This window comes from Salvelinus alpinus, chromosome 19, assembly GCF_045679555.1.
Source record: "Salvelinus alpinus chromosome 19, SLU_Salpinus.1, whole genome shotgun sequence".
Lineage (NCBI taxonomy): Eukaryota > Metazoa > Chordata > Actinopteri > Salmoniformes > Salmonidae > Salvelinus > Salvelinus alpinus.
The window spans coordinates 33,696,775-33,840,953 of NC_092104.1; the positions used below are offsets into that span (position 1 = coordinate 33,696,775).

Below are 144,179 nucleotides of genomic sequence, written 5' to 3' on the forward strand. Positions count from 1 at the left end.
CCCTCAATATGAAGTTGTTTTTGCCTCATGTCCCAAAGGTTGTGTGTTCAAATCCCTCAATATGAAGTTGTTTTTGCCTCATGTCCCAAAGGTTGTGTGTTCAAATCCCTCAATATGAAGTTGTTTTTAAGATTTTTGTTTTAAGCCTATTCCAAACCTTAACCATTCGTAGTTAATACCTAACCTTAACCTTAAACACTTTGAAATTCGAAGTTTGGAAGAAATTTGAAATGTGAAGTTTGAGAAACATGAATGAACGTCTAATTCTGACATGAGACTGTGAGAGCTAGTTGCAGCATACATTACATGCACACGTACACACACACCACACACACCAGAGAGGGGGATGGCTTGCTGAACCAAAACCTCAAAACCTGATAACTCTCAGCACACAATTAGTAATTTCAGTTAGTTTGTTAGATAATTAGTTCATTAGTATGTTAGTAAGAGCAAGAAATCAATGGCCAAATTGTTAGGCCTCATCCAGGGTTGTTGTTAGTATACCAGTCACCACTCAGTTAGTAGTAAAGCAGGTAAGGGTTGCTATTTGCTTTGGTTTATCTAATAAGAGAATACACATGTGTCTATGCAGGCTACAAACCAAGCACTGAGCTGCAACACCTTTTAGAGGTTGGCCACACAATGGACAGGGATACAAACATTTGTCAGCCATTATTTGTTAAACTATTAAGATGGAACACTTTTTACAAAAATAATAACATTCTTTAACATAGTTACTGAAACATTTGTAACATGTTTTTAGGCGTCCCCCTGAGCAGAAGTGTGTGGTCAACCCAGTGAGCTACAGGTAGGTAGGTGCGCTTTGTCTTTAAATCTATTGGTTAATCCAGCTTCCCATCCCAGATCCTGGAATCATTCTCACCGTTGCGCTTCAGGGGCCAAAAGTAACATTTCTCAACAAGCAACATACTGAGCTTAAGGTTATGACAGATAGATAAATACATAGTTACTGTATATGATTTTGGGTGATCTGTGTCTGGCGGAAGAAGGGTTTCAGGAAAATGGGAGAGGTACAAGTTAGTATAGTACAGGTTAGTATAAGTAACAAAATGTCTGTTACCAGACATTAGTACTGTTAGGTATTAGAGGGTATTTGTTAGTGTATTTATTAAGGAATGCCAAGAGAGCTGATGGTTTGGTTTCAATGGGTAAGGAAATTAATTACACTAAGAGCCCCACTCTTAAACTCAAAATGTACAGCTACATCACAGGAATTTGTTGGCACCTTCATTTGGGAGGACGGGCTCGTGGCTGGAGCGGAATGAATAGACTGGTATCAAATACATCAAATATATGGTTTCCATGTGTTTGATACCATTCCATTTGCTCCGTTCCGGCCATTCATATGAGCCGTCCTCCCCTCAACGGGGCTTGGGTTTGAGTTTGGTTGATTAGCTTGATTAGTGACTGTTAGATTGTTAGTCCAGGTTAGCAAACCAGGATTACTCTGGTGTTGGTTAGTTCTATATGACTCTAGCTGAGGTTATTGGGAGTTGCAGTACATGCAGAAATCACAAGACAAACCAGGCCTCGGGAGACCATCCAAACACCGCCACAAACACAAACACACAACTCTATTAAAGTCGTAACATCCTCATAACACTCCTGTAACGTTAGAGTAGACTAATGATAACAAGCATTAGCTGCTGGAGTGGTATGGGTATGTCAGCTGGGTTAAGACGTCCGCATGCTTCCCAGCCAAAACAGTTGAATAGAATTTGTGCATATATTATGACATCATTTTGTGACGTTTTTGTTCGTTCTGGACTTTGGTACGGGTTTTTTCGGCTGTTCGAGCACACAACATTTTTTCTAGAGGCAAGCCGAAGTCGGTAGCCGAAATCTACGCTCCTTGGTTTGTTGTAATTCAACGAGAGACGACATGTTTTCATGCAAATGTTTTCATTGAGAAATACTGCACCAAACATCTCAGTTAGATGTAAAATTGCGCGACTAAGATCTCCTCCGCAAAAACGTCAAATTTTATGACGGATTTCTTGAGTTATCTTAGATTCATTCTGAATATTTTGAGTAAGTTTATATTGGCTACGGCATGTCAAAATGGACAATCGGTACTATTGCCGCTTTCTTATTGTTTTCCAAGTGAAGGTCTTTTAAGGGAGGATGCAAGCACACTTGTTCGGTTTGCCTAGCCGACTTCGGGAAGGCGTCAGCCAAACTGAAGCATGCTGACACCTTTAGGAGCACATCAATTAAATTAGCAGGAAGGCCATCTCAGCAGACTCAACCTTGTTAGTCATGTTAGACATCAGAGGTAGAAGGAAGTGAGTAAGGTGTTAAAAGTGTTGCCAAGGTTACCGAGAAGAGAAAGGTGCTGACAGCATGAGGAGAAGCAGGCATCAGAGAGAGGTGTTAGTCTCTCTCTGCTTTGATCAGCTGAACAGTGTGGAAGGGGATGATAAAGTGTTATTTTACAGAGGAGGGGAGAGAGCTCCCTCAGGTAAACAATATTTAAGGAAAAGAAAGCGCCAAAGCATCAGACAACACTAAAACCCCACCCTTTATGGGTCTCTCTTATGGCATGAAATGTGGTCCTGAATGACGTCCTGAATGACGTCGGCATAAAATAGACTACAATTAAAGGGGCCAGCAACGTGCCAATGGTACTTCCAAATAATAATAATAATAACAATAATAATCACTGCAAGGTCTCCTTCTAACACAAATCGATAGCAAAAGAAGTGTGCTCCGTCAGTAGCCTTGTAGTACTGTTCATTCGTCAGTGGGTGAAAGCCATAGGTCCCAGTTCCCGTCCCAGTTCCAATTCGGTAAGGATGAACCGCGTTGACAACTGCAGGGGGGATGACATGACAACACAGTCACTGAGTTCTGTTCTACATTACACAAGATATGTAGACAACTGAGCAGCAGAGAAAGACTGATGGACTGAATAGCAGAGAGTTTGACAGGCGCAGAGAAGAAGTGATTGTGGCAGTTTGGCTGTGGACACCTCAACTAAAACAGGTGGAGGGAGCAGAGAAGAAGTGACTGTGGCAGTTTGGCTGTGGACACCTCAACTAAAACAGGTGGAGGGAGCAGAGAAGAAGTGATTGTGGCAGTTTGGCTGTGGACACCTCAACTAAAACAGGTGGAGGGAGCAGAGAAGAAGTGATTGTGGCAGTTTGGCTGTGGACACCTCAACTAAAACAGGTGGAGGGAGCAGAGAAGAAGTGATTGTGGCAGTTTGGCTGTGGACACCTCAACTAAAACAGGTGGAGGGAGCAGAGAAGAAGTGACTGTGGCAGTTTAGCTGTGGACACCTCAACTAAAACAGGTGGAGGGAGCAGAGAAGAAGTGATTGTGGCAGTTTGGCTGTGGACACCTCAACTAAAACAGGTGGAGGGAGCAGAGAAGCAGCCATTAGTTTAGGCTGACATGGTGCTAGGGTGAAGAGGACAACAGACATTAATTGTGTGTGTGTGTGTGTGTGTGTGTGTGTGTGTGTGTGTGTGTGTGTGTGTGTGTGTGTGTGTGTGTGTGTGTGTGTGTGTGTGTGTGTGTGTGTGTGTGTGTGTGTGTGTGTGTGTGTGTGTGTGTGTGTGTGTGTGTGTGTGTGTGTGTGTGTGTGTGTGTGTATATATATATATATATATATATAATCTGTGAAATGCATGAAATCAGGATTATTGGCCAGGGGCAGGATTCTAAGCTTTAAAGCTTCTGCAAAGAGAGATCCAGAATATGTTTGTGTTGCCTTGGTGAGGACAATCTCCCCCACAGCACGGTCCCCCACCCTCAACTCCACTCTCAGCACATATGTAGGCTACCCTTCCACAGCCTCTATTTCTCTAGCTCTTGGTTGACCTGACCCAACCAAACACATTTTATAGGCTGATCTGGCATACGTCAGATATTAAAGATAATCAGCCATGAAAGCAGATTAGACAAATCTGATTTAGTTATGGCTTTACTTTCAGGTTGTTTTGCTCTCCACCTCTTCTCTGTGACAGTATAGGGCGACTGCACTTTTAGAATACGGTGGATTTATGAATTAACACACTAAACTAATCCCTTACTTTCCATGTCACCCTCCCTATCATATACCCTCTCATATACCCTCTCTTTTAGATCACTCACAGCCGAAAATATTCAAATGTTATATTCATCCAATGTCTGCCACAATTTTGGATGACGTGATGATGTCACCACTGCTCATGCTGCTCCCTGTGCGCATTGAGTGCTAGTGCGCATGTGATGTTGGTCCATTTAAACCAGATGCAACCCGGATATAGACAGTCCATGAATCGGTGTATGCGAACATGTGTAGATTACCTTGAAAACAACAGTCAGACATCTTGGACTCATTCTCCATTTCTTTGTACCTCAGTGGATAGATCGGGTTAGATACACACAGACCGCGTAAATCCGCATGAGAGAGGAATGTACACAACACAGCGACGAGAGGGATAGAGACCATTCGTGAATGTATGCCTTATCTACTTTGAAAAACCAGTAAAATGATTTTGTCAGACAGCTAGGCAGGCTAGCCTAGCTAAATAAGATGACTAAAGCCAGTAGTACAATATTGGGAGCACAGAGATAACATTAGATGGCTGTCTGGCTGGCTGAGAGATGAGAGAAGACTAAAGCCAGTAGTACAATATTGGGAGCACAGAGATAACATTAGATGGTTGTCTGGCTGGCTGAGAGATGAGAGAAGACTAAAGCCAGTAGTACAATATGGGGAGCACAGAGATAACATTAGATGGTTGTCTGGCTGGCTGAGAGATGAGAGAAGACTAAAGCCAGTAGTACAATATGGGGAGCACAGAGATAACATTAGATGGTTGTCTGGCTGGCTGAGAGATGAGAGATGACTAAAGCCAGTAGTACAATATTGGGAGCACAGAGATACCATTAGATGGTTGTCTGGCTGGCTGAGAGATGAGAGAAGACTAAAGCCAGTAGTACAATATGGGGAGCACAGAGATAACATTAGATGGTTGGCTGACTGGCTGGCTGCTACTGCCTAAGCAGAGATGAGATATGACTAAGGCAGTGGGGTCCCCAGAAATGCTGGCAAAAATGGGGTCCTGCTGAAAAAGTTTCAATACCACTGCTTTAAGGAATTAAAAATAATAAAGTCATCAAATAAAAATGAAGTAATATACACTACTGACAGAGACAATGGAATATGTTCAATGTTTTGGCAATTAAAGGTTCACTATTTTGGGGTTTGGAATTTCCATTAAAAACGCTAAAATCATTTTAATACCATTATTTCATAATGCATTTAATTAATGTAAAAAAATATTTAAATCGAATAAGAACGTGATTATATTTTAATAATCGAGCCAACTTCAAAAAGCACTTATCGCTCAGCTTTAACCCTCTCTCTTGGCATGAGAACATACTGTACAATACATCCTCAATAGCAGCACTGGTCTTTGTGTCAGTAGAAGGCCCTTGAACCAGTGTGCAACGAGAGGTCTCATTTGCTCAAATGCCAATATTCTAACAAAACCTCACAGACATATCGGGGGAAGAGAGTCCACCTCAGCGTAGGTTTCTGGATTGTCTATCTAACAAGGGCATTTGAAAGGGTTTTGGCTCTCTCTGAATATAGATTGGTAACAAATATACATTCTTAGTCAATGACTTCAACGAAATTCTAAATTAGTTTGAGAAATAGTTGTACCTGTTTAGAAAACAGCTTTGTAGACAGCTCTGTCAGTCTGGTCATGTTGTTGACTCGTCTAAATGGCTTCTGAGGGCTGGCACCATCTCAGTATCCTCCTCAGCATATCTGGAGAGAAACACAGAGCAGCGAGCAGCAGAAAGTGGAACGCAACCCCCTGGAACACCTGCCCCCAAAACCCTACCAAGGAGAGGCTGGACCGTTGGACTTGACTACTGCCAAAAGATACCATGGGATGCAGGAGGGAAGGGTTAGGAACAGTTACTAACTGACCTGATTAACCTTTTTCATCTTATTTGAAATGTTTTACCTTAAACTGACCTAATTAAAATGAATATCTTGCTTCGGTAGCTCCCCTAATACAAACAATAGTCAATACAAATTTCATGGAGGAACGGAGCCTACAAGACATCATTACCACCAATAGTAGTGGTTAATCCTCTGTCTTTAGAAGAACCCCTTCAATATGTGTGGATATACTGGACGCATACCTGTCTCCCTACTCCTGTATTCATCAGTCCATCAGGGACCCCAGGGAATCCCAGTTGTCATGGGGACGTGCGTCCTGCCAGCTGGGCTGTGGGTTTGGCCACTGTAGACAGAGGGCATCCATTAGCCAGCAGCACTGTTCTATTTAAACAGCAGCAGTGGAGGTGGACAGGGTGAGATAAGAACTGTTTCTAATAAAACTAGATGGATGCACACGGCCCCTGCTTCATCACAAACTGATGTGGTAGAGGGGCCGCAGGCATGAATTTCTCCTCAAAGAAAAATTTATGATGTATAGGCATATCCTATAATTATGTATTTATTTATCTCCATCATGGAACAGAATAGCTAGCCTAAACAAACAAGGCATATGATACAGTGGTAGCTGACTCACTGTGCTGTTGCTGCATTCAAATGTCTAAATGATTTACTATGTAGGGCTAGACTAGTTGGTCCTGCAGAGATTTGCGTGTCTTTGCCTTTAAACTGAAATGGGGGCGTTGAAATGGTATTCAGCTCTCATAAATCCGCATATACACTGAGTGTAAAAAATATGAAGAATACCTTCCTAATATCGAGTTGCAACCCCCCAACCACCCAAAGGCACTTCAATATTTTGTCTTGCCCATTCACCCTCTGAATGGCACACATACACAATCCATCTCTCAATTGTCTGAAGGCTTCAAAATCCTTCTTAAACCTGTCTCCTCTCCTTCATCTACACTGACTGAAGTGGATTTAACATCAATAAGGGATCATAGCTTTCACCTGGATTCACCTGGTCAGTCTATGTCATGGAAAAACTGCAGGTGTTCTTAATGTTTTGTATACTCAGTGTATGCCAGTCACTGGAAGTCACTCAATTCGCCCATGTCAGTAAAAACAAATTTGACTAGTAAATTAGTCTAGCCAGCTATCTAAATTTGTAGTAATCATATCCAAATTACTGACCATTTCATGTTCATAATGTTTTGTACGTTGTGTTATAAGACATACTTTCCAAATGAACCTCGCAATGACGATTCGTCACACAGATTGATGATTAAATGATGATTAAAACCATTGAACACCATACATTATGACTGTTTTAATAATTTCTCACCCTATATTCTCCTCAGCATAATGATCACGTGTATTATTCTCCCCAGGACAGAAACCAGGCAATGGGACAATAATTTTAGGCTGTCTGAAGCTACGGTTTTGGGAGCGTTTCCCAGATTAAAATGAAGAATTAAACATATTATTAAACGAATATCAGAAGATAGAAAATCGGTCAGTGGTCTCTTACCTTTTGCATTGATGCAGGTTCGACCATCGGTCCAAAATGCACCTGTCTCGCACCATCTGTGTCAGCAAGGATGGCGCGATAAATGGCTCCAACAGTGTCCGACTAATCCTCTTCGGATAGAATGAGCGATGTACAAAATTGTAAGTGATATATAGTATAGATATTCTGAATGAAAAGCGAATCTTTATCATCAATGGTTTTGTGATGCGCAGCGCACAAAAACCTATTCCAATTTACCCGTGGAGTGCGTCAGTTTGCCTTGAGCAGAGAGGTCGGGTGAGTGCGGAGCAGCTGCCTCTGATGGGCGGTTAATAATGGAGAGTATATAACAAGACTGAAGCCTGGACAAAGGAGTGTTTGGATGGCACGAGGAATTAACCCGCAGATGTCTGTATTTTGTATGCGAGCGCTTGTAAGCTACGGACTACAGCTGCCACAGATCTACGAGTACGTTCTATTGTAATGCAAACTGATGACAGAATGAATGCCGGTCAGTCTCCTCTACCATCTGCGTTCCCTCAGTAACCAGAAACTTGCCTGTAGGCGCCATCCAAGCGTTTTCACATTGGCAACAGATTAGGGCTAAAACAATATAATCTCTGCAGTGAGTCTGAATACAATAGAATGAAACACTTAATACGGGGATGTCTAGGCCTATGCCATTTTAGCCCATATAGTGTTCAGTTTGGTAAGAAATGATCATATGACCAGCCTTGCCTGCACAGTGCCATGGGGAAGAAAGAACCCTCCTATACTGTATGTGTGAACCCCGATAATCTATTCTAAATAATGGCCTCATCTCACACAAAAAGCAATTATATGCTAGAATGTTAATACATTTTTTTGTATACTCAGCAAAAAAAGAAACGTCCTCTCACTGTCAACTGCGTTAATTTTCAGCAAACTTAACATGTGTAAATATTTGTATGAACATAACAAGATTCAACAACTGAGAAATAAACTGAATAAATTCCACAGACATGTGACTAACATAAATGGAATAATGTGTCCCTGAACAAAGGGGGGGTCAAAATCAAAAGTAACAGTCAGTATCTGGTGTGGCCACCAGCTGCATTAAGTACTGCAGTTCATCTCCTCCTCATGGACTGCACCAGATTTGCCAGTTCTTGCTGTGAGATGTTACCCCACTCTTCCACCAAGGCACCTGCAAGTTCCCGGACATTTCTGGGGGGAATGGCCCTAGCCCTCACCCTCCGATCCAACAGGTCCCAGACGTGCTCAATGGGATTGAGATCCGGGCTCTTCGCTGGCCATGGCAGAACACTGACATTCCTGTCTTGCAGGAAATCACACACAGAATGAGCAGTATGGCTGGTGGCATTGTCATGCTGGGGGGTCATGTCAGGATGAGCCTGCAGGAAGGGTACCACATGGATGTCTTCCCTGTAATGCACAGAGTTGAGATTGCAGGCAATGACAACAAACTCAGTCCGATGATGCTGTTACACACCGCCCCAGACCATGACAGACCCTCCTCCTCCAAATCAATCCCACTCCGGAGTACAGGCCTCTGTGTAACACTCATTCTTTCGACGATAAACGCGAATCCGACCATCACCCCTGGTGAGACAAAACCGCGACTTGTCAGTGAAGAGCACTTTTTGCCAGTCCTGTCTGGTCCAGCGACGGTGGGTTTGTGCCCATAGGCGATGTTGTTACCAGTGATGTCTGGTGAGGACCTGCCTTACAACAGGCCTACAAGCCCTCAGTCCAGCCTCTCTCAGCCTATTGCGGACAGTCTGAGCACTGATGGAGGGATTGTGCATTCCTGGTGTAACTCGTGCAGTTGTTGTTGCCATCCTGTACATGTCCCGCAGGTGTGATGTTCGGATGTATCGATCCTGTGCAGATGTTGTTACACGTGGTCTGCCACTGCGATGACGATCAGCTGTCTATCCTGTCTCCCTGTAGTTCTGTCTTAGGCGTCTCACAGTACGGTCATTGCAATTTATTGCCCGGCCACATCTGCAGTCCTCATGTCTCCTTGCAGCATGCCTAAGCCATGTTAACGCAGATGAGCAGGGACCCTGGGCATCTTTCTTTTGGTGTTGTTCAGAGTCAGTAGAAAGGCCTCTTTAGTGTCCTAAGTTTTCATAACTGTGACCTTAATTGCCTACCGTCTGTAAACTGTTAGTGTCTTAACGACCGTTCCACAGGTGCATGTTCATTAATTGTTTATGGTTCATTGAACAAGCATGGGAAACAGTGTTTAACTTCTTGTCAATATGGGGGCGCTGTTTTCACTTTGTAAAAATTCGTTCCCAAATTAAACTGCCTCGTACTCAATTCTTGCTCGTACAATATGCATATTATTATTACTATTGGATAGAAAACACTCTCTAGTTTCTAAAACCGTTTGAATTATATCTGTGAGTAAAACAGAACTGTCAGGAAGTGAGAAATCTGAAATCGATGCTCTGTTCCAGGGTCAGTTTATTAAATTGCATGTTATCTATGAGTCGACATGCACTGCATACGATTTCCCCTAGATGTCAGTAAGCAGTGAGAATTGGAATGGTGTTGCTAGGCAGATCTGAGGCCATATAAAGGCTCATGGAACCGGGGGTGCACTCTTTTCAACGTTCGTAATGGCGCAAAGGAGGACCTCAGGATGGCATTCTGAAAAGCTCTCGTTATAGGCCTTAGATATATCCGGCTCTGATTTTATTCGATATAGGTGTTAAAGACATCATAATGTAGTTATTTTAAACCGAGTTATATCAGTTTATATCAGTATATTGCGATTTTCGGATATTTCTTTGTGCTGCGTTATGAAGAGTTGGGCACGTCTGGGCCACATAGCTAATGTTTGCTGCTAATTCCTAAGTTGAAGACGGCAATCTACAACCGAGCAACGATGATTCTGGACAAAGGACCACTTGCACAAGATTCTGATGGAAGCTCATCAAAAAGTAAGAACTATTTATGATGTTAATTCGTTGTTCTGTTGAAAAATTTAAAACTATTATTCCGCCATTAATTTCGGTGCGGTCTCGCTTTAGTGCACGCTGTATGTCGTAGTAATGTTAATTTTAAAAATCTAACACAGCGGTTGCATTAAGAACTAATGTATCTTTCATTTGCTGTCCAACCTGTATTTTTTAGTCAAGTTTATGATTAGTTATTGATTAGATTAGGTGCCTCTCCCAAGATTTCTCCCGACATTTTGTTGGCAGCTTGGCTACTATTCTCATTGTATAACCACGATTTGTGCCGCTAAATATGCACATTTTCGAACAAACAATATATGGATTGTGTAATATGATGTTATAGGACTGTCATCTGATGAAGTTTTGAGAAGGTTAGTGAAAAAATTTATATATTTTGCTGGTTTATTCGCTATCGCTAACGTGCATGAATCAATGCTGCTGTGTGGTTGGCTATTGTAGTAAGCTAATATAATGCTAAATTGTGTTTTCGCTGTAAAACACTTAAAGAATCTGAAATATTGGCTGGATTCACAAGATCTTTGTCTTTCATTTGCTGTACGCTGTGTATTTTTCATAAATGTTTTATGATGAGTATTTAGGTAATTCACGTTGCTCTCTGTAGTTATTCTAGTTGCTTTGGTGAGAGTTGTGATGGTTGCAATGCTGCAATGTAAAACTATGATTTATACCTGAAATATGCACATTTTTCAAACAAAACATATGCTATACAATAAATATGTTATCAGACTGTCATCTGATGAAGTTGTTTCTTGGTTAGTGACTATTTATATCTTTATTTGGTCGAATTTGTGATAGCTACCTATGCAGGAAAAAAATGGTGGGAAAAAAAAGTTGTGTCTTTTGCTATGGTGGTTAGCTAATAGAAATACAAATTGTGTCTTCCCAGTAAAACATTTTAAAAATCAGAAATGATGGCTGGATTCACAAGATGTGTATCTTTCATTTGGTGTCTTGGACTTGTGATTTCATGAACATTTTATTATATGATATCCCTGTGGCTTTAGGCTAGGCTATGCTAGTCAGCTTTTTTGATGGGGGGGGATCCCGGATCCGGGTTTGTGACTCGTTAGAGGTTAAACCATTTACAATGAAGATCTGTGAAGACATTTGGATTTTTATGAATTATCTTTGAAAGACAGGGTCCTGAAAAAGGGACGTTTCTTTTTTTGCTGAGATTATATTAATTAGTATCCAGCATGGTGCTGTCATCTAACAGTCTGCACTTGGAGCCATTTCTCCACTCTTGTTTGAAGGTTGTTCATTCACTGTTCTCTTTTCTCTTGTTTCCTTTCATCTCTCACAGAAATTAATTCTATCCACGATTAAAGCTATCACACACACACAATTTTGTAATTTGGCAGAACTATCCTTTAAACGTGGTACGGACCTGCTATTTTTTATATACTTTAGAACCGTAAACTAACCCCAATCAGAAGCTAGCCAGATAACTAGCTACTAGCTAGTAGTCAGTTAGCCACTGCTGCGGTCTTCGCCCTTAACTCGGACACAGCCAGCTTCAATACCGGGCCGATACCTGCCAGTCTGCAAGCGCGATATCAACCCAGAGCATATAGGACTGCTTTTTCTCTACCACATCACCGGATTCCTGACGCAAGCTCTGGACAATTACACCGTATTATCACAGCTAGCTAGCTGCAACCGAGTGGCTACTACTGGCTAACACCTCTGTCCCGAAGCAAGCACCAGTTAGCCTTGAGCTAGCCTCGAGCTAGGCCCATCTGCCGGCTAGCTGCAGCGCGATATCAACCCAGAGCATATAGGACTGCTTTTTCTCTACCACATCACCGGATTCCTGACGCAAGCTCTGGACAATTACACCGTATCATCACAGCTAGCTAGCTGCAACCGAGTGGCTACTACTGGCTAACACCTCTGTCCCGAAGCAAGCACCAGTTAGCCTTGAGCTAGCCTCGAGCTAGGCCCATCTGCCGGCTAGCTGCAAGCGCGATATCAACCCAGAGCATATAGGACTGCTTTTTCTCTACCACATCACCGGATTCCTGACGCAAGCTCTGGACAATTACACCGTATCATCACAGCTAGCTAGCTGCAACCGAGTGGCTACTACTGGCTAACACCTCTGTCCCGAAGCAAGCACCAGTTAGCCTTGAGCTAGCCTCGAGCTAGGCCCATCTGCCGGCTAGCTGAAGAGCTAGTGCCACTGCCACGAAGCTAGCACCAGTTAGCAAACACTATTCTACAATTCACAACCTCTCTTTCGCCATCGCCATCTGGCTTGGATTCTCTGTCGACACAACCACGTCTGAGCAGACCCCCTCCGTCTGAGCAGACCACCCCCCGGGCTACTAACTTTACACGCCGCGTGCTAGCTTAGTGGAGGCCTCCTCTGCTCCATCTACGGCTGCCCCCTGGACACTATGATCACGTGGCTACATAGCTGATGCATGCTTGACTGTCCATTAATTCACGGTACTCCATTCTGTTTATTTGTGTCTTATCTGTCGGCTCTGTGCTTTAACTCAGGATCTGTGTGTAGTTAATCCGACCCTCTCTGCCTAGTCATCGCCATTTTTTACCTGTTGTTGCTGTGTCAGACTAGCACCCTGTTATTGCTGCTGTTATCTTACCTGTTGTTTTAGCTAGCTCTCCCAATCAAGACCTGCAATCACTTTATGCCTTATTGTATGTCTCTCTCAAATATCAATATGCCTTGCATACTGTTGTTCAGGCTAGTTTTCATTGTCATTGTTTTGGTTTGCAATGGACCCTGTAGTTCCACTCTCCGTACCTCTGATACCCCCTTTGTCCCACCCCCCACACATGCGGTGACCTCACCCATTGAGACCAGCATGTCCAGAGATACAACCTCTCTTATCATCACCCAGTGCCTGGGCTTGCCTCCGCTGTACCCGCGCCCCTCCATACCCCTGTCTGCACATTATGCCCAGAATCTATTCTACCACGCCCATAAATCTGCTCCTTTTATTCTTTTTCCCCAACGCTCTAGGCGACCAGTTTTGATAGCCTTTAGCCGCACCCTCATCCTACTACTCCTCTGTTCCTCGGGTGATGTGGAGGTAAACCCAGGCCCTGCATGTCCCCAGTCACCCTCATTTGTTGACTTCTGCGATCGAAAAAGCCTTGGCCTCATGCATGTCAACATCAGAAGCCTCCTCCCTAAGTTTGCCTTACTCACCGCTTTAGCACACTCTGCCAATCCTGATGTCCTTGCCGTGTCCGAATCCTGGCTTAGGAAGGCCACCAAAAATTCTGAGATTTCCATACCCAACTATAACACTTTCCGTCAAGATAGAACTGCCAAAGGGGGAGGAGTTGCAATCTACTGCAGAGATAGCCTGCAAAGTTCTGTCATACTTTCCAGGTCTATGCCCAAACAGTTCGAACTTCTAATTTTAAAAATTAATCTCTCCAGAAATAAGTCTCTCACTGTTGCCGCCTGCTACCGACCCCCCTCAGCTCCCAGCTGTGCCCTGGACACCATCTGTGAATTGATCGCTCCCCATCTAGCTTCAGAGTTTGTTCTGTTAGGTGACCTAAACTGGGATATGCTTAACACCCCGGCAGTCCTACAATCCAAGCTTGATGCCCTCAATCTCACACAAATCATCAAGGAACCCACCAGGTACAACCCTAAATCCGTAAACATGGGCACCCTAATAGACATTATCCTGACCAACCTGCCCTCCAAATACACCTCTGCTGTCTTCAATCAAGATCTCAGCGATCACTGCCTCATTGCCTGTATCCGCCACGGGTCTGCGGTCAAACGACCACCCCTCATCACTGTCAAACGCTCCCTAAAACACTTCTGCGAGCAGGCCTTTCTAATCGACCTGGCCCGGGTACCCTGGAAGGATATTGACCTCATCCCGTCAGTTGAGGATGCCTGGTCATTCTTTAAATGTTACTTCCTCACCATATTAGACAAGCATGCTCCGTTCAAAAAATGCAGAACCAAGAACAGATATAGCCCTTGGTTCACTCCAGACCTGACTGCCCTCGACCAGCACAAAAACATCCTGTGGCGAACTGCAATAGCATCGAAGAGCCCCCGCGATATGCAACTGTTCAGGGAAGTCAGGAACCAATACACGCAGTCAGTCAGGAAAGCAAAGGCCAGCTTTTTCAAGCAGAAATTCGCATCCTGTAGCTCTAACTCCAAAAAGTTCTGGGATACTGTAAAGTCCATGGAGAACAAGAGCACCTCCTCCCAGCTGCCCACTGCACTGAGGCTAGGTAACACGGTCACCACCGATAAATCCGTGATAATCGAAGACTTCAACAAGCATTTCTCAATGGCTGGCCATGCCTTCTTCCTGGCGACTCCAACCTTGGCCAACAGCCCCGCCCCCCCCGCTGCTACTCGCCCAAGCCTCCCCAGCTTCTCCTTTACCCAAATCCAGATAGCAGATGTTCTGAAAGAGCTGGAAAACCTGGACCCATACAAATCAGCTGGGCTTGACAATCTGGACCCCCTATTTCTGAAACTGTCCGCCGCCATTGTCGCACCCCCTATTACCAGCCTGTTCAACCTCTCCTTCGTATCATCTGAGATCCCCAAGGATTGGAAAGCTGCCGCGGTCATCCCCCTCTTCAAAGGGGGAGACACCCTGGACCCAAACTGTTACAGACCTATATCCATCCTGCCCTGCCTATCTAAGGTCTTCGAAAGCCAAGTCAACAAACAGATCACTGACCATCTCGAATCCCACCGTACCTTCTCCGCTGTGCAATCCGGTTTCCGAGCCGGTCACGGATGCACCTCAGCCACGCTCAAGGTACTAAACGACATCATAACCGCCATCGATAAAAGACATTACTGTGCAGCCGTCTTCATCGACCTGGCCAAGGCTTTCGACTCTGTCAATCACCATATTCTTATCGGCAGACTCAGTAGCCTCGGTTTTTCTAATGACTGCCTTGCCTGGTTCACCAACTACTTTGCAGACAGAGTTCAGTGTGTCAAATCGGAGGGCATGTTGTCCGGTCCTCTGGCAGTCTCTATGGGGGTACCACAGGGTTCAATTCTCGGGCCGACTCTTTTCTCTGTATACATCAATGATGTTGCTCTTGCTGCGGGCGATTCCCTGATCCACCTCTACGCAGACGACACCATTCTATATACTTCCGGCCCTTCCTTGGACACTGTGCTATCTAACCTCCAAACGAGCTTCAATGCCATACAACACTCCTTCCGTGGCCTCCAACTGCTCTTAAACGCTAGTAAAACCAAATGCATGCTTTTCAACCGTTCGCTGCCTGCACCCGCACGCCCGACTTGCACACATTGTATATAGATTCTCTTTTTTTCTACCATGTTATTGACTTGTTTATTGTTTACTCCATGTGTAACTCTGTGTTGTCTGTTCACACTGCTATGCTTTATCTTGGCCAGGTCGCAGTTGCAAATGAGAACTTGTTCTCAACTAGCCTACCTGGTTAAATAAAGGTGAAATAAAAAAATAAAAAAACGAAATGCGTTGTAAGACTTGGTCACTTCGGGATTCTGTAGCTGAGGGAAACAAACATGACGTCACGTTGCTACTTCCTGAGAAGATTGAGAGCTTGTTCACTGAATTTAGATTATTTGTCTTTCTTTTTTCAATGTGTGAAGCATGTTTTGGCATATGATATTAACTATTTTAATAAAAACAGAGCTACTGTCAAGTTGCTGTTATGTCAAAATAAGTTCATGAGTAAGAATTTGCTTAACAAGTCACATAATAAGTTGCATGGACTCTGTGTGCAATTATAGTGTTTAACATGATTTTTGAATGACTACCTCATCTCCGTACCCCACACATATCTATCTGTAAGGTCCCTCAGTCGAGCAGTGAATTTCAAACACCGATTCAACCACAAAGACCAGGGAGGTTTTCCAAAGCCTCACAAAGAAGGGCACCAATTGGTAGATGGGTAAAAAAAAAAGCAGACATTGAATATTCCTTTGAGCATGATGAAGTTATTAATTGCACTTTGGATGGTGTATCAATACATCCAGTCACTACAAATATACAGGTGTCCTTCATAACTCAGTTGCCAGAGAGGAAGGAAACCGCTCAGTAATTTCACCATGAGGCCAATGGTGACTTTAAAAATGTTACAGAATTTGATGGCTGTGATAGGAGAAAACTGAGGATGGCTCAACAACATTGTAGTTACTCCACAATACTAACCTAATTGACAGGGTGAAAAGAAGGAAGCATGTACAGTATACAAATATTCCAAAACATGCATCCTATTTGCAACAAGTCACTAAAGTAATACTGCAGAAAATGTGGCAAAGTAATAAACTTTTTGTAATGAATACAAAGTGTTATGCCAAATACAATACAACACATTAATGAGTACCACTCTCCATATTTTCAAGCATAGTGGTGGCTGCAACATGTTATTGGTATGCTTGTAACTTTCAGGGACCAGTTTTTAAGGGGGGGGGGGGGGGGGGGGATTACAGAAGGGAGCTAAGCACAGGCAAAATCCTAGAGGAAAACCTGGTTCAGTCTGCTTTCCACCAGACAATGGGAGATTCATCTTTCAGCAGGACAATAATCTAAAACACAAGGCCAAATCTACACTAGAGTTGCTTACCAAGATGACAGTAAATGTTCCTGAGTGGCCGAGTTACAGTTGACTGAAATCTATGGCAAGACCTGAAAATGGTTGTCTAGCAATGATCAACAACCAATTTGACAGAGACTGAAGAATTTAAAAAACAATAAAATGGGTAAACGTTGCACAATCCATGTGTGGAAAGCTCTTAGAGACTTACCCAGAAAGACTGTAATCGCTGCCAAAGGTGCTTCTACAAATTATTGACTTAGGGGTGTTTATTTATTTTATTTTTATTTTACCGTTATTTTACCAGGTAAGTTGACTGAGAACACGTTCTCATTTGCAGCAACGACCTGGGGAATAGTTACAGGGGAGAGGAGGGGGATGAATGAGCCAATTGTAAACTGTGTGAATACAATAAAATAAAAAAAATAAAAAAACGAAAAAACGAAATAAAAATAAAATTAACAAATATTGAAAAATAAAAAATACCTATGTAAATGAGATATTTCTCATTTTCAATAAATTTGCTAAAATGTCTAAAAAAATGTTTCCACTTTTCATTATGGGGTATTGTGTGTAGATGGGTGAGAAAAAAAAAATATATTTAATCAATTTTGAATTCAGGCCGTAACACAACAAAATAAATCAAGGGGTCAAGGGATATGAACACTTTTTGAAGGCACTGTATGTTATTTTCAGAGGTTGACTGGCTCATCATTTGAAGCTCATTCACTGCATTTCTATACAATATAACAAATCTAAAATGATAGTTGGAGAACAGCAACAAACATCCCCAGCCATTATCACGTTGGTTGATGTAGCTTCATTCACCACAGTTGATCTACAAACACATAGCCTATTAGCTATACAATTAGCTGCTACACATTCTCACATTATCTTAGCACCGGGATTAAAAACTATAATTGAATACGTAGAGAGGGATCTGTTAGCAGAAAAAAACATTTTATTAACAAATGGTAAACACATAAGTTTGCTTTACAGAACATATTCTTTTGTTGCAGTTTTACAGCTAATTTCCTGCAATTCTACACATTTTGCCATGGGGTGGGGAGACATTTTTGCAGGTTTAAAGCTACAAATTTTGCCATGACCTATGCCATGTTAATATGATATCTGAGTGAAAGTGACTAACAAAATCAATGGGGGCCCACTGGAAGTCAGGGTCCTTGCCCGGTCGGTAATTTAGCCATGATTACTATACGTTTACTGACATGGGCTAATTGAATGACTGACATACACTGAGTATACAAAACATTAAGAACACATGCTCTTTCCATGACAGACTGAACAGGTGAATAGAAGTGACAGCCTATGATCCCTTATTGATGTCACTTGTTTAATCCACTTCTAGCTGAAGAGGAGGAGCCAGGTTAAAACCCCCTAGAATCTATTGACGCACTGGTGCATCAATCTAAGTAACATAATAAAAAAATCCCCAACAAAACCCGTCAGTTTAAGCTTTTGGGCTGCGTCTTAATCCACCGCATCCACCTATGGCGGCCTTCCGTATCTGCGGTGGAAGGTGGCCGAGCTACAGCAGTGTTTGTCTTCTCTATCGAGCCGATAGTCCCTCTACATAGCAAAGCTGCTGTTATGCCAGCCGCCACTCACCACCTGACCCATGAGCACGGCACAATGCCGAGGAATGTCTAGCTGTGAAAATCAATAGCAGCAAGCAAGCTCATTCTCCAACAGAAAGGTGCAGTATTGAGAAATGGATGAATTGACACAGTGACCAAAATCGAACTCCTGTTGAAATATTAGTTTAGCTAATTCACTAATAAAAAGGCTTGTGCCGGCGTACCCAGACATACATGCAAGCTAGCTAAGCAGATAGCTAAGATTACAATAAGTAACCCTTTCATCTGTGGTGTTAGCTAGCTATATTAGCGACTAGGCTACCTAGCTGGCTAGATAAACATGGTGATAAAATATCAGATAGGAGCTAATAGCTAACATTAGCTGATGTGATATATGTGATATAATATTAGCAACTGTTAGCCTGGGCGCCTGGGTGTCTGTGCTGAAAGTAACATTATGCCCCAGATAGTGTGCGGAGAAGCTGCGGTTAACCTTGAGCGAGAACAGTATGCTATCTATGCAGGTGCAAATAGCTCAAACAATATTACAGAACTGTCTGGCCCCAGTCTCTAGGGTGTGGGAGCGTAATCTACACAGCAACAGCGCCGGACACCAAGGAGCGCCAAGAGGCTGGGACCAGTCTGAGCGCCGGCGATAGGCTGAGCAAAGTTTAAACCACGCTCAGCCTCTACTGTGATAGGCCAACAGACGGGTTGGAACTACGTCTGTCACAGTATAAGAACAGCTGTTTAATTACATCCTGCCAGTTCTCTGTTCTGCCCTGCGAGGTGATACAGAGAACCCGTATATATGAAAATTGCATTTACCATTTATCGCTTGAGTTTAATAAAAATACTTTATATTTTTCGGTGACTCTGAATAACATTTTGTGCTGATACCAGATTTAAATTGACGCAAATCCCTTATAAAAGGTTATAGATAGCTACTAGGGACCTTGTTAAACATCTCCTGTGGGACACTGTCATCATGGTCAAAATGTGTTGGAGACAGTGTCAACGTTTAATCTTATCAATAGATAGATATTAATGATGGGTCCCAATCCCAATTTAGAATTGCCCACTTAACAGGTTATTTGGTAAAGATCTGTTTATGCAGTGTTTGGTAATTGTGTTACTGAGACACAATGTATTCCTGTATAGTTAAATGAGCCCCTAGTTAAGAAGACTAGACACTACTATGTTTATTGTTATTTATGGACCGCATCATTCTTGTTTCTCACTTATCTTCACAGATGGTGTTAAAGCACTTCGTACAGGTGATAGTGGTCCATAGCCACTGCTCCTGTGTTGCATGAAGTGCTCTGTGCAATCATCTGGTGGCTCTTCTTTACCAGACAGCGCACTACTCTCAACTAAACATTCCTGCTGCACCATCAGTTCACAGCTGCACAGACACAGAACAGTGTTGGCACAAGCCAAGAACACTTGTGAGTCCATCAGTATTCATAAAAAATGCACCTGAAAAGTATTCGGCCTATGTAACAGTAAATCCTTGTTAATTAGGGTGGGAAGCCAGGTCCGGTTGATGGGATAGAGTTCCGTAAACCTACTAACTCATGTGCTGATGGAATAAGGTAAGTTGGAGGTTCCTAGAATGGAACCATTTTAGAAAACATTTTCTTGTGATTTTTTTTTTGTATCCAGATGATAAGCCTAAACAGTGGCATCTTTACGATGTAATGACAAATGTTTGGGACAAAGACTGGAGGGAAATATATAATCTGTATATTTTAATCCATTTTATTTGAACTTCGGGCTTGTGCTGTTTCTGGAAAAGTTACATGAGTCTTTGTCATCGTAATCTCTCCAACCTGATGTTAAGGTTTAAAAATGTTTTGCAGAAGTTCTCTCTACAAAGCACTCAATGGATACATGCCTGACATGGACCTTCTCAGAAACGTATTCCAACTTTTCTCCACTTCTTGTGCCCCTCTTGTGACAACAATGTAAATGTCAGCTGACGTGCCCCTGGTTGAGTCCGCCTTTGGGCCAGTGCAAATGGCAGCGTGCTGTCCTATCAGCTTCCACAGCCAAAGACCATGGAATTGGGAAGATTGCCGATGCCCCTTCTCCACCAATACTTCCATTTGATGGCTACACAGGCTTCAGTCTTCCCAGTGTGCTTGCGACCTTAGCCATCAGGAGCAGTTCCACCTCAAGGCATTAGAGACAACCTACGAGATGTCACACAAAGTTGAGGTTGCTACAAGGGAGCAGAGCAGCAGCCCGGAATGGCATCAGCTCAGGAAAATGAGAATAACATCCTCTTGTTTGGTTTGCCATGTCCGGGGAGAGACCTCAGCTGACCTAGCTGAGCGGATGTTCAAGGGATCTGATATGCAGACCATGGAGATGAAGAGGGGGCTACCCATGGAGCCAGTGGCTGTACAGGAGTACTGCACACTGAAGAATGTTAACTTCTTTCCGTGTGGCTTCGTAGTGCCCCCAGATGCTCCATGGTTAGGAACCTCTCCAGATGGCATCATATTTGATCCCAGTGTGAGACTACACTTTGGACTCTTAGATGTCAAGTGCCCAAATGTACCAAGTTATGTTGTACCTGAAGATACAGAATGCAGAGCTGAAGTTGAAGAGATCTCATGCATACTATTGGCAGGTGCAAGGTCAAATCGTTCTCACAGGTTGTAGCTGGTGTGACTTTGTCATCTGTGCACAGCAGGTCATCCTAGTTGTTAGGATATATAAAGATTTACAGGTTTCAAAAACTATGAGAGAAGGTTGACCACTTTTATTTTTACCACTACTTGCAGAAGTGTCTCTCACACCTGAATGGATCCCCTGCATCGGTGCCAAGTTTAGTGGTTTCATGAATAATAAGAATTGATGTTCTTGTGAAGAAAACTACAGTAGAATAGATTTGTTTTTTGTTTTTTTACGTATTTCAGCAAATGTTCAACAGTTCAGTTAATCAATTACACATAATCTAACATTGTATTCAATCTTGCATTCTGGCTATTCTGTGTTTACTTGATTTCTTTCCCCCACCCCTAAACTCATTGCCTAATTAAAGACAATACAAGCTCCACACAAATTATTGATACATGTCGTAGATAAACAAATTATTATTTTGCTGCTAGAAAATAAACACATGAACATTTACACTGGCTTGGCCCATGCTCTGACCAAAGGTCCGTTATGATAGTTGACCAACAGGCACGCCACCGCAAATAATTGATTGACGCTGCCTGAGATGGTCAGGGGGATGACTGTGTTCCTTTACTCTGCGGGATCATTCTTTCAACATGCACTCTCAGCCTGGCAATGGATTGGATCTCCCTAACCTCATGCGCTAGCATCTGTGTGCGTCTTGACAGAAAGGCTGGCTGGTAGACCTTGCACGGAACAATGTCATCTACGAGGAAGCCCTTATCCACTATAATGGCCATGTCAGGGGTGAGTAAGGAAATAATTCCAGACTGCTTGAAGATCTCCTTGTCACTCACAGATCCAGCACACAACAATGACACAAAAGTGACAGCTCCATGTGGTGACGTTCCCAACATGCCCTTAAAGGTACAGTGTGTCTTGTAGGAAGAAAACACCTCACTCTGCAGTAGTAGTGAAGATGGTGTCTGCCAGCGGAGTTCAGTGCAGTCGATCACTACCTGGGTGTCTGGATAGTCCTTGATGGTTTCCTTGGGGATCCATATCCGTGCTGATCCAAGCAGACAGGGCAAGAATAGTAATGTTGATTGATGGATGCTGAACCGATGGGCCAAATCCTGCTTCAGACCCAGCGACAGATGAGTCATAAACAAGAAGAACTTGTCGATTGATGGCAGTGATGACCGTTTTAGTACAATATAGTCCTTATATTCGGTCCATAACAAAAAGTAAATAATGTTTAACAATTAAAATAAGATCAAATAATATTCTCTTAAGTATTTAATGAAGTTGTCCCTTACCGGCTTTCTTCGAGGTACACTTGTTTCAGATGGATTGGTGCTTGTGACTCTTATAAACTTGGTTTCTGCTGCCCGCTCAATCAAGTGCCAGAAGGCCATCAGGTGGGTGTAGCTTGCAAAAGACAGACCCAGAGTATTTGAATACCAAAAAAGCTCATTACTATTCTTGCCCATCTTCTCTAAGTATCAAGTAAGCATCAAGTACCACTAGACATGCTATTGTAGCCTGTTTTTCTTGTTACTGCAATTCGTACTGTAGTTCACAGCAGCTATCATCACAGCAGTGAATTTGTTTGAAATGTTCTGTTATTTAACCTGGGAAGTGGACTAAGAACCAAATCTTATTTGCAGCAATGACCTGGGAGCATTTTTGGGGGATAACTGAAACCTAATGTAAAGACAATATACATTCAATGTGCCTACTTATGCTAAGATATACTAGCCTAGTTTTAAATAACAATGAACATGTTCTTAAAGTTAAGATGGACTTTGGGATAATAATAATAATTCATAGTAAATAATAAACAATAGTAATGCTGGATAATAACAAATCATTACTGTACCTTGTGTAAAAACGTATATCCTCGTCAGCTCACTGTTCACCATAGCAGCACCCACCAGTAGCACGCGCTCCAGCAGGTATATCTCACTGGTCACCCCCAAAGCGATTTCTTCCTTTGGCCGCCTCTCCTTACAGTTCTCTGCTGCCAATGACTGGAACGAACTGCAAAAAACACTAAAGCTGGAGACTCTTACCTCCCTCACTACCTTTAAGCAAAAGTTGTCAGAGCAGCTCACAGATCACTGCACCTGTACATAGCTCATCTGTAAATAGCCCATCCAATCTACCTCATCCCCATACTGTATTTATTTATTTATCTTGCTCCTTTGCACCCCAGTATCTCTACTTGCACATTCATCTTCTGCACATTCTACCATTCCAGTGTTTAATTGCTATATTGTAATTACTTCACCACCATGGCCTATGTATTGCCTACCCTCTCTTATCCTACCTCATTTGCACATGCTGTATATAGATTTTTCTACTGTATTATTGATTGTATGTTTGTTTATTCCATGTGTAACTGTGTTTTGTATGTGTCGAACTGCTTTGCTTTATTTTGGCCAGGTCACAGTTGCAAATGAGAACGTGTTCTCAACTAGTCTACCTGGTTAAATAAAGGTGAAATAAAATAAACAAAAAAATAACCAGCAAATCGCTGTAGACCAAAACTTGGGCGGTCAGTTTATTTTTCTGATCTCTACATCGACCGGGAAACTATGGGAGCTCACAATACCATTCGATTTGGAAGAAACTGAACACAGAGGCACTGAACAATGTTCATTAGCACCTCCTTCGCGGGGCTGTAATTTAAACGTAGCCATTGCGAACTATTTCGGTCAGAAATGCACCGACAACAGTTAGATAGCTAATGATAAAAACAATAGCAGAAGTCATCAACCCGGTAGGAAGTAAATTAGAATGTTAGAGGCGGTATAATGCATAGAGCCTATTGGCTCAGTGTTCTGTCATTCATAGGGACACCACGTCACCGCAAAATCTACAGGGAGAGCTAGAAAGTTCAAGCCCTTTGGGTGCAGCCATAGATTTACATTAAAAGTGCCCATCCAAGAAGGCTCAAGGTCATTAGCCACATATAAAATTACGTCAAATCACATATCTACCGTAGCTTTGATTGGACTGATCATGTCAACATCATACTTTCAAAATCATAGCTAGCAAGCTAGACAAGCAGTCATCATCATGAATCAAGTATACAATCTACTGGGAAATCCTTTTCAATACTTGTCATATGAAGAGAAATTATAGATAAAATGTATCAGTGCTCATCGGCCATTGGACATAAACTTTACACAACAAATTGGAAATTGCAAATTCAACAGTGAGTGGTTTGGAAGGAATCAGTGGCTAACTGCAAGCGTTGCAAAGCAATCACTAGCCTGCTATTCAGTGAAGAGGGTGTGTTGTCCAAGTCTGGGTTTAAGGGTCTCTTTCCAAGCTTAAAAGGATAAACATTCACATGCAACACCATGGGCCAGAAAAGGTTAAATACATTGGCCATGCTGTCAATCCAGCATGACTTCTGCCGAGTTCAAAACAACTGGAAACTTGGAACTGGGAAATCTCAGACTTGAGAAATCTCAGACTCTCAGTGAGTTCAAGACAACTGTGAACTTGGAAAAAAACAAGCTCCAAATGGGAAAATAAGTTTTGAACATTCATCCAACTCGGAATTCCAAATCAGGAACTCTGGCCTCTTTCTAGAGCTCCGACCTGAAGATCCCTGACGTCATGATTCAACATTGTTTTTTTCCGAGTTCCCAATTGTCTTTAAAGCACCATAAATCCAGAGAATGTCAGACTGATGACAAAGTTTGATGCCAAAATTTGCTCACAAGAAGGACCGCCGCGCCACCTTGTCAAAGTGAGCACAGCACAACAAGGTGAGTCCAAAAAGGTATTGTATGCGGCTGCATAAATGATGGAATATGCCAGGGAGATATATGTATACTGTAGCTAAGAAAGTAATACTAAGTGTATTTTGCAATTTGGTCCCTTTCCCCCTCATAACTTAGCCAACTGTTCTGACTTGGTGGTGCACATGTAACCTATAGCCTGTTTTAAAAAAGGTCATCATCGAATATTGTAAGAGCTTAAATTGTCTGCTTATATGCCCCCTTCATATATCCTACGGTTCTGACTTGGTGTACAGGGAGAATACTGTAAGAATGGCCCATATTCTGAATTATGTCGCTGTACATTTCAAAAGTGCTGAACAAATAGTTATATTGACTACATCCGTCTTAGCTCGCTCATTAATGTCTTAATCGAAATTACGGATTGCCGCTTATCCGCTCACGTTCCCTTATGCCATAGTTTGTACATCTCAATTGTCAGTAGAAACCACATTTGTTTTAGCAAGTCAGCCATATCAGCTATGTTTTTTTTAAAGGCAGTAAATGAGGCTGAATGAACTGTTTCGCTGCTAGACAAGGCTCCGCTGATAGCCAGGTGTAGCAGTGGTAAGGATTCACTCCATGGTGCTGAAAAGAAAGCTCTTCTGTTGGGACAGCTTTATGTAGGCCCTAACAGTTTGCAGGCAACGTTTGTCACCTTTATAGTGTAATTAATGTATTGTTTAGTGTTGTGTAGTGGCTTGCTGGCATGCATCTAAAAAATTAATTGCCCCACCAAGATTTACATGCTAAAATCATCACTGGTTATTTTATATTCTCAAACGTACAGCAGTGCCTATATGATGTCCTTCCATACAGGCGTGACATGCTGGAGTGATGCTTCTATGCAAATGTTGTTGATCAGTAGACTACTACAAGTCCCAAACTGAAGGCAAACAGATTGTTTATCTACTGTAGCACCATAGACTCCACTGATCAGCAAAAACAAGCACAATAACTCAATTCATGCACACTCCTACTGAAAATGCATTCACCTGTATTGTGAGTAGACCTATGCCATCGTAATTTACCCAGTTTATGAAGAGATTTACCATTCAAATAAAATGATTACCATTGGTAACAACAAATGTATTGTTTCAGTTTGAAATTGATGCATTAATGCATGCATGGCTGTCTCTGAGAAATTGACATCAAATGTTCAAACTGAATGATATTGAATATCGGCCTAAAATAACAAATCCATATCAGTCGTTCTCTACTTTATAGTTCGCCACTTTTGACAGGAGCCCTATGGGCCCTGGTGGTCAAAGTAGTGCACTATATAGGGAAAGGGTTGCCATTTGAGACGGAACCCATGTCTCCACCAAACCAATGCTTTTAGATTTGTGGGATGTAGACTGCAGGTGGCTTGGAATGCAGTCAGATGATTATATAAATTCATGGGCACTTACTTTAAAATGTCATTTTGTATTTTTGTGTTGTTGCCTAATAAGTGTCTTTCTCCCATATATTTTAACAGTGCCATCGTCATCCGTCCGCCAGTCAGAGTTATCCATGGTCCACACACACACACACGTCACAACGCTGCCTACATACTTCCCTTGGATAATCCGTTTCCATGGGTGTCAAGTCACCAAACACCTCTTCCTCCGCAACGGCAGAGCTGTAAACGACAAGGCTGTGGTATCTCGTTTCAACATAACCTGCATCATCAATGCCACACATCAATGACATCACAAACACTTCCACTGCAGAGATGGACTATATCCATATACATGTTAGACTCTCCATCTTCACCTCTGAGTGACTTCTTTGATGAGGTAGCGGATAAAATACATCTCGTTGGGGAGCAGGGTGGACGCACATTGGTTCACGGCAGCACAGGCATGAGTCGCTCAGCTACACTATGCATTGGTCTAATGAAGTACCATGGAACAACACTTTGAAGCCCACAAACGGGTCAAATCTTGTGGACCTATTATCAGGTCAAAACTCATCCAGTATGAGTGCAAGCTCAGCGGTTGTGCCACGGTCACAATAACTTGACATTTATTAAGAGACTAGAGATATACTTCCTCTTTGAACTGCACTGTTTGTTAAAATGATCCCTTGTCTTACTATCTTGTTTTATAGAGCCCCACAGTGGAGGTGTCATAATGCCCATAAAACCTAGAGGTCAAACAGGGAAATGGTTCCAATAGTTTTTTCCACCATTCATTTTAGAAACACTTAAAATAAGGGCTGTGTTTTGTGAGATTTACATGGTTATCAAAAACATCACGCCAGGGTAAGCCTACATCTAAACACAGCCTTTATTTTAGGCGTTTCTAAAATCCCCTATGGGGAAAATGAATGGTGGGAAAACCATTGGAACCATTTCCTTGTTTGACCGCTAGGTTTTATGGGTATCATGTGGTACTCTATACCCAGCTTGTTGAGTTGAATTGTAAGTGGTGCTTTATAATTCTGAATTTATAATTAAGTAAAATGACCATGTCACTCTTTACTATTTAACAAAAAAGTAGGTTTGGAATTTATACAACGTCAACTTGGTGTCCTCTGAGGCTAGAGGCTGAGGGTAGAGGCCAGGTGTCCCCAAGTAAAATACTGTTTTAAAAAGTAATACTGAATAATTGAATGGCAATGAATGTTGTTATATACATTTTATTCATTTCAACTCAAACCCCAAAAAAGAAAAACACATTTGCATGGGGTGAGAAAAGTGAAAACAGTTAGTAAACCACGGCAACATCGGGAAAAGTATAATACCATGTCATTTCTTAATCCATTGTTTTTCTTAAATTGGTCCAGCATACAAAAATGATTTGTGCAAAATGACTAATTCCATTTGCCATATACTCAGCTATTGACCATTGTGAAGCTCACTGTATGGAAATATCTAGGTCCTGGATAGAAATATATAGTGATCTTTTACGAAGCAAACACAGGAGAGAAATACACTGGCTCACAGCGAAGAAAATATTTATCCAATAGATATTATCCTCTACATTCCTCAATGTTCATCAATACTCTTCATTTTGTCAAAATGTCTACCTAAAGCCCTCAAATGACAGCTTCCTTGAGACCATGAAAAGTTTGGCGCAGGTCAGCTATTCATGTTATCCCTCATTAGGTCCCAATAGATAACAAAGAACATAAATGACATAATACCCCTGTCACATGCTAGATACTATAGCTCTAATCTATTTGTAACTCAGGCCTAGGTTAACTTCAGTAGTCATTCATCCACCTGCATTATCAGTCACACAATCACTTTCACCATTTTCCATTTTCACAACACTCCAAAACACACAAGGACATTTGCATTAATCTGACCAACATTGTCATTATCTCACAATAGTGGAGGTGCATAAAGATGGCAGCACAAATTCCTTGTTTTGCTCGCCGTATTTTAAATTGCTCTGTGTTACTCTTTTTTTGTATGGTCATTATCAGAGTATACACGATCCCAATTTTAGCTTCAAGAAATTGGCAATTTGAAAAAACAAAAAAGTTAATTGTGCTGATTTGTTGGCACATTGAACCATATTGCGCGTGCCATAGTTTAAAACTCAGTGGATAGTGCTAAAACAATGACGTCCTATCTGAATTCTGCCATCTTTATGCACGTTCGCTATTTTCATCAATGGGACCCTTATGTCAAAATCTGACAAATGGCTTATTTTAAGCAAAACCTGCACACGGCAAGGACCAATTAGAATCCCCACAATTTAACAATTTCCTCTGTGATAAAATAATCTTCCTGAGTCAGTACATCAAGGTACTATATATCAGTCAGATGGACTGACTGAGAACACAAAGGACGCCACAAAGTGGCGAAATTACAAAGGCATGCTTATCTTTCTCAGCTTCACAAATTCCCTCAATAAGGCAAGTGTCCTCTGCATTGTCATCTAATAGGCATTCAAAGACATAATACGTAATATCGTAATATCAATTTGTAAAAATAAAAATAAAAAGATATATTGATTAAACCAAGCAAGTGTTCTTCACCAGGAATCAGGCTGCTTTTGAATTTCACCGTCAGTTCCCGTCACAACTTGCAGACTTGTTTACGTGCAGCTGTGCGTTTTGTTGCTAACCTTACTACCTGACAACTACCTGACAGCTACCTGACAACTTTACGGTTTTTACTTTTTAATTACCGTTTATATTTTTAGTTTTTCCCTCACTCAACTTCTTTTTTTCCCATTCAACTTTTTCGCTCCGGACGCTTTATCTGGACGTGGTTCGTCAGGACCTCCACCAGCAGGGGCTAACATCGTTTTGAGCTTCTAGTCATGAAATCTATGCAGCCTACTCAATCACTTTTTATAGCTACTGTTTACAGGCCTCCTGGGCCATATACAGCGTTCCTCACTGAGTTCCCTGAATTCCTATCGGACCTTGTAGTCATAGCAGATAATATTCAAATTTTTGGTGAGTTTTCATCTGCGCGCCGGGGAACCTCACATTGTATTCTGAAAAGCGTTCAGTATACACTACGAATTGCTCCGGCTCTCATTTTATTGGATACATATGAGAAGAACATCATAATGTAGGATTTTCAACCGAGTTTGACCAGTTTATTCGAAGTTTATTGGGAATTTTTGAATTTTTCGTTCCATGCGTCAAGAGATGATGGACACGTGCGCTCCACAATGCTAGCCAAAGTTGCTAATTCGACAGAAGAAATGGACATTCTAAAACCAAACAACGATTTATTCTGGACCTAGGACTCCTTGCACAACATTCTGATGGAAGATCAGCAAAAGTAAGACAAAATTTATGATGTTATTTTGTATTTCTGTGTAATATGTTGACTCCAACACGGCGGAGAATAGGTGAGCGCTGTCTCACAATAATGCATGCTGTATGTTGTGGTAAAGTTATTTTTAAAAATCTAACACAGCGGTTGCATTAAGAACCAGTGTATCTTTCATTTGCCATACAACAAGTATTTTTATGTAAAGTTTATGATGAGTTCTTTGGTTAGATTAGATGAGTGTCCAAAATATCTCCGGACATTCTGGTGAATTGTTGCTACGTATTCACAATGTATAACCACGATTTGCAGCTCTAAATATGCAAATTTTCGAACAAAACATAAATGTATTGTATAACATGATGTTATAAGACTGTCATCTGATGAAGTTGTCCAAAGGTTAGTGATTAATTTTATATCTATTGCTGGTTTTTGCGAAAGCTATGTTGACGGTGAATAAATGCCTTTGTGTGTTTGGCTATTGTGGTAAGCTAATATAATTCTATATTGTGTTTTCGCTGTAAAACACTTAAAAAATCGGAAATATTGGCTGGATTCACAAGATGTTTATCTTTCATTTGCTGTACACCATGTATTTTTCATAAATGTTTTATGATGAGTAATTATGTATTTCACGTTGCTCTCTAATTATTCTGGTTGCTTTGGTGCTATTTGTGATGGAGGCTGCAATGTAAAACCAGGATTTGTAACTATAAATATGCACATTTTCGAACAAAACATAAATGTATTGTATAACATGATGTTATAAGACTGTCATCTGATGAAGTTGTTCAAGGTTAGTGATTAATTTGATCTCTATTTGTGGGTTTTGTGAAAGCTACCTATGCGGTGGAAACATGGTGAAAACATGCCGTTGTGTGTTTGGCTATTGTGGTTAGCTAATATAAATACATATTGTGTTTTCGCTGTAAAACATTTTAAAAATCGGAAATGATGGCTGGATTCACAAGATGTTTATCTTTCATTTGCTGTATTGGACTTGTGATTTCATGAAATTATACTATATGATATCCCTGTCCCGTTAGGCTAGGCTATGCTAGTCAGCTTTTTTGATGAGGATGCTCCCGGATCTGGGATGGGTATCACTGAAAGGTTATCTGCCTCTAACCCTATTACAGGGGCTGGGTCACCGGCCTACTGGTGCTCTTCCATGCCGTCCCTAGGAGGGGTGCATCACTTGAGTGGGTTGAGTCACTGACGTGGTCTTCCTGTCTGGGTTGGCGCCCTCCATTGGGTTGTGCCGTGGCAGAGATCTTTGTGGGCTATACTCGGCCTTGTCTCAGGATGATAAGTTAGTGGTTGAAGATATCCCTCTAGTGGTGTGGGGGCTGTGCATTGGCAAAGTGGGTGGGGTTATATCCTGCCTGTTTGGCCCTGTCCGGGGGTATCATAGGATGGGGCCACAGTGTCTCCTGACCCCTTCTGTCTCAGCCTCCAGTAGTTTATGTGTCGGGGTGCTGGTCTGTTATATCTGGAGTATTTCTCCTGTCTTATCTGGTGTCCTGTGTGAATTTAAGTATGCTCTCTCTAATTCTCTCTCTCTTTCTTTCTTTCTTTCTCACTCTCGGAGGACCTGAGCCCTAGGACCATGCCTCAGGACTACCTGGCATGATGACTACTTGCTGTCCCCAGTCCACCTGGCCTTGCTGACCTGTTGCACCCTCAACAACCACTGTGATTACTATTTTTCACCATGCTGGTCATTTATGAACATTTGAACATCTTGGCCATGTTCTGTTATAATCTCCACCCAGCACAGCCAGAAGAGGACTGGCCACCCCTCATAGCCTGGTTCCTCTCTAGGTTTCTTCCTAGGTTCTGGCCTATCAAGGGAGTTTTTCCTAGCCACTGTGCTTCTACACCTGCATTGCTTGCTGTTTGGGGTTTTAGGCTGGATTTCTGTACAGCACTTTGAGATATCAGCTGATGTAAGAAGGGCTATATAAATACATTTCATTTGAATCAGTTTGGTGCCTTATTTAATTAACACCTATATCCACAGTTCTGGCATGACAGTGATGCAACTTCACTACTGAAGAAGAAAAGTGCCAGACGGAAACAACAACCAATAAGCTTCTGACACCCTGCATTACACATTGGGAGCATCATATCAAAATTCAGAAACCTCCATTCATGGATAGAGCAATGAATAAAACAATGAAAGGGATTGAACTGACACTATGGAAACCATATATTTTTTATACTTACATTTTGTTCCAGTTTAGTGTACTCTGTGGTCTTGGGCCGGCATCCCGATCGCAACCTCTTTCCCTCGACGCAAAAGGTTATGATCTGGCAAAAATAGACAATAATAGGCCTGTGTCACAACTTGTTTCATTGACCGCTATCTTACATATTTTCATCAAACACATTCATGATATCACTACTGTCTTGGATTTACTTGTTTCGGAGGCATCTTTTCATGGTTTAATTACTCAGATTATGACAAAGAATCAAAAGCTGTAGTGTGTAAATCAGGAACCAAGTACCTTCTGCTTGTTGTGGTAGCTAATGTAGAGCACTGCCACCAACACAGCTGTACACACAATGTAAGCAAAGAAGTTACTGCTCTCTGCCTCATCATGCAGGCCATGAAAGTTATTATTATTCGGCTCCTTCAGTTCCTTTCCAAGCTGCTGGTTCCTTTCCAGTAGATGCTCCCACTTCTGGTTCTTTCCCACTTCTGGTTCCTTTCCAGTAGATGCTCCCGCTTCTGGTTCCTTTCCAGTAGAGGTTCCTGGTGCTGGTTCCTTTCCAGTAGAAGTTCCTGGTGCTGAGTTTTCCTTTGCAGAAATTGTCTGTGCTGGCATATCTGTTACAGGCATCAACTTGCCATCCTTTACAGAGAATTAGTTAGAGAATTTGGTAATTGCTCATTTGACTCTCCTTGATGAACACCTGTAGATTTAACACATTACATTAACATGTTGGGCTGATTAAATGCATTTGCTGGACTACCTAGTGAAAATTAGGCTGACCGCAGCTACAGTTTTTCTAATTAATCAGACTGTGATACCAACTCTTTGGTGTCGGTCATTTCAGCAAGCCATGACACCCACCATCTCAAGATTGTTCTGAAATCTGTTCTGTAGTTAGAAACAGATAAGAGGGCATTCCTGAAACATTACTTAGAAATGTTATTAAGATAATTGATTGCACCCAAATTGGCCCTTTTAAATGTATAGGATTCACATAATATTAAATTAATATACTACCCAACATCTGATTTGGAACAAACTTCTTCCTACCAATGAGTAAGACATGAGGAATTTAATAAAATTGTCACAAGCTACCCACAGACCCCTCCCCCCCCCACATACACACACACCCCACACCAATCCAACCCCAACAACCAGTATCAGTTCTCTATGTTTGACAAGTAGTATGGAGCTGCGGCTTGGAGTATTGCTTCTTCACCATTTGTAATGTATTCCCTATGAATCTGGTGATGTTCTTTTCCCCCTGTTTAGAGAAATTTGCCATTTAAGTCGCTTTCATTTAGCATAAATTAGTGTGAAAGTGCTCATGATGAAAATAAATTGTGTGGTCAAGCCAGTCCTCCATGAAAGCAATTCAGTTTGTCCTTATCTTAGCAACCTAATGCTTCAACCAAACTCTCCTTGAATAGTCCAACAAATGGCAGCTCTCTGAGGGCCATCCGTATGGTGCAATTCTCAAATGAAGACTTTTTTCTACAAGCCAAAAACTTTGATGAAGAAATGGGCTAGTAACTAAATGTGACAACCTCTAATAAAATAATACAATTATAAACCATTGCATGGTGGTCATATATTTTTCAATACAAATCTTGGAAAAAATCTCTATGTAGTGTGAGATCAAATTATATTTCTGTAACGGATTTTCTCCTCCTCTTCGTCTGAAGAGGAGAAGCAGGGATCGGACCAATACGCATCGAGGTATGCAGTCATAATGAATTTATTTAAACGAAAAGACGAACACGAAAAACACTTGAGAATATACAAAACAACAAAACGATGTAGACAGACCTGTACTGGAAAACATACATAAACACGCAGAACAGGAATAGACTACACAAACCGAAACAGTCCCGTGTGGCGCTACAAACACAGACACGGAAGACAATCACCCACAAACAAACAGTGTGAAACAGCCTACCTATATATGATTCTCAATCAGAGGAAATGAATAACACCTGTCCCTGATTGAGAACCATATAAGGCTAACAGACAATGAACCTAAACATAGAAACACATAACATAGAATGCCCACCCCAACTCACGCCCTGACCAACTAAACACATACAAAAACAAGAGAAAACAGGTCAGGAACGTGACAATTTCAACAAAATGTTTCAGGAATGCTAATCTTAACTGTTAACTACAGAAAGTATTTCAGAACAATCTGAGATGGTGGGTGTACAATCCTTCTGCTTTAGCTTTTTGAAGTGAAATGACTTGTATACACCGAGTATACAAAACATTAAGGACACTTGCTCATCCATGACAGACTGACCAGTTGAATCCAGGTGAAAGCTATGATCCCTTATTGATGTCACTTGTTAAATCCACTTAAAATCAGTGTAGCTCACACGTGTCAAACTCATTCCATGGAGGGTCGAATGTCTACGGGTTTTTGCTTGACACTTGTACTTGATTGATGAGTTAAGGTCACTAATTGTAAGGAAATCTCTCACCTGGTTTTCTAGGTCTTAATTGAAAGGAAAACCTAAAAACCCGCAGACACTCTGTCCTCCATGGAATGAGTTTGATACCCCTGTTGTAGATGAAGGGGAGGAGATGGGTTAAAGTAGGATTTTTAAGCGTTGAGACAACTGAGATGGATTGCATGTGTGTGCGATTCAGATGGTGAATGGGCAAAACAAAATATTTAAGTGTTTTTAACGGGCTATGGTAGTAGGTGTCAGGCGCTCCGGTTTGTGTCAAGAACTGTAACGCTGCTGGGTTTTCACGCTCAACAGTCTCCCAAGTGTATCAAGAATGGTCAACCACCCAAAGAACATCTAGCCAACTTGACGCACCTGTGTGAAGCATTGGAGTCAACATGGGCCACCATTCCTGTGGAGTGCTTTCGACACTTTGTAAAGTTCATGCTCTGACAAATTGAGACTGTTCTGAGGGAAAAAGGGGAAGCTGCAACTCAATATTATGAAGGTGTTCCTAATATTTTTTATACTCAGTGTACAGTCAAACAAAGCCCTTAAAAAATGTGGAAAGTTTATTGACAAGCCAGAATGTTGAATAAAATTACATTTGGACGTACTCTACCAGTTGTCTGTGTGGTTGGTCCTTCAGTGGGTCGAAATTTGAGACAAGGAAAGTATTATTTATGACTTTTTAGAGCGCTGGTACTGGCGTAAAAAAATATCACCTGACACATGCGCAAAACCATGTAAACACCTGCAAGACTTCGATTAGTATGCATGCATCGCATGCATGTACTTCCGTCTTGTGCACGTGCCTTGGGTCACGAGCAAACTAAATCTTGATTGCCACACACAGAGAGACACGTTTTGAAGTCAGTTTAATAATACTTTCCTGTGGATATGGTCTCAAATTTCAACCCACTAAAGGACCAACCCCACGGACAATCGGCAGAGTAAGTTAAAATATAATTTTATTCAACATTCGTGACAAACAAGGGACATTTAGGTTTTTTCTATGCAATTGTGCGTAGCTAAGCTGTAACCAACAGAGTGGAGCAGAGACCAGCTCAGACTATATCGAATCACCCAAGGTCAAAACCACTCTATGGTGAAGGAAGTTTCTGATGAACTCCACCAACGGAGTGGAGCATATTATATATATTTTTTGTATATTTTTTGTAGTTCTGAACCTACTGCCCCCCAAGTCGTCATGACATCGTCAAGTTCGCCACCTCCTAAACGTTCAGATAAGCATGACATTCCATTTTTTATCCTATTTACTGAATATTGCCACAGAGGCAGGGTGAGACAATGTTCAGCTGTTCCTTTAAGAGCTGGACCATTACTGTGGTGGGAGTTGCACGTCTGTCTGAGTAGCCTTAGCAGAGTTGTCAACAGGGCATAACTTTTACTTTTTGGTCCACCAGTCACTGTGGTAGGTAGATTTAAAATCGACCATTCACTCAAGATTTTTTACCAGCCAAAATATTTTTTTCTCCACTAAAATTACACCAAAAAACTAAACAAATTGATGAGCATGCTTTGTAATGTTTCTAAAACAATAAATGTATTATTAGTAAGAAGTATTGTGGTATATTGTTTAATTAGATTTTTTGTAACCAAAATATCAGAGACAAAAATGTTAACCTGCCCATTGAAGGGCGGGAGGTTACCGTGGTAGTGCAACTCGAGTCATGTTTGTGCCTGTGAGATTGAGTCTGACTAGTAGAAGTGTTATCTTCTCTTCCCTAGCAGTTGAAACTCAAGCATAGAAAAACCTAGCTTGTGAACAAAACAATGTAAATAGCCATGAAAACACAAGGACAAAGTTTCACTTCAGTAGACTTTCGTTCCAAGTCAATTAGACCAACTTTTATGTCTGTGCGCAGTGCTAAAAATTAATCTTTCATTTATGCGCGTAAAGTGGAATAACCTATTTGTAGTTCTTTGACTTTGTGCGATTCATTTACTTTTGGACTTTTGGATGTTAACAGAGGAAGAGGTAAAGAGAGGCCCAACTCTGCAGAAATCTCCCTCCAGCGAGGGGTGTTTTTTCACCCCCACAAAGCAATTATTTTTTGTATGGAGGTCAATGAGAGTGTCGAATTTGGTCAACATAACAATAAATGGATTATTTGCTACGTGGGGTTTATTTGGTTGAACAGAAGTTCCATAATGCTTAGGTTGTTACGAGTGTGCTGATATAAGTAGAACACGTGACATCCCCGCAACTTTATATTAGAGTTGTCTCAAGATGACTTGTATCTTTCCAAACATAACTGAATCAAACAACGTGGATTAATAGAAGCCTTGTAAGAAAAAACTGAATGAGCGATGCTGTTTATAAACGGGGCAAGGTGACCGGGGACAATAGTCTGGGGAAACAGTACAAATATGATTTACGCAGATCGATCAAGATGGCGAAACTCAAGCATAGAGACAAAGTGCAGGAGCAATTCAGCGGGTCGGACACAATGCTTATGTGGCAGGGCCTCCAGATTACAAAAAGAAAGCCAGCCACATCACAGTCAGTCTCCAACGCCACCCTACCGGACGAGCTAAAGCACAATGACCCTGAGCTGCCGAGGAGCGCCCCCGATGACAACATGGGCTACACACTCACAGTTTCCACTGAGGACGCATGTAAGTCATTCAAACGTGTTAGCCCTTGCAAGGCTACTGGCTCAGACGGCATCTCTAGCCGTGCCGTTTTTATATATTACAATTTGTGTTGTTTTTTTATTTCACTCAAATCAAATCACATTTTATTGGTCACATACACATATTTAGCAGATGTTATTGCGGGTGTAGCGAGATGCTTGTGTTCCTAGCTCCAGATGTTATTGCGGGTGTAGCGAGATGCTTGTGTTCCTAGCTCCAGATGTTATTGCGGGGGTAGCGAGATGCTTGTGTTCCTAGCTCCAGATGTTATTGCGGGTGTAGCGAGATGCTTGTGTTCCTAGCTCCAGATGTTATTGCGGGTGTAGCGAGATGCTTGTGTTCCTAGCTCCAGATGTTATTGCGGGTGTAGCGAGATGCTTGTGTTCCTAGCTCCAGATGTTATTGCGGGTGTAGCGAGATGCTTGTGTTCCTAGCTCCAGATGTTATTGCGGGTGTAGCGAGATGCTTGTGTTCCTAGCTCCAGATGTTATTGCGGGTGTAGCGAGATGCTTGTGTTCCTAGCTCCAGATGTTATTGCGGGTGTAGCGAGATGCTTGTGTTCCTAGCTCCAGATGTTATTGCGGGTGTAGCGAGATGCTTGTGTTCCTAGCTCCAGATGTTATTGCGGGTGTAGCGAGATGCTTGTGTTCCTAGCTCCAGATGTTATTGCGGGTGTAGCGAGATGCTTGTGTTCCTAGCTCCAGATGTTATTGCGGGTGTAGCGAGATGCTTGTGTTCCTAGCTCCAGATGTTATTGCGGGTGTAGCGAGATGCTTGTGTTCCTAGCTCCAGATGTTATTGCGGGTGTAGCGAGATGCTTGTGTTCCTAGCTCCAGATGTTATTGCGGGGGTAGCGAGATGCTTGTGTTCCTAGCTCCAGATGTTATTGCGGGTGTAGCGAGATGCTTGTGTTCCTAGCTCCAGATGTTATTGCGGGTGTAGCGAGATGCTTGTGTTCCTAGCTCCAGATGTTATTGCGGGTGTAGCGAGATGCTTGTGTTCCTAGCTCCAGATGTTATTGCGGGTGTAGCGAGATGCTTGTGTTCCTAGCTCCAGATGTTATTGCGGGTGTAGCGAGATGCTTGTTTTCCTAGCTCCAGATGTTATTGCGGGTGTAGCGAGATGCTTGTGTTCCTAGCTCCAGATGTTATTGCGGGGGTAGCGAGATGCTTGTGTTCCTAGCTCCAGATGTTATTGCGGGGGTAGCGAGATGCTTGTGTTCCTAGCTCCAGATGTTATTGCGGGTGTAGCGAGATGCTTGTGTTCCTAGCTCCAGATGTTATTGCGGGGGTAGCGAGATGCTTGTGTTCCTAGCTCCAGATGTTATTGCGGGTGTAGCGAGATGCTTGTGTTCCTAGCTCCAGATGTTATTGCGGGTGTAGCGAGATGCTTGTGTTCCTAGCTCCAGATGTTATTGCGGGGGTAGCGAGATGCTTGTTTTCCTAGCTCCAGATGTTATTGCGGGTGTAGCGAGATGCTTGTGTTCCTAGCTCCAGATGTTATTGCGGGGGTAGCGAGATGCTTGTGTTCCTAGCTCCAGCCGTGCAGTCGTGTCTAACAATTTGCAGTAAAAACAATGGAATTAAGAAATATATAAATATTAGGACGGAAATGTCGGGAGTGGCATTATTAAAGTGACGAGTGTACCATTAAAGTGAACAGCGATTCCATGTCTATGTACAGTGCATTCGGAAAGTATTTCATTTTTTCCACATTTTGTTATGTAACAGCCTTACTCAAAAAATTGATAGAATTGTGTGTTCCTCATCAATCAACACACAATACCCCATAATGAAAAAGCAAAAACAGATTTTCATAAATGTTTGCACGTTTATAAAAATAACATTAAAAAAAAAACAGAAATATCAGTCATAAGTACTCTAACCCTTTACTCAGTACTTTGTTGAAGCACCTTTTGGAAGCGATTACAGCCTCAAGTCTTCTTGGATATGACACTACAAGCTTGGCACACCTGTATTTAGGGAGTTTCTCCCATTCCTCTGCAGATCCTCTCAAGCTCTGTCAGATTGGATGGGGAGCGCTGCTGCACAGCTATTTTTAGGTCTCTCCAGAGCTGTTAGATCGGGTTCAAGTCCGGGCTCTGGCTGGGACACAAGGACATTGAGACTTGGCCCGAAGCCACTCCTGCGTTGTCTTGGCTGAGTGCTTAGGGTCGTTGTCCTGTTGGAAGGTGAACCTTCGCCCCAGTCTGAGGTCCTGAGCACTCTGGAGCAGGTTTTCATCTCTGTATTTTGCTCTGTTCCTCTTTCCCTTGATCCTGACTAGTCTCCTAGTCACTGCCGCTGAAAACAACCCCATAGCATGATGCTGCCACCACCATGGTTCACCGTATCCATTTTGAATTCAGGCTGTAACACAACAAAATGTAGAATAAATCAAGGGGTATGAATAGTTTCTGAAGGCACTGTATATGTTCATTGTATTGTGAAGAAAATTTGCCCGACAACACATCTGAAGGCACTCATGACTTCATTCTATGCGCATAAAAATTACAATCTGCTTCTCTGAATTGCCTTGTGAAAACCTAACACTGTAAGATCGTATTTTATAATTGAGCTAGTAACGGTACACGATAAAACTTTGATTTGATTGGTTAGACCAGTGTTGAATAGACCTTGGCACGGGTACTTCCTGTTCTGCCTATAGGAAGGGAGGAGCAAAATGGAGTCGTGATCAGATTTGGTGGGGGAGGGCCTTGTAGGCATTTCAAAAAGTTGAGTAGCAGTGGTCCAATGTTTTACCAGCGTGAATACTACAATCAGTGTGTTGGTAGAACTTCGGTAGCGTTTGTCAAATTTGCTTTGTTAAAATCACCAGCTACAATAAATGCAGCCTCATGATATGTGGTTTCGTTTGCACATAGTTTTTTGAGGGCAGTGGTGGTATAGGCTTGAGGGGGAATATACACGGGTGTGACTATAACCAAAGAGAATTCTCTTGGGAGGTAATATGGTCAGCATTTGATTGTGAGGTATTCTAGTTCTGGTGAACAAAAGGACTTGAGTTTCTGTATATGTTATCACAATCACACCATAAAACATACACCCACGCCATTCTTCTTCCTGGAGAGTTCTTTATTCCCGTCTGCGACATGTACTGAGAACCCCAATGGCTGTATTGACGGGGACAGTATATCCCGAGAGAGCCGTGTTTCAGGTTCACATCAAGGATTTTCCTGTATTTGGCTCTGCCTTTTTGCAAACTCCAGGCGTGCTGTCATGTGCCTTTTTTCTCAGGCGTAGCTTCCGTCTTGCTACTCCCATAAAGCCCAGATTGGTGCTGTAGAAGCTGTTGTCCTTCTGGCAGGTTCTCCCATCTCATCCAAGGCAGTCTGTAGTTCTGCCAGAGTGGTCATTGGGTTCATAGTTACCTCCCTGAACAAGATCCTTCTTGCCCAATTGCTCAGTTTTGTCAGATGGCCAGCTCTAGGCAAAGTATGCCACCTCTAGGCAGAGCATACCACCCTGCATCCTGCTGCTGGCTTGCATCTGAAGCTAAGTAGGGTCAGTCCTGGTCGGTCCCTGGATGGGGGACCAGTTGCTGCTGGAAGTGGTGTTGGAGGACCAGTAGGAGGCACTACTCCATCTGGTCTAAGGAGATCCCAGGGCAGTGAAGGGAACATTTTCCTGCATAGAGTGCCTTCTTTCAGATGGGATGTTAAACAGGTGTCCTGACTCTGGTCATGAAAGATCCCATGGCACTTATTGTAAGAGTAGGGGTGTTAACCCAGGTGTCATGGCTAAATTCCCAAAATGGCCTCATTCAATCATGGCCACCTAATCATCACCCTCATTTATAATTGGCATATCACTCCTCACCTCTCCACCTGATAGCAGTTGTGTGGTGAGTGTTCTGGCACAAAAATGGTTGCCGTGCTACACATTTGTGATGGATGACAAGAGTTTCCCCTACTATGTAAAGTGGTTTGAGTACCTCAGTTGGTAGACAAACACTGAAATGAATTATTAGTCCCATACTTTTTTCAATTTCCCAATGATGGAGACCACTGTGCTCTTGGAAGCTTTCAACATTGTAGAAATAGTTTTATATCCTTCCCCATATATGCTTCATCACAATTCTATCTCAGAGACCTACAGACAGTTCCTTGGACTTCATGGTATAGTTTCTTCTCTGCCATGCACTGTCAACTTTGAGACCTTATATAAATATATTAACAGGTGTTTCTTTCTAAATCATGTCCAAACAATTGAATTGGCCACAAGTTGACTCCAATCAAGTTGTAGCGACATCAAGGAAGATCAAAGGAAATTGGATGCACCTGAGCTCGAAGGGGTGTGAATACTTACAATATGTAAATGAGATATTTCTGCATTTCATTTAATACATTTGCAAAAGAATTCTCAACATGTTTTCACTTTCTCATTATGGGGTATTGTGTGTAGACGGGTGAGAATTATTTTGATCAATTTTGAATTCAGGCTGTAAGACAAAATGTGAAATGAACCAAAGGGTATGAATACTTTTTGAATGCAATGTAGGCTCATTCTGCTAAGGACAACCCAAGGTATAACACCATGTCATCTTGTAACTGTACATCAAACATAGTGATCATAAATGTTGAAACTGTATATTACATGAGTTTTATGATATGGAAATGTGAAGTGCACATTTGAACACAAGGGTGTTTGGCTTGCTTGTATGACAAAAGCGGTATTTATTTATTGTAATCCCCAGCGTGTCATCTTCCAAAATGCATTGAGTTCTCGTAATTTACAGCCTTTTCCTCACTCAGACAGTTGAAGTTGGTAGTTTACATACACCTTAGCCAAATACATTTAAAGTCAGTTTTTCACAATTCCTGACATTTAATCCTAGTAAAAATTCCCTGTCTTAGGTCAGTTAGGATCACCACTTTATTTTAATAATGTGATATATATATAAATGTATATTTTTATATGTATATTTATATATATTTATTTCAATGTAAAAAAAAAAATCTTATTGCATAAACCAATGGCGTATAAATTAACGTGGGAAAAATATCCACATAGTAAAGTTGTCTAAAATAAAAGTTGTTTCGTCTCGTAGCTGTGTGCAGCTCCGCTCATTAGTTATTTCACTCCAGCGAGAACAGAGCTGAGAGACTGTCGTAGCAGCAATTAACGTATGAAGGAATTAGCAGTTAGCTAAATGCAAAGGAGCAACATAGCAAGCATTGGCGAGCCAGAACTAGAAGACGCCCCAGTATCATTCAGGTCTGCCATCTGGGAAAATGTTGGTTTCCCTGTAAACTATAACGGGATTGCCAATGAGTGGCGGATAAAACTTCTACAACATGTAGGCTTGGTTCATTGCCGATAGCCTATTCGAGTGGCAATACGAGTAACATGATTACTCATTTGCACCGACACCACCCCAAAGGGCCCATCGGTGGAACTAGGCGAAAAAATGAAACGGCAACCACTTCTCCCCACAGCCTTCAGGCAACAATATGCAGCTGACTCCGGTAGGGCTAAAGAAATCAATGCAGCGATAGCAAAATTCATAGCGGCAGATATGAGACCCTTCTCTTTGGTAGAGAATGCGAGGTTCAGAAACATGTTGAAAGTGGTCGAGCCGCGCTTCATCATTCCTTCCCGTACACATTTTGCCCAGACATTAATACCTGCCTTATACAAAATAACAACTTGATAGCGAGTTGTCAGAAACGCGGTCTGTCACTCTAACACCAGACAGTTGGACGTCTAGAGCTACAGAAACCTACCTTACTGTAACGGCTCATTTCATTACGGCAGAGCAGGAGATAAAAAGCAATGTCCTTCAAACACGTCCCCTAGAGAGTAGTCACACCAGTGTAAACTTGGGAAGAGCTAAGGGAAGTTGGAGAGGGATAATGTAACGATTCCTGTGACCACTGACAACACTAGAAATATTGTAAATGCAGCTGCACTAGCTGGATTGGGGCCACAGATAGGATGCTTTGCTCACGTTATTAATCTAGCATCTCAAAAAGCAATGTCAGTGAATCCAGTCTCTTGCCTCCAAGCAAAGATCAGGAAGGTGGTATCCTTCTTTCATAAAACCACAACTACTGCACATGTTTTCAAGACAAAACAGGAGATGTTGGAGCTGCCAAACCACAAACTAATCCAAGATGTCCCTACTAGATGGAATTCAAGCCATGACATGTTTGAGAGATACCTTGAGCAGAAAGTTGTGGTGTATTCTACACTGACTGATCAAGCTGTGAGGAAGAATGTCAAAGATAGTGACTTTGTCAGAAAATGACTAGCAGAGAAAGTTATCAAAGTGTGCAAACCTCTCAAAACAGTCACAACACTGATATGCACTGAGAGCATTCCATCAGTTTCCATGGTCCTGCTTATGAAAACAGTGATCCTGAAATCAATGGTGGCATCTGATGAAGATGAACCTGTAACAATTGTCGTCTGGAGAAGGAGAGGAGGACCAAGGTGCAGCGTGGTAAGTGGTCATATTTTTTTATAAAATACAAAAACACTTGACAAACAACAAAAACGACAAACGAACAGTCCTGGAAGGTGAAACAAAACACTAAACAGGAAACAACCACCCACAAACAACAGTGGGAAAACAGGCTACCTAAATATGGCTCCCAATCAGAGACAACGATAGACAGCTGCCTCTGATTGGGAACCACACCAGGCCAACCACACAGAAACAGAAAACCTAGACCTACAACATAGAATACCCAGACATAGAATACCCACCCACATCACACCCTGACCAAACTAAAAATAGAAACATACAAAGCAATCTACGGTCAGGGCGTGACAGAACCCGCAGTAAGGGATGTCAAGACTGCTATTAGAGTTAACCTGGAGCTTAGATATGCTGACCCTGGTGTCCAAGACTTCTTACACAAGAGCACCGCTTTGGACTTTTGCTGCAAATGGTTGCTGCTGCTCATCTGAGAGTCTACAATGAACTCACAGCAGAGATTGTAACCAATATACAACAGGTATTGTATTTATTTTGTTAATGTGACATATATATTATCTTATTAATTAGTGATTTAACAATTATAAAGTAATAATTGTAATTGTCATAATAGTGTCTGATATTTCTAACAACAAATCATATTTTTAAAGCCACTTCAGAGATAGTAATTTAATTCTGCAGGATCAAGCCACAGATGCCACAGGAGCCAACCCCTCTCCAGAAACAGCAGACGACAGGGGTTCTCCTCCAGAAAAGAAGTCTGCCTTGGCTGAGCATTTTGGGGAGTTGTTCACGACCCAGGAGCAGGATACCAAGTCAAAGGTCAAGGTCATAGAGGAGGTGACCTCATACAGGGAAGTGGACTGTATTCCCCTGGATGCTGATCCACTTACATGGTGGAAGACCAAAGAGTTAGTATACCCTCATGTTTACATTTACATTTAAGTCATTTAGCAGACGCTCTTATCCAGAGCGACTTACAAATTCCCATGTTAGCAAGGCGCTACCTGGCTGTGACTGGGACCTCTGTCCCTAGTGAGAGAGTTTTCTCCACAGCGGCTGACATTGTCGCAGCAAGCCGATCTGTGCTCACTGCAGATAATGTGGATAAACTAATCTTCTTAAAGAAAAACTTCAAAATCAGATTTTTTTATTTATTTTTTATTCAAGTAACCAGTCTCAAGTGGTCCCATTTTGTTGATATGCTGCTGGACTATGCACTCTTGTTGAAGTTCTGTTTTAAAATACAATTTTATTTCATGTTAAGGCAGCCACCGCTGTTTTTTGTTGTCCCTTTGTTTCCATATGCTCCTGGGAATTCCAGCTACCCATGTTTACTATTATAATAAATGGAAAATCTAAATACAAATTACATATTTCTCAGGCATTTATTTTGTCGATGTATCAAAACCGTACCGAACCATGACACCACTGTACCGTACCGAACCGTGAATTTTGAGGACTGTTTCATCCCTAATAAATAAATACACACACACACACAGCACTAGTAGGTCAAACGAACAAGTCACTAAAAAAAACGAATCATGACTCACGAGTCAGTAAAGAGTTGTTCAAAAAGAACGAATCGTTTGCAAACTGCACATCACTACCTGGAACGCAACCACACTTCGAATACATGAGAAAGAGAACTGCAGCAAAGTACTTACAGTTTTTAAACCAAAACATGGATTAAAAACTAGCTATGTGGCACTGTCAGTCTTGTGCCTGATTTAGCTAGTTCCCTCCATCCAACAATGATTTGATAAGATTAGCTAGTTAGTTATAACATTAGGCTACCAGCAAAACAAACTAATTGGCCCACCTCATTTGGGGTAGCTATCGTTAGCTGTGCCATCGATCGATCTATCAAATGTATTTATAAAGCCCCCAAACAGCAAACAATGCAGATGTTGAAGCGTCCCTCTGATCAGATCGATTTATCTAACGTTAGATAACCAGTCTCTGTACCCAGCACACGTTAAAGCAAATACTATGTGGTCAAAGTTATTGTAATGTTACTGAGTGTAAAATAAGTGTAAAAAGTAACATTTATCAGCAGCAGTTTTTTAACCTTTTATTTAACTAGGCAAGTCAGTTTAAGAACAAATTCTTATTTACAATGACGGCCAAACCCGGACGACGCTGGGCCAATTGTGCGCCGCCCTATAGGACTCCCAATTACGGCCGGTTGTGATACAGCCTGGATAGGCATGCACCCAGGCTAGGCTAATTCAGATTAGCAGATTGATAGACCTAAATTAGCGCTATTTGACAAAAACTGAACTCACCTCTGACACCACCAGACAAATAAACCAGCACAACAAAAAGGAATATTGTCCGCATTTTGACTTTGAGATAACAAACTTATCTAGCTATAAGAAATGACAACTACGCGCAGAAAGCTTTCCCTTAAATGCTTGACTCATAGGTTATGATAAATCACCTTCCTTCCTTCTAGTGATGGGTCGTTCGCGAACGAGTCGGCTCGCATATCAGAAGAGCTGAATATTAAATAATATAGGCCTAAATGCTCAAGCGCACACATTCCTTCTGACTGTCTGCTCAGACTAACAGCCTCACCTGTTGTTCCTGTCAATCACACATTCCTTCTGACTGTCTGCTCAGACTAACAGCCTCACCTGTTGTTCCTGTCAATCACACATTCCTTCTGACTGTCTGCTCAGACTAACAGCCTCACCTGTTGTTCCTGTCAATCACACATTCCTTCTGACTGTCTGCTCAGACTAACAGCCTCACCTGTTGTTCCTGTCAATCACACATTCCTTCTGACTGTCTGCTCAGACTAACAGCCTCACCTGTTGTTCCTGTCAATCACACATTCCTTCTGACTGTCTGCTCAGACTAACAGCCTCACCTGTTGTTCCTGTCAATCACACATTCCTTCTGACTGTCTGCTCAGACTAACAGCCTCACCTGTTGTTCCTGTCAATCACACATTCCTTCTGACTGTCTGCTCAGACTAACAGCCTCACCTGTTGTTCCTGTCAATCACACATTCCTTCTGACTGTCTGCTCAGACTAACAGCCTCACCTGTTGTTCCTGTCAATCACACATTCCTTCTGACTGTCTGCTCAGACTAACAGCCTCACCTGTTGTTCCTGTCAATCACACATGCAGTGTCAACCAATGAACCAAAGATGCATGAGGGAGGGCCGAGCCAACTCACTCAGTCACACACTTAGCAGCCGAGGAGAGAGAGGAATGACAGCTGTGAAAACAACTGGAAAATGAGTCGGAAGCACAGTAGAATTTGGATGCATTTTAATCATGTAGACCATTTTAGAGCACAGTGTAGAATTTGCCAAAACAAAATCTCATATAAAGCCGGTTCTATACACAACCTACACCAGCTTATGCAAACTGTGCACCCAACTGTGAAGCTAGCTGTAGCGGAGCTTCGAGAAACTAGCGGGCCTGCTGTGGATAGTGGTGGAGCCAGCACCTCCACACGTGGAGATGTATCCACTCAGTCAAGTAGGTCTACTCCGCGACCCACAGCAACGCTGTCTTCTATGGACCAGTTTATGCCAAAGTCTGTGTGTAGCAAAACATGGTCAAATTGATATTGCATTGGCTAAAATTATTATCACCGATTTCCAACCATTTTCGATCGTGGAGGACAGAGTTTTTAGAAATGATAGCAATAGTCTAAATCCAATGTACACAATTCCAAGCAGGAAAACCCTTTCACTTATTCCACAACTGTACGAGAGCACACAGGCTTCATTGCGGGAAAGAGTCCAAAAAGCTACTGCAGTTTGCCTTACCACTGAGTGCTGGACATCAAGGGTAACCAATTCTTACATGTCAGTTACATGTCACTTCATTGAAGATTTTCTGATGTCTAGCTGTCTTCTGGACTGCTTTGAGTTCAGCGACAGACACACCTCAGAGAACTTGGCAGAGGAACTGTTGAGAGTGGCCAGAGAATGGCAAGTAGATGGAAAAGCCATGAAAATTTTAAAATGGACCCATTAATGTCTTGCCAACGCAATCAACCTGATTGTAAGAGATGCTCTGAAGGTGATGAAGCCCACTGGACAAAGTGAAAGCAGCTGTGGAATACTTCCACAGGAGCACAGTAGGTGCTGAAAAAACTCAAGTCTACACAAAGCCAGATGGGGATGCCTGAGCTGAGGCCTAAACAAGACTGCACTACAAGGTGGAATTCAACATGTTATATGTTGAAGCTGTTTCTTGAGTCAAAGGATGCCATCATCTCTACCCTGGCCATTGTCAATGCACCTGTTGATGCTCTGACCCAAGAGGAATGGGAGGTGGTGGAGGAGGTATGCAGAGTCCTGGAACCATTTGAGCAGGTCACTGTGGAGAACAGTGGAGAGATGTACAGTAAGCAGTTGTTACTACATCATTATTCAACCCAGTATAATATACATGTATATGAGCAGTAGATGAGAATGTAGTATCAGACAAAACATGAAGCTGAACTAATAAGCTACTGTTCTCTCTTTTCAGCTATGTGACAGCCTCAAAAATGATACTCCTGTGTAAGGGTCTGCAGCGAATCACAGCCAGCCGCCAGAGAAGCAAATGTAACCACAGGACATGTGACAGAGTTGATGGACACCCTATGTTCGTCAAAGTTCCACAGAATGGAATATAATCACGTGCTATCAGAAAACACTGCACTTGACCCCAGGCTTAAGAAGTTAGCCTTCAGTGATGCCAGAGCGATTGATAAGGCTCTTCAAAGAATAACCTCATCAGCAGGGAGGGACAGCTCCAGCAGTCAGCTGGCTCAGCACCAGGGCAACAGGAAGAAGAGGGATCAGATGGAGCAGAAGCACCAGCAGTAGTGTCACAAACGTCTGCTGTTTGGATGCTGTTTAACGAGAGAGCAACTGGGGATGCAGCATGAAGGAATCCCTCAGCAGATGCCATAATGGAGGTTCAATCCTATTTGGAGGAGCCCCTCCAAAGATCTGCAGATCCTCTGAGCTGATGGAAGAACAAGGCCTCTGTCTACCCACGGCTTACTAAAGTCATGACAGGGAGACTCTGCATAGTGGCCACATCCGTTCCCTCTGAGAGGGTCTTCTCGAAAACAGGACAAATAATTACTGAGAGAAGAAACAGCATCAGCCGCTCAAGTGAGGCAGCTTGCATTTCTGATTGCAAATCTCTCATAAAAAGCTAAATATGGTCAGAATTGCTGTGTGCTGCTGGTTATAACATGGCAATAAAGAGGGACCAGTTTCATGTTTGAAGTGGGATGCTGCAATTTTGCACATTGTTATTTATTTTTCTTTGATATGGTGCAATATTCTATTATTATGTTGTTCAGATTGTATTATTTTTGAAATGTTACATTTACAGTTGAAGTTGGAAGATTACATACACTTAGGCTGGAGTCATTAAAACTTGTTTTTCAACCACTCCACACATTTCTTGTGAACAAACTATAGTTTTGGCAAGTCGGTTAGGACATCTACTTTATGTATGACATAAGTAAGTTTTCCAACAATTGTTTACAGACAGATTATTTCACTTATAATTCACTGTATCACAATTCCAGTGAGTCAGAAGTTTACATACACTAAGTTGACTGCCTTTAAACAGCTTGGAAAATCCCAGAAAATTATGTCATGGCTTTAGAAGCTTCTGATAGGCTAATTGACATCATTTGAGTCAATTGGAGGTGTACCTGTGGATGTATTTCAAGGTCTACCTTCAAACTCAGTGCCTCTTTGCTTGACATCATGGGGAAATCAAAAGAAATCAGCCAAGACCTCAGAAAAATAATTGTAGACCTCCACAATTCTGGTTGATCCTTGGGAGCCATTTCCAAACGCCTGAAGGTACCACGTTCATCTGTACAAACAATAGTACGCAAGTATAAACACCATGGGACCACGCAGCCGTCATACCGCTCAGGAAGGAGATGCGTTCTGTCTCCTAGAGATGAACGTACTTCGGTGCGAAAAGTGCAAATCAATCCCAGAACAACAGCAAAGGACCTTGTGAAGATGCTGGAGGAAACGGGTACAAAAGTATTTATATCCACAGTAAAATGAGTCCTAAATCGACATAACCTGAAAGGCCGCTCAGCAAGGAAGAAGCCACTGCTCCAAAACCGCCACGAAAAAGCCAGACTACGGTTTTCAATCGCACATGGGGGAAAATATTGTACTTTTTGGTCTGATGAAACAAAAATAGAACTGTTTGGCCACAATGACCATCGTTGTGTTTGGAGGAAAAAGGGGGAGGCTTGCAAGCCGAAGAACACCATCCCAACCATGAAGCACGGGGGTGGCAGCATCATGTTGTGGGGGTGCTTTGCTCCAGGAGGGACTGGTGCACTTCACAAAATAGATGGCATCATGAAGAATGAAAATTATGTGGTATATTGAAGCAATATCTCATGACATCAGTCAGGAAGTTAAAGCTTGGTCGCAAATGGGTCTTCCAAATGGACAATGACCCCAAGGATACTTCCAAAGTTGTGGCAAAATGGCTTAAGGACAACAAAGTCAAGGTATTGGAGTGGCTTTCACAAAGCCCTGACCTCAATCCCATAGAAAATTTGTGGGCAGAACTGAAAAGGCGTGTGTGAGCAAGGAGGCCAACAAACCTGACTCAGTTACACCAGCTCTGTCAGTAGGAATGGGCCAAAATTCACCCAACTTATTGTGGGGAGTTTGTGGAAGGCTAACCGAAATGTTTGACCCAAGTTAAACAATTTAAAGGCAATGCTACCAAATACCAATTGAATGTATTTAACCTTATGACCCACTGGGGATGTGATGAAAGAAATCAAAGCTGAAATAAATCATTCTCTATTATTCACATTCTTTAAAATAAAGTGGTGATCCTAACTGACCTAAAACAGGGAATTTTTACTAGGATTAAATGTCAGGAATTGTGAAAAACTGAGTTTAAATGTATTTGGCTAAGGTGTATGTAAACTTCCGACTTCAACTGTATGTGCACTTTGTTTATATACATTAGAAAAGTTATACTTTAAATGCAAACGTTTAATAGCATCCTTCTTTTCACATGTATTTCAATTTGTGGGATGCTGCAGTTTTGCAAATGTATTTTTCTTTGATATGGTGCAAAATCTTTTTGAATGGTTTGATTTATATGCACTTTGTTTATATACATTAAAAAGGTATACTTTAAATGCAAACGTTTATTAATAGCATTCTTTTTCATAACAAACCAACCCATTTTTCAAATACATTGTGGTTAAGGTAGAGTATGATTTCATTTAATAATTTCATTAGAATTGTTTTAACAGCAATCATAGTCAAACTATCGCATACTGTTTGACTTGAAAAAATACGAAACATTTTTTTTTTAAAGAGCTGTTTGGGAGCCAAAAGAGCCGTCTCTTTTTGGTGAGCTGAGCCAAACAAGCCAGCTCACTGAAAAGAGACGGAATGCCCATCACTACTTCCTTCACTGTTCATAGATGACAAAACCAGGGGTTTATTCATTAGTAGGATTCCGTTGAAAAACGTTTGGTCTGTTGCAAAACATTTAGCAACGGAAACGTTTACTCTAGGAACCAAACGGAAGCCGAGCAAACGAAACGGGGAAGGACCTACCTTTTATTTGTCCACTAGAAACTCTCCGTTGCAAAACGTTTTGCAACAGGCCAAACGAGAATCCGAGGAATGAATACACACCAGGTCTAACAGTCTGTGCTGCGCTGCTGCTGCTGCTGCTGCTACCACGCATAAAGTTTAATCAGTTTCAACAAAACATAGATTATGAACTCACGAGTTTCAAAATCAGATTTGTTTTACATTAATAGTAGGCTATGCAAACTGGATGTGATGGTGTGCTCCAATCACCAGCAGCATACCACCCTGCATCCTACTGCTGGCTTGCTTCTGAAGCTAAGCAAGGTTGGTCTTGGATGGGAGACCAGATGCTGCTGGAAGTGGTGTTGGAGGGCCAGTAGGAGGCACCCATTCCTCTGGTCTAAAATAAAATCCCAATTCCCCAGGGCAGTAATTGGGGACATTGCCCTGTGTAGGGTGCTGTCTTTTGGATGGGATGTTAAATGGATGTCCTGACTCGGTGGTCACTTAAGATCCCATGGCACTTATTGTAAGAGTAGGGGTGTTAACCCTGGTGTCCTGGCTGAATTCCTAACCTGGCCCTCATACTGTCACCTAAATCATCCCCAGTTTACAATTGGCTCATTCATCCCCTGTAACTATTCCCCAGGTCGTTTCTGTAAATGAGAATTCTCAGTCAACTTACCTGGTTAAATAAATAGAATCACTCAATCTTTTCTTGGCCAATTACAATATTTGAAGGAATCCAGCAGAGGTCAGTACAGGCTTTCTGATGGTGTAATGAACCTTGATGTTGATCATCCAGCCTGGCCTCAGAGCCATACGAAACATACTATACGTATTTCTGAGCACTTACAAGAAGTATGATGTACTAAAGGTCTAGTTATACTGAACAGAAATATAAACGCATATAAAGTGTTGGTCCTATGTTTCATGAGCTGAAATAAACAATCCGAAGAAATGTTCCATATGCACAAAAAGCTTATTTCTCCCAAATGTTGCGAACAAATTAGTTTACATACCTGTTAGTCGGCATTTCTCCTTTGCCAAGGTAATCCATCCACCTGACAGGTGTAGCGCATCAAGATGCTGATTAAACAGCTGATTAATCAGCATAATCAGCTCCCAAGTGACACAGTGGTCTAAGGCACTGCATCTTAGTGCTAGAGGCGTCACTACAGACACCCTGGTTCGATTCCAGGCTGTATCACAACCGGCTGTGATTGGGAGTCCCACAATTGGCCCAGAGTCGTCTGGGTTTTGCCGGTGTAGGCCGTCATTGTAAATAAGAATTTGTTCTTAACTGACTTGTCTAGTTAAATAAAGGTTAAATGTAAATAAAAAGTTGCACCTTGTGCTGGGGACAATAAAAGGCTACTCTAAAATGTGCAGTTTTGTCACAAAACACTATGCCACAGATTCCTCAAGTTTTGAGGGAGCGTGTAATTGGCATGCTGACTGCAGGAATGTCCACCAGAGCTGTTGCCAGATAATTGAATGTTAAATTCTCTACCAACATCGTTTCAGTGAATTTGGCAGTATGTCCAACCAGCCTCACAACCACAGACCACGTGTAACCATGCCAGCCCAGGACCTCCAGATCCGGCTTCTTCACCTGTGGGATCGTCTGAGACCAGCCATCCGGACAGCTGATGAAACTGAGGAGTAATTCTGTCTGTAATAAAGCCTTTTGTGGGGAAAAACTCATTCTGAATGGCCTGGCTCCCCCGTGGGTGAGGCTGGTTCTCAAGTGGGTGGGCCTATGCCCTCCCAGGCCCACCCATGGCTGCGCCCATGCCCTTTCATGTGAAATCCATAAATTGGGGCCTAATGAATTTATCTCAATTGACTGATTTCCTCATATGAACTGTAACTGTAAAATAGTGGAAATTGTTGCATGTTGTTTTTATATTTTTGTTCAGTATACATTTGACAGAAACAAAAGTAGTATACCGTGACATTCTAGCAATCCAAAGATTGCGTGTTTGAGTCGAAATGGGGACAACTATAGTGTCTTAGCTAACCATTCCTCTAACCTAATTCTAACCTCAACCCACCTAACCTGCTACGCACATTCTTCTAACGTTTGTCGTTTTAGTTCTCCTAACCTTTTATGTCCTAACTATTGTCGTTAGTTCTAGCCTGGTCTCATAGACCAGACGTAACATAGTAAACATCAATCCGGGACACTCAAAACGTATGATACGTTACGTTTGGTATAGTTACATAATACAGGTGATTACTTAAGGCAAAAACGAAAGTAGGGTGGGTGGGTAGACATATAACGGGAACATCTAGCAACCAAAAGGTGTGAGTTCGAATCTCTTCACAGAAATCTTCAGCATTTTAGCTAATTAGCAACTTTTCAGCTACTTACTAATTTTTAGCTACATTGCATGTTAGCAAACCCTTCCCCTAGCGCTAATCTTAACCTTTTTAGCTAACCTTAACCCTTCCCCTAACCTTAACCCGTTAACCTAACTCCTAAACTTAACCCTAACCCCTAGCCTAGCTAATGTTAGCCAGCTAGTTAAAGTTAGCCACCTAGCTAGAATTCGTAACATATCATACATTCTGCAAAATCATAACATATTGTAAGTTTTTCAAATTTATAACATATAATACAAATTGTAATCCATAATATATCATATCCAAATTAATACATACCATACACGTAACATATCATACTAAATGGATTATACAGAATAAAACAAAATGCTCTGAGACCAGGTTGTTAGTGCTCCTAACCACCAATGTAAATTTTCCCTGGAATTCTCCTAGCTTGTTATGAAGCAACAAACAACCTGGTCTCAGAGAAAGACGTATATACTATATGTCTTCCAAGAGGTATGCAAAGTAACTCATCCAATTTGTATGCTTTTGTACGACAGGGTAAAACGTAGGAAACTATACGTTCTATATTTCATTTGATATTGTATGACCGCTATTCCATTCATAATGTAGCCTAATGTAACGTTATATATCATAGGCTACTAAATGCCGGGAATAGATTTTCATACCAAATCCGATGAATTATAGGTTCATATTTCCACAGACGCCTACATTTTGGGGGGGCATTTAATATTTAAAAATAGGAACATTAATACAATTGGATTAACAGAATGCTTCATTTGAGTCATTCTCCACAGCTGTGAAAAACACTGTATCACTGTTGCACTTTTAATTCAACATCAACTGGATTTATATTACCTTTGTGATACATTTCCCATCAGAATAGGCCTGTTAGTTGCAAGAACCTGTCACAATCTGTATACAAGAAAGGCCAGTTTGGAGCTAATATCTAACGAAAGCTGTTTATAGACCAAACTTTTGTTGGTTCAAATCCCATAAGGAACATTTTGTTATCCTTCAAGGTGGTTTGGTTTAAGAAATCCATTGTTTTAATAAGTAAAGGCCTTTTTTCTTATATTGAATGACATTGGTATCCATGCCTGGCTACAGTGTTGTGAACGATCTTACTGTGAACACATTCCTATGCAAATGCTGATGGATTCACTGGAGTCTGACTACTACCATGGAGCTGTTTGCAATGTGTTTTGTCAATTTGTGTGATAGAAAGCTCTAGATCCTCCCAGGTACAACCAAATAAATGTATTTCCATAAGTGAAAAATCAAATAAATTGCAATTTGTTGGAGCACATAACCTGAGATTTTGGGAGACATGATAATCATCCAAATGTTAATGAGAGGTATTTGACATCTCAGCTGGAAATGAGAGACCTGTGGATTCTGGTAATGAATGTGTCTTAATTACGGTGTTTGACATTTAGAAATTCAGATGATCACTCTCATTCTTGAGTTCTATTTGCATTGCCTTCTTTAAGGTCAAATGGGTATGAATAATACATTAAGCAGGGGGTTCTTCAGCTCACAGCCAGCGATACCTGTCTTCATAGAAGTGCCAGCTGAGTCTTATCAAACTCATTGAACGTTGGGGATACAATCAATTAATATCACGTTGGGAAAGCAGGGTAAAAGCACATACACTGGAACCTTCCAGACACTTCCAACATCCTGTATCTATCGATAGGAGCACCAAGATAATGGTGACAAAGGAAAAAGGAGGCGTGATTGGATAAATTTCAACTTTTAATTTCAAGTACAGTGAAATGCTTTTCTTGCAAGCTCTAAACCCAACAATGCATTAATCAATATAAATGTACTACTAAAAATAATATAAGGTAGAACAAAAACGCACAAGAAATAAAATAAAGTATTTGCAGGGATTAGAATATATGATACACAGTGTGTGTGTGTGTGCGTGCGTGCGTGCGTGCGTGCGTGCGTGCGTGCGTGCGTGCGAGAGTGCATAGAGACAGTGCAAAAATAAAATACAATGGTCAACTCAGTCCATGTAGCTATTTTGTTAGCTATTTATCGGTCTTATTGCTTGGGGATAGAAGCTGTTCAGTAGCCTGTTGGTGTCAGACTTGATGCACCGGTACCTCTTGCCGTGCGGAAGCAGGGAGAACAGTATATTGCTTGGGTGGCTGGAGTCTAACGAATCCGGGCCTTCTTTTCACACCGCCTTATATAGAGTCCTGGGTGGCAGGGAGCCCGGCCCCAGTGATCTACTGGGCTGTCCGCATCACCCTCTGTAGTGCCATACGATTGAGGGCGGTGCTGTTGCCATACCAAGCAGTGACACAGCCAGTCAAGATGCTCTCAATGGTGCAGCTGTAGAACTTTTTGAGGATTTGAAGGCCAGTGCCAAACCTTTTCAACCTCCTAAGGGCAAAGAGATGCTGTCACATCTTCTTCACAACTGTGAGCATGTGTGTGGACCATTTTAAGTCCTTAGTGATTTGGACACTGAGAAACTTAAAGCTGTCGACCCGCTCCACTGCAGCCCTGTCGATGTGGATGGGGGATAAATACAGAAAGTTTACAATACAGATTGTTCTAAAGTAAGTTTTACTGTATATGTAAACCCTTTGTATAATGTACTACTTTAGTTGACAATATGGTAGCCTCTGTTTGTTCTGGCTGTGGACAATAACACAATTGAAATTGAGACTACACTAATTGTGTGTTTTGCAGCTCTGTCTCAGACTCCCAGACTGTCCATGTAGAATGGCACTGATTACTTACTCAACCTGACTTCTGTTATTATGGCTCATACATGCTAGCTAGACCTAACTCCTTGTAGCCTATAGGCCACTCCTAGGATTTGATGTCGTTTTGACAGCATGCTACCAGCATATAACAACAGGATGTTACATTGTCTCCTGCATGCCAAACCAAATAGATTTTTCTCTATAATCCCATAGTATGATTTATCTCTAAGAATGAACCACTGATATTCTAACCTGAGAGGAATCATATTAACTCCTCTAATTGGGGACTTATTTGTGTCTCTACGGTGGAGATGTGTCTATGCAATGTCTCCACATCATGCATTTGAAATATCAAAGGGTTAACCTGGAATTCATTTGCGATCAAAGGAGGGCCCAAAAAATAACCTTGGCAAGAGACTGCAAGAATTTAATGAGCAAAATTAACATGTATTAAATCTGACATTGTGCTTACATGGAAGATGTCTAGTAGAGCAACCAAATACTACACTTATTATTGGATAAACAATTCAGACTCCACAATGTTGTGCAAATAAAACTTAAAATACAAATATCAAGAAAATTAAATGTTTTATCCTATATGTGCAGTATGAGGAAACAAATAGGAGAGGATTTGTTCAAATATGAATTGTACACATTGCAGCTACATATGAAACACCAAAACAACTAACACTATTGCCTCATCACAAATTGTGCAGTTGTATTCCTGTGATAATTTTGAAACAATTATGCAATGGTCGATATTGACTGAAATTCATTGACAGTTATTAGATGGCTTGAAGCCAGCCTGGAATAGCCAGTGTGCTACATTTTAAGTTATTCACCTGGAGTCTCTCAGTTTCATAATTTGTTACTGTCTAAGGAGAATGCAACATTACAATAGATCTGTAGCCTTGAGGAGCCAGTTTCACTGGCTGTGTTTTACAACTCATTACCTGTAATTTCAGTGACGGATAGGGGAAGCAGCTTGAGGGCAGGCAGACATGGCACCAGAGACCACGGCCTCTGCCTGGGATGAGGTAAGAAGGAGAGGCAAACAAGCAGAGACTTATTATAGCTAATGATTGGTTAAAACATTGCTGGGAGACTGACAGCTCAGTATCTCACCGCAGGGCAAAAAAGGCACAGTCTGTTGCTTGTGGTTCAGACCATAAAGAACCCAGTCTGAGAGAGAGACGCCCTTGTCTGAGGGCATTGTACAGCGTGTTGAGGAAATGGTTCAAGTTATGGCTTATGGAAAATACTAATGAATGACAGCTATTGGTATTGCCTGCATACATAAAACATTTGAATAAAACTTATTTTGACTCTGCTCCATCCTAATTAGGCTAATGTGTATGTTCACAGCCTCTCTATAAGAGCTGATAAGGATACTGAGCATGGTAAGCAGATGAGAGAGTATGCATGTGGTTAACCATTGTTACTGTCAGACTCAGAAGGGGCTACACTGGGCCCTGGGGAACCCACAGAGCGGTGGGTTTGGAAGGCAGGTCAGTCTCCTACCATCTGGATGTTGCAGGAATACAATGCATCAACTAATTGCTTACTTCTATTTGTTTTTTTGAATTACCGAACTGCCAATTACATGGATGGGCATTTCAATGACAATCTACAGTCACAGTAGCTCTGCTCTCGCCCTTCTTTATAAGAAGTGTGGGTAAGGTAAGGTCTAAAACAGTCACAGGGTGAAGGAACTTCAATGTGCCAGTCCCCCAGCTAGAGGCTAATTGGTCCATCCCTGGCACTGCTCCCCATGTCCAAAGCCACCAAAAACTGTAACCTACCTTGTGTATTTTTCACTAATTGAATTGCCTAATGAGGTCCCAGGGGCTACATCCCAATACCTCAGAGTTAATTAAAGCCTCAGCACTGTGCCAAATGGTGAAAAAAATGCAGTAAAACAGGGAGAGAGCGAAACGGGTTTGGTGTGCTGGGGACGAGTCTGACCTGCTTTTTTGTCGTTGTTATGGGACTCTACATTCCAGGAAGGAACAGATGCCTATTATTTTTTTTATTTTTTGTTGGCTTCAAATTTTGTTACCTTGGCACGGCTTTTCATTTTCCGGTGTGGTTAGCCTAAATTCACCCAATTAAAGATTAACTAGTGATTCTTCCCCCACTATCGTCATGATATCCATTATAAACAACTAAATTGACAGAAATACAAGATGAATGACCACTACCAATATTTATCTTGAAGAATGTCAGAACTTATCATCAGCTGATGGAGTACTTAAACTCCCAGCAAATAGTCTCCCTCCAAGTTAGCATCTGTACCTGTATTTACAGGTTTGAACCTGTAGGAAATATGTTAATTGCTTCAAAATGTATATGTCGTCAAAATTATGTTATTGATTCATATATATTCAAATGAATGTGCGTGATCAGGCAGTGATGAAAGAAAAGAGAACCAGGCATTTATAAAAAACAATCTCAAAGGTTTATTTAACATGTCAAAAGAAAGTCACACTCTTGGGAATTTAAAAGGGGTATTTGCAAGGACTGAAATTATTGTCCAGAACTATAAATCAAACTCAATACTAACATTAATAATGTTTTGGCTAAAAGGAGAGGGTGTTTTTTGTTCCTTTTTCTTTTCTTTTATACAAGTAGTTTATTGGATAAATGCATCAAAAAAAGAAACCTGTTCTGCAGTAAACTTTACAAAAAATACATTTTGTTTCATTGGAGAGGAGTAGAAAAGGATGGGATCAAATATTGACCAATAATATTTATTCCTTTTCATCATTTAAAAAAAGTTCTAATATCTATTTTTTGAAAAGTAAAAGCAATATACAGCACAATAAAAGAGAGAAACAAAGAATTGCTTTTGTAGATTTAGTCAGACGATTTGGTTACCAAGGAGAGGGGCTGTGACTGGAAGAGGGCATGATGGGAATGTAGGGCTGCTTGATGGAAAGGAGAGGGCGGTGAGAGCATTGAGTGGTGCAGGGAGCTGAAGGGGATTGGCCGAGAGAGAATGGGTGTGGAGTGGCTGCCTGAAGTACCAATAGGGATGGAGATGCTTGGGTGGGAAGAGGAGGAGGAAGAGGATGAAGATGACGAAGATGAAGCAGATCCAGAGGGTTTGCCAGTTAGGAAATGGTGGTGCAGGCGTCCTTCTGGTTTGGTGGTGAGGGACAAGGGCTGGGCCTGCTCTGAGTGTGTGGCGGCGGGAGCGGCCGGGGAGGCCAGAGCTGCAGAGGGTGTGGCTGGAGAATCCAGCATGCTGCCGTGAGACGAGGCAGGGCTGTCACACATTTTCTCTGAGGGCAGGTATTGTACACACTGCTTCTTGTTACTGATTGAGAAGTCTGGAGAAACAAAAGGAGGGGGCTTTGTCAATATTGCTGTTAAATAAGCCTATAATCTGTTACAAGTCCTTCAACAGTGCCAGCTCCCTTGCATACATGATAGTTGGCCAAAAATACAAAACATTCACAAACAATGTACAGAACATGGAAAACCAAAAGGTCTGGGACAATTTTTTTACTTTGAATTAATGTATAAAAAAAAAGTACTTAGAAAAAGAACAAGGAAAAAGCAAGGGGTGAAATGCACAACTAAATGGCATAGGTTTTTAGAAACTAAAAAGATAGGGTGAAAAAAAGTGTATGTCTATGTCGATAACACATTAAATGCCTGCATGTAAATGAGGTTTGACTGCTGTGCTGCAACAGACCAGACCACTGCGGGTGGAGTGGAGAGCAGTGTCCTGCAGTTCAGCCTTACTGGTTCATAACAGCAGACATACCTGCCTCAACGTCACAATTAGCACTGAACTTCATATGCTGCTTGTGAAAGTATAGAGGGAAGAGAGGAGTTAGTTAGAAGGAGTTAGTGGCAAGCCAAGTGTAGCTAGCAGCACTATTTCACACAGGCCTATAGATGGAGTTCTTTCTGCCCTAAATAGAGAGGATAGGTCCAAGAAAAACAGAGAAAGAAAAGGACCCCTTACCCTCCGGTGTTGAGTCTGGCTTATTATCTCTCTTCCTCTTTTTCCGCTTTCCCTGCACAGATAAACAAAACAATGTACCGGTAGTCAGAAAAAAAACAGGTTACTATCAAAATGAAAGGAACATGCTTCAACACTACATCAAACAACTTCAGTGTCTGAGAACAACAGTCTTGTAGATCATTACAAATACACTATATGTGGAATTATTTTCTAACCAACTGGAAATGAGGCGCTTACTTACGTAACCCACATCTCCCTCCCTTGTTGAAAGATCCATGGGAAAAAGACCTACTCACATAGTTATCTCGTGCTGACCAGCCTGGGTAGAGTTGGGAGTGGAGTTGCCTCTCTTTCCTTGCCAGCTCATAGTATTTGGCTTGCTCTTCTCTCGATAGTGAGTGCCACTGTGAACACAAACATGACAAAAGTCAGAACTGGCCAAAGCATGTACAGAATTTACACAAACACACCTACAAACTGTGTGGTCAGGCAGTGTGCTGTGCTCACCCTTCGGCCCAGTATCTGGTTGATGGCAGCGCTCTCCTTCAGGGTGCACTCAGCCACCACCTTGGCCCTCATCTCCTTCATGTACAGCATGAAGGCATTCAGAGGCTTCTTGATGTGGGGCTTCTTGTCCTCCTCCTTCTTCGCCGGGCCAGGAGACTTTCTGCTGAGACACAAAATACACATTGCAAATGTCACTTAAAATAGTCCTCCTTGTGTATGAGGTCCGATTCCCTTCCAGAAGACCTGGCTGACCTCTTACAAAGAAACAGGATGCTCTAGAATCCTGGCCCTCTAAATGGAATTATGAATAGAGACGGGACACTCAGTCAATAGCCAATTTTAGTAAGAGTAAATAAAGTGTTTATATGTTTGGATAAAAGTAAATGTGAAGAATCTCAGTTATTGGTCCTTACGAATGCATAGAGGGGCTCATGTGGTCATGAGTGTTTGGCTCCTGCTTGATGGCTGGTGATACGATAGCAGGATGAGGGATGCCAGTCTGGTGCATGCCGTGGGGGTGATGGGGCATCATGTGGGGGGAGAAACGGCTGGACACCAAGCTGGAAACAACAAAGACAACACAACCCTAACGGTTAACAAACTTTCAACAAACTTCTTACACACTCTTTCGGTCTGACCTGTCAAGTCGACTGTTTGTCTGGAGTCTAGACTAAAGTAATGTCCACAATGAGCTACATATCTTTTTTTTTGTTCAAATAAAGGCTTTTTCAAAAGCCCCTTTATCCAACCATGCCTGGAGAAAAGTGAAGTGTATGGTAACCATGGTGACAGAGGGGACCTGACACCGGAAACCACTGCTTCCCGTGTTCAAAACCATGCAGGGTCTTTCTTCCACAGCTACCAGAACAGAACACCTTCAGATAGCACCACTCTCATTTTCCAACAGCTAACACAATGGTACATTGTACATGGACAAAGGGGGAAATTAAGTTCCATGCTCCTCTGCCACACATTCTTGTTAAATACATGAAAGGAAAATCCTTTAATGCTTCATAAAAATCTCAAAATTTAACAGACAGATATGGTCTATGAAAGTCCAAAATACACTATAACCTTGTACTTCATGTGAGTGTGTCCAGATGCTTTTCTTGCTATAAAAAAGGTTACTTAACAGTAGCACGTCAAATTGAGGACACCCCATTCGTAATTGGGTGTACACTTTAATCTCTCCAATATCTTTCTACTTAAACTATCATATCATACATAAAAGAGGGGGCTCTTCCACCATTACCATCCCAGCATCCCCTAAAAATCTAGCTGAGGAAAAGGAAAATATAAAACAGTAGAACATCAAATACAGTGGCTTGCAAAAGTATTCAACCCCACGTGGCATTTTTCCTATTTTGTTGCCTTACAACCTGGAATTAAAATTGATTTTGGGGGGGTTGTATCATTTGATTTACACAACATGCCTACCACTTTGAAGATGCAAAGTATTTGTAACTATTCACCCCCACAAAGTCAATACTTTGTAGAGCCACCTTTTTCAGCAATTACAGCTGCAAGTCTCTTGGGGTATGTCTCTATAAGCTTGGCACATCTAGCCACTGGGATTTTTGCCCATTCTTCAAGGCAAAACTGCACCAGCTCCTTCAAGTTGGATGGGTTCCGCTGGAGCATACTTTGACTAGGCCATTCCAAGACATTTAAATGTTTCCCCTTAAACCATTCAAGTGTTGCTTTAGCAGTATGCTTAGGGTCATTGTCCTGCTGGAAGGTGAACCTCCATCCCAGTCTCAAATCTCTGGAAGACTGAAACAGGTTTCCCCTCAAGAATTTCCCTGTATTTAGCACCATCCATCATTCCTTCAATTCTGACCAGTTTCCCAGTCCCTGCCGATGAAAAACATCCCCACAGCATGATGCTGCCACCACCATGCTTCACTGTGGGGATGGTGTTCTCGGGGTGATGAGAGGTGTTTGGTTTGCGCCAGACATAGCATTTTCCTTGATGGCCAAAAAGCTCAATTTTAGTCTCATCTGACCAGAGTACCTTCTTCCATATGTTTGGGGAGTCTCCCACATGCCTTTTGGCAAACACCAAACATGTTTGCTTATTTTTTTCTGGCCACTCTTCCATAAAGCTCAGCTCTGTGGAGTGTACGGCTTAAAGTGGTCCTATGGACAGATACTCCAATCTTCGCTGTGGAGCTTTGCAGCTCCTTCAGGGTTATCTTTGGTCTCTTTGTTGCCTCTCTGATTAATGCCCTCCTTGCCTGGTCTGTGAGTTTTGATGGGCGGCCCTCTCTTGGCAGGTTTGTTGTGGTGCCATATTCTTTCCATTTTTTAATTATGGATTTAATGGTGCTCCGTGGGATGTTCAAAGTTTCAGATATTTTTCAAAACCCAACCCTGATCTGTACTTCTCCACAACTTTGTCCCTGACCTATTTGGAGAGCTCCTTGGTCTTCCTGGTGCTGCTTGCTTGGCGGTGCCCCTTGCTTAGTGGTGTTGCAGACCTTTCAGAACAGGTGTATATATACACTGAGATCATGTGACAGATCATGTGACACTTAAATAAAGTCCACCTGTGTGCAATCTAACTAATTATGTGACTTCTGAAGGTAATTGGTTGTACCAGATCTTATTTAGGGGCTTCATGGCAAAGGGGGTGAATACATATGCACGCACCACTCTCCCGTTTTTAATTTTTATAAAACATGTTATTTTTTTCATTTCACTTGACCAATTTGGACTATTTTGTGTATGTCCATTACATGAAATCCAAATAAAAATCCATTTAAATTACAGGTTGTAATGCAACAAAATTGGAAAAACACCAAGGGGGATGAATACTTTTGCAAGGCACTGTACATACAGTATTATCATATATTTATGACAAAACTGTCAAATATTACATGAACAAGCCTTGTTCAGGTGGGGCAGACGGCAAGACAAACTTTGTAACACTGTGGCAGGAGCTGAGAGTACTATTGATCATACAGAGACCCTGATGAATATTTCATCCCATACTAACACCGGAAGGCTCGCTACAAATCTTTCAAATTTTGACAGTCGGGCAGAAAGTTCAATCAGATGGGAGTTGTCGGTTCAGATGAGCTTTGATTTGTCTTAATCGATTCTCAGCCCTTTCATCTTTGTGTGTGTATGTGTAGCAGATCAACTGAGAACATTGGCCTGGCCAGGGTAGTATAGCTCACAGAGAAAAGACAGTGCTGTCTACAGCATAGGGTTCTGAATGCCAATAATCTGTTCACTTTCCCTTTGGAAGGAAGGCTGAGCTAGTTTTTAGAAGACTTAGCACCCCTATTCCTTTGTAGTCCCTACTCACTGGCTATCCACGGTTGGATACCCCTGTCCTAAGACTTATAAACTCAGCAATGAAAACATCATAAACATGACTACAGAATGTAATACAACCACATATTATATATTGGTTGTATTATTGGTTGATATTGGTCTCTTTTTGGGGATGGTTAGGGGTTGGTGAGACTGGGTGACAAAGAGCAAAGCGATCCACTCACCTGGACATGGATGCATTCATTGCGAGGGTGGGATAGGGGTGCCGGAACCCCCCCGGGGGGATAGAGTACATGTGCTGGCCCTGCCTGAGAATCAGAGGAGTAGAGGAAGGCACCAGTGAGAAGAGGATCAGACACAGCTGTCAGATAACGCACCAGCACTAATCCAGCACTCAACTGCAATCCCCTGCTTGCGGAAAAGCACCGTTCAAATTGGTTACAAGACCCATAGCAAAACCCATAGAATGTGAAGAATGTATCCTAAATATCTAAAATATGTCATTGTTTTATTATCAAAATTGCATCAGAACGTGTCTATACCGCAAAGTTTGACAAATACTGTACATATTATACCGTATTCAAGGTTTCTATACTATACCAGGTTAGGACTGTACTTTGAGATAAATGCACTTCAACAAAACTATTCTCCATGTCTATAAGTTAGGAGGATGTGGGTTACTCCACAGATACATGGCATATTGCCATGGGGCAGAGAGGAAAATGTGCAGTTTTATAGCAAATCTCATGTTATTCTACATATTTTGCAATGAGGCTGAGAGCATTTAGCATTTTAATAGCTCATTTCCTACTATTCTACACATTTTGCCATGAGGCTGAGATTATTATATATTTTTTCCCCTGTCATTTTAAAAATTTCTTGCCATGGCTTATGACATGTTCGTATGCTATCTGGGGAGAAGGGTGTTTTTGTGGTTGGGGCCCCCAGAACCCGTAGCCCCCCCCCCCCCCCCCTTTGTGGGGGCTGCTAGGGTGTATGGTATGCCAGTGCATAAATATGTATATAATACTGTTCTATTTAATGCTGTGTGTTACTCACTGTGGCACCAGCCATCCCAGAGGGTGAGGGATCTGTCCCACTGCACCTGGAGACAGGGGGTAGTACGGAGAGAGCTCTGATGGATGGGGAGTCCGAGGAATGCCTGAAGGGAACACAGAGGGGACAGTTGAAGCAATAGATCATTTAAAGTCACAGTCAAGGTCATTTTCTCTAAGAAATGAATAGCTATATAGACTGCAGTTTAAGTTTAATGCAAGCCATGTAATGCATGCATTGAGGTGTGTGTGTGTGTGTGTGTGTGTGTGTGTGTGTGTGTGTGTGTGTGTGTGTGTGTGTGTGTGTGTGTGTGTGTGTGTGTGTGTGTGTGTGTGTGTGTGTGTACCGGTCTTTGGGTCAAGGATCTCCGGGGAGAGGTGTGAGGGAGGGGTTCCGGGGGAGAAATGTTCATTGCTGTAGGTGATGAGGGGGGTCAGCGGGTGGACGTGGTGAGCATGCTGCACCACTGGGACCTTGTTGGACTGTAGGAAAGACGAGAGGAACACACAGAGGGGCTTTAGACACCAGAGAGAGAGAGGACTAGATAGACCAAGGGTTTAATAGTCTCCCTGGGTCTCAAAAGACTCAAACAGAAACAGGCTCATTCATAAGTCTGACATTTGTTGTGCCCGATGCTTGACATGTATGACCAACATGCAAAGCCCTCTGCATCCTAATGCAAACTGTTCCAAATCCACCATGGACTCAGTTGGCATGAAGGTCATGACGTATGTTGTTGGTAGTCATGTGGGTAAAGGTGAGTCCCTATGCCTGAGAATGCTGCCTGCCTGTCTGTCTGCCTGCCACCCTCCCTGGTAAACAATGCAGGCTGTGGCTGTGTGTGTGACAGGCCCTATGATGCAATCTGGATCCCCACCAAGACACAGTGAAAGCCTGCAGATGCATACCAACACCATTACGGCCATTAAGTAGAGGAGAGAACTGTTTGTTCAACAGGCAAAACAACAGGGCCCAAGATCCAAAAGTTACACCAACACAAGCCCCCAGTACTGTTGGTAGCTCAGTTCCCATACACATGGCTAATCCCTAATCTCAAGCCGCAAACTCACCCGCACACTATTCAGTTCTTCATTGATCCATGTAGGATGACATTAACCCTGAACAGTGTTTTTAGTTCCTAATTGATATGGTTTGAGTACACTGGTACTAGATCTATCAATCTAGTCTAAGGGAATCAAATCCTATACACTCAAAGCACTCACAATACAGCATCAATCACAATGGGAGGTGGGGTATACATACACTTCAAGGAGTTAAAGAACTTTGATTTTGTTGGAGCAGACTCATTGTTATTTCAGCTATTTTAACAGAGCTGTGTGGTGGCAGAGAAACTCCATATCCCCTGACTCTAGTGCAGCTAGCTAGCGGACCTGGCCAGGACAGCCAGGAGGACGATGATAATAATAATAATAACCAGCGTCTCTACTTTCATTAGGCAGCGTTCGGCCTCACAGTTATTTCCTCTGGCTGCCCTGCTCAATGAAACGCTTGTTGGCCCAACTCGTCACATGGGAGGGCCAGGGGTGGGGGGGGGGGGAGAAAGGAGTCTTGTTCCTCCAACCTAACCTTTCTTCAGTATCCCTCCCAACCCCCTTCTCAACCTCTCGTCTAACCAACGAGGTCCAGGATGGAACAAGGTTTGCATTGAAACGACTGTACGCTCTCTCTCTTACTTCATGCTGCTTAGAATTGTTCCAAATATCAGGCATGCTTTTTCTGCCCTTTTTATAAAGCAGTTCCAACCTCTCCCCCTTTTTAAGACTTAGCAAACGTGTTTCTCCTGCTTCCAAAGCCTGCTTTAATTTCACTAATGTCAGTTGTGATGAGGAAATTGCAGATGCAAAGCCTTGTAAAAGGTAAAGTACATATTAGGTGTAAATAAACAATAAGCCCATGATACATGGATAAAGCTTTCATATTATAGGATTGCGTACGTATGATGATAATACATACATATCACACACACCTGGTTGGAGTCATTAAAACTAGTTTTTCAACCACTCCACAAATTTCTTGTTAACAAACTATAGTTTTGGCAAGTCGGTTAGGACATCTCCTTGGTGCATGACACAAGTAATGTTTCCAACAATTGTTTACAGACAGATTATTTCACTTACAATTCACTGTATCACAATTCCAGTGAGTCAGAAGTTTACGTACACTTTGTTTGACATCATGGAAAAATCAAAAGAAATCAGCCAAGACCTCAGAAAAAAAATTGTATACCTCCACAAGTCTGGTTCATCCTTGGGAGCAATTTCCAAATGCCTGAAGGTACCACGTTCATCTGTACAAACAATAGTACGCAAGTATAAACACCATGGGACCACGCAGCCGTCATACCACTCAGGAAGGAGATGCGTTCTGTCTCCTAGAGATGAACGTACTTTGGTGCGAAAAGTGCAAATCAATCCCAGAACAGCAAAGGACCGTGTGAAGATGCTGGAGTAAACAGGTACAAAAGTATCTATATCCACAGTAGCTCAGGCAGCTCAGCAAGGTAGAAGCCACTGCTCCAAATCCGCCATAAAAAAAGCCAGACTACGGTTTGCAACTGCACATGGGGACAAAGACGGTACTTTTTGGAGAAATGTCCTCTGGTCTGATGAAACAAAAATAGAACTGTTTGGCCATAATGACCATCGTTGTGTTTGGAGGAAACAGGGGGAGGCTTGCAAGCCAAAAAAATGAAGCACGGGGGTGGCAGCATCATATTGTGGGGGGTTCTTTGCTGCAGTAGGGACTGGTGCACTTCACAAAATAGATGGCATCATGAGCAAGGAAAATTATGTGGATATATTGAAGCAACATCTCAAGACATCAGTCAGGAAGTTAAAGCTTGGTCGCAAATGGGTCTTCCAAATGGACAATGACCCCAAGCATACTTCCAAAGTTGTGGCAAAATGGCTTAAGGACAACAACGTCAAGGTATTGGAGTGGCCTTCACAAAGCCCTGACCTCAATCCTATAGAAAATGTGTGGGTAGAACTGAAAAAGCGTGTGCGAGCAAGGAGGCCTACAAACCTGACTCAGTTACACCAGCTCTGTACGGAGGAATGGGACAAAATTCACCCAACTTATTGTGGGAAGCTTGTGGAAGGCTAACGGAGACGTTTGACCCAAGTTCAACAATTCAAAGGCAATGCTACCAAATACTAATTGAGTGTATGTAAACTTCTGACCCCCCTGGGAATGTGATGTAAGAAATTAAAGCTGAAATAAATCATTCTCTCTACTTTTATTCTAACATTTCACATTCTTAAAATAAAGTGGTGATCCTAACTGACCTAAGACAGGGAATTTTTACTAGGATTAAATGTCAGGAATTGTGAAAAACTGAGTTTAAATGTATTTGGCTAAGGTTTATGTAAACTGCCGACTTCAATGTACATTAGAGGTCGACCGATTAAATCGGAATGGCCGATTAATTGGGGATGATTTCAAGTTTTCATAACAATCGGTAATCTGCATTTTTGGACACCGATTATGGACGATTACATTGCACTCCACGAGGAGACTGCGTGGCAGGCTGACTACCTGTTACGCGAGTGCAGCAAGGAGCCAAGGTAAGTTGCTAGCAAGCATTAAACTTATCTTATAAAAACAAGCATTCTTAACATAATCACTAGTTAACTACACATGGTTGATGAGATTACTAGTTTATCTAGCTTTTCGATGTGGTGCCCGTGACGTTATCTTCGAATCACAGCCTACTTCGCCAAATGGGTGATTTAACAAGTGCATTCGCGAAAAAAGCACTGTCGTTGCACCAATGTGTACCTAACCATAAACATCAATGCCTTTCTTAAAATCAATACACAAGTATATATTTTTAAACCTGCATATTTAGTTAATATTGCCTGCTAACAATTTCTTTTAACTAGTGAAATTGTGTCACTTCTCTTGCGTTCTGTGCAAGCAGAGTCAGAGTATATGCAGCACTTTAGGCTGCCTGGCTCGTTGCGAATTGTGTGAAGACCATTTCTGCCTAACAAAGACCGTCATTAATTTGCCAGAATTGTACATAATTATGATATAACATTGAAGGTTGTGCAATGTAACAGCAATATTTAGACGTAGGGATGTCACCCGTTCGATAAAATACAGAACGGTTCCGTATTTCACTGAAAGAATAAACGTTTTGTTTTCTAAATGATAGTGTCCGGATTTGACCATATTAATGACCTAAGGCTCGTATTTGTGTGTTATTATATTATAATTAAGTCTATGATTTGATAGCGCAGTCTGACTGAGTGGTGATAGGCAGCAGCAGGCTCGTAAGCATTCATTCAAACAGCACTTTCCTGCATTACACTGTTTATGACTTTCAGCCTATCAACACCCGAGATTAGGCTGGCAATACTATATTGCCTATAAGAACATCCAATAGTCAAAAGGTATATGGTTTTGACAAGGTATGGGTGGGTATACAGAAGATGGTATTTGACCAAATAGGACTAAGTCCATAATATGGCAAGAACAGCTCAAATAAGCAAAGAGAAAACGACAGTCCATCATTACTTTACGACATGGTCAGTCAATTCGGAAAATTTTAAGAACTTTGAAAGTTTCTTCAAGTGCAGTCGCAAAAACCATTAAACACTATGATGGAACTCTCTCTCATGAAGAACACCACAGGAAAGGAAGACCCAGAGTTTCCTCTGTTGCAGAGGATAAGTTCATTAGCGTTAACTGCACCTCAGTTTGCAGCCCAAATAAATGCTTCACAGAATTCAAGTAACACACACAACATCAACTGTTCAGAGGAGACTGTGTGAATCAGGCCTTCGTGGTCAAATTGCTGCAAAGAAACCACTACTTATGGACACCAATAAGAAGAAGAGACTTACTTGGGCCAAGAAACACGAGCAATGAACATTAGACCGGTGGAAATCTGTCCTTTGGTCTGAGGAGTTGAGATTTTTGGTTCCAACCGCAGTGTAGGTGAATGGATGATCTCCACATGTGTGGTTCCCACCGTGGTGTGCTGGTGTGGGGGTGCTTTGCTGGTGACACGGTCTGTGATTTATTTAGAATTCAAGGCACAATTAACCAGCATGGCTACCACAGCATTCTGCAGTGATACGCCATCCCATCTGGTTAAGGTTTAGTGGGACTATCATTTGTTTTTCAACAGGACAATGACCCAAAACAACTCCAAGCTGTGTACGGGCTATTTTACCAAGAAGGAGAGTGATGAGTGCTGCATCAGTTGACCTGGCCTCCACAATCCTCTAGGCCTCAACCAAATTGAGATGGTTTGGGATGAGTCGGACCGCAGAGTGAAGGAAAAGCAGCTAACAAGTGCTCAGCATGTGTGAGAACTCCTACAAGACTGTTGGAAAAGCATTCCAGATGAAGCTGGTTGAGAGAATGTGCAAAGCTGTCATCAAGGCAAAGGGTGGCTACTTTGAAGAACCAAAAATATATTTTGATTTGTTTTACACTTTTTTCATTACTACTTGATTCCATGTGTGTTCTGTCATAGTGTTGATGTCCCCACTATTATTCTACAATGTAGAAAATAGTACAAATAAAGAAAACCCCTTTTCCGGGATGGAAAAATGCCAACAGTGTAAACTTAAAGGGATAATTGGGGATTTTGGAAATGAGGCCCTTTATCTACTTTCTCAGAGTCAGATGAACTCGTGGATACCATTTTTATGTCTCTGCTTGCAGTTAGAAGGAGGTTGCTAACTAGCATTAGCGCAATGACGAAGTAAAATGGGTATCCCCTCCTTTCTGCGACTGTTGCCACCGCTGCTAAAAAAAACTAGAGAAAAGACTGGATGGTTGCATAAAGCATTTATGCATAATGTAGAAAACCCAAAGCCCAAATGTCATGTATACTTTAGGCATTCTTTGTTGTTCCACTTCATGTACAATGTGAGTGAATTTTCCCTATATTGTGGATGCTGTTTGAGACCTCTAGACCTGAGAGCCAACACATTTTTGGGAAGCACTTCAGTGAGAATTGGAAACGATCGCCATTAATAATTCATACTTTGGAATACACCAATCATGTGTTCGCTCAGAAGAGAGTTTAAAGTTTAACAGCGCCAGTTTCAACATGAAGACCAGTATGCATACGAGTAAAGCAAGCAAAAAAATGGAACAGAAATATGTAGACGTGGGCTGTCCACATGCAAAAGCATTTAGGCCAGCGGCCTACCTGTTTAAACCATCTTCAGAGGAGAGGTCCCATTGTGGTCTACCTTTAAGTACATAAATGGTTACCTCATCAACTTCTACTGGGTTATTAGGTGCTGACAGAAAAGCAATAAGCAAGTCCCTCCCTCTAGATCAGAATATTGCGAGTAGTTACAATTAAATAAAAGCATTGGTATTACACTTCTTCATTCTGTCACATTGAACTTTCAGTTGGATAGCAGTTCAACAGTAGTTACCAGTTAGCCAACATGAAAAGAATAAATCGCACAAAAACAAGTCGTCTTAACATGTAAAAGTGAAGAACGCCAACTTAAAATCATGGTTTGAAATAAAAGGAAGCACTCCCCAGCCCATCAATACCTCCATTCAGCCTCTAATTATCCCTTTACCCATCACAGCCTCACATGCTTGGGTTCATGATCCACGGTCAAGGTGTAATATGGAAACCACATGGATCATGAGCTGTGTTTCAAATAAAAACAACATCTACGTGACGACCGGGACATAGAAGGAGCAATCTGGAGGCAGGCGGGACCTGCATTGACACACAGACATCGTGCTCTCTACATAGACCTGCCTGCTCGTTAAACTACCCAGTCCACTGTAACAAAGCACAATGCCTTCACAACTGACGTGTGGCAACACTGTTGAATGATATTGGATTCGAGTTGACACGGTAACAGGAAGATGAAAAATAGCAAAACGTTGCTGAGCCAGTGCAGAGACAAGGTGGCTGTCTGTTAAGCAGTTTGAGGCGAAAGAGGCCAAGGTGGCAGTACCTCACTGGGCCGTTAAACTTGGAACACTGCTAAGAAAAGCTTAGTCCTTGGTCAATGTGGGTGGAGGGGTAGATTTCATTCAAATAAACATGTTTTTGGATCCTGCACATCTGAATTGAATTACTAGGCAAACAGCCGATGGGGAAGAGCGCTCAGAAGAAACTGAATAACCCCAGAGCTTTGTGTGTGCCTTTCTGCTACGTGACCCCTTCTGGGTGGGAGGCTCAGAGGCTTTTCAAAACTCCAGGAAAGAAAGAGTGAAAAGAATGCATGGCATGCTGAGAAATCCAATAATTGTTTTTCAATGCCAACAGGAAAAGGACATAAGAGTGGACTGACTGTCGTATGCTTTTAGAACAAGCCCACCAAAAACTATGGCACAGACAAGCTGCGTCGCTTTACGTCTGACCAGTCATCCCCACTGAAAGGGTCAATGGCAATTAGATTTAAAGTTAACAAAATGGCCGTGTCACGTTGCAGTTGCTAGACACCAATAAATAATTTAGTGTTTCACCTAGGTCACGAGGAACTGAGAGGGCAAGCGAAAAGGCAAGCATTGACACAAACATAGTCAGCACTAGTTACCACAGCCACAAAGTCATAGATTCCGTCCTATTTGTTCAACTTATCTTCTTTAGATGTGATTTCAAACCTAACCTTAACCACACTGCTAACCATACCCTTAAAATACAAACAAAAAGCTACATTTTGTTTTCATGAATTTGTGGCTGTGGTAACTACTGGAAACCTACAAACATGGTGAAATTACTAAAAAAGGATGTAGAGAATAATTATTCAACACTGATTAATCAAATAGCCGATTATGAAAGTTTTGGTTTTCAGATGGCTATGTACTTGGATGTTGGGAACTGGTTCCTATATTTTGAATTTCACTGAGGTACTGAGTCCAGTGTGTGTCTATAAAATCAAGGTTTCTGCAGAACCATGGAAGGACTGCAGCCTTCCCATCAGTATTCAGTTAAGGCTTTCCAAAACCTTTGATTTTATGATGGACTCTGGTTGTTTAATGCGTAATGCAACATGGCAAATCTCAGAGCACACCCAGTAAAACACATTTTGACTGCAAGCTAGCAGAAAGTAGCTTTGCCAAAACCAACCTGTAGTATTCTCATTCGATGTCTTTACAAAAACTGCTATTCAGTCTAATGTGCCGAAAATATCAACGGAAACTCCATGGACAAGCCATTTTTGGATGCACACCCATGTCAATGCTGAGCTCTTACCACTTTGATTCACTTAACAAGCAATCTGGTGACCTCCATCCTGCTCTAAGTGAGTTATGACAAGCTGCTGACACAGTGACCAAGACCAATGCTCCTGTTGTCAACATGATTGTTCTGTAATGGGGTACTGAAACACAAGATAGAAGAATTCCTCTGTCTTTGTCAAATTCAGAGCAGGAGGCCATTTTGAGCTGTGAGTACTGATGATCTGATGACTGGACTGGGCAGACAAACACTGAAGTTAGGGCTGTCAGATCTCATTAGGAAGTCACATTCTTTGTAAACATCCTCCATTGATGTTTTAACTTTTGCTAGTGAAAATTGTGGACACCCCTTCAAATTAGTGGATTAAGCCATTTCAGTCCATAAAATGGACCACACAGCCATGCAAACTCCATAGACAAACATTGGCAGTAGAATGGCCTTACTGAAGAGCTCAGTGACTTTCAACGTTGCAGTCATAGGATGCCACCTATCCAACAAGTCAGTTGGTCAAATTTCTGCCCTGCTAGAGCTGCCCGTCAACTGTAAGTGCTGTTATTGTGAAGTGGAAACGTCAAGGAGCAACAACGGCTCAGCCGTGAAGTGGTAGGCCACACAAGCTCACAGAACGGAACCACCGAGTGCTGAAGCACGTATCGTGTAAAAATCGAGTCCTTGGTTGCAACACTCACTACCAAGTTCTAAACTGCCTCTGTAAGCACCGTCAGCACAATAATTGTTCATTGGGAACTTCATGGGTTTCCATCACCAAGCAGCCGCACAGAAACCTAAGGTCACAATGCGCAATGCCAAGTGTCAGCTGGAGTGGTGTAAAGCTTGCCGCCATTGGACTCTGGAGCAGTGGAAACGCGTTCCCTCAAGTGATGAATCACGCTTCACCATCTGGCAGTCCGACAGACAAATCTGCGTTTGGCGAATACTAGGAGAACGCTACCTGCCCCAATGCATAGTGCCAGCTGTAAAGTTTGGTGGAGGAGGAATAATGGTCTGGGGCTGTTTTCATGCTTCGGACTCAACCCCTTAGTTCCAGTGAAGGGAAATCATAACGCTACAGCATACAATGACATTCTAGACAATTCTGTGCTTCCAACTTTGTGCCAAAAGTTTGGAGAAGGACCTTTCCTGTTTCAACATGACAATGCCCCCGTGCACAAAGCAAGGTCCATTCAGAAATGTTTTGTCAAGATTGGTGTGGAAGAACTTGACTGGCCTGCACAGAGCCCTGACCTCAACCCCATTGAACACCTTTGGGATGAATTGGAACGCCGACTGCAAGCCAGGCCTAAATCGCCCAACATCAGTGCCAGACCTCACTAATGCTCGTGGCTGAATGGAAGCAAGTCCCTGCAGCAATGTTCCAATATCTAGTAGAAAGCCTTCCCAGAAGAGTGGAGGCTGTTATAGCAGCAAAGGGGGGACCAACTCCATATTAATGCCCACAATTTTAGAATGAGATGTTCGACGAGCAGGTATCCACATACTTCTGTAGTGTATAAATACAGTGAAGTACACAGGGTTTCCATTAGGAAAAAGTGTCGCTTGACATTTGACCGGTAACATTTTAATTTACAGGACATTTGAGAAATGTATCGGACTCATATGCGTAAGGTGCATAACCTGATTAGGGCGTCCATTCACGGTGCTCAGAATGACAGAAATCACATTTAGATTATGGTCATTCATATTAACAGAACATGCAAGTCGAGGATGCAACGATGTGCGGTCCTTCTTACCAAATTCTGATGCGCACTTTGAAGATGTTTAGACTAACTGTCCACATTTACTTTTCCTCAGCCTCCAAGATGAGTAACGCACAGCAAAATCACTAGCCTTTGTCAATCTACTATCCCCCATAGTAGGAAAGTTGACCTGTTCTATTTGGTCAGCTTGTCGAGAAGGAAATAGTCTATTCCAAACAGACTCTGGGACAGTTGTGGGAAGATTTGATCCCAAATTCATATAACCAGTAGGCCTTGGCTACATCAAACATTTTTTTTTTCTCAATGCATCTGATGAAACAGATCAGAACGTTTAGCTTAAAATGTTCTTCACATTATAAGCGCAGCAATCCACACAAGGCAGTAGGCTAAACGTGAATGTTCGTTCCATAATGCAATTAGCAGGAAAACACCATTGTCAAAAGGGCACTTCATGTGAGAGGTTTCATGTGACAGATGAAAATATCCACTAAGAGATTTAGTAGCAAGGAAATACATGCCTCATAATGTAATCAACCATTCAGGTTTCAAACAATGAAGTATGTTGTTTTCAAAATGCCTAGCCTACTGCCTCCAGCTCATTGCACAGTGGTGTGTGACACGCTGATGAATGTGATTTCTGTCATTCTGAGCACCGTGAATGGACGCCCTAATCAGGTTATGCACCTTACGCATATGAGTCCGATACATTTCTCAGACGACGCAATCGCAACCACACTGCACACTGCCCTAACCCATCTGGACAAGAGGAATACCCATGTGAGAATGCTGTTCATCGATTACAGCTCAGCATTTAACACCATAGTACCCTCCAAACTCGTCATCAAGCTCGAGACCCTGGGTCTCGACCCCGCCCTGTGCAACTGGGTCCTGGACTTCCTGACGGGCCGCCCCCAGGTGGTGAGGGTAGGTAACAACATCTCCACCCCGCTGATCCTCAACACTGGGGCCCCACAAGGGTGCGTTCTGAGCCCTCTCCTGTACTCCCTGTTCACCCACGACTGCGTGGCCATGCACGCCTCCAACTCAATCATCAAGTTTGCGGATGACACTACAGTGGTAGGCTTGATCACCAACAACGACGAGACGGCCTACAGGGAGGAGGTGAGGGCCCTCGGAGTGTGGTGTCAGGAAAATAACCTCATACTCAACGTCAACAAAACAAAGGAGATGATTGTGGACTTCAGGAAACAGCAGAGGGAGCACCCCCCTATCCACATCGACGGGTCAGTAGTGGAGAAGGTGGAAAGTTTTAAGTTCCTCGGTGTACACATCACGGACAAACTGAATTGGTCCACCCACACAGACAGCGTTGTGAAGAAGGCGCAGCAGCGCCTCTTCAACCTCAGGAGGCTGAAGAAATTCGGCTTGTCACCAAAAGCACTCACAAACTTCTACAGATGCACAATCGAGAGCATCCTGTCGGGCTGTATCACCGCCTGGTACGGCAACTGCTCCGCCCACAACCGTAAGGCTCTCCAGAGGGTAGTGAGGTCTGCAGAACGCATCACCAGGGGCAAACTACCTGCCCTCCAGGACACCTACACCACCCGATGTCACAGGAAGGCCATAAAGATCATCAAGGACAACAACCACCCAAGCCACTGCCTGTTCACCCCGCTATCATCCAGAAGGCGAGGTCAGTACAGGTGCATCAAAGCAGGGACCGAGAGACTGAAAAACAGCTTCTATCTCAAGGCCATCAGACTGTTAAACAGCCACCACTAACATTTAGCGGCCGCTGCCAACATACTGACTCAACTCCAGCCACTTTAAAAATGGGAATTGATGGAAATTATGTAAAAATGTACCACTAGCCACTTTAAGCAATGCCACTTAATACAATGTTTACATACCCTACATTACCCATCTCTTATGTATATATACTGTACTCTATATCATCTACTGCATCTTGCCATCTTTATGTAATACATGTACCACTAGCCACTTTAAACTATGCCACTTTATGTTTACATACCCTACAGTACTCATCTCATACGTATATACCGTACTCTATACCATCTACTGCATCTGCCATGCCGTTCTGTACCACCACTCATTCATATATCTTTATGTACATATTCTTTATCCCTTTACACTTGTGTGTGTGTGTAAGGTAGTAGTGTGGAATTGTTAGGTTAGATTACTGTTGGTTATTACTGCATTGTCGGAACTAGAAGCACAAGCATTTCGCTACACTCGCATTAACATCTGCTAACCATGTGTATGTGACTAATAAAATTTGATTTGATTTGATTTGAAGCCCGTCTTCCTTGCCATTTGAGATGCAGCAGCAGCAGCTCTCGCGCTGTCTGACAGATTTTCCGCTCAAAGGCTTTGTATGCTGTACGTGTGTGATAAAAAAAGGTACATAATGAATATACTGCAGACTACACACTCGCCTATTTAATTCCACTAAATTATGCAAATTAACCTATAGACCGATAAGCATGACCAGTCAAATTAATTTCCATAGACTGGTATTTCCATCAATGAATAGGCTAAAAAGCATTACTTCGCAATGGGATTTTCTTATTTTCCGCGACAATTGGCCAGCGCCAAATTGATTTAAAAATCGATTTTTCTACCCTGGTACACACACTAAAAGGTAAAAATATATGTTTTTAGGAAAGTAGTGTTTTTTTTAAGACAAGGGCAATCAATGAGTTGGTCTGATGGGAAGTTGTGATGTCATCGGCCTCCCCCTCCGTTGAGGAGCAATAGAGAATAAAAGAGGAAAGACCCACCCCCCTACTTGTGATGTCATGACTTACCTGGACCACCTATTGAGATGTGCCTTTTCTTAACTAAATCAGGTGTTAAATGAGGTGAGAAGGAGACTGGAGTGCCACTTTAATGTTGAGTCACTTATAACATGTCGAACAGTCTAACATGGACCAATCAGTAGGAATGGTAGAATGACCTGAAGGAATGGTATTGGCAGCATGACCTCCATGGTTATGATCGGGCTGCATTACTCTAGTTTGAGGAGTACGTTATTGCTGCTGTGCAAACGCACATGATCTGTGGTGCCAGATGGCAGACAGCTCTCTCCCTGTCCAGTCTGCTTCAGCAAGGCCGGACACTAGTGGTGGAGAGACAAGGCAAGGGCTGACTCCCACAATACATCAACTGGCCCTGCATCGCCATTGATGTATAATGAATGAAGAGGTAGCGCTCTGAGTATGATATGGGGCGGGGTTGGGTATTCACAGACAAGCTTGTTCCCTTCTATTGTTCCCTTCTCCCTAGTCTGCCCACCCATACCACCAAAAGCAATACCAACTGAATGCTAAACAAACCTGTCTCGTAAATAATTGAGGATCTCGGCCGGAGCAGGCTCTGATTAGCATACGGGCCTTATGGACCCAATCTGCACAGCAGCTACAGGACAGACTTCCCCATTCCACAGGCTTCTCATATCCAAACAAGGGTTTCATTTCTTTTTCAAAGCTTCCTCTCGCTCCTGGTCCACTAAGACAACGAGAGGAGTCCTGGTGAGACCAGCTCCATCATTCATTACAATTCACATTGTTGTCTGCTGCAGGCCAGGCACCGTGAGGGACACTTGATGATCCGAGTCACCAGGAATCTGATCATCAGCGATGGCATCATCATCTCATTACTGCTGTAGAACTGCTGCTAAATGACTAATTCATCAGCAAATACACTAAGGGGGAGAATGCCTTTCTACAAACACATTCTAGGGCAGATAAGTCATCAGTAAAATGGCCATATGTGTATGAACAATTGAAGATTCTGAAGGTACATGCATGTGTATACTTGAGGGTCACCCCCAGGAGTCCCACAATCAATATCAGAGAAAAACGCTGTCTCCACGCCAGCCATCATGAATATACAATTATGACATGTAATGAGTGCTTGCAGAAAAGAGCAGGAATACATCAATATTGTGGTTGATGGAAGCCCTGCTGCTGTCCCCTGGCTCCCTCTCCTCAGGTCCCTCTGGCTGGTGTTGGCCCTGGCCCCTGGGCAGTAATCCCTGGACCCCCGTGTACCTCTGCATGTTCCCATCCGCTCCCATTGCTCTCATTAGTGCAGTGCTGGGGCCCTGCAGGCCTGGGGAGCCTGCCTCCTGCTCCCCCTCTCTGCTGCCTGGGTAATGAGCACATAATCAGCCTGGCTCCCTGGCAGCAGCTCACCAGAAGGGCATGTGGGTTTATGGCCGTGGTGTGTGTGTGTGTGTGTGTGTGTGTGTGTGTGTGTGTGTGTGTGTGTGTGTGTGTGTGTGTGTGTGTGTGTGTGTGGGCACAGTGGGGTGTTTCAATCTGAACCCCCAGTGGCCCAGCCTTCCTTTGCTACACTCCCTCTGTATCAGGGGATGCTTCTGCTCACACATCTGATGACCCTTTGTCTCAGATCACCTGATCTAGAATGGCTACTTCCTCTTCTAGTTCACATGACCCAATACTCTATTGCCAGAAAAGATTTAAGGGGAAGAAAATATAAAAAGTGAAAGAAGACAGTGACTTGAGATGGGAACCAGCACTGTCCACTACCAAATCTAAAGTTAGGCAATTAAAATAAGTCAAATATTCTCCCTCAAAATTAGCTACAGTAAATCCCTCACGTCTGAATGGCAAAGTACACAAGTCTCTCTCTATTGACCTTCCTGGTTCAATAGACGTCGCACAGATATAGAAGGCTCGCCGCAACAGAGAAATCCAGAGTTCAGCCAAGGCAGGGCAGCATGGAACCAAGCCAAAGTCCTCAGTGTTCACGTCAAGTCTTCAATAGCCCCTTTCAATTCCTCCTGATTCACTTCCCATTACTCTGCTCCTTATTCTGATTTTCTGCTGTCCCATAATGCAAGACCATGCATTTCATAATGTTATATATTAAGTAAATAAAATAAAAATCCATTGGCAGGAACAAAACAGGGCACAGCGGACAAACGAGCCATGCTCACAGAGTCACCGACAGGTCAGCAATTATTGTAATAAAATATATTTAAATTAGCTTCCAATTGAGAGTGACGTCAGCCACAGAGCAGCTCTGGATTCCCCAGGGATAGGCCTGCACTGCTCCCACTGACAACAGCTTCCCATTGACACCACTCAATGAGGACTTTGTCAAGTGCATCATTGCGTTTATGAGATCCGACAAACACACCAAACTAAACAGACCCGTCTAGCCGGGATTACTGAGGTCACAGGCTGAGTCACTGTGGTTATTTTCCCACAGCGTGGTGACTGAGGCTGGTTCTCTCTGAGCACATCTACAGATCACTTCCCTAACCCCAGATCAGCAAGATATGCTGTTCTACTTTCTCTCCACACTTCATGGTACGTTGATCCCTAGTGGCGTTTATCTAGTGTTATCACTAAAACAGCAGGTCCAGCACGTCCAGCAGGTCCAGCAGGTCCAGCACGTCCAGAGGTGCACAAAAGAGGCTGTGCCAAAACATAATCACGGACGACTTATCTACGGAAAGGTATATGAACTGGCCGGACGTGAACTTAAATTATATGATAATGAATGATAAATGATGTATTGGACTGGTATGGAATGACTAGATGACTGTTGTGTAATGATGTAGTGTAGTGAAGGGTGCTGTGAGCTGTTACGAGACCCAGTGGATGGATAGATGGTATGGTGTACTCACTAGGTGTCCTGGGGTGGGGGAGCGGGAGTCTTTGAGTCCAGCAGCTCCAGGGACATCCAGTAGAGGCCATTTCATCTGCAGGTACTGTGGGGTGAAGAAGGAGTAACATGAAATCAGGATTATTTAGATAGATTCAAATGAAAGCGATCACAGAGAAAAGGAATGTATTTCTATACAATAATACCTAACCTGGTTCATATACACTCACAGTTCACAATCACACAATTTTACACCATATGCTATTATCTAACTTGCTATAATGTGTCAGACTAACTCGCTAATGCTTGTTGAGAATGAATAGCATGAAATATGGTTTAGCGATTCCAGAACAGACCACAATGTAATAAATGGTGTGGGAGCCAGCAGAGAGCCATAACTCTGACAGACACCTGTATGAGACTCATATGCTGTTGGAGTCAGACACCGGCTTTTGGCAGCAGGGGGAGAGGGATGTGAACATAGCGGACTGGAGGGGGACTGTGAAATCGCAGTTTGTCAGGGAAAAAACAAGATTCCAGCTGTGGGCGCCCATCGACTAGCGGGTGGGAAGGGACAGCTGGAAGGAAGCTCCATCAGGAGGGGAAAGGCAGCGGTGGGGTCTCTGCACTAAGCCTATGGCATCCTGGTGAATTGTTTTGGCCTTTTGACCCAAACCAAACTAATCCACTTTTATTGTTAGCATTTTTCAACTTGCTATCATAGTTGTCATCATTGGCTTAAACATTACTGTTTTCTTTCCATTTTTTTGGCACAGAGTTTAACACAATTGTTCATTTATGGCCGCCCAGCCCATGTGTAACTCCCCATGGGACAGGGTCATGTATGGAGGAGTTGTTTTATCTCCTGCTGAAAGCAACACGTTTAAAATAGATTTTCTAGATCAGTCTTGGTGCGGTGTGTGGAGCTGGTGCTCAGACCGATGCAAAGCTCGGCCATCTGGTTTGTGAATCAGTTTAAATACCGAATACAGCAGACTGTCATACATGTGCATTTTGTCCATGGTATCCAACGATTTCAAATTAATTAAAAGGGTTTTCATTTCAGTTTATGCTGCATTTGTGGTATCATAGATATTCTACATTGCCTTTTGGGCATAGAATACCAACACGATTCCAAAGCCTCAGCATGTGTCAGTAGTGATGGAACAGCATTGCTGTTTAGTATTTGCGAGTCGTTTTGCACATTACTCCATAGTTTAATTTATGTTCACTATGACACTCCCCAAAATGGCTGGGTCAGCAGCAGGCTATATAGAGAGAAGGATGAATGACGTGCATCTCAGAGTCCCCATAATCAACCTCTGCCACTGGGGCTTGGGTCTTATCAGGCAACCTTTAACTGTTTTGCTGTACTGATTTGAAGGGTTTAAGACCATTTTAACAGTTTAGTTGTTTCAGCTATTTTACTCATCTCTCTCTCAAAATCCATATCCCAGATTAAAATAAATAAAATATCTATTTTGCATGGAAAAAAGCCATATTGTACAATAAGACATGGCACGTTTCCTCATCTTACATAAACCAAGGCTGTGCACTTAATACATTATACTGTTGCACAAAGTCTATAAGGGGGAGAACTCGCTGCATGCATGTGAAAGATGACAAAAACCTTTTCAAGGCTTAAAAGGAGTTGACAATCATCTGTGCAGGATTAGATTTTTAAAGCTTCATTCATCACTCTGAGTTCATAGGGAGGAAGGAAGCTTGGATGACTGCGGGTTAAAAATGGAAAAGACATAACAGGAGGGGGAAAGGGAGAGAGGGAGAAAAACATTTTCAGGAATGAGTTTGTCGGAGCAGGCAGAGGGTATTGTTTCCTGACAGCTGGGGTCCAATAGAGTACTGAGGGAGGGGGGAAGGGGACCCTTATTCCCATCCAAAAGGGGGGGGGGGGGGGGGGGGGGATTCTTGGAGTTGACATCAGTCCTCTTCATTTTCACCACACTGCTCAAGGCTGAATCGCAGGTCCCAACTAATGGGCCCAAGTCCATACAACTGTCAGGAGGCCCTTGCTTTTAGATGCTGCTAGCTCCCTATTGAAACTTTATTTTGTTCCGTGCATACTGCTTAATGAATGCTGCTTTCTGGAGGGAAAACCAAAACAATACATTTTTCACTGTCTAATCTATGTCAATCACAAGTCCCTCCACAAATGAAACAAGCCCTATTGTGAGCGTTTGGTCTACCCTGGCCATGCCAGCCCCCAGCCCCTCCTTCCCTTATTGGACAGCTTCTAAGGGGACTGTGGAACATACCCTGAGGCACTTTTAAATGTAAAATGAGCCAGTCTCCTTCATAGAATTGCCACTGTACTCGATGGAGCGGCTGGTTAGAGAAAGACCCCTTCAAAACGACCATCTTCCCCAACCATCCCTGTAAAATGTCTACCTCACACACCCAGTATTAGCAGTTCCTACGTCACTGTAGTCAACTACACACCAGCCGCACACTACGAGAGAGGGAGAGGTGGTAGGGGATCAACTCAGGGGGGGCCTCAGAGTTATTAAACTGCTTTCTAGAAATCTTTACACACACACACACACACACACACACACACACACACACACACACACACACACACACACACACACACACACACACACACACACACACACACACACACACACACACACACACACACACACACACACACACACACACACACACAGGTCAGTGTTCCTCATGCAGGAAAAGCTGAGAGTAGTTTTTATATAGATCTTTCCTTCACTCCAAGTACGGGGTGGGAGCCTCAAATTAAAGTGGGAATGTCATGTTCTCTCTTCAAAATAACAGAACATTTAGGCTAAGAATCAAGGGACCCTTATTCAATCAAAATCAATAAAAAAAATTGTGTTTGACTAAAAACACAAAAACCTGGTCAACAGATTTGAATAAATCCCCCCAAAATAAATGCACGTACATAAAACCCAGAAAGGAACGCATGGTAAATAGGAAGATACTATTAAAAAGGGGGTTCCCATGGCTGAAGTCTTGTTGAATAATCTGTAAAAGATTGAAACTAAAATCAGCAATTACACTTTACAGTAAACTTCAGGGAGTCGTGTAATGCTTTGTAGATGCCCTTAATTTCATTAGAAACAAAATACCATTTGAGCAGGCCTAGGTTGGCCTCCATAGAGACACTGGTTTCACTGTAGAGACTGCTCTGGTGAAGAGTTTCAGAAGTTGTGAGAGCTGTGCAAATAAAGTCAACTTCTGCATCTATCTGATCCATTTCCATGCCTCTAATTGTCTTCCAGCCTCCCTCTGCCTCCAGAACTCAGAATAGACATCAGTAGAATACTGTGCTACTTATCAGGGACCCAGATGCAACAAAGGTGGCAAAGTCACCACAGAAAATTTCCCAAAAGCCAAGATGAAGCCCTTTGGTTTTTCGAACAGAGAGAATACAACATATGCTCTGGGGCATGCGGACTGCCAGAGTTGGGTTGTAATTGTTACATTTCTCTCACAGAGCAGGGGGAAACATGGCCAAGTGTCTTTGTCATCTCTGAAGTGTGTGCTGTCATACTGCTGGCCAGGCAACAACATCAGAGCATGGAGGAGAGGAGAGGCAGATGTCCGGACATTTGTTGTCAAAGTAAGTCAGACACTCTGCCAGAGACAGAAAAAACAGCCCAAACTTTTCCACTAACTATCTGCCGTTACAACTCCTTGAAAATAATTTAATCAATCTGCGATTGACACATCCTCAGGGTATTTTGTTCTATAGTCAATCAACTACAAAAATGTGTCTTTGAAAATGTCTACAATGTCTATTTTAGGGACCACACACACTGCACCGAATGTTGATCTGCCGTTCATTCGGCGCGGTGTGTTTTAGGGTTCACCCGCTGGTGGAAGTCATTTTGGCACGATTCTACATGTAGAATCGGTTTGCACTAGGTTTCTAAAGTATGGCTGGCACTCGGTTCAGAAGTACTCTCGGCCAGCAAACGCTACCGGTGTGTCCGTGCCGAGCAACCTTGGCTAAAAATCCTATTTCTTGCTCCCCACATCACCATGGATCTCAGTGTTTGGAAATCACTGTTAAATGTTCTAACTTTTGATGATGTATATAAAGTTAAAAGTTGTAGCTGATGACATCTTTTTTTGAAATGCGCATTTTTCACGTACAGTATGTTGACACTGGTATTGTGCTGGAGATAATAAAAATGAGGTTGAAAAGTGGTGGAGTTGCCCTTCCAATACCAGCAGATGAATTGACAGGGACACTCCAGGGCAGAAAACGTGCCTGGCGGGCAGGGTGTCTGCTCTGGGCCGGGGCCATCAACCCCACTCTCAACACTCTCTTCTCCAAACAGCAGGGAAAGAGGATGCTTCCAGGGATTGCTCCAGCATATATGTCAATCACCTACTTTGTGGAGAGCCCCTCCCCATTGTTTGCTTTTGCCCCCCAACAGAAAATAAATGGGCCACACAGCTTGCTGTTAAGAGTGAGCTGTTAATGATCCTCTACCCATATGAACAGCAGCACTACACAATGGCCTTGCCAATCCTTACGCCATAGTCCCTCCCTGCTTATTTCCGCTCAGATCACCTGCTTATGCGAGCCATTGCCACCTCTACTTGATCTATGCATGACATAAAATGAAAAAAATGGTCTCAATTTGAATTAAGATCCATTGTTTGCGGACATTACAGGCAATTACATAGACAATTAATAAGCAAACTCCAGCCCTCATTGTGCTAATTAGTGGTTAACTGACGGGGAAACGATGGGCAGTTATGCTGGTCAGCTTGGCTGCTACTGGCCACAGAAATAGCTGTTAGTTGAAAAACAGCCCATTATCCAGTAAAGTGGATTACCTTAAGAGGAAGTTGTCCATGAAAACAATCCTCAGGAAAACGAAGGAACTTACAGAGAAAATATTATGGTGCCTACATAATTGATGGAAATAACAATTTGTTACCGTGAATATATCCACACCCTGTATTTATCATTTCTTATGTAAACATAGACATACACTGCCCACCTTTATGGAGTTGTCAGCAATTAACAAAAATGTTTTCACATTAAAGAAAAATATAACCTTGAATCAGTGTTTACATTGATCTTTGTGTCTAATAAAAGTTGATGAGCTAATCCAATAACAACTAGAAACACTTTATCAATTCACTTTCAAAGCCCCAAAAACAGTCCTTTAAGGATAAACTGTGTGCCAAATGCACAAGCCTTCAAATGGATACATTGCAAACTATGCCATTTTGAATCTGAGAACATAAAAATGATAGATGTGTTTGGTAGGATATGTGAATAGCGGGGTGATATTTCTCAACGCCCCAGCCCAGAGCAGACACCCAGGTTATGCATGGGGTTAACCCTGAGAAGGCTGCTGTCTCAAGCAGTGTCACTAGCATCCTTCTAATGGCTAGCACATTCAAAGTGTCCATTAGTACATGGAGGAGTGAAGTTAAGTGACTGTGACAGGGGCACTCCCTCAGCTCTCTGGGCCTCTATTGTGACCAGGTTGGTCGCCCTGCTCTCTTATTCACAGCCAGGGAAAAACTGGGTCAAAGGTCAGCCATCCAGAGTGCACTGGTTTCTATGGCAACATGGCCTATTAAGGCCAGGCTCATTGGCCTCTTAACATGCTCTTGTATACAAAAGAACTATTAGCGCAAAGAGGGAGAGAGGAGAGTGAAGAGGGGAGGCAGCGTGAGGGAGGTCTTAAACACAGTGGAGGGGCTTTGCCAAGATTCTAAATCAGTTACACACTGTGCCAAACAGTCCCAGATAAATCCAACATAACAACCATCCATGCTTTCTTACAACCATCAGTCTTGGTCAAATAAAGAGGTGACATCACTGGTCCATGCTCGTCTACAAACTACAAAGTTGACGTTTAAGACACAGAAAAACAAAGAAAAACTTGCAGAATCATCAACACTTTTTTTAAAATTCAACCTTTATTTAACTAGGCAAGTCAGTGAAGAACAAATTCTTATTTACAATGACGGCTTACCCCAGTCAAACCCTAACCCGGACGACGCTGGGCCAATTGTGCGCCGCCCTATGGGACTCCCCATCACGGTCGGTTGTGATACAGCCTAGAATCAAACCAGGGTCTGTAGTGACGCCTCTAGCACTGCGAAGCAGTGTCTTAGACAGCTGCGCCACTCGGGAGCCTAATTGGTTTGATGCTCAACAGAAAAAAGGCAGCTTGCGTTCTTTTACACATGCATTAGATTCATTTGTAAGGAATTCTAAATTACACAAACATGAAATAGATTAAGTTGTATTGAACTCAGTGAGCTTTAGTGTCATATGACTAGGTGATGTATATTCAGGAAAATGCCATACTGGTCTGCAAGCCCTGATTTATTTAGGCTGTTATTTAGGCTGCTAAAAATCAGATTCTATTTGTAAAGTCCCCACTAATGAATTTTGACTTCTGACTAGCTGCAAAAACAAATGTATACAGAATCTCTTTTTACACGAACAAACAGTGCAAGCCCAAGATATACCTCTATTTTGGCCTTTCTGAATAGTGCCTTGAGGGTTTTACTAGAGAGAAAAAGACTGTGGCTTTAATGAGACAGCATTTTTTGTAGCTCAAGCAGTTATTTGTATCAGGGTTAATTTTTATTTGCGGGGGGGGTTGACATGATCAAAAAATTATTGCCAGAGTTTAAAGCGTGTTGCTACAGCAGAACAGTGAATGTCTCTTTAAACGAAGTACAGTATCGTTTTACTTTAAGGCGATTTCAAATCAGATGTGGTTTGGAAAATAAGCACTTGTTGGGGTGAAAGTTTAGAATAAGTTAGCAATTGTATTACAGAAAACAACGGCAGGCTGGTCAAATAAAACAATGTATAATTAGAGCCACAAGAAAAGAATAATGTGTCTGGCAGGAGGCTCACTTTCTCATACAAAGAGAGTAGGCAGTCACGCTGTTACACTCAATTATTTGAAGTGAATTATGTGGTATCTGGTTTCAATTGTGATAGACTACCCTGGTAAACTCAGTATTAATGCGGTCCAATGTCAAGCCATGCCACACTTATAACGGAGGAGACATTGTCCGTCTTTCACGTAATTTCCCCTGGCACTGTTTGTCCAGTAACACAACATTTTATTGTTTGGGGAGCAGCCTACTTTCATTGAAATGCACAGCCGTAAACCTCTGTAATTAACTCCAGAACTAGTTGTGACTAACAGTGGTTGGCTGGATGTTTAATGTAAAGCTCAAGAGAGAAATCAAATTAACTATCTCTCTGTGTGTGTGTGTGTGTGTGTGTGTGTGTGTGTGTGTGTGTGTGTGTGTGTGTGTGTGTGTGTGTGTGTGTGTGTGTGTGTGTGTGTGTGTGTGTGTGTGTGTGTGTGTGTGTGTGTGTGTGTGTGTGTGTGTGTGTGTGTGTGTGTGTGTGTGTGTGTGTGTGTGTGTGTGTGTGTGTGTGTGTGTGTGTGTGTGTGTGTGTGTGTGTGTGTGTGTGTGTGTGTGTGTGTGTGTGTGTGTGTGTGTGTGTGTGTGTGTGTGTGTGTGTGTGTGCTAAAAGTGCAATATCTACACAAATGACATCAATGAAACCTGCATTTTTCAGTTATACCCAAACACAAATGTACTGACAGAGACAGCATGGGTTACCAAGATAATGGAGCGTGTGGTGCCAGCCAAGCAGGTTAACATGCGATAATAAGTCCACCATACACCCCCACACAACAGGGTAAATACCTCTACACAATAATCACTTCTAAACTGAGGTAGAAACAAAAAATAAACTTTTTCCAGAAAATGTAGATAAATATTTACACCTCTGGGTAAATTTGATCTTAAACAAGGATAAGTCTGCCAAATTTTGTATAACTCCTCAGACCAGCTGACACAGGCAGGAGGCCGTGAAGCATCTTTGAGAAAGTCAGTATGAAAGAGGAGTGGTTAGGTGGGATACATAGGGGAGAAGGAGAGAGAAAAGGGGGCTAAATTAAACACATTTGTTTCTGCTCTCACATACCACAAGTCTTATGAAAACAGAGGGCTGATTGTGTTCACTCTGCAGCCCCCCCCCACTCCAACTCCACCCCCCCTGCCCCGAGCACCAGCCCCTCCCCCCACACACAGCTGCCTGCAGATGCCTCCTGTGTTTGCACTGAGAGTAGGCACAAATCTCAGGGCCTGAAGTCTCAGCCCTGCCTCATCTCAGTTTTACTGCCTGACACCCCTCTCACCCCACTGCTAACCTAGTCTCTCTCTGACACACACACTGTGGGTATGCATGCCTGAACTTGCAGCCCATACATCAGAGTTAAGTTGTTCAAGTTTAATATGGCAGCATTTTGGACTTTAAAAAACGTATTTACATAATTTGTAATCAAACAAAGTTATTGCTGATTCACATTTTTTGAGAAAAAAAAGTCAAATGCACCAAACAAAGGAAACAATAAAAAAAGTACAAATATTCAAAATGTTCACTAGTACAAACATATATAAAATGACACTTTCCAAAGAAAGTTTCTGAAGATTTTAGGCCAATGGAAAGCCAGAGCAAGTGATCAGCCCATCCCTCTGCCTGCCAGTCCCCTGCCTGCCAGTCCCCTAATTCCAGAAACATCTATCTTTAGGAGGGACACGGAGCAAAACGAGCCTGGGTCATAAGGTCCTCTACCTCTTCAAGGTTCACCAAGTCGTCAGAGCAAAACAACGGAGTAGTAAGCATATGCAAGGAACCTTCCCCTTCCTGAGCACACAAGAACCGCTCAGTCCCTGTCAACACTCAGGAAAAACCTCTGGAACAAATACTTTCCGGAGTGATTGGAGGAAAAGGGAGAAGGATGAAATTCAGTGAGCTTAAAGAAAGAAAAAATCTTTACGGCTAATAAATGCCATGTCAAATTAAATCAAATGATCTGTATCTGAAAGGGATTATAGGAAGTACCAAAGGCACAATACTAGCCAAGAGTCCTGATGAATGCCAATGATATCATGGAGATTTTCATGATATCAGGGAGAATGTGGGCCACTAAATGTCAATGGCATGATATTGAATCAGGGTTGGGGTCAATTACATTTACATTCCAGTCAATTCAGAAAGTGAACCAAACTCCAACTGAAATTTTAATTTTTTTAAATTAAAAAGCATTGAAGAGAATTAGAATTTTAGTATACTTCCGGAATTGACTGAAGTTAAATGAAATTGACCCCAACCCTGATAGAAATCCATAAAGATGTAACTACACCAACCCATGGCTAACCTTGCCAATTTCAAAAAAAATATTCCAGTCTTTGCATATTACTATCATTCAATCTGAATACATTCTTATGAGAGGGGAAAGGTGATTATGACCAGGGGCTGCAGCAAATATCAGATTCCCAGGCAGGGGTAGAGCTAAGGGGAGGCCCCTACCAATTACACTGAGTGTTCAGGAAAGTAGAGCCAAGATCATGCTGCCACAGACCTACCTGAACACCAACCACTCTCCACAAATCACCACTAGAAATACTGCGTATACTGTTCAGCTCGCATAGTAGTTTTGTTGAGATTGGAGAAATATATCTTTATATATTCTTTCCTAAAAAACAATTCTCTCCCACTTCACAATGCAACAAACTCCTTCCAAATCCAAAGTGCTCACTCCTGCAAACAATTAGAGATGACCTGAGCACTGTAAGCTGTGTGTGTCAGATAGAGAGGGGGAGAAGGAGCTGATGGAGGAACGAAGGGGGCGAGAAGGGAGAGGGGAGCTTGTGCACAATTACAGCAGGGATTTATGGCCTGAGAAACAATTTATAAATCACAGCGCCTGAGCTAATGTGATCCAGATTGCTCTCCATGCAGCTGCAATTTTGGTCTGTGTGAAACTGCATAATAAACCTGACTGGAGGTCATTTGTTGGGTGGTGGTGGGGCAGAGAGAGACTGGAGTTGTGGGTGGGGGCTAACGAGGGTGAGGTCTTTGGCTCGCAAACTCTGGAGGTGTTTTGGACAAAAATGCTGGGAGTCTTATATGTTGGGTGGGAAGTTTTGCTGAGGTGCAAAATAGGATTGTTGATCTTGACAGATGCTCGAGACAAAGTGTTCTTGCGTAAACCTCACAATATGACTTTTCACATGCAAATAATAAGTCAGACGTTTATAAAAAGCTCAGTAAATCAAAAAGCCATTTTGTATTGCGGTGAAAGGTAATTGAAGGAGAGCACCAAAGCAGGCCTCTAGCAAAAATACTAATCTTGTCTTTGAACAAATCATATTTATACAATGGCACTAGCCTAGCTTGCAATAAGACGCTATATCCATGTCTCAGGCACAAGTTCTAAGCCAATGTCATTACACCCATGTGAAAGAATTTAGCCACCATAATCAAATCAATGAATTAGACCGAAAATGAATTTTAGATTGTGATGAGGGAAAAAAACAAGAATAGTGTGGCTTTTTCCCTCTCTTTTCGTATCTTAGGGCTGGTGTGAAAAAGGGAACGGATGTGCTCAGTGAACCCGGGGCTTTGGTGACCACTCAGCCAACTGGCCCTGAACCTTGACCTCTCACCCTTCACCCTGGGGGGCAAACAAAGCTCTGAGTGACATCTGAAACAGGAGACCCTATGGGGAGAGAGTGTCTGGACAGGGCTGAACTGACCCATTAACTCTGCTGATAAGATTTAGTGCCTTTTTTGTTGTTTCGTGTCTTAAACCATGGGGTAGCACACAGCTCAATCAAAATAACGAAGCAAGCAACTAATTTGAGGTTAAAGTCTTCATCTCATTTATTTGCCAACGCCTCCATATTATACGAAAACAAACAAAAACTGTTCCCTAATGAACGACTTCACCCGCCTGACGCCAAGCTTAACTGTGATTACCAACAACAAGCAGGAGGGGGGTTCCATGGAGCTAGTGTTAATACATGTTTAACGAGGGGCTTTGCTAAGCTCAGACTAATATGAATTATAGCAAAGGAGGAGGAGGGAGAACAGAATAACATGGCAAAACACATTACTGAAAAATACAATAAAGATGAAACAAACAATTCCCAGTGTGTTTATAAGGAGCTCACTGAAGATTATTCACCACTCTTCCAAAACGTTTCAACACAATAGCTCATGTAAATAGCCTTCTAGCATTAGCATGTTGTAAACAAAAACACTGGAGAAAGTTGATGGAAAATGTGGTGTATAGAAGTAATGTGAGCCTTGGTCTCCAGAATGCTTAAAGCCACTGTAGTATTTAAATCAGGCAAGGAGGGAGGAAGACTGGGTGAAGGCAGCATTCTGTAGCTCAGCTGTGAGGCTCTAAGCCGTTGCCCTAGGGTCTTTGTCCTGCCTTTCAGGGCAGGTCTGAGGTAGTCAAAGACCCTATTCATGAACAGCGCTCCCCCTGCCAACACCCATACAGCCCCAGTCAACTCAGCCCACAGCTATAGAGCCTTTCCATTTCACACGAGAATCAGACTTGCCCCCAAAGCCTGCTTCAGGGATTTCCAATAGCAGGCCTTTCCAGCCCATGTACAAATCAAACAAAAGGACTCCTTGGACTATTCCATGTCATATAGGCTTGATTAGAGCTTTTTTTAATGTAGCTAGCTGGTCTGACTATGCAGCAAATAAATCATTCACATTTGTAAGGATTTTGTATCAAACCATGTAAATGGATGAGGGGTTTTGCCAGTGGAAGGTGTAGAGGAGTGTGCATCCCAAAGAGTCGCCATATTGCAACTGCACATAGAGACCCCACACTATATTTTTTGTGTCGACATTTTTTCAGAATAAATTTCAAGTCTTATTCTTTAGTATACCATTGATCAATCATGCTAGTGGACAACCATTTCAAAATTCTGAAAACATATATTTGAAGACAAATATGGAAAAGTGTCAAATGAGGGAATCACAAGGACAATCCAAGGCAGAAGGAAGAATCCCAATATCACTTGAAACCGATGCTTTAGGATCTCAGCTGGAATTCGTCAGTGTGTTGAACATTGCATCATGGTTTTAAATATGCCATGAAAGGCCATAAAACTACAAATCAAACTATGAAAAGCTGTAAAAAAATAAAAATAAAAATAAAGAATATATACATACATAAAATATACACATCTCATCTGACTAACTGGATCCACAAGTCTAGGTGGAGACAACGAAGCTACACATTTCAGACTACTCGAGTCTTCGCTTTGGCTTTAATCAAATTTGACGCTCTGTAGAACATTGTGACTCCTTAACAAGTACAATTGGTTTACAGGGGTTATGTGGAGGTCGCTAAGGGCACCCAGGGGCAATAGAGAATTGCATATGTTTGGACATCATCCACATCAACAAGCTGAATGATAACTAAATAACCATTTCCGTTATGGCATTACACTGAAAGCTCTGTCAGCGTCCATCAGCTGTGCTCCTAGGACTGACTGTCACAATGTGCAGAGCTGGCGGTCACAATGTGCAGAGCTGGCGGTCCAAAACTGCTGTTCCACCTACATGCCTTATCCCAGAGCAACCTTGGTTTTTGATTTAACCCACCTGGAAGACCAGGTGTGTTGAATTTAGGCAATCACTGAACTGATCAATTAGCACAGTTGGTCAGGTGTGGTGCCTAGTTGGACCAAAATCCTGCAGTACCTGCGACACTCCAGGAACAGGGTTACCTACCCCTTATCACCTTTCCCCTCTCGCCTTATCCTAAGAACCTTGTTTGAAAGTGTTGCATCTTCCCCAGACATCTTCCTCTCAACAAATTAATAATTTGAGTGAAAGTTTGTAAATTGGGTAAATAAAGCTTATACACTCTTCCAAGATACATTAATCTGCTGCTTGTAAATGTATTCAAGCTTACAGTGCATGTACTATAAACACTAGCATTATTACACTGTAAATGTATGAAATTGTAATAGGAGTTGAAATGGGAGTAGCACGCCAGTTCACACCTTAGTGAACTTGTTACGCATTGTATTGACACCATGAACACTCATATTTCTGACAAATGTTTTGAAGTGTCATGTAATCACCTAGGTATGTACAACTTATAACCGAGGAACACTTATGTATGCCCAAGAAAACACATTTTCATCCACCTGTGTTAATGTGGCATCTAGGACCTTTCTGTAGAATGAATGCAGGTGCAATGTGCTGTCTCGACATCCCTTACCAGGAGACTTGAGCCAGGGCGAGCAGTGCAAAGCCACAGCACCGTTATGGGGATTTGCTTTTCTGGAAGGAGACGAACTGATTTACAACTTCAACAAGAAGAGCAGCTGCTCCGCTCACTAAAGTCATCCTGGAAAGATACCCATTCATGTCTTTAAAAACTGGGTGGTTCCAGTCCTGACTGCTGATTGGCTGAAAGTCGTGGGATATCAGACCATATGCCACAGGTATGACAAAACATCTATTTTTACTGCTCTCATTATGTTGGTAATCAGTTTATAATAGCAATAAGGCACGCGTTGAGTTGTGCCTAAGAGCAGCCCATAGCTGTGGTATATTGGCCACATACCACACCCCTTCGGGCATTATATCTTTAATATAGTACAGGTTGGAGAGTCTACTCTGGCCATACTAGTATATACTTAAGAATTATTATTTATTTTTTACCTATGGTAACCTACCTGTAGTTACTTCACTTACTGTACCCTTACTGTACCCTGCGTTCTTGGAAGTAAAGATTGCAGAGTAGACCTAGAGAAAGCATTTCCATGGCCTTCATATGAACTTAGGTGAAACCAGATTAATATCTGAGTACCAAGGAATCTAGAACTGTATGATCTGATAGTATCATGCAGCTGTCTGATTGGCCTGCTAGGGAAGGGCAATGCATTCTGGTCCACAGCAGAGTAACGCTCTGTGGGGGAGAGAATCCCTCAGATAAGAGAGCCTCAAGGTCTGGAAGCTGGCCGACCTCGGGATAACAACCAAAAGAATAGCAAGGCCCATATCTACCCCAGTTTATGCTCCCACCACCACCACATCTCATCAACAATCTCTCCTCTTCCCAGCTCCCTCCGTCTCCTGCTGCCTGCAGAGCTTAAATTAAAACCAGCTGTTTGGAATACCAGACTGATGAAAACCTATTTAGATTTTTTTCTTCCTGCTGTACAATCAGGTTTTATAGCGTGGAGTGAGGACTTTAGTGTACACTTTAAGAGAGCTAACGTTACTTAATGTGCTATAAAACGGGGCTCCACGACATGAGGACCACATACAGAAGGAATCCCAAAGCCCTGAGTAGTGGAGCCGTCACTGTGTCCCATCCATCAGCCAGGGCCCAATCACCTGGGAGGCAGATTGATTACCCAGACCCCTTGATAAAACCAGGGAGCCAAACTCCCTCCTAAACGGAGGCTTACTCCTAATACCGGAGAACATAGACATTAGTGAGCATGAGACATGCTGGCATTAACATGATATATTATCCAGCCTCCACAACCTCCTGCTCATGTCATGACAACCGTTTTATTTTCAATACAATTAACAGCTGTATGGCCTTGCTAGGAGCTCCATTGTTTAGGGGAGGATTCCACATATCACAATGGTGGTGTCATGGCTTAGCCCTTACCTCAATGCCGAAGTTGACGAGTTTGTCTCAGACTCAAATTGCATTGCTTCTACCTTAGCTCATCTGGCTCTCTGAGCCCCATGACGGCCCATCCCGAATACGCTAGAAAAATAAGAGCATCTGCTAACAGAGGGCTGTCCATGTACACCACACAGCCTGTGGTATGCTGAGAGCTCTTTTCCCTTTAGGCATGGGGGAGGTCAGGAAACTGCCTTCACAGTGTTGAAGTTATATTATGTGGAATGAGTGGCATACAGGTATACATGATCCACACTCTGGTGTCCTGAAACCTGCTGCTGGGGTTTAAGTTGATAGTTCGGGATTTTTATCTACTTGATCTACTTCCCCAGACGCAGATAAACTTGTGGATACCATGTCTCTGCATTCAGTGTGAAGAAAGTTCCCAACTTGCGTTAGCGCAAAACTACCTCAAACTTGGTTCATACTGGACAGAGGAGTTCAGCTGACTCCGGGGCAGTAGATAAAGGGATTCAGAGCCAAAATCCCGAACTATCCCTTTAATGATCCGCACCATTACATTGACTCAAGCCATTGACTCATCTCACCTTTTAAATGTGATAAACACTTACTCGCTACACTTATTCAGTCGATCCACAGACCACACCGTCATTTACCATGTGTGCGCTTGGGTGGTCTGTTTTTTTGGAGCAATGCACATCTTTTGGTTAACCCGATACCTCAACGGTCCATGCATTTCTAGACTCCCAAATAGCAAAATTCACAAAGGGACGATAACAGAGATTCTTGTTGTTGTCTTCTCACGTTGGAAAGATTACCAGCACTGTACACTTATTTGAAATAAAACCTACTGCGTATTTAAATAATAGCTAAAACATTAGCTAAAAACATTACCTTGCTACTCCGCTAGCAGATTGCTAGCTAAAAACAGTAAGCAAGCTAGCCTTTAATCTTAGCACATCTCCCCCATGTGAAATAATCAGATTTATAAATAATATGCCCTGGAAAATATTATTACACTTGCCAGTGTAACCTACGACAATAACATACGATATTTTCGATATTTTCGTATACGATATTTTTTATTTAACCTTTATTTAACTAGGCAAGTCGGTTAAGAACAAATTCTTATTTACAATGACGGCCTACCTGGGAACAGTGGGTTAACTGCCTTGTTCAGTGGCATAACGACAGATTTTTACCTTGTCAGCTCGGGGATTCAATCTAGCAGCCTTCGATTACTGGCCCAACGTTCTAACCACTAAGCTACCTGCCGGCCCTGATATGCTGCTTGAATGCATCAGATAAAGATACAGCACATGGTTACAGCTGTTTTAACCCTTTCAAAATAGCCTACAATCATATAGTTATTGCTTCTAAACAAAATGCATTTGAGGGGGATTCTATTAAGGCTATAATGTTGCTTGGTTTATTGTTTAAAACAGTCGCTGAGATTATAATTTGGTTATCAATGCAAAATAGACTGCCAATTTGATGCATATAGATCAGATCAATGAACCAAGCGAGTTGGTTCAGCCTCATTATCTACACAACACTGCCCCTACCCAAAGGAAGGAATAATGCGATGCTTTTCAAAAATTGAGTGGAGAAAATCTGCGTAACAAGCGCCGTATGCAGGCCTACGTACTACAAGAGACCGCCCATTTTGTGATGAAAAACGACATGCACGTTATGCACTACGATCTAAGGTGCCTGTCAACCAGCTCCTTACTTACACCTGTAAAAGTAGGCACAGCGATTTTTTGTGTGTTATATATATAATTTTTATAAACGTGTTATTTCTACATACTGTAAAGTAAAACAGATGCTATCAATGTGGATTTGAAAGGTATTCATGCTTTGGCTGGCAGATGATCTATCAAGTTCAACAAAAAGTAGTCCCGATTTCTTCATGAAGAAAAGTACTGTACCACATCTGAAACTCTGAAGTAGTTCTGGCCAGACCTAATGGATGTGAAAAACACATATCTGGGATAAATAAATTGATAAAAACACATTTGCACACATATTCATCTTGGCACTTCAAAGGGATTCATTGATGTCACAGAACGTAGGGAGTCTGTGGCTGAGGGGGGAGGGGGTGGTTATCCTTTCCTCAAAGGGTGCTGAGATGCTCCTGATGGGCCCTGCTCTTGAGAAGCCAGCGAGTGCTATAAACAGAATTTCTAATGGCAGGCGGGAGGGTTGGTGGGTAGGTGGTGAGCTAGCAGGAGAGGGGTGGCGGGTGGAATTGAAGCCAGCTCATGCTTTTCCACAGAGACCAAAGAGGGAGGAATAGAAACCAGGACTGGCACCATTTCACACACACTTCAATACAAGTGCTGTTATGAACTGTACATGAACAACCCTGAGTCTGAAAGATGAAATACAGAGAAATATCCCTCCTCCCAGAGACACCGGAAAAGAGGTAGGCTGAGATTCTAGAGCAATGACCTAAGTAGCATCTTCACCACTTCATGAAATAATCAGTAGAAATGTTAATGCCAAAACAAATGCCTCATCTCTCAAGTGTAAAACCAAGTTCCTATAGTGTTAAAAGTGGTTTGTATTATTTTCATTCAATTACTATAGAAGGGGTGGGTACGTCTACTAGAGAAAGGTTTTCATACAGACTTTAGGACATGCATGCCTTCAGAAAGTCTTCGCATCCCTTGACTTTTTACACATTTTGTGGTGTTACAGCCTGATTTTAAAATGGTTTACATTGAGATTTGGTGTCACTGACCTACATGTCAAAGTGGAATTATGTTTTTAGACATTTTTACAAATTAATTACAAATGAAAGGCTGAAATGTCTTGAGTCAATAAGTACTCAACCCTTTTATTATGGCAAGCCTAAATAAGTTCAGTCGTAAAACTTTGCTTAACAAGTCACATAATAAGTTGCATGGACTCACTGTGTGCAATAGTGTTTAACATGATTTGTTAATGACTACCTCATCTCTGTACCCCACACATACAGTTATCTGTAAGTGAAATTCAAGCACAGATTCAACCAAAGACAAGGGAGGTTATCCAATGTCTCGCAAAGGGCACATATTGGTATATAGGTACAAATTAAAAAACAGACATTCAATATCCCTTTGAGCATGATGAAGTTATTAATTACACTTTGGATGGTGTTTCAATACACCCAGTCACTACAAAGATACAGGTGTCCTTCCTTACTCTGTTGCCGGAGAGGAAGGAGAGGGCGGCAGGTAGCCTAGTGGTTAGAGTGTTGGGCCAGTAACCGAAAGGTTGCTGGATCGAATCCCTGAGCTGACAAGGTAAAAATATGTAATTCTGTCCCTGAACAAGACGGTTAATCCACTGTTCCCCGGTAGGCTGTCATTGTAAATAACTGATTATATAAAAAATAGGAAACCGCTCAGGGATTTCACCACGACGCCAATGGTGACGATGACTTTAAAACAGTTAGAGTTGAATGGCTGTGATAGGAGAAAACTGAGGGTGGATCAACAACATTGAAGTTACTCCGCAATACTAACCTAATTGAGCTTTACACACAATTCAGATGTGAAAAGCCCTTGCCCAAACCGGCTGCGCGCGTGCGCTATCGTGCATACATTTATTTTGCCCCCTCACACTAAACGCGATCACGACACGCAGGTTAAAATATCAAAACAAACTCTGAACCAATGACATTAATTTGGGGACAGGTCGAAAAGCATTAAACATGTATGGTAATTTAGCTAGTTAGCTTGCACTTGCTAGCTAACGTTAATTTGTCCTATTTAGCTAGCTTGCTGTTGCTAGCTAATTTGTCCTGGGATATAAACATTGAGTTGTTGTTTTACCTGAAATGCACAAGGATCTCTACTCCGACAATTAATCCACACATAAAATGGCCAACCGAATATTTCTAGTCATCTCTCCTCCTTCCAGGCTTTTTCATCATTTAAATTATATGGTGATCGCATCTAAACTCATTGTATTACCACGACTACCGGCAAAACAGTTCATCTTTCTATCACCCACGTGGGTATAACCAATGAGGAGATGGCACGTGGGTACCTGCTTCTATAAACCAATGAGGAGATGGCACGTGGGTACCTGCTTCTATAAACCAATGAGGAGATGGGAGAGGCAGGACTTGCAGCGCGATCTGCGTCAGAAATAGGAATGAGTTCTATTTTAGCCCTTGGCGTCGCAGACGCTCGTTGGCGCGCGCGAGCAGTGTGGGTGCAATAATCGAATAACATGGATTTCTAAATTTATTTTGCGACGCTCGCGCACGCGACGTGTCCGGTCTGGTCAGCATGTTAGAGACTTACCCAGAAAGACTCACAGCTGTAATCGCTGCCAAAGGTGTTTCAACAAAGTATTGACTCAGGGGTGTGAATGAGATATTTCTGTATTTTATTTTCAATACATTTGGAGAAAAAAAAATTCTAAAACTTGTTTTGACTTAGTCATTATGGGGTAGATGGGTGAAAAATTAATATATTTAATCCATTTTGAATTCAGACTGTAAATGTGGAATAAGTCAAGGGGTATGAATACTTTCTGAAGGCACGGTATCAGAAATTTAATCTGGGTTACAGCTGGATATTAAAAAGTGTTAGTAGAACACGGTTATACAGAACCTTATTTTCCTTTAGTTTAGCCAAATAAACTTGTAGGACATTTCATTTACCCATTGCAAGCAATAAGCCCACTTATGACAAATAGTGTATACCATTTTAGAGGTGAGATGTTTGCAGGCCTTAACGTTCCTGATGCAATCTTTTTTTAATCGAAATGCTGCCACTAAATTAATGTAGATTTGTTTGCCTTTGAAGAAAAAAATCCTTTCCAAAACATAAACCTAGTCCAAAATGTTGCTCCGTTTACACCGTCCTTGGTTAAAAAAATATTTGCAAGCTTACATCAAGATTACTTTCAGCAGTCGCACACAGCATCGAGGCTTGTCAGAATGAGAGCTCTGGACACTGTTCCCTCTGTAGCAGAGCACAGACAGAACCTCCCCTGCTGCGCTCCTCACCACACCCCTGCACCTCCACCATTGGGACTGCAAGGTGAGTGGAAAAGACAGTGTTCTACCTGATTAAAAGATAGCTCCACACAAATGCCGCACTTCCGACTTACTCCCACACCAGTTTGTTGCCAGGGTTTTATGTTAATGTCAACTCTAGAGTAATTGTGTTTCCATAGCTAGGCCTGACAGTGAGACTTGTGAAGAGCAGAATCAACATCCTCTGCATAATCAAATCAGTTGCTTTGTGAGAAGCTGTTAAAGTTCAGTTAGACATTGTTATGTAAATGGTGGCTGAAAAGTACCACTGGCCTGTCTGGCTTTGGCCCCAGGTGAAAAACTGGTCCGCCGGAGCCATGGCCCAGTGAGACACGGGTGCCAGCCCCCGTAGATGGAAACAGAAAAGTCTGAGCCTTTTGGGTAAAACACTGACGTAAATCCTCAGTGGAAATGCGCCAGAATACTGTTTGCTTATACAAGGTGAGGCCCTTTTTTTCAACAAGACAATGTCATGGTTTACTTTTCTTTGTCAACATATTTTTAAACACCAAAAAGACTGGAAAAGGGAAGACGTCAGAGAGGCATGCAATTGTAGTACTGACATGTTCAGACATTGTAGCAGCACATTCACGCCCTAATTGACTAGCACACATGCATTTGATTCAGTTGTATCCAGGTGACTTTAGCCTACCTGACACACTGCACCCACAAGAGATAATTCACTGTTTACTGATACAACATTGTAAAAAGGGAGTCCCTTTAAAAAAAAAAAAAAAAATCTTGACTGAAATATAATAGGGCCAATAAACCTTAACGTTTTGAACAATTCCTCCAGCACTCTTCACTGAGAGTTCCTAATCACATCCATTTACAATAGGCCTAAAAAACAACACTATCTGACAGTCTACCTCACAGGGGAAAGCCTCCTTGGCCCTCACCCATGACAACAGTCTGGTGAAACGTCTTTCCAAAAGCAAAGTTCCTCCTGAACTCTCAGCGGATTACAGCGGAATTTCAGCTCAGAACAGCCACTAAATCAGTTATGCTTCTCCCTCTAGAGATTTGTGTTGTGCTGAGCCAAAGTGTCTTACATTGCTCATGATAGGGTTGTCATTTGCACATTCTTAAGTTGTGCCTCAAAAACAATAGACATACCATACTAGATTAAACCAGAAACACTGGACTCGGGTGTAAAAACAAGGCGTATTCTACAGAAAGCATGCTGGTCTCTTGAGAAAAGCCTAAGAATAATGCTTATTCAGCTGTTACTGTTCTCTTCGTCTGGATATTACGTTAGTTCTAAAAAAAATGGAATATCAATTGATTGAAAATACCCATCTATTGTCATAGTCTTTAAAATTACTCATATTTATTTCTAAATTAATTCTATCACATCGCTTGCAATTATTTCATCCAGTTACTGGGAGGCCAGAAGGGGGAGTTGTTGACAGTATTGTTCGAGAGAGAGAGAATATACATTGGGGAGAAAAAGTAAGACTTCCCTAACAGTCTCACCTAAAAGTGAGACGTATGCAAAATTGGCAAGGCAGAGTTGTTGAAGTACCTCTACTGCGCCTATGTTCGTGTTTACATTCCTTTTTCTGATCCACAGGTATTCTGAACTCTGTTTTATTCTTATTCCTGATATGTACATCTTTAAAAACAGACACTGCAGGCCAAATCCATTGTTGTTGTTTATTTTTTATGTAGTAACTGTTCAGAGCTAGAGAACAACATATTTTCGACACCAGTCTACTGTATGAAACAACTTTCCCCCTTTGGAATTAAAACTTGAAATCTGCAGCTTGAGGGCTATTAGGTATTCTGTTTGAGAGTCTTAACTTTTATGCCCTTCATTTATATACATAGGAGAGAACCAATCTGGAGCAATGATGTCAAAGTCAACAAGACAAAGTTCTGGTATGAGCCTGTATAGAGATCTCAATCACAGTCTCCAGCTAACGAACCAATTAGGAAACCTTGCAGGTATGTAGACAGAGCAAATGTACAGTGCAAATGTTACTGTGGAACTCATTAGTTTAACAAACTTGTGTACCCAATGTTTGAGCAGAGACCAATGACCAAGTATTCTCCATTAAATGCAGCTATATCCAACTCGGCATACCAATTAAAAAAACTATCATTGTAGGCTAAAAAGATTATAAATTCAACATCAGATTATTCAAAGTCAGAGCATTTTCTACTAAGTCCCAGGCAGTGAGTTTTATTCAGCTCCATATGGCAATACCAGTAAATCAGTCACAGTTTAGGACTACTTGTTCAGTAAATATCCAGAGTATTCCAGCCAGCCATTGTCTCACTGTGGCTGCTCTACCAAGGTGGTGCTCTTTGACAGAGCGGGCTCAACATGGCCCATTAACCTGATTCTTTCCTCCCCCTATAGTTTGGGGGAGCTCCAGAAGTATTGGTATGTGACACATTTGTTGTTGTTGTTTTGGCCCTGTACTCCAACACTTTGGATTTTGAAATGATACAGTGCAGACTGTCAGCTTTAATTTGAAAGTATTTTCATCCAAATTGTGTGAACCGTTGAGAAATTACAGCACTTGTTGTACATAGTCCCCCCATTTTAGGGGATCAAAAGTATTGGGACCTCATTTACTTATACAGTATGTGTATTAAAGTATTCAAAAGTTTAGTATCTGGTCCCATACTCCTACCAAGCAATGATTACATCAGGTTTGTGACAAAAAAACTTGTTGGATACATTTGCTGTTTGTTTTGGTTTCATATTATTTTGTGGCCAATGGAAATGAATGGTAAATATTATATTGTGTCTTTTTGGAGTCACTTTCATTGTAAATAAGAATTGAATACGTTTTTAAACACTTCTACATTAATGTGGATGATACAGATGCACACATATCACAATGCTAACCTCACCCGTTATTGTAACGGAGAGAGGTTAGCATGTCTTGAGCATATAATATTTGTCTGTATCTTTCTCACTCATCATTATTTATGATTCATTCAAGACTATCCATAATCACAGTAGCATCCACATTTATGTAGAAGTGTTCAGAAACATAGTCTATTCTTATTTACAATAAAATTGACTCCAAAATGACACAATACATTATTTAGCATTCATTTCTACTGGGCACAAAATAATCTGAAACACAACCAAAACTAGCAGCAAATGCATCCAACAAGTTTGTAGAGTCACAAGCTTGATGTAATCATTGCAAGCTAGAAATATGGGACCAAATACTAAACTTTTGACTACTTTAATAGACATTAGTGAATTTTTCCCCAATATTTTTGGTCCCCTAAATTGGGTAGACTATGTGCAAAAAGTGCACCTCATAGTCATAGCATCATTTAAAATCCAAGGTACTGGTGTACAGAGCCAAAACAACAACAAGTGTGACTGTCCAAATCCTTTTGGAGCTCACTGTAGCTCCAGCATTGGTAAACTTAGAGGGAATGTGGATCCCTCCCTAAAGCAACTGAAATAAAGAAAACCGACAGCCCTCCAGACTCACTTTTTGTTTAGGAGTTTTTTCTTTTTCTGAACAAAATCAAAACCATGGTGGGAGGTAGAGCTCTGGGTCCCAGCATGCTTTGTGAGGGGTCATGGAGGAACAACATGAGGTCAAGACAGGGTTTACCAAAATGTTATCATTTCCCTCACTCAACATAATAAATAGGATATATCTGCTAAAATACTAAGTCAATTTTCTGTATCTGGAATTGGTTTTCATTGTAAATAACATTATTAGTATATGGGGTCTGGCACATTTTGCAAAAAACACCCAGAAAAAAATATTTCACTGACCTTGGATATGTTTAACATTTTGGTAAACTTGCACACAACAGACAAAGGGAGGAGAAAGGAAGGAAAAATATCCAGAAGGAAGCAACAAGAGGGGAAATATTGTATATTTGTCCATACAATTAATATTATTGTGATGTGAGTGAAGTGCATGGATTGCTTGCAAAAAGATGGATCATACAAAATGATCTACACGAAATGGTCTTAATTTAAACAACTTTTCATCTCATTGCCAAATTCCGGATATGAATCCACAAAAATAGTAAAAATTTGAATCTTAGATCGAAGGAACCGAAATTAAGGCAAACATCTGAATGTATCCAGAAAAATGTCAAAGGGCCATATGAGAGTGAAAAGTGTAAACAGAAAACAGGCCTTCTACTTAAACTAGTATTTTCTTTTGACTATTCCTACAAAAAAAAAATGTCATGACTTGAGGAGCAAACAAACATCTCCACAGTGGTATGAACCTTGTGTGCAGAGAGTAGGCATTTAGTTAATGAGCCCCAATGGAGACCTCCAATGAAGCCATCAAGCGCCTGCTCAGAATAACAATGGTCAACTAACGCCTCCCTAATTGAATGGAAGGTACAGGGAGGCAGGGAGAGTTGGTTTGAAACAGTGAAAAGGAGACAGAAAAAAGCAGATAAAGGAAGGCTGTTATTGCTTTTCAGTGAAATGCTTCACTGGTCCCATCCAAATCACTCACTTTTGGGGCTGAGAGAAGGATTGTGGGATGGAAATGCTCTTAACAACAACAGTATTTCATTAGGTGGTTTCTCAAAGAAGTTTATGCTAGCCACATTGTTTTTAGTTGATTTGATGCACAGAAATGATATTTTCTTTAACTGTTAATTATATACAATGGATAACAATATCTACATGAAATGCATACAGAAATCTGAATTGTGTACATATTTCTTCTCTACAAGCAGGCCTCGTAATAGTGTATTAGATTAGTGCACACTGTTCCTCCATAATATGCCACACAACCTGCTATACATTGTGGTATATGGAAAATAGATTTTGTAGGAAATTATGTCATTACAGTAGGCATACATTTTTTTTTGGGGGGGATGACACTTTCTAAATCATGGGCATATGACTTTGGGTAAATAACTGGTCTAAAACCAATGCTGACATGACAGTTAATTCAAGAAAACAAGGACATTCAGCAAGATAGGTTATGGGACACTACTGAGACCTACTGCATCTTGTTTTGATCAGGTCTTTAAACTGCAACATCTGATGCCATGTGCATCAAGTGTCTAAGAGTGCATGTATCATGCACCCAGAAACTATTGCCAAGGTTTGCTTTATGCAAATTGTTGAATTTGGGCTCTAGGGAACATTGAATGGGCTTAAAACGTATGGATCTCAATGTAGTATGTACTTAGTACTGGAGTCGGATGAGTTTTTGCTGATAACTACCTAAATCAAATCAAATCAAACCAAATTTTATTAGTCACATACACATGGTTAGCAGATGTTAATGCGAGTGTAGCGAAATGCTTGTGCTTCTAGTTCCGACAATGCAGTAATAACCAACAAGTAATCTAACCTAACAATTCCACAACTACTACCTTATACACACACACAAGTGTAAAGGGATGAAGAATATGTACATAAAGATATATGAATGAGTGGTGGTACAGAACGGCATGGCAAGATGCAGTAGATGGTATAGAGTATGGTATATACATATGAGATGAGTACTGTAGGGTATGTAAACATAAAGTGGCATAGTTTAAAGTGGCTAGTGGTACATGTATTACATAAAGATGGCAAGATGCAGTAGATGATATAGAGTACAGTATATACATATGAGATGGGTAATGTAGGGTATGTAAACATTATATTAAGTGGCATTGTTTAAAGTGGCTAGTGGTACATTTTTACATAATTTCCATCAATTCCCATTTTTAAAGTGGCTGGAGTTGAGTCAGTATGTTGGCAGCGGCCGCTAAATGTTAGTGGTGGCTGTTTAACAGTCTGATGGCCTTGAGATAGAAGCTGTTTTTCAGTCTCTCGGTCCCTGCTTTGATGCACCTGTACTGACCTCGCCTTCTGGATGATAGCGGGGTGAACAGGCAGTGGCTTGGGTGGTTGTTGTCCTTGATGATCTTTATGGCCTTCCTGTGACATCGGGTGGTGTAGGTGTCCTGGAGGGCAGGTAGTTTGCCCCCGGTGATGCGTTCTGCAGACCTCACTACCCTCTGGAGAGCCTTACGGTTGTGGGCGGAGCAGTTGCCGTACCAGGCGGTGATACAGCCCGACAGGATGCTCTCGATTGTGCATCTGTAGAAGTTTGTGAGTGCTTTTGGTGACAAGCCGAATTTCTTCAGCCTCCTGAGGTTGAAGAGGCGCTGCTGCGCCTTCTTCACAACGCTGTCTGTGTGGGTGGACCAATTCAGTTTGTCCGTGATGTGTACACCGAGGAACTTAAAACTTTCCACCTTCTCCACTACTGACCCGTCGATGTGGATAGGGGGGTGCTCCCTCTGCTGTTTCCTGAAGTCCACAATCATCTCCTTTGTTTTGTTGACGTTGAGTGTGAGGTTATTTTCCTGACACCACACTCCGAGGGCCCTCACCTCCTCCCTGTAGGCCGTCTCGTCGTTGTTGGTAATCAAGCCTACCACTGTAGTGTCATCCGCAAACTTGATGATTGAGTTGGAGGCGTGCATGGCCACGCAGTCGTGGGTGAACAGGGAGTACAGGAGAGGGCTCAGAACGCACCCTTGTGGGGCCCCAGTGTTGAGGATCAGCGGGGTGGAGATGTTGTTACCTACCCTCACCACCTGGGGGCGGCCCGTCAGGAAGTCCAGGACCCAGTTGCACAGGGCGGGGTCGAGACCCAGGGTCTCGAGCTTGATGACGAGTTTGGAGGGTACTATGGTGTTAAATGCTGAGCTGTAATCGATGAACAGCATTCTCACATGGGTATTCCTCTTGTCCAGATGGGTTAGGGCAGTGTGCAGTGTGGTTGCGATTGCGTCGTCTGTGGACCTATTGGGTCGGTAAGCAAATTGGAGTGGGTCTAGGGTGTCCGGTAGGGTGGAGGTGATATGGTCCTTGACTAGTCTCTCAAAGCACTTCATGATGACGGAAGTGAGTGCTACGGGGCGGTAGTCGTTTAGCTCAGTTACCTTAGCTTTCTTGGGAACAGGAACAATGGTGGCCCTCTTGAAGCATGTGGGAACAGCAGACTGGGATAAGGATTGATTGAATATGTCCGTAAACACACCAGCCAGCTGGTCTGCGCATGCTCTGAGGACGCGGCTGGGAATGCCGTCTGGGCCTGCAGCCTTGCGAGGGTTAACACGTTTAAATGTTTTACTCACCTCGGCTGCAGTGAAGGAGAGCCCGCAGGTTTTGGTAGGGGGCCGTGTCAGTGGCACTGTATTGACCTCAAAGCGGGCAAAAAAGTTGTTTAGCCTGTCTGGGAGCAAGACATCCTGGTCCGCGACGGGGCTGGTTTTCTTTTTGTAATCCGTGATTGACTGTAGACCCTGCCACATACCTCTTGTGTCTGAGCTGTTGAATTGCGACTCGATTTTGTCTCTGTACTGGGACTTAGCCTGTTTGATTGCCTTGCGGAGAGAATAGCTACACTGTTTGTATTCGGTCATGCTTCCGGTCACCTTGCCCTGGTTAAAAGCAGTGGTTCGCGCTTTCAGTTTCACGCGAATGCTGCCGTCAATCCACGGTTTCTGGTTTGGGAATGTTTTAATCGTTGCTGTGGGTACGACATCGTCAATGCACTTCCTAATGAACTCGCTCACCGAATCAGCATATTCGTCAATATTGTTGTTGGACGCAATGCGGAACATATTCCAATCCGCGTGATCGAAGCAGTCTTGAAGCGTGGATTCAGATTGGTCGGACCAGCGTTGAACAGACCTGAGCGCGGGAGCTTGTTGTTTTAGTTTCTGTTTGTAGGCTGGAATCAACAAAATGGAGTCGTGGTCAGCTTTTCCGAAAGGGGGGCGGGGAAGGGCCTTATATGCGTCGCGGAAATTAGTATAACAATGATCTAGGGTTTTTCCAGCCCTGGTAGCACAATCGATATGCTGATAGAATTTAGGGAGTTTTGTTTTTAGATTAGCCTTGTTAAAATCCCCAGCTACGATGAATGCAGCCTCAGGGTGTGTGGTTTCCAGTTTACAAAGAGTCAGATAAAGTTCGTTCAGGGCCATCGATGTGTCTGCTTGGGGGGGAATATATACGGCTGTGATTATGATTGAAGAGAATTCCCTTGGTAGATAATGCGGTCGACATTTGATTGTGAGGAGTTATTGAGGAAGGAGTTACCTTATTGAGGAAAAGCGTAATTACTATGCCTGCGATATGTGGTTGTCCCACCTATCTTCAGATGAACGCACAAACTGTAAGTCACTCTGGATAAGAACGTCTGCTCAATGACTAAAATTTAACAAGTTGTTGCTAACCAGGCCAGTGCCACAGCTTCAGTTGAAGAATCACATTTACAAAATGATGATACTGCTCATATTTATCATACCATATACACTTCTGCCTCAAAATAAATAGATCAACGTCTTGATTAATCATGGACTTCATGAGAATTGGAGATTGAGTCTAAATTGGCAGTTAATATCCTACAGAAGGCTGACGGGGGAAAATCCCCAAAGAACAAAATAACTAGTTACTCCTTGAGAGGCCACACTAAAGGAATATGGCGATCTGGTTATGCAGAATTAACTTTTACGCATGCCTTTAGTGGACAGCAGATGCAGATTAGTGGCAACACTGAAGAGTAACTTTTGCTGAACTTTGTTATGGCCACTCACCGTTCTTGCGCTAGGGGACAGGGCCCCATTGGATATGTAGGGGTTGGTAAGATCTGGGATCATGAAAAACGGGTACCCAGGATAATGGGGACTCTTGAAAAACCCACCATCTTGCTGTCTTCTGAATGCTGTAGGGACAGAGCATGGAAGTCAGTATAGAAAAGGGACATCACTGTAATATGAAATGCATTAAAAATATATTAAGCAACAGAGGTAGTTTTTACCTTCACTAAAGTAATCCCTGGTTTTCTCGTAACTGTCTAAGTCTGGTCTTGGTTGAGGGCGCCTCTCTGCTTGCTGACAAGGACAGAGGCACACACAGAACAAGAAGGGAAAACATGTTATTGTAGGCTAGTCTATTTCAGCAATAGGTTCATACCAGAAAAATAGTGTTTGAAATGGGATGTATACGGCCTATTTAGGACAAGCTTTTCAGTAGATCACCCTTCAGTGCAACGTCCTTACCTCGGAGTCTGATGAGCTACTGTTGTTTTCCGATTCGTTTACTAAAGAAGACTTCAGATCATCCAAATCCCTCTCGGCTGATACATTTTCGGATATTTTTTCCTCTTGCTCCCCTTCATCTTTGAATGATATCATTTCATCATTCGCCCCTAAATCATCGCCGCCGCCTCCGTTAAGTTGTGGCATTTTGTTGATAAAAAAGTTTATCCCTGATAAAGTTGGCAAGAAGGCGCAATCGCTCCAACAATCCGAAATAAATAGTCTATTTGCAAAGAAGAAAAGTCCAGTTAGCGCAGTACTATAAACACTGACAGTGTGAAAACAAATGCCACGTTTTCACATCTCCATTTTGATATACTGAATCTCCCACTTTTCCATGATGATGAGCTCCAATAATCCACCAAATACAACTGTTTTAATTTCGGCGTCAATATCCGGATAAAGCAATTTCGCAAAGTATCTTCTTCACTCTTCCCAGTCGGTTACCTGTAGCCCACTCTCCCTCTGTATGGGTGCTGAAGAATGCAACTTCGATATTCTTCCTGAGACGCACACAGGCAAACAAACTGGGTACGAACTAATTGAAATTGAAGACTGACGTCCAATTTCACCTTCTAAAATCCATCCATACGTGATTTACAATTCGACAGACAAAGTATGTCTTATTATAAGCATGGAAATCGAACCACATCTATTGCTTTCTTTCTCAGGGCACTCTCTCGTTAGTAAATATAGTTTCGACCAAAACTATATGTAGTTCGAGGAAGTTTACCTTTTTATAACTAACCTTCGTATGTTCAAAACATGAACTGAAATTATATCCGGTGCAAAATCGATATTTTCGGGTAGGTCGACCGAGGTCTTTCCCTCCACATTAGCTGACGGGGAATGCGCTCAAAAACGACTTGGTTGTTCAAGTGGAAGTAAAAGCGCAGCCTGTTCAGAATGCAGAGGAGGAGTTAGCAGAGAAAAACGACACTTCATTTACCATGTAAACGGGGTATGCTTAAAGGAACAGTTTGACCATATTATACATTACAAGATCTATGACAATGTTATAGGTATTTCACTTTAATTTAGACATTTAAAATGACAGTTTAGTAGGCCTAGCTACATGCCTACAATCCATTTAGTTGTATCTTATTTATTAGGCTAATTATTCTATGAAATAAATAAAGTAATATTCATAAACGTTTGTTCTAGGGTGCACTTACTGACAGAATTTGGCAGAGAGAGTGAAGTTGGACTTTCTATCAAGAAAACCAAATATTATGGAATTTCTCTAGGAGGGTATAATAACTCCTATTATAATAGCCTATACAGTAATCTTTAGAAATACTTAATCCTCCAACAACAGTATATTTATTTTCTTTGTGCTGCTGTGTCCAGAAGCAGCAACACTGTCTTTCATCCTTGTGTGTTCCCATGCAGCTCTATCTCCCGTCCAAGCTGTGAACCCAGCAGCAGCCATGCTGCCTACAGCCATGTGATAATGACAGGCTCAGTAAAATAGTCTTAATTACACGCTGCCATGCTAAATGTGTGTTGGTGTGTGTTCTTGGAACAATGCACTTGGAAAGGCAAGGCCCAGCATCATGGGGATAAGCAGGGTCTGTTTGCAGGGCTTTAGGTTTGGCTTGGTAATAAAATCCTCTCACTATATGAGGTTGGATCCCCAGCCCTCCCACCCAGACAGGACTGTCCTGGCCATATCACTAACATTGCCTGCTTGATGCCCTCTGCATTGAGTTAGAGCTTTTGGATGTACCATTGAGAGGAATCTACATGTGTTTTGTGATGTTGACTAATGAAGACGCAGCTAACGACTGGAATGAGCTGTAACAAACACTCAAACTGGACAGTTTTATCTCAATCTCTTCATTCAAAGACTCAATCATGGACGCTTACTGACAGTTGTGGCTGCTTTGCGTGATGTATTGTTGTCTCTACCTTCTTGCCCTTTGTGCTGTTGTCTGTGCCCAATAATGTTTGTACCATGTTGTGTTGCTACCATGTTGTGTTGCTAACATGTTGTGTTGTCATGTGTTGCTGCCTTGTTATGTTGTTGTCTTAGGTCTCTTTTTATGTAGTGTTGTGTTGTCTCTCTTGTCGTGATGTGTGTTTTGTCCTATATTTATATTTTACATTTTTAATCCCAGCCCCCGTCCTCGCAGGAGGCCTTTTGGTAGGCCGTCATTGTAAATAAGAATTTGTTCTTAACTGACTTGCCTAGTTAAATAAAAAATAAAAAAATAAATAGAGGGATTTTGCCCGCTGCAGCTAATATAAGTAGTAGCAATATATATATATTTTTTAATTTAACTAGGCAAGTCAGTCAAACACAATTTATTATTTACAATTACGGCGTACCCCGGCCAGCGCTGGGCCAATTGTGCACCGCCCTATGGGACTCCCCATCACAGTCGGATGTGATGCAGCCTGAATTTGAACCAGGGACTGCAGTGATGTCTCTTGCACTGAGATGTCTTAGACCGCTGCGCCACTCGGGAAACCAATACATTTTTACCGAAATTATTCTACTAATCTTATATATTTCCAACGAGTTGTGCTATATTCCCAAAGATCCAAGATAAATATAATGTTTTTTAATTGTAATTCAAGATAAAAACGCACCCCCCTTCGATCATCATCTATTATGAATCAGGAATAGCTGTCACTGTCACTTGTACATCAGATCAGTTCAGAGAATGTGGCAAAGAAGAAAAATAGTAAAATGATTGCTATTAGGGGGATACCTGTCACTGTGCATGAATGTTATAGCATCTACCTGCCACAGGCAATCTTTACCTAACCCACATTTTTCTGTGACAAAAAATACAGCCCTGGAAATTGTGCATCTTTCGAGGCTGAGCATGACATATTGGTGTGGCCTACTGCATGAAAATGCACAGCTGATCAATTATGTTATATCAATAACAACAAATGTACAACTGTGAAACTGAATCTTACCAAGGAAAACTTTATATATTCAAGCCATTTTTTCCCTGCATGGAATCTATCTATCTATTGATCTGTACTGAAAACATAAATTGTGAAGTGTCAGTGAGGATTGGTATAAATGTTACAACGATTACAACAACTGTCATGATCATTTAGTTGAAGTCAGAAGTAATTTGCCCTGATCTGATGCACATAATGAATGATTCATAGTAAACAGATCGACAATATTATTCTGGAGGAGTGGCACAACAGAAAATACTATATATTTTTTACTCTACCCCTCTTTCCTTTTGCTTTTACTCTTCTTTCCTCATGTCCTCTCAAACTTCCCTCTTCATCTTTCTCACTGAAACTTCCGATTCCCTTCTCTTCTGATGCAATCTGACAGGCTTCTCTGTTTGAGAAAAATCTTATTTAAGTTGTCGACCGTGTGTCGGCTAGCAGAGGTTTGATTGACAATCCAGCAGGGTCTCCAAGGGCCTCATTAGAGTCCCACTACCCTGTGTGTGTGTGTGTGTGTGTGTGTGTGTGTGTGTGTGTGTGTGTGTGTGTGTGTGTGTGTGTGTGTGTGTGTGTGTGTGTGTGTGTGTGTGTGTGTGTGTGTGTGTGTGTGTGTGTGTGTGTGTGTGTGTGTGTCCATGCGCATGTGTGTGTGATCGAGCAAGAGATATAGTGTGTGAGATTGTGTATGTGTTTTGCAAGTGCATACCATATCACTATGAAGTGCATATATGTGGATCGTGAACAATAGACCCAGCTTAGAGTTCCTCACACAGGTGCATTTTTGCCCGAATGCCTACATCTCAGTGTCTTCCCCTACTGCTGCATACCCAGCACATAATACAAAACCGTTTCCTCATGATGCGTAGAAAACTCTTGCACTATTGTATTTACAAATGGATAACCTAACCATAACCGCAATAGTTATTCCCACGATTGTTGGTGTTTACACAACTTTTCAGGTGTTAATTACCTTACACAAGTCCATTATCATGAGGATACTTATAGGACAAATTAAAATGTTCTTTGTTTCAAACAATTATTTTAAAGGATTTCGAATCATTGAAGGGCACCTTGCATCACATTAAATATTAGTCCTTCCAGTGGTGTGTGTTTGTGCGTGTCCCAATATACATAATTAACTTAATTCACACACCACACACTTAAAAATAATTTACTCAATCAAATACTAGATGACAACCTTAGAAAATGTATTACAATTACATATATTTTAGGTCTTAGCTCTTCCTCAACCAAAAATCTCCAACACACGAACACTTCTCATGCATGCATCAATGACACTGAGCTATGGAGTACTACTGCTGTTGTACACCTAAGAACCAACAGCAGCACACTGCAACATGGCACTTATATGATGAAGTGAAAACTCAAGGGAGTATACAGCAAATTAATTACTAATACAGTAGTGTTTCGTCAATACGTATTTTTCTTGAAGACAATTGCAGTCTGTTTTACCCATTATAGCACATCTACAGTTGATTACAGGATCTCTATCTCTTCTAAATATCCACTCCTATCATATCATTCTATAATTTTCTCCATGTCTCCCTTGTTGATAGGGATTCGTTTTAACTGGGAGCTGATGAGGGGTCATGAGAGATGCGAACCACCACAATCTTAGCCTGAGGGCAGATCGACTAGGGGCCAGAAAATGTATTCAGAGGGTGCTGTCCCTGCATCTGCCTTACTTTGAAGTGGCTCTCTCAACTCTGGCTGAGAGAGAGAGGGAGAAAGAAAGAGAGAGCGGGAGAGAGAGGGATACTCAAGGTCATTCTTTCATGTTTTGCCAAGCTTCGCTCAATCAGTTTCCCATCAAAGTAATGCTTAATTCAGAGCTAATTCCAGCCTCCTAGTCACGAATTTGCCTCACTGTTGTCTAGGTGTTAGAGGTGCTATTTTCTGTGCTCTGCTCTGCAGTGCTATGTTGAACACATGGCATGCAGAGCCCATCTACTCACTGTGTCATGTATGTGTTGCTGGATAGAGACATGTCAGACTCCACACTGGCTGTCCCCTTCTATCACAGTCAACCCTTACAGGTTCAAGTCTTACTCCACTGTCCACAACTTAAAAGCTTGATCCACACATAACACATGTGCCTGTTTTATTACCCTCAGGCCCATTCAGTGTCACAAATTGAACAATAAAGCCAGTTAACTGTGGATATAAAGCAGGTTTAACTGATATAACTGGTTTCACAGGTGTAAGAAGAATATGTTTATATTTTCTGTCACACTGATCATTGATTTGATCTACTTCAGAACATATCAATTCTCTCCTTAAGTGGGATTTTTCCATAATACCGTTATTGTTATTCAAAGAACTTGTTTATGACAGTTGTTGCCGGAAGTTACTCAGGCACAAAATGTATAATCTTCTCTCTGTTATTCAGAGGCAACCACAGACTTTTCCCAACTTCATTGAAAATGTTTTCTGATGTTTTGTTGATTGACAGGGCTACCCACAATCCTACTGCCATGTCCCCATGTTTATATAGTTGTCTCTCTCCCCCTCCTATCTCTCCTCCACACACATCACTCAGACTTTTAGTGAGAGTGCCTCATGCAATCATGCATTTTATTAAATTACACCATATCCGTTTTTCTCGAAAGAAAGACCTATTTTTGAAGCTGGTGGGGCGTGCGTGCTATTTAAGACTGCATGAGGACACTATATTAGATGACAGCTTTTACTGCCCATAGGCTGTAATTGATTCACTAAACTATGCAGAGAAGATCAAATAAAAAAAGTGTTTTAGCATGCTATTCCTCCTTCTGTTTCTCTTTAGGGTTGTATTCCACTTAAAGTATTGATTTGCAAAAAGCTGTATTTTTCAAGTTACAGTATCCACAGGTGTTAATTCTCACACACACAATTCACATTATCTCTGTCTAAATTCAGTGAATCTTAACACTGGATATAATCCCAATTTAAACCGTTTTAAAGCTCATATACATTTTTCATACTGAATAATCCTGTCATACAGTATACAGTTGTACTTTATATGCAAAACACTGTCGAGGAAAAAGATGAAACATGTATCAGTGCATCTTCCATTGTGTGTTTACGGTTTACATAGCTGCCTACAAGTGCCCGAGCCTTTGATTGAAATACCCGTTCGTGTTCTCTGTAATGCAGAGGATGCTTTTAAGGAGCATTATTTCCGAGAACTTCAAAGCCTGCCAAATGCACTCTGCTTGTGAGTGTGCGGCCTCTTGAAAATGTCCTTATATTTTCCAAATGGACAGGAAGAGGCACTCACTGGTATTGAGGTGATGTTAATGCAGTGCAGTGCTTGTTTTCCACATAACCCTGTTTGTCCCTGGTGACTGGGCCAGCACTGTACTCAGCCCTATTGAGATCATTTATATACAACTCTAGATTAACCTTATTTACACTTTAATGAAGAGGGAAGAGTGCCATGCATGACAACATAATGTTACTAACTACCCTGTAAAAAAAAACTTTATACATTTGCTTGAAGCAATTCATTATTTTCAAAACTGAAAAAAAGATCTGGTACAAAATGTAAAGTTACAGTTATATCATCAACTATATCCTCTGGCTAGATTATTCACAATTAGTTCAGTTTGCATGCAATTGTAAGATTACTGTAATTTACCTAAATCACTGTTAAAAATGTAATATACTCTATTGTACTATTGGACTGTGCAAAATAAATTGATGCCCTCTCTGGAATCGGGACTCTCCCATTCTGCCGTCAAAAAGTCTATTGATCCAGTTAAAGGCACAGTGCAGTCAAAAACGGATTTCCTGTGTGTTATATATATTTCCACACTATGAGGTTGGAATAATACTATGAAATTATAAAAAATTATGATAATGCCCTTTTAGTGTAAGAGCTGTTTGAAAATACATTTCAGCCTGTTTTGGTGGGTGGAGATTTGGCCTTCCATGGTGACATCACCATGTGGTAAATTACTTTATAGACCAATAAAAAAAGGGTTCCAAACCTCTCTGCCAATAACAGCTATTTTTCAGTTTTCCCCTCCCTATTCAGACCACTCCCAGACAGTCCTAGCAAAACTCTTGCTTGAGAAATTACCCTTTGCTAAGAAGCAATTTTTGTTTATTTTTGACCATTTAATTGAGAGCAATCCCAGTAAGGTACTTAATTGTTACCCAAAAATGATTTGATATTGAGATAAAAATGGCTGCATTAGACCTTTAACATGATCAGTTACAAGACAAACCCTCTATCTGTCTGATGTTTAGTCAACTGAAGATGCACAGCAGAGCTCCTTGGAAGATTGGAGGTCCTTTCCATTGATGTAAACCCTATACAAGTGAGAAGCTGTGTACTTTATTTCATATGTTTCCCAGATTTGATGAGTTTTACGTGCATGAGAACGTTTGCATTATGCATGAACCATATGTTGAGCAGTGGCATGCATCGCTGTAGACAGCTGGAAGTAACTCGAGCCACTTAGTCACTTATCAGTACTGGCATCCTTGTCATTTCCCATAGCCATCCTCAACCAAGAAGAATATACCCATTGTTTTAATTTCTGTGAGCCCTGTGTTAACCCAGCAATGCCTTGCTGATTGCTGCAGAGATATTTAGGAACATTTTAGATTTGTCTTTGTCCACATAACACTCGTCTTGTGACATCCAAGTGTGTGTGTGTGTGTGTGTGTGTGTGTATTTGTTTGTGTATTGAGGGGGGTTAGTTGGTAGAGTTCGAGAGAGAAGCTGCACCTGCCCTATATGTCAACACAGGGGTCTGAAGCAGACACTCAAGTAGAGAGACGGCTTTCACACCACTGCCCTCACTAAAGCTGCTTACTTTCCTAAGACAACAAGCTGTGCTGTGGAAGGGCCAGAGCCAGGGCCATTCTTCCACACAATGACCTGGGCGCCTGCTCTGTGTGGGCCCCAGATCAACTCTCGACTGAGCCTTGCGATGTTCAGGTTTACTGGCTTTCCTCATGTCCCCTTGTTTTTTGGGGTTTAGAGTTTCCTGGATGCTTTCTGACTGTCTGTTTTACGCATAGAGACAGGATCCCCTGTGGGGGTTGTTTAGAGGTTACAGCGGGGTAGTAAAGAGGTCAGGGAGAAACTGTCAGTCTATTTCCTTTCTCTGGCCTTGGGAAACAGCACCACAAGTCTTTTGCATATTTTTAGTGTCAGAGCTGTTTTTCTCAATATGAATCCACAGGAAAAGATGCAGTTATTTCCAGTTTATAGGATCTTTCAATTCTCTGATGGATTACTTTCTATTCTCTTTTTTCTTTCCCTTCTTCACATAAGATCATGCCTAGCACAGAGTTGGTCAATATAATAGTCTGGAAGCCATCATTTTTGTGTTAGTGTGTAAAACTCTGGACCATAAAATTACTACACAACCTTCTTCAGACATTTGCTTCATGCTGCTGAGTATCAACCGTGTGTCTTCAGCTGTGATTTGGGTGTGAAAGGAATGATTGTAGGCCTTCGTGTTATTTCTAGGCTTTTCTCTTCGCCATCGGTGAGACTATACTAATGGGCACAGGAAACATCTCTTTATGCCGATCTGAGATAATACCTTTATGTATTACCTCGGATAGTAAACACTCTAGGCTAAAAATAGATACAGGGTTATTTTCTGGTGATGTGGAACTTTACTGAAGGCTCTCTTCAAAATTGAGAAGTCATCATGTTTGAATGGACAACTTGTTTTTCTTTTTTAGTGTTTAAGGGCTGGCATAGAATTTCTGTTTTGGTAAAGTCCAAATCAGGATATTCAGTTGGGGCTGACCCCTCTTCCCTCTGTGACAGACCAGTCCTTCCCAAGGCCTTGCCAGGTATTGAGAGGATGCATTCAGATGTGAAGGTACTCATAAACCTTCTCAGCAGTCATGCTGATTCACATTAAACCTGCCAGAACCGTCTGACCGATTGCATGGAAGATACTATCCACCGACATCCTACCTGCCCCTCCACATTCCTCCTTGTGTTTAGGAATTACACATGCACATCACAATACCACCCACTACTTCACCATGTTCTGTCATCATCTGATGATGGACAGACTGACCAATCACCCTATTGTGCTAGTTGATAGTGAAGGTCACACTGTTGTGTTAAAAAAGCTACTGTAAATAAAATAAAAATACTAATAGCAAGGCCTCCCGAGTGGTGTGGTGGTCTAAGGCACTGCATTGCAGTGCTAGCTTTCGCCACTAGAGATTTTGGGTTCGAGTCCAGGCTCTGTCACAGCCGGCCGCGACTCGGAGACCCATGGGGAGGTGCGCAATTGGCCCAGCGTCGTCCGGGTTAGGGGAGGGTTTGGCCGGCAGGGATGTCCTTGTCCCATCGCGCACTAGCGACTCCTGTGGCGGGCCAGGCGCAATGCACGCTGACACGGTCGCCAGGTGTACGGTGTTTCCTCCGACACATTGGTGCGGCTGGTTTCTGGGTTAAGTGGGCATTGTGTCAAGAAGCAGTGTGGCTTGGTTGGGTTGTGTTTCGGAGGATGCACGGCTCTCAACCTTTGCCTCTCCCAAGTACAGGAGTTGCAGTGATGAGACAAGACTGTAACTACTAATTGGATTCCATGAAATTGGGGAGAAAAAGGGGTACAAAAAATTAAATACTAATAGCAAAGAATTATCAAAAACACCCAATAACAGAAAACATATTTGTGCACATTAAAATTGTCTTAACCAGACTGTTGTCCTTTTTCTCCACTAATTCTGCAACGCAATTATCACTTATAGTGAAAGGACTTGTACATGCCAATAAAAACAAGTAATTTCTGCTTAGCACTGGCCTACTTACTTTCTAATGCTTGGCTGTGCAGCTGCACTGTGCTCTGAAAAACAAACAGTGCTGTGCAGCTGGGCTCTTCAAGACACAGGGAAAGGGGAATTTTAATCCCATGTTTTTTTTGTTCTTTGGCACCAGTCAAATGTATTTGGTCGTAAGAGAGGAAATGCACCGCACCATCTGAAGGGGCTGGGGAAGTGGGAAAGTCATGCCACAGCCAGTTGTAGATGAAGAAACACAACGTGCCAGGAAATTAATCCTGAGGGGTCAAAGTGCACCCAGAATATTCAAACCACACAGAGACTAGTCAGTTCAGTTAGTGGCACATTACTAGCATACCTGAACATTTTAGGCCAATGGCCCAGCCCCAGAAACACACATGATGATGAACACTACTCTGGGTTTGCTATTAGTTTAGAAAAGCTAACATGCAGCAATATAGGTTTTATAATAGTGACATCACTGACAGCAGCCTCCTAAAAATGTGACAAAGTTCTGAAACCAGATCCATTTCCTGCAGCCTGATATCAAAATAAACTATCCATGGACCCTAAAACCAGTAGCAGTAGTATTCACTGTAGCATTTACTGTGGTATACTATAGTATATTGTAGTATTTACAGTTAACTATGGTATTTACTGTACTGTTTTTGCAGACTAATATACTGTTGTGTTTTTGCAGACTGTACTAGACTGTAGTATTTACTGTTGTGTTTTTGCAGACTGTACTAGACTGTAGTATTTACTGTTGTGTTTTTGCAGACTATAATATACTGTAGTATTTACTTTGTTTTTGCAGACTGTAATATACTATAGTATTTACTGTACTGTTTTTGCAGGCTAATATACTGTTGTGTTTTTGCAGACTGTAATATACTGTAGTATTTACTGTACTGTTTTTGCAGACATTACTGGGTTCTTTTTTAAATTATCTTTAACATCGAAGTGGAGGCTTTCTCCTTCAGGAAACCTACTGGAGAAATACTAGAAGAGGAAATGTTCCATAACCTGTACAGTCGTGGCCAAAAGTTTTGAGAATGACACAAATATTAATTTTCACAAAGTCTGCTGCCTCAGTTTGTATGATGGCAATTTGCATATACTCCAGAATGTTATGAAGAGTGATCAGATGAATTGCAATTAATTGCAAAGTCCCTCTTTGCCATGCAAATGAACTGAATCCCCAGAAAACATTTCCACTGCATTTCAGCCCTGCCACAAAAGGACCAGCTGACATCGTCAGTGATTCTCTCGTTAACACAGGTGTGAGTGTTGACGAGGACAAGGCTGGAGATCACTTTGTCATGCTGATTGAGTTCGAATAACAGACTGGAAGCTTCAAAAGGAGGGTGATGCTTGGAATCATTGTTCTTCCTCTGTCAAATATGGTTACTTGTAAGGAAACACGTGACGTCATCATTGCTTTGCACAAAAAGGGCTTCACAGGCAAGGATATTGCTGCCAGTAAGATTGCACCTAAATCAACCATTTATCGGATCATCAAGAACTTCAAGGAGAGTGGTTCAATTGTTGTGAAGAAGGCTTCAGGTGTAACGATCGTCGTATGAAGGAGTGGACCAAAACGCAGCGTGGTAAGTGTTCATGATAAATGTATTACTCAAAACACTCAAACAAAATAACAAAGCGGGAAAACCGAAACAGTCCTGTCAGGTGTAGACACTAAACAGAAAATAACTACCCATAAAACCCAAACGAAAAAGGACAACTTATATATGATCCCCAATCAGAGACAACGATAGACAGCTGCCTCTGATTGGGAACCACACCAACATAGAAATAAAGAAACTAGAATGCCCACCCTAGTCACACCCTGGCCTAACAAAAATAGAGAATAAAAACCTCTCTATGGCCAGGGCGTGACATCAGGGTGCCCAAGAAAGTCCAGCAAGCGCCAGGACCGTCTCCTAAAGTTGATTCAGCTGCGGGATCGGGGCACCACCAGTACAGAGCTTGCTCAGGAACGGCAGCAGGCAGGTGTGAGTGCATCTGCACGCACAGTGAGGCGAAGACTTTTGGAGGATGGCCTGGTGGCATGAAGGGCAGCAAGGAAGCCTCTTCTCTCCAGGAAAAACATCAGAGACAGACTGATATTCTGCAAAAGGTACAGGGATTGGACTGCTGAGGACTGGGGTAAAGTCATTTTCTCTGATGAAACCCCTTTCCAATTGTTTGGGGCATCCGGAGAAGACAAGGTGAGCGCTATCATCAGTCCTGTGTCATGCCAACAGTAAAGCATCCTGAGACCATTCATGTGTGGGGTTGCTTCTCGGCCAAGGGAGTGGGCTCACTCACAATTTTGCCTCAGAACAAGCCATGAATAAAGAATGGTACCCACACATCCTCCGAGAGCAACTTCTCCCAACCATCCAGGAACAGTTTGGTGACGAACAATGCCTTTTCCAGCACGATGGAACACCTTGCCATAAGGCAAAAGTGATAACTAAGTGGCTCGGGGAACAAACATCGATATTTTGGGTCCATGGCCAGGAAACTACCTAGACCTTAATCCCATTGAGAACTTGTGGTCAATCCTCAAGAGGCGGGTGTACAAACAAAACCCCACAAATTCTGACAAACTCCAAGCATTGATTATGCAAGAATGGGCTGCCATCATTCAGGATGTGGCCCAGAAGTTAATTGACAGCATGACAGGGCGGATTGCAGAGGTCTTGAAAAAGAAGGGTCAACACTGCAAATATTGACTCTTTGCATCAACTTCATGTAATTGTCAATAAAAGCCTTTGACACTTATGAAATGCTGGTAATTATTCTTCAGTATTCCATAGTAACATCTGACAAAAATATCTAAAGACACCGAAGCAGCAAACTTTGTGGAAAATTAATATTTGTGTCATTCTCAAAACCTTTGGCCACGACTGTAGGTAGGTAGGACTTGGGTCTGAAGGGATGGTTCAGCGCTTCTGGTATTTTCTATAACCTGTAGGCAACACAATATATGGTCTATACTTAGCATGTAGGTTTCTCACTTATGGGTGACACAAATTGTAATATGGGGAGGGGAAAGGACACGATATATGCTAATTAAATACTGGAGTAATTACTATAGTTTTAAAAAAGTGTGAACTGTCGTGTTTTTGCGGACATTACTGCAGTATTTACTACAGTATTTTTTTCGGATAATACTGTAGTATTTACTATACTATTCTGAAGTATACTACAACATTTCATAGTAAGTACTACACATGATCGAGGGATACTACAGTGTGTAGTACAGTATACTATAGAATTTTATAGTTAATACTGTAGTCTTCTATAGTAACTGTAGTATTTTTTTCATGAGGGTATGTAACTCAAGCTGCAAGTATCGTGCTCAGAATTGCCTTTGAATGGAACAAATAAGCCGAGCCACGTGTAACACCTACACTGGATCATATTTTAGTTGCCTATCACTTTAAGCCATCACACAAATACAACTACAATGAACACAGAAGAACCATTTTCTGTATGCAAAAACAGTTTGACATTCTACTTCTAAAGTATTCAATCTATTGAGTAGCAATTGGTTCATAGAAGTAAGAACTTTAAGCACTTTGAAGGCTGCAATAGTATTACACAAATATTGTTAACAATTTTCAATCTTTATAATTGACTGTAATGTACTGTAACAACCTGTGACCTGTGTGTTGATGACACAACAGATAACATGTCAAGATGAACATGCAGTAAGCGTACCCTGGCCAAAGAGCATCTGAAATTTCATACAAAGCTAAAGTCCAGGTACCATAAAAAAAGATGAATGTGTCTCTGAGAATGTCCATTTCACTTATAATTCACTGTATCACAATTCCAGTGGGTGAGAAGTTTACATACACTGAGTTGACTGGGCCTTTAAACAGCTTGGAAAATTCCAGAAAATTATGTCATGGCTTTAGAAGCTTCTGATAGGCTAACTGACATAATTTGAGTCAATTGGAGGTGTACCTGTGGATGTATTTCAAGGCCTACCTTCAAACTCAGTGCCTCTTTGCTTGACCTCATGGGAAAATCAAAAGAGATCAGCCAAGACCTCAGAAAAACAATTGTAGACCTCCACAAGTCTGGTTCATCCTTGGAAGCAATTTCCAAATGCATGAAGGTACCACATTCATCTGTACAACCAATAGTATGCAAGTATAAACACCATGGGACCACGCAGCCATCATACCGCTCAGGAAGGAGATGCGTTCTGTCTACTAGAGATGAACATACTTTGGCGCGAAAGTGCAAATCAATCCCAGAACAACAGCAAAGGACCTTGTGAAGATGCTGGAGGAAACAGGTACAAAAGTATCTATATCCACAGTAAAAAGAGTCCTATATCGACATAACCTGAAAGTCCGCTCAGCAAGGAAGAAGCCACTGCTCCAAAACCGCCATAAAAAAGCCAGACTACGGTTTGCAACTGCACATGGGGACAAAGATTGTACTTTTTGGAGAAATGTCCTCTGGTCTGATGAAACAAAAATAGAACTGTTTGGCCATAATGACCATCGTTATGTTTGGAGGAAAAAGGGGGAGGATTGCAAGCCGAAGAACGCCATGCCAACCGTGAAGCACGGGGGTGGCAGCATCATATTGTGGGGGTGCTTTGCTACAGGAGGGACTGGTGCACTTCACAAAATAGATGGCATCATGAGGTGGGAAAATGTTGCTTCAATATATCCACATCGTCTCAAGACATCAGTCAGGAAGTTAAAGCTTGGTCACAAATGGGTCTTCCAAATGTACAATGACCCCAAGCATACTTCCAAAGTTGTGGCAAAATGGCTTAAGGACAACAAAGTCAAGGTATTGGAGTGGCCATCACAAAGCCCTGACCTCAATCCTATAGAAAATGTGTGGGCAGAACTGAAAAAGTGTGTGCGAGCAAGGAGGCCTACAAACCTGACTCCGTTACACCAGCTCTGTCAGGAGGAATGGGCCAAAATTCACCCAACTTATTGTGTGAAGCTTGTGGAAGGCTACCCAAAATGTTTGACCCAAGTTTAACAATTTAAAGGCAATTCTACCAAATACACTCAATTAATATGTACACTTCTGGCTCACTGGGAATGTGATGAAAGAAATAAAAGCTGAAATAAATCATTCTCTCTAATATTTTATTCTGACATTTCACATTCTTAAAATAAAGTGGTGATCCTTACTGACCCAAGACAGAGAACTTTTACAAGGATTAAATGTCAGGAATTGTGAAAAACTGAGTTTAAATGTATTTGGCTAAGGTGTATGTAAATTTCCGACTTCAACTGTAGGTATGCATTACCAAACAAGCAGTTATGGTCAGCTGCCGTTGTTTTACACAGCATAGCAGTTGCAAGAGAGAACAAGTCTGAGATGTTTCTGCTTCTTCTTTGTATACACATTTTCCTTCAATATTCTTCTGATAAAGCTGTTAATTTATCAACTATTCAGCATGATTTTCAGACAGTATTGACTTTGCCAGACCTGGCGCTCTGTAGCTGAGGTATAGTATTGTGTGCTAGAGAACCCAAGATACAAGCAGTCCTTTCTTAGTTGCTTTATCTCTTTAATGATCTATGTTATGCCCAATTTGGTCAAAAAGCATTACCCATAATTCTGTGGGAAAGCATGTATACTATGTCCCCATCTGAAGGAAATCACTATATTGAAGGACTTAATAAAGACATACAAAGAAAGCAAAGAGGGAACAGTGGTCTACTCAGATGAAGAGTTGACTAAAGGCAACCAGGAAATGTATCATGAAATGGTCAGTCATTCTATTGTAGCCAGAAACCCTGCTTTAGTTCTCTAAAACACATTCTTGAAATAACGGTGTTTCAGAATAAAAGAGAAAGAAAAGAGAGCAAAAATAATACATTTTAATGTTATATTTTTTCTAGAGGGGAAAAGCTCTTTATCATGCTCCACATCCAACCTCTCACCTCCCCCTTTGGGCCTTAAGGAGCATCCTGTGACCCCTAACCTCCTGGACAATGGAGGCCAGGACATTTCCCAGTGAGCAGCGACGTAGCCAACAACAGGAACATGAGATGTGCTCCTGGGAAACAAACTGTTTATTGTGCGACAGGATGGACAAGGCCCTCCATCTCCCACTCACTTAGTTTCACACACACTCATGTGCACATAGTTACATACACACTCACAAATGCCTCCTGTTGATTCGGAAAATGCAAGAACGTCTCCACCTACACTACCATTCAAAAGTTTGGGGTCACTTAGAAATGTCCTTTGTTTTTGAAAGAGAAACACATTTTTTTGTCCATTAAAATAACATCAAATTGATCAGAAATACAGTGTAGACATTGTTAATGTTGTAAATGACTATTGTAGCTGGAAACGGCAGATTTTTATGGAATATCTACATTGGCGTACAGAGGCCCATTATCAGCAACCATCACTCCTGTGTTCCAATGGCACGTTGTGTTAGCTAATCAAAGTTGATCTTTTTAAAAGGCTAATTGAACATTACAAAACCCTTTTGCAATTGCTGGCACAGCTGAAAACTGTTGTTCTGATTAAAGAAGGAATAAAACTGGCCTTCTTTAGACTAGTTGAGTAACTGGAGCATCAGCATTTGTGGGTTCGATTACAGGCTCAAAATGGCCAGAAACAAAGACCTGGCCAGCATCCCGGAGTCGCCTCTTCACTGTTGATGTTGAGGCTGGTGTTTTGTGGGTACTATTTAATGAAGATGCCAGTTGAGGACATGTGAGGCATCTGTTTCTCAAACGAGACACTCTAATGTACTTGTCCTCTTGCTCAGTTGTGCACTGCGGCCTCCCACTCTTTCTATTCTTGTTAGAGCCAGTTTGCGCTGTTTTGTGAAGGGATTAGTACACAGCGTTGTACCAGATCTTCAGATTCTTGGCAATTTCTCACATGGAATAGCCTTCATTTCTCAGAATAAGAATAGACTGACGAGTTTCAGAAGAAAGGTCTTTGTTTTTGGCCATTTTCAGCCTGTAATCGAATCTGCACCAGATACTCAACTAGTCTAAAGAAGGACAGTTTTAATTCCTCTTTAAATCAGCACAAGTTTCCAGCTATGCTAACATAATTGCAAAAGGGTTTTCTAATGACCAATTAGCCTTTTAAAATGATAAACTTGGATTAGCTAACACAACGTGCCATTGGAACACAGGAGTGATGGTTGCTGATAATGGGTCTCTATACCACTATGTTGATATTCCATAAAAAATCTGCCGTTTCCAGGTACAATAGTCATTTACAACACTAACAATGTCTACACTGTATTTCTGATCAATTTCATGTTATTTTAATGGACAAACATATCTGCTTCTCTTTCAAAAACAAGGACATTTCTAAGTGACCCCAAACTTTTGAACGGTTGTATGTGTCTTGTCAAAACCTGCTACTCTGAAATGTTTTACAACAAATCGGGATTCTCTCTTCACTTTTCTGTGGGCTTCTGTGTTTGGTCATATGGGGGATGGACTTTGGTTTCTGGTCAGGAGTGGGGGGGACGTATATTTTTCACAAAATATTGCATATGTACGAGTGCATCAACTAAACACGTTGAAGGACTTTAGTTCTTTTTTTGCTAGCCTTTGGCCTTTCTTTTTGTATAGCTTGACTGTCCCCCTTCTTTTGTGGTTGACTCATGAAGTAAATGGTCCTTCTCTATCTTTTGTTGTTTTTATTCAATAAAGCATAAAAAGCCCTGTGTCTGTTCTTGGTTTCAAGGACACAGTCAATAGGGAGGCCACTTCTTTTGTGAAGAAATAAATTGCATTTTGTTACAAACCCCCTTGGTCCTGTATGGCCCAGTTGGTAGAGCATGCGCTTGCACCGCCAGCGTTGTGGGTTTGATTCCCGCAGCCACCCGTATGTAAAATGTATATACGCATGCCTGCTAAATGTTATATTAATTTCATATATATTAGAATAAACACAGTTGAGAATCTCCCCTTAGGAATGTAAGCACTTTGAATTAATTGACGAAGACAACGGCCAATGCAAACATTTCTGTCCACAGTTTTCTTTAATACCTCATCTACAGGAAATACGAGTAAAGAAGTAAATAGAAGCTTGTAAATTCCACAGTGTTGTGGCAGCATTATTCAGAAACACTTCTTCTCGTAATGGAAGGTGAGAGTGTCAGCATGGTGTCAATAAACACAGCAAAGCCCACAAATACTGCCTTCCCACTGGGCACAGATGTCAGTTCCATGTCTAGTTTTTATTTACGTTTGGTTGAGTTGGCAACTAACGTGAATTCAACGTGAAATCAACAAAACGTTTCACCATGTCATTAGGTCACATTTTTTTGTTGAAATGACGTGGTTCAACCAGTTTTTGCCCAGCGGGTTCTGTCTGTCTGCCCAGCATCAAGACATGCCTGAGAAAACAGAAGAGCTGCACTATGGTCTCATGTTACTGCTTTTTTATTATTATCACATGGCTGGGTTGGTTCAGGTAGACAACAGTTAACATCAGTGTAGTACATCGCTGGCTGATTAGACTTGAACCAGATGTGCTATTTGGTACTGCCACTATCTGTCTATTTGCGAGGAAATCCCTTCTTTGTTTCCAAAAGAAGCTTAGCGAAATTGGACAACCTGAATATATTTTTTTAAATACACTTTTTTCTCACTTTTCCTACTAGCACTGACTTTGCTGATAACTACTTTGTTGGTGAAAATGTACTTGCTACAATTGTGATATTTTGTTGTCTCACCTAGCTATCTTCAGAGGAATGCACTATTGTAAGGCGCTCTGGATAAGAGTGTCTGCTAAATGACTAAAATGCATGAATGTAAATGTAGAAGACAAACAGCATGAAAGCATTTACTTGTGTTCAGGCTGTGACTGTTCCAGAGACTGCAACAACTGTGTCAGTTAATGCTCATGACTATTCATTAGTAAGGCTCTGGAGACCACTCATAGCAAGGGCAGTGTAGTAAAACAACTTTTCCAGCAGGCACATTGTCAGCCTTGCAGTTAAACAGACAGACACAGGGGGTGCAATGCTCCTCCCTAAAATGCTTACCCCCCAAGGATTACTGGCTCTGGTTGAGTGTGAAAGTTTTCCTCCTTCCTCAACATGTTTGATGGGTTGAATATCACATCGAGAAAGAGAGTCTTTATTATTTTGGAACTTCTGTGACTGGATTGTTTACTGTTCATTTTTAATGTTTATTTCACTTTTGTACATAATCTACCTGACTTGCTTTGGCAATGTTAACATATGTTTCCCATGACAATAAAGCCCCTTGAATAGAATAGAATAAGAGAGAGAGCGAGAAAGCGAGAGAGCGAGAGAGGGGATTTGGCTCACTATCTCCTCATCCAATCTATTTTTAGAAGCTCTGAGAAGTTCTTCGGGCCGTAATGTTCATAGCTCCTTGGGGGGATGGGTACTCATGTCTGTCTGAAACTATGGGGGGCTGGAATATAAACTTGGGGGAGGGAGGAGGGCTGACTGCTCTAATTGTTGTTTCAATGGTCTCCCTGATAAACATGCTGATGTAATCCTGTGGAGGACAATGGGATTCGTTATTTGACAAAAAGGTGCTAAAAGTGTTCATGATGGCTATGTTTGATTTGGCCCACCTCTTTAGCACATCCTCTTCTTTACTTTATATTAGTCAGTTACAGAGGTGTTTTATATAATACCTTTACTTTATATTAGTCAGTTACAGAGGTGTTTTATATAATACCTTTACTTTATATTAGTCAGTTACAGAGGTGTTTTATATAATACCTTTACTTTATATTAGTCAGTTACAGAGGTGTTTTACATAATACCTTTACTTTATATTAGTCAGTAACAGAGGTGTTTTACATAATACCTTTACTTTATATTAGTCAGTTACAGAGGTGTTTTATATAATACCTTTACTTTATATTAGTCAGTAACAGAGGTGTTTTACATAATACCTTTACTTTATATTAGTCAGTTACAGAGGTGTTTTATATAATACCTTTACTTTATATTAGTCAGTTACCGGGGTGTTATACAGAATACCTTTACTTTATATTAGTCAGTTACAGAGGTGTTTTACATAATACCTTTACTTTATATTAGTCAGTTACAGAGGTGTTTTATATAATACCTTTACTTTATATTAGTCAGTAACAGAGGTGTTTTACATAATACCTTTACTTTATATTAGTCAGTTACAGAGGTGTTTTACATAATACCTTTACTTTATATTAGTCAGTTACAGAGGTGTTTTACATAATACCTTTACTTTATATTAGTCAGTTACAGAGGTGTTTTACATAATAGCTTCACTTTATATTAGTCAGTTACAGAGGTGTTTTATATAATACCTTCACTTTATATTAGTCAGTTACAGGGGTGTTATACATACAGTTGAAGTCGTAAGTTTACATACACCTTAGCCAAATACATTTGAACTCAGTTTATTACAATTGTGGACACTTAATCCAAGTAAAAAGTCCCTGTTTTAGGTCAGTTAGGATCACCACTTTATTTTAAGAATGTGAAATGTCAGAATAATAGTACAGAATTATTTATTTCAGCTTTTATTTATTTCATCACATTCCCAGTGAGTCAGAAGTGTAATCCTGTGGAGGACAATGGGATTCGTTATTTGACAAAAAGGTGCTAAAAGTGTTCATGATGGCTATGTTTGATTTGGCCCACCTCTTTAGCACATCCTCTTCTTTACTTTATATTAGTCAGTTACAGAGGTGTTTTATATAATACCTTTACTTTATATTAGTCAGTAACAGAGGTGTTTTATATAATACCTTTACTTTATATTAGTCAGTTACCGGGGTGTTATACAGAATACCTTTACTTTATATTAGTCAGTTACAGAGGTGTTTTATATAATACCTTTACTTTATATTAGTCAGTAACAGAGGTGTTTTATATAATACCTTTACTTTATATTAGTCAGTTACAGAGGTGTTTTACATAATACCTTTACTTTATATTAGTCAGTTACAGAGGTGTTTTATATAATACCTTTACTTTATATTAGTCAGTAACAGAGGTGTTTTACATAATACCTTTACTTTATATTAGTCAGTTACAGAGGTGTTTTATATAATACCTTTACTTTATATTAGTCAGTAACAGAGGTGTTTTACATAATACCTTTACTTTATATTAGTCAGTTACAGAGGTGTTTTATATAATACCTTTACTTTATATTAGTCAGTTACCGGGGTGTTATACAGAATACCTTTACTTTATATTAGTCAGTTACAGAGGTGTTTTACATAATACCTTTACTTTATATTAGTCAGTTACAGAGGTGTTTTACATAATAGCTTCACTTTATATTAGTCAGTTACAGGGGTGTTATACATACAGTTGAAGTCGGAAGTTTACATACACCTTAGCCAAATACATTTGAACTCAGTTTATTACAATTGCGGACACTTAATCCAAGTAAAAAGTCCCTGTTTTAGGTCAGTTAGGATCACCACTTTATTTTAAGAATGTGAAATGTCAGAATAATAGTACAGAATTATTTATTTCAGCTTTTATTTATTTCATCACATTCCCAGTGAGTCAGAAGTTTACATACTTCTGACTTCAACTGTAGGTATGCACTTATGTGGTGATGCTGTGCTGTGGTTTGCTGAGATGCAAGACAAATGCATTATCATTTTCACAATTTATTCCAACTTCATAGTGTGGTAATATACACTGAGTATACTTAACATTAGCTCTGTCAGGTTGGATGGGGAGCATCGCTGCACAGCTATTTTTAGGTCTCTCCAGAGATGTTTGATCGGGTTCAAGTCCGGGTTCTGGCTGGGCCACTCAAGGACATTCAGAGACTTGTCCCGAAGCCACTCCTGCGTTGTCTTGGCTGTGTGCTAAGGGTCATTGTCCTTTTGGAAGGTGAAACTTCGCCCCAGTCTGAGGTCCTGAGCACTCGCAACAAACAGCATGATGCTGCCGCCACTATGCTTCACTGTAGGGATGGTGCCAGGTTTCCTCCTAACGTGACGCTTGGCATTCAGGCCAAAAAGCTCCATCTTGGTTTCATCAGACAAGAGATTCTTGTTTCTCATGGTTTGAGTGTCCTTTAGGTGCCTTTGTGTTCTTGGGGACCTTCAATGCTGCAGACATTTTTTGGTACCCTTCCCCAGATCTGTGGCTCGACACAATCCTGTCTCAGAGCTCTACGGACAATTCCATCAACCTCATGACTTGGTTTTTGCACTGACATGCACTGTCAACTGTGTCTTTATATAGACAGGTATATGCATTTCCAAATCATGTCCAATCAATTGAATTTACCACAGGTGGACTCCAATCAAATTCTAGAAATATCTCAAGCATGATCAATGGAAACAGAATGCAACGGAGCTCAATTTCGAGTCTCATAGCAAAGGGTCTGAATGCTTATGTAAATAAGGTACTTCTGTTTTGCATTTTTTATACATTTGCAAACATTTCTAAAAACCTGCTTTCACTTTGTCATTATGGTGTATTGTGTGTAGATTGATTAAATAAAAAAATTCTCATCTATTTTAGAATAAGGCTGTAATGTAACAAAATTAGAAAAAAGTGAAGGAGACCGAATATTTTCCAAATGCACTGTAGCTTTCCCCTGGTCAGTCACTGCCATGGAAAGAGCAGTTCTTAATGTTTTGTACACTCAGTGTATATAAAACACAGGAAATCACATGTTTGACTGAACAGGGCCTTTAACATATTTCCATATTGGAATCCCCAAAGTAAATTCTCTATCCCCACTCCTACTGGTGGATCACTCCCACTGAAATTGAAAATACCAGGGGCCGATAGCGGGTCTCAGCCCTGAGCTGTGTCTATAAATGGCATGTCTGGGATCCTGGTTTTTAACTTCATGTAAATCATGAAAATAAATATAAATAAATAAAATAAATAAATGAGGCGTTATTGGGCAAGGATCCCTGCTTCTAAATTAGACGCCCACTCACCAATTAAGCCAATTGAACACAACAGAGTTCACTCTGGTAACTGTTAAAGACAATAATGCCATTTAATGAGAACGTCCCTTTTATATATTTTTTTAATTTATTTAACTAGGCAAGTCAGTTAAGAACAAATTCTTACTGAGATGCAGTGCCTTAGACCGCTTCGCCACTCGGGAAACCCTAAGGCAATAAATGTTTACACCACTTTATCATAACATGTTTTGCAAATCTGAACATGCTCCTCACACAACAAAACCACGCAGGCCAATGCTTAGTCCTGCACTAGTTGTTTGGAATTTCCAATGACTAAGATAGGGAGTAGCTACTGTAGACCTTTATACTGCACCATGAAAATGTATACAAGAAAATACACTATATATACAAAAGTATGTGGACACCCCTTCAAATTATTGGATTTGGCTATTTCAGCCACACCTGTTGCTGACAGGTGTAAACAATTTTTTTTAGAAAAATTCGAGCACACAGCCATGCATTCTCCATAGACAAACATTGGCAGTAGAATGGCCTTCCTGAAGAGCTCAGTGACTTTCAACGTGACACCGTCATAAGATGCCACCTTTCCAACAAGTCAGTTCGTCAAATCTCTGCCCTGCTAGAGTTGCACCGGTCAACTGTAAGTTCTGTTATTGTGAAGTGGAGCAACAATGGCTCAGCCCAAAGTGGTAGGCCACACAAGCTCACAGAACGGGACCGCCAAATGCTGAAACGCGTAGTGTGTAAACATTTTCTGTCCTCTGTTGCAAACTACCTCTGGAAGCAACATCAGCACAATAATTGTTTGTCAGGAGTTTCATGAAATGGGTTTCCATGGCCAAGCAGCCGCACTCAAGCCTAAGATCACCATGCGCAATGCCAAGTGTCGTTGAAGTGGTGTAAAGCTCGCCGCTTTTGGACTCTGGAGCAGTGGAAAGGAGTGATGAATCATGCTTCACCATCTGGCTGTTCGCCGAACTAATCTGGCTTTGGCGGATGCCAGGACAACGCTACCTGCCCCAATGCACAGTGCCAACTGTAAAGTTTGGTGGAGGAGGAATAATGGTCTGGGGCTGTTTTCATGGTTCGGGCTAGGCCTCTTAGTTCCAGTGAAGGGAAATCTTAAGGCTACAGCATACAATGACATTCTAGACGATTCTGTGCTTCCAACTTTGTGGCAACAGTTTGGGGAAGGCCTTTTCCTGTTTCAGCATGACAATGCCTCCGTGCAAAAAGCGATGTCCTTACAGAAATGTTTTGTCAAGATCGGTGTGGAAGAACTTGACTGGCCTGCATAGAGCACTGACCTCAACCCCATCAAAAACCTTTGGGATAAATTGTAACACCGACTGCGAGCCAGACCCAATCGCCCAATATGAGTGCCCGACCTCATTTATGCTCTTGTGGCTGAATGGAAGCAAGTCCCTGCAGCAATGTTCCAACATCTAGTGGAAAGCCTTCCCAGAAGGCTGGAGGCTGATATAGCAGCAAAGTGGGGACCAACTCCATATTAATGTCCATGATTTTGGAATGATATGTTCGAGCAGGTATCCACATACTTTTGGTCATGTAGCGTATATCCTGTAACTGAAAGTTTAAGGTAAGGATTATCACGATGCCCATCTACTCTGGGACTCTGATTAGAGACTAGGGGGAGGCAGAAATGCACTCCAGTCTAAGAGTCTTTATACATTTTTCGGGTAATGAAAATGACAGTTGTGGCCAAATATATTGGCACCCTTGCACTTTTTTCAAATAATGCACCATGTCTTCCATACACCTGTTGAAATTTAAACATATATTTTGGTATCCACATATGTATGTCTTCGGTGTGCAGTGGAACAAAACAAAACATAATGTAAATTTTTTTATCTGAATCTTAGCTTATTCGACAAAGAAATCCTAAAATGGCCCAGATAATATTATTGGCACCATCTAGAAGAAGTGAGAAACAATTGGATTTCAAGCAGGTGATTCTCCATTACTTTCGATTTGAACTCACCTGTGGTGAGTTGCAGGTGCCTACCATAGAAAAATCACTACTTCAACCAGTTTTGTGTCACCGTGTGTACCGAATTGAGCATGGAGAAAAGAAAGAAAACCAGAGAATTATCTGAGGATGTCAAAGTCAGACACAAGATTGTTGCCAAGCATGGACCACCTCAAGGCTACATGTCCATCTCCAGAGACCTTGATGTTCCTGTTTCCACCATTCGTAATGTTATCAAGAAGTTTAAGGCCCATGCCACTGTAGCCAACCTCCATGGACGTGGCCGCAAGAGAAAACTTGATGGAAGATTGCAGCTAAGGATTGTTCGAACGGTGGAGAAAGCACCTCGGTCAACTGCCATGGCAGGAGACCCAGGAGGACCCCACTGCTGAGAGACAGACATAAGAAAGCCCGACTGCAATTTGCCAACACACACATGAACATGCCAAAATCCTTCTGGGAGAATGTCCTGTGGACAGATGAGGCCAAATTAGAGCTTTTTGGTAAAGCACACCATCTCTGTTAACAGAAAACAAAATGAAGTCTTCAATGAAAAGAACACCTTCCCTTCAGTCAAACATGGAGGAGGTTCAGTGATGTTTCGGGGTTGCTTTGCCGACTCTGGCACTGAATGTGTGCATGGCATCATGAAATCAGGAGAATACCAAGACATTTTGGAGCGCATTGTCGGACCCAGTGTCAGAAAGATGGGTCTCCGTCGAAGGTCAATGGGTCTTCCAGCAGGACAATAACCCTAAACACACTTCAAAAAGAACCCAGGAATGAGTTCAGATCTAAATCCCATTGAAAACTTGTGGAGAGATCTGAAAACAGCAGTTGGTAGAAGGCCCCCTTCAAATCTCAGTGAACTTGAGCAGTTTGCACAAAAGGAGTGGGCCAAACTGCCAGTAGAGGTACAGGAAGCTCATCGATGGCTATAGGAAGCGCTTGATTTGAGTTATTTTGAGCAAAGGTGGTGCTACCAAATATTAAGACTAGGGTGTCAATAATTTTGTCAATGCAATTTCTATTTATTTTCAGATTTAAATTAATATATTAAGATCTGGATCAAAAACAAAGGTTCTGTAATAATGAAAGTGAAATAAAGAATTGTGGAGACCAAATATATTGTTCAATTTCAACTTATTTTGGGGGAAAATTGTGAGTTACTTGAAAAAAGTGCAAGGGTGCCAATATTTTTGGCCAGGACTGTATATGGCATGGAATGATTGACAGACAGTTGACATGAAACTGTCTTGAATCAGATGGACCAGCCGGGAGCTCTGTGGAGTATGTTTGTATGAAGTATGGTTTTTCTACAGAGGAGACACAAAGGATACAAATAATAACAGGCAATAAAAGCAAACAGAAATAATTCACTGTCTGTTAATTAGTATAACAGATGAGTACCAATGGAAATATCAATATGCAATAAGCATATGAATGGGTATAGCAGCAGTTAACAATAAATGGCAGAACGATGGGTTGTGATAGCACACGGCATGTTAGGCCAAAGCTAGAGCAGGCTACATGAACAGTGGCTATGTAGCATGGCATGTGGCAACAAACAATATAAATCAAATCAAAGTTTATTGGTCATGTATACAGATTTACAGATGTTATCGCAGGTGCAGTGAAATGCTTGTGTTTCCAGCTCCAACAGTGAAGTAATTATACCTAGCAATACAAAAGAATACACACAAAATCCAAAAAGCGAAAAGAATGAAATATCAGAGTCCAGAATATATATATATCATGAGGTAGTCACCTGGAATGCTTTTCCAACCGTCTTGAAGGAGTTCCCACATCGGCTGAGCAGTTGTTGGCTTCTTTTCCTTCACTCTGCAGTCTAACTCATCCCAAACCATCTCAATTGGGTTGAGGTCGGGTGATTGTGGAGGTCAGGTCATCTGATGCAGCACTCCATCACTCTCCTTCTTGGTCAAATAGCCCTTACACAGCCTGGAGGTGTGTTGGGTCATTGTCTTGTTGAAAAACAAGTGCCACTAAGTGCAAACCAGATGGGATGGTGTATCGATGCAGAATGCTGTGGTAGCCATGCTGGTTAAGTGTGCCTTGAATTCTAAATAAATCACTGACAGTGTCACCAGCAAAGCACCCCACACCATCACACCTCCTCCTCCATGCTTCACGCTGGAAACCACACATGCGGAGATCATCTGTTCACCTACTCTGCATCTCACAAAGACACAGTGGTTGGATTGACTGACCTTCATGTCTTAAAGTAATGATGGACTGTCGTTTCTCTTTTGTATTTGAGCTGTTCTTGCCATAATATGGACTTGGTCTTTTACCAAATAGGGCTATCTTCTATATACCACCCCTAACTTGCCACAACACAACTGATTGGCTCAAATGCACTAAGAAGGAAAGAAATTCCACAAATGTACTTTTAACAAGGCACACCTGTTAATTGAAATGCATTCCAGGTGACTACCTCATGATGCTGGTTGAGAGAATGCCAAGAGTGTGCAAATCTGTCATCAAGGCACAGGATGGCTACTTTGAAGAATCTAAAATCTAAAATATATTTTGATTTGTTTAACACTTTTTTGGTTAATAGATGATTCCATACGTATTATTTCATAGTTTTGACGTCTTCACTATTATGCTACAATGTAGAAAAGAGTCAAAATAAAGAAAAACCCTTGAATGATTTGGTGTCCAAACTTTTGACTGTCAGTTGTTTTGCTCTAGGAAGCCCACAAGCTTCACAAGACTCATCTGAAGGTAGCCCGGTACCAGTTAAAAAAATGAATGGAAGTATACAGTATATGGAAGTAGTTTAGTCCCAAAAACAAATTTGTTAAATATGGGTAAAAAATGTAGAATTATAATTTCATGATCTTTCTTATATCTCTCAGATACAGGACAGACACTTTAAAACAAATATAATTTTGATCTGTTTTTCCATGTATGAATCTGTTATTCAATGCATTTCTATGGGCTAATAGCAATAAGGGCAAATTAATTTGTAAATGTATTTTTTTAAACCTAAAGTGGTCCTAAAATTCTACATCAAATAGCTAAATTATCATTGGTATGACCATCTTAAAACAATTCCATATGTGAGCTTAGTAGTAGAACCATTGTCATTGTCATTTTCCATACTTCACACTAATGTGTGGTATGATATCCCATGGTCTTTATTAATATACCTGCTTGGTCAAAGAAACTGTGTATGGATGTTCATGACTGTTGGTCTGATTCCATGCGGTTCCATAGCTGGCTATTGGCTTATGCTTGTGTGTAAATGCTTGTGTGTAAGTTACCAGGGAACTCTTGCGAGTCAGTCTGGTCTAGCTGTCAGAACCTTTATAGAGCAGGGGGTTGAGTCAGTCTGAGAGGAATTTTGTATGTCAGATTGGTAGGTTATGGTAAACATCATCCACACGAGGGACCACACTGTCATGAGGAATAGTTGTGGATGGATTCAGACCTTCTTTAGACTGGGTCAAAGAGCCATCGGCTGCAACCTAAACGTTGACAAACAAAATCAAATCAAAGTCAAGGAAATTGGCCATGAAACTGTGATTGCACTGCACATAATGCCCCTTTTTCAATAGCCTACTTAAAGAAGCATGGGATTGTGCCCAGAGATGCTGACTTCACTGCAAACATGACAATTGGCTCCACACAATCGTGAGTGTATAATCAAATCAGGAACATCGATACAGGGAGTGTACACATATCTATCTGTAAGTTGGAACACTGGATCTTTGTTCCATATAAAAACTGAGAACAGACATGGAATTGGAGAAGGTAGAGCACCTCTAGGGGCTCTCAGATGCTGTGCTCAGCTTTAACTTTTTTAGCTTTTATTGGATAATTCAGACATCAGCAGGACACATTTAAAATGATTGTGAAAATGGTTGTGAACATGTGCATTCCCACTGGGCAAAAAAGTATTGAATCAATATTGTTTACACGTCATTTCAACCTAAAATAATCTAAGTGGAAAACTAATTGGATTCGCAAAAAGTCTAAAACATATTTTTTTCACCAAACTTTTAACCTAAATCCAATGACATGGTGAAATGTTATGTTGATTACATGTTGAATTCACTTTAATTTACAACTCAACCAAATGTAAATCAAAACTAGACGTTGAACTGACGTCTGTGTCCAGTGGCTTGTCACAGCAGGTTTGCCTAGGATTGATGGTGGAGACTAGCTCAACAAAGGAACATGTTAAAATGTAGCTTGGGTATAAGTTATGAAATGACAAGAGTCCTTAGTTTCTGACAGTGAGACAGACATCCTCTGATGAAGATTCTTGGTTTGAGAGCGACATCTCATAAGAAACACACTGCCTTGTCCATGATCTCTAATTACACCACTATACTCCATTGTCTTCAGTTGAGAGAGAGGTCAGCCAACCCCTCACCCCAACACCTCACCTATATCATACTTGTCCCTGGGCATCCACTGCAAGACATATATCAAATCAAATCAAATTTATTTATATAGCCCTTCTTACATCAGCTGACATCTCAAAGTGCTGTACAGAAACCCAGCCTAAAACCCCAAACAGCAAGCAATGCAGGTGTAGAAGCACGGTGGCTAGGAAAAACTCTCTAGAAAGGCCAAAACCTAGGAAGAAACCTAGAGAGGAACCAGGCTATGAGGGGTGGCCAGTCCTCTTCTGGCTGTGCCGGGTGGAGATTATAACAGAACATGGCCAAGATGTTCAAATGTTCATAAATGACCAGCATGGTCAAATAATAATAATCACAGTAGTTGTCGAGGGTGCAACTGGTCAGCACCTCAGGAGTAAATGTCAGTTGGCTTTTCATAGCCGATCATTAAGAGTATCTCTACCGCTCCTGCGGTCTCTAGAGAGTTGAAAACAGCAGGTCTGGGACAGGTAGCACGTCCGGTGAACAGGTCAGGGTTCCATAGCCGCAGGCAGAACAGTTGAAACTGGAACAGCAGCACGGCCAGGTGGACTGGGGACAGCAAGGAGTCATCATGCCAGGTAGTCCTGAGGCATGGTCCTAGGGCTCAGGTCCTCCGAGAGAGAGAAAGAAAGAGAGAATTAGAGAGAGCATACTTAAATTCACACAGGATACCGGATAAGACAGGAGAAGTACTCCAGATATAACAAACTGACCCTAGCCCCCCGACACAAACTACTGCAGCATAAATACTGGAGGCTGAAATAGGAGGGGTCAGGAGACATTGTGGCCCCATCCGATGATACCCCCGGACAGGGCCAAACAAGAAGGAACTAACCCCACCCACTTTGCCAAAGCAAAGCCCCCACACCACTAAAGGGATAACTTCAACCACCAACGTACCATCCTGAGACAAGGCCGAGTATAGCCCACAAAGATCTCCGCCACGGCACAACCCAAGGGGGGGCGACAACCCAGACAGGAAGATCACGTCAGTGACTCAACCCACTCAAGTGACGCACCCCTCCTAGGGACGGCATGAAAGAGCACCAGTAAGCCAGTGACTCAGCCCCTGTAATAGGGTTAGAGGCAGAGAATCCCAGTGGAGAGAGGGGAACCGGCCAGGCAGAGACAGCAAGGGCGGTTCGTTGCTCCAGAGCCTTTCCGCTCACCTTCACACTCCTGGGCCAGACTACACTCAATAATATGACACACTAAAGAGATGAGTCTTCAGTAAAGACTTAAAAGTTGAGACCGAGTCTGCGTCTCTCACATGGGTAGGCAGACCATTCCATAAAAATTGAGATCTATAGGAGAAAGCCCTGCCTCCAGCTGTTTGCTTAGAAATTCTAGGGACAATTAGGAGGCCTTTGTCTTGTGACCGTAGCGTACGTGTAGGTATGTACGGCAGGACCAAATAGGAAAGATAGGTAGGAGCAAGCCCATGTAATGCTTAGTAGGTTAGCAGTAAAACCTTGAAATCAGCCCTTGCCTTAACAGGAAGCCAGTGTAGGGAGGCTAGCACTGGAGTAATATGATCAATTTTTTTGGTTCTAGTCAGGATTCTAGCAGCCGTATTTAGCACTAACTGAAGTTTATTTAGTGCTTTATCTGGGTAGCCGGAAAATAGAGCATTGCAGTAGTCTAACCTAGAAGTAACAAAAGCATGGATTAATTTTTCTGCATCATTTTTGGACAGAAAGTTTCTGATTTTTGCAATGTTACGTAGATGGAAAAAAGCTGTCATTGAAACAGTCTTGATATGTTCGTCAAAAGAGAGATCAGGGTCCAGAGTAACGCCGAGGTCCTTCACAGTTTTATTTGAGACGACTTTACAACCATCAAGATTAATTGTCAGATTCTACAGAAGATCTCTTTGTTTCTTGGGACCTAGAACAAGCATTTCTGTTTTGTCCGAGTTTAAAAGTAGAACGTTTTCAGCCATCCACTTCCTTATGTCTGAAACACAGGCTTCTAGCGATATACATCCCTTTTAAATCCAGGGGTCCAATGGTGTACCTAAAAACTCCCCACTGCAGGGGATAGGTGGGGATTTCCCTAACCGATGGTAATGGGTTACCCAAGAAACAAGGAAACTACATTTTGTTCTCTGCCTAGAAGGTTAGTTCTCTACCATATCACCCCGACAGACAGTCCTTGATGGCTATTATTGCTGTATGGTATGATAGCTTAGGGCTCTCTAGTGCAGGTGTGTCAAACATATGGCCCGATTAAAAAAAAAAAACGAAATCAATATACTTTAAAATTAAGTTTCTTGACTGTCCATCTCGCTAATAATCACTGTGCACAGCCAATGGACCTACATTCATACAGTTTCTTGAGTGTTCAGCTCGCTAATAATCACTAGACAGTCAGGGAGCATCAAAAATTCCCAAAACGATTGATAGAGGATTATTTTTTTCAAATTTTGACAACAAGGAAATATAACCGATTTTCAGTGTAGACCTCGTTGAAGAACGAGTGCGGCCCCCAGGCAAAATGAGTTCGATACCCCTGCTCTAGTGGTAGTCACCCACATTATCTGAGTTTAAAAGCCCACAGTAGCCAAACAGTGCACATTGAAATTTAAGGAGACAGTGGTGGAATGACTGTGGGAAGCTTTCAAGCTGAGGCTTGAGGCCAACAGAGAATGTTGGGGAATCAACTCCATGCTGATAAATGTCCTTTGCAAGTAGGCAGAGTCAGCGCACGAGGCCCCTGCTGCACAAGGCCCGGAACTGCCACCTCTACTGCTGGGCTGGCTGAATCTGATTACAGGCAGGCCCTGAGGACAGTTGGGTCATTGAGAGCCCAGAGATGAGCAAACAATGAGATATTATCTGAAGGAATCTCTAGCTTTCCAAAGGAAAATGGTCCTTCTCAGTGTCACATTGACGATAGGATCCTCAACCTGACATTGAATCAGCCATTTAAGAAGAATAAACACTGCCACCCATTCATAGATACTCACTAAAATAATGAGAGCTCTTTTTTCACCCTTGTTTAAGACATATAAAGGGAAACTCATGGGGCTTTGCAAGACAAGGCTGTGCAGAAATTGGAGCATGCAGCTGACTCACAGATGAATACGCCTTTACAATGATTGGATATTGACAGAACAATCCCTTGGTCTATCACCATGGTACTTGATAAAGCTATATAGAAAATCTAATATAAAGCAAATGTATGTGGTTTCTGCAATTGAGTGTGCGTGACTATGTAGTGTAGCCTATAGGCAAAATGTTTTGCACATTTCTTCAAAACCTTAACAACTTACATAACTGTTGTTTTGTATAATGCCGAAGAAACATAATACACTGAACAAAAATATAAAAACAACATGCAAAGTGTTGGTCCCATGTTTCATGAGTTGAAATAAAAGATCCCAGAAATGTTCCATACACACAAAAAGGTTATTTCTCTCCAATTTTCTGCATACATTTGTTTACATCCCTGTTAGTGAGCATTTCTCCTTTGCCAAGATAATCCATTTCAATTGACTGATTTCCTTATATGAACTGTAACCCGGTAAAATCGTTGAAGTTGTTTATATTTTTGTTCAGTATAGAATGCATGCACATCTGAATCTATTCTTCTCAAGAATGCGAAAATAGATGCACCATAAAATAAGAAATGGAGCTATATCCTACTACATGGTTATAAGTTGCAAAAACTATAAATCTAAGGTGTTTATACAATTTTTAAATTTTTTATATTCATACAAACTTTGGATCCACAAATATTTTTCTATCCCCCAACAAATATTGTTGACAAACTGATATAGCTTATATTAAGCTCAAGCTATGAGTATAGTTATGTTATTGGTGTGCATGAATCGTCAGATGTGTGTTTACTGTGTTAACTGTAGTGCTTTCCTTACCATCTTAAATAAGCACGCCCCATTCAAAAATGTAGAACCAGGAACAGATATAGCCTTTGGTTCACTCCAGACCTGACTGCCCTTGACCAGCACAAAAACATCCTGTGACATACTGCATTAGCATCGAATAGCCCCCGCGATATGCAACTTTTCATGGAAGTTAGGAACCAATATACACAGGCAGTTAGGAAAGCAAAGGCTAGCTTTTTCAAACAGAAATTTGCATCCTGTAGCACAAACTCCAAAAAGTTCTGGGACACTAAAGTCCTTGGAGAATAAGAGCACCTCCTCCCAGCTGCCCACTGCACTGAGGCTAGGAAACACTGTCACCACCGATAAATCCACGATAATTGAGAATTTCAATAAGCATTTTTCTACAGCTGGCCATGCTTTCCACCTGGCTACCCCCACCCCGGTCAACAGCCCTGTACCCCCCACAGCAACTTTCCCAAGCCTCCCCCATTTCTCCTTCACCCAAATCCAGATAGCTGATGTTCTGAAAAATCTGGACCCCTACAAATCAGCCGGGCTAGACAATCTGAACCCTCTCTTTCTAAAATTATCCGCCGAAATTGTTGCAACCCCTATTACTAGCCTGTTCAACCTCTCTTTCGTATCGTCTGAGATCCCCAAAGATTGGAAAGCTGCCGTGGTCATCCCCCTCTTCAAAGGGGGAGACACTCTAGACCCAAACTGTTACAGACCTATATCTATCCTACCCTGCCTTTCTAGGTCTTCAAAAGCCAAGTTAACAAACAGATCACCGACCACTTCGAATCCCACCGTACATTTTCCGCTATGCAATCTGGTTTCCAAGCTGGTCATAGGTGCACCTCAGCCACGCTCAAGGTCCTAAATGATATCATAACTGCCATCGATAAAAGACAGTACTGTGCAGCTATATTCATCGACCTGGCCAAGGCTTTCGACTCTGTCAATCACCACATTCTTATCGGCAGACTCAACAGCCTTGGTTTCTCAAATGACTGCCTCGCCTGGTTCACCAACTACTTCTCAGACAGAGTTCAGTGTGTCAAATCGGGGGGCCTGTTGTCCGGACCTCTGGCAGTTTCTATGGGGGTGACACAGGGTTCAATTCTCGGGCCAACTCTTTTCTCTGTATACATCAATGATGTCGCTCTTGCTGCTGGTGATTCTCTGATCCACCTCTATGCAGACGACACCATTCTGTATACTTCTGGCCCTTCTTTGGACACCGTGTTAACTAACTTCCAGACGAGCTTCAATGCCATACAACTCTCGTTCCGTGGCCTCCAACTGCTCTTAAATGCAAGTAAAACTAAATGCATGCTCTTCAACCGATCGCTGCCCACACCTGCCCGCCCGTCCAGCATCACTGCTCTGGACGGTTCTAACTTAGAATATGTGGACAACTACAAATACCTAGATGTCTGGTTAGACTGTAAACTCTCCTTCCAGACTCTCATTAAGCATCTCCAATCCAAATTTAAATCTAGAATCGGCTTCCAATTTCGCAACAAAGCATCCTTCACTCATGCTGCCAAACATACCCTCGTAAAACTGACTATCCTACCGATCCTTGACTTCGGCGATGTCATTTACAAAATAGCCTCCAACACTCTACTCAGCAAATTGGATGCAGTCTATCATAGTGCCATCCGTTTTTTGACCAAAGCCCCATATACTACCCACCACTGCGCCCTGTATGCTCTTTTCGCTTCCTATTCGTCGCCAAACCCACTGGCTCCATGTCATCTATGAGTCTTTGCTAGGTAAAGCCCCGCCTTATCTCAGCTCACTGGTCACCATAGCAGCACCCACCTGTAGCACGTGCTCCAGCAGGTATATTTCACTGGTCACCCCCAAAGCCAATTGCTCCTTCGGCCGCCTTTCCTTCCAGTTCTCTGCTGCCAATGACTGGAACAAACTGCAAAAATCACTGAAGCTGGAGACTCATATCTCCCTCACTAGCTTTAAGCATCAGCTGTCAGAGGAGCTCACAGATCACTGCACCTGTACATAGCCCATCTTCCAATAGCCTATCCAACTACCTCATCCCCATACTGTTATTTATTTTGCTCCTTTGCACCCCAGTATCTCTACTGGCACACTCATTTTCTGCACATCCATCAC

The 144,179-nt window shown here is 41.9% G+C and overlaps 1 protein-coding gene across 4 annotated transcripts; it reads right to left on the reverse strand.

Moving 5' to 3' along the window:
- Window positions 1–58,616: 58,616 nt before the first annotated feature.
- On the reverse strand, window positions 58,617–109,989 carry LOC139545392 (transcription factor 7-like 1-B). 4 transcript variants are annotated; one of them, XM_071353112.1, is made up of 13 exons: window positions 109,118–109,989; window positions 108,877–108,949; window positions 108,653–108,780; window positions 80,565–80,648; window positions 78,843–79,054; window positions 65,349–65,484; window positions 65,006–65,108; window positions 64,171–64,254; window positions 61,078–61,224; window positions 60,665–60,827; window positions 60,454–60,561; window positions 60,158–60,209; window positions 58,617–59,513 (listed from the first exon to the last, which is right to left on the reverse strand). In XM_071353112.1, the coding sequence occupies exons 4-13, from the start codon at window positions 80,632–80,634 to the stop codon at window positions 59,038–59,040; spliced, it is 1,551 nt and encodes a 516-aa protein (XP_071209213.1). In that variant the 5' UTR covers window positions 80,635–80,648; window positions 108,653–108,780; window positions 108,877–108,949; window positions 109,118–109,989; the 3' UTR covers window positions 58,617–59,037. The 4 variants fall into 4 exon arrangements, with proteins under 4 accessions (XP_071209213.1, XP_071209212.1, XP_071209211.1 ...); XM_071353113.1 differs by lacking the exon at window positions 78,843–79,054 and adding an exon at window positions 59,954–59,990 and having other exon boundaries at window positions 59,398–59,513; window positions 109,118–109,451; XM_071353111.1 differs by lacking the exon at window positions 78,843–79,054 and having other exon boundaries at window positions 60,665–60,824; window positions 109,118–109,451.
- Between the last annotated feature and the right edge of the window lie 34,190 nt (window positions 109,990–144,179).

What these genes read in the sequence shown, in the direction of transcription:
- LOC139545392 (XM_071353110.1), bottom strand. Translation starts at nt 109,303, where the DNA reads ATGCCACAACTTAACGGAGGCGGCGGCGATGATTTAGGGGCGAATGAT. An exon ending in CAGGGATTACTTTAGTGAAG is followed by an intron (nt 108,781 to 108,876) that starts GTAAAAACTACC and finishes CTGTCCCTACAG; the next exon opens with CATTCAGAAGACAGCAAGAT. An exon ending in GCCAGACTCAACACCGGAGG is followed by an intron (nt 59,514 to 60,157) that starts GTAAGGGGTCCT and finishes TTGTTTCTCCAG; the next exon opens with ACTTCTCAATCAGTAACAAG.